We start from the raw sequence: 144,179 nt of genomic DNA, 5'->3' as shown, positions 1-144,179 counted from the left end.
GTGCAAAATGAAAACGTGGGGTTTCTTCCTCGATCATGATCAAGAAATTCAAGACAGTGACAGCAGAGCAGTGAGCCAAGGCCAAGTCCCTCTGTGCAACGAACCCTGCGTGACTACACAGGTCACACACCCGTGAAGCTGGGCCTGGCGCTATGACTGCCCTGGGGTCATTCAGCAAGAAAGGGTCATGGCCCAAAGTGAGACTGCTCTCACAGAGACTGGGAAGCGGTTGCCAGGAGGCTCGGCCGCCTGGGTCCCTGAGACACTGCTATGAGTGGAGCCCCCATGAAGATGAAAGTCAGCATTGTGCTGTTTCAAGCGACTGACATTTTGAAGTTGTTTGCTACTGAAGCATAATGTGGCCTCACTAAGGCTCAGGAAACCCTCACAGGCCTTAGGTTGTAGAGGTAGACCTCCAAGGCCCCATGGTCTTTCCAATACTTATATGTCTTCCAACTGCAGTTCGCAACCATTTAGAGAGCCACAAAACCTATGTATAGGGTCACATGCAGGTTTTTAGAATAAAAATAACTAATAAAATATAATAGAAGCTACCCTTGTGTGTTGCACATTGCAGTGCTATTTTTCATGAAACTTTTTCAGTACCTACATATGTTCAAAGTCATACCATGAAATGTACTTCTTGCCGTGGAGCATTGTCAAAAAATGTTAAAGGCCACTGCCCTACATCATGCTCTCAGCACAGGAAAGGAAAATGAGTCAAACCAACGACTTGGAGACTCATAATTTCTTTTAAAATTAACGAAAGGGAAGGAAACTTGGATCCCTAGTGCCGGCACAGCTAATGCTGCTTCGGGCTGTACGGTTTCCAAGATAGGAAGCGTTGCAGATTTTATCCTGCGCAAACCCCAGACCTTGTAACATGCCCCTTTCACTCTATGAGCCCCCACCTCCTCCGTCCTAATTCTTATTCTGCCTTAAGAGAACCATGAAGTCATCGTTTCGGATACAGGCAACAAAACTTCATTGTCTTTGCGCTCAAGCCGGCAATTCTGGGCACAGATGTGCCCACCGGAGCAATGACTAAAAAGCAGGCAAGAAGCCACTGTGTCACCAGCACTCGGCCTGAGGCCAGGCCCCTTCCTTTCTTCGAACCCATGACAGGGCTGGGCCCGTCCGAAGGGAGTCGTGGAGGAGTGCCAGCATCTGCCACGGAGGGAGACCTTCTTACTCGGGAAAATCTGCACGGTTCCTGTGCTTCGCCGCGCCGGCCGCTGTCCAGCCTGCTTCCCACACCGCAGCCGTGGGACAGAAACCCTGCTTACAGCAAAAAGAACTTAGGAAAGAACCGAGAATAGCTTATTTTTTATTACTTGCTGAAAATGCCCAGGTGTGAGCTGCAGTGGCTGTGTGGGGCTCACGTTTGGGTTTGGAGTGTGGATCTTCTCTCTGACTCCTCTCTCTAAACCCAGCAAATTGAGGCAGCAAGGACGCTGTCAGGCATTTAAGTGAGGCTCCACCCTTCTTCCGTAGGTCCTGACTTCTGGGATCTGGAGGTTTGAGGGACTCTGTCCTTGGTCTTTCTCTGGGCAGGAACCATCTCCCCCTGATGTGAGATGGTTGCATCAAGCTTGTCGAGTTTCTGCCCCGACCCTGCGTCTTGAGTCTAGCTATCTCTTGTACTTTGAGAGCACCCTCATCTTGAGCCAGGATGGTTCCGTAGCCTCATCATAGTGTCCAGACCTTCACTCTAGCCCCTCCTCGCTTCTTTTGCCGTTGTCTAGAATAGTCAGAGCATTGTCTTAAATACAGATCTCATCAGGCACTTTCTCCCTTAAAATCCTTCAGTATTTTTAATGGCGCTCCCCCCCAGGATAAAGACCAAGCCTCACCAAAGTCAGCAAGACTCCGGAGGTCTGGCCCATCCCACTCCCAGGCTCATCTCAGGCTCCTCTCCCCTTTGCCCTCTGAGGCCCACACAGCCACGCTGTCCTTTGCCCTCCGAGGCCCACACAGCCACGCTGTCCTTGCTTAAGCTCCTGGGATGCATCAGGCTCCTCCCTGCCTTGGGACCTTTGCAGCTGCTGTGCTTGCTGAGCGGAGTGTCCATTCCACTGCATGCCCCATGCTGTTCAAACCTACTCACCCTTTTGTTCCCAGCTAAAATAACACTTGCTCAAGAGACCTTCCAGAATTCCCCAAATAAACCCAGTCACTCCATATTTTCTCCCATCATCTTATGCTCTTTGTAGCTGCCTTATTATAATATATAAGAGTATGATTTTGAACGTCTCTCCCCCACTAGACTAAGCTCCATGAGGTCAATATTTGTTCACTCTTAGCACGGTGCCTGCTACCTAGGACCTAGTAAAGAAATATTTGTTAGATAAATGCTAAAGCCCTTTGAAAAGACTTGTTTGAGATCTAAATGCATGCAAAAGATTTCTTTGGCTGAGGAACTACTATTTTTCTATGAGCAAATGTCTAAATCCATCTCCCCTTTTTTCTTTGGATGCTGGAGAACTCAGAGCCACAGATAAAGGTCAAATATGTCAATTTGTGGGTACATGGGGTTTGCATATCAGTTTTTTAATTTACTTTGTCTTGGTTTCCTACATTTGTACTACCATTATTTTATTAAAGCATAGTTGACATACAATGGCAGTTATTATTTTTGCATTCAAGATTATTTTGTAGCAGTTTCGGGTGTGCAGTGTAGCAGTTAGACAATCATATACTTTACAAAGTGTTCCCCCCAATATTGCAGGCACCCGCCTGGCACCATGCGTAGTTATTACACTTTCTCAGGGTGGGCATTTCGTCATTTTATTCCACGGGAAAGGATAGCGTATGATACTGCTATGGAATAAATACCATTGCCAGCCTTCATGGTGGAATTCAAGACAGTAAGGCTTGTGGAATCCTTCAAGGAAGGAGGGGGAGATAAATATTTATCTCTTGGGTGTCTGAAGACCTTTCAGATTGAAGGAATGAAAAGGGAACAGAGCAAGTGTGGCAGGAGTCAGAAGATCTGGTGTATACGTCCTCGCTGTAGGACTCGGGCCGGTGGCTCCTCGAACGCTAGGCCCCTCATCTATGAATGAGAGGAACTCTGTTGTGCATAACACACAAGGCTGTGGAAACTCTGTGTGACAGCACTTTGTAGTCTGAAAGCAAACACGCAGGCACGCAGGCACGAACGCACGCACACCGAGAATGTATGGCTAGGATCAAGCAGGGGGGGCTTTGATGAGATCACATTTGATTTCACGACTGGCTCACGGACAGATTTGCAAGTGAGTCAAGTTTTCCACTGCTGCATTCCTTCTTCCCAGCCTCCCGTCCTGGGTCTAATCCTAGAGCTGCTCGGCGCTGTCAGGCCCAGGGATTTCCCTTCGACTTCCTGCTGTCCTCCCTCAAAACCCGTCGGTCCCATGGAAGGTTTTTCTTACATCTCCGAAGTCCTGTGGCTGATAAATTCATCTGGTAAACTAATTAAAACTAAAGGTGACTGACAATGTAGAGAGAAGGATGATTGGACGACGGGGGCTGTAACGGGGGAGGCCCAAAGAGGGGTACGCAAGGGGACAGAGGCGCCCCAAAGGAAAAGGGGTTTGCTGAGCGCAGAGGGCGAGAGGAGTTCACATGGAGGCGGAGGCCGAGAGGGAGAAGCGTCTGCGAGCAGAAGAAACCGCGTGTCCTGAAAACTGAAGGATGGGCGTTCGCTTTGGCTTCTGTTTCCACCTGCTAGTTCTGAGGCTCACGAAGCCTGTCTGTGAACGCCCCAGAGGTACTGCGGGGTGAGAGTGGCCCCTCAGGAGGCCATGGGGAGCTTCCTGAGGCAGAGTTGTCTGGCTTCACAGGGAAATATCCCAGAGGCAGGCCGACAGGTCCTCATGAGTGAGATCTGTGCCCTTGTACAGGAGACCTCAGAGAGCTCTCCTCTCTCCAGCTCATGACGGCAGGGAGAAGACGTCCCCCCAGGCGCCCAGAGGCAAGTCTTCACCAGATACAGAGTCTGCTGGCTATTTGATTGTTGGACATCCCAGGCTCAGAGCTGTGAGAAATACGATTGTTTCATAAACCACTCGGTCTAGGGCATTTTTCTTATGAGAGCCTGGGCTGTCTGAGACACTGCCTGCGATCGTGGGGCCTCTGGGGCCCAGCGCACTCATGCCGCGCTTACCACTCCCACAGTCTTCCTGTCTTACATCCTCAGATAGACAACCTCTGGATACTGAACATGGCCAGTTCTCAATAAGCAGCTGTTTCTGATAATAGTGGTAGCAAAAGAGGGTTAATTCCTTGGCATGTACCAGGCAGTTGGTTAAAGCGTTTTACATACGTTATCCCACTTAATCCTCACGTTGGATTAGGCTAGAGCAGCTATCATGCCCATTTAATACAAAGGAAAACTGAGGCTCCGATAGGTCAAGTAACGTGCCGAATGTCACACACTGGCGTGGGGGGAGCTGCACTCTAAGGCTGATTCTCTCCCACGTCAGAGCCTGAGCTCCAGCCACAACCTTGAGCTGCCTCACATATGGTCTCCAGCTCTCCCCATGGTGGGGAACACCAAGATCATGCGAAGTTATACAACTTACTCAAGGTTGCACCACAGAACACTGGCCACTGTGCCATGTTGAGAAATGCATTCTGGTAAAGGGCCCACTCACCACAGTTAGGCAATAGACCCAACTCCTCCACTCCTTTTTATAACCAGAAATGATGTGTATTTTGAATCCATGGAGTGTCTCAACAATGCCTAACACCATATGTTTCTGTTGCCAGTGACTCGCCTTTTCCATTAAGACCTACAAGAGAGCCACAAAAGCCCAGCATGTCCCAGCAGGTCCCAGCACCCAGCACTGAAAGCCCATCCCCAGGAAGGTGCCAAGGTGTCAGGAAATGCATCTGGGCTCTGCAGTTGGCTTGAGAATAAAGCGATGTGTGGTCTGGTTCTCATCTCACCACATTCTGTCAAAGTACATAACTTGCAGGTCATGCCCATGAGGGGCATCTGGACTGTGTCACCGCCCCCATGATCTATGCCAGTCTGGACCAGCTGTTGGAGTCAAGGAACTTTTGAGTTAAAGTGCAACTTAGCTATACAAATTGATGGAGTGACGGTGGAGAACACAACATTATCGTCACTGAAACTTTCTGGCTCTGTCACATGGCAAAGCCTCAGTGAAAGACTTTTCATTCATTCTCTCAGTAACCACAACACCCTTAAAGAAAACAAAATGCCTCAATTTTACCTATGAAAACAATGAGCCTTAATTGTTTGCCCAATAATTCCAAAAATAATAGGAAACTTTTCTTTAGCCAGTGGTTCCAACTCCCTATCTTTACTGTCATTTACAAGCCCCCTCCTCTCTCTTCAAAGTTTTGCCCTGGCAGGGTGGGCATTGGGTGAAAGACACAGGCAGACACAAGTTTGGAAAAGCCATTCTTTACCGAGGACAGGTACTCATTACGTATCTTCTGAGTTAGTCCTCACAAAACTATTATCAGTTCCTTTTTATAGACAAGGACAGTGATGCTCAGTGGGAGTAAATGACTTGACCAAGGGACACATCTTGTAAATGGGGCACTTGGGCCCCTCGGACGCTATGCCCTTGCTTTTTCCAGTCCCCAGGAGAGCAAACTAACAAGAAGACAAAAAAAAACAACAACAATAAGCTAGATCAGGGGCCTGAGTGATTCACCAATTAGAGGATGTATCTTAGTTTTCTATTTGGTAGTCTTTTTCTACTAAGATGTCTCTCTGAGAGTAAAAGCAGAGTCTTAACCTGGCTCTTTGTGTGCTCAATCCATATTTGTGGATATTTATGTCCCTAACAACAAATGAGGTCGTTGTCCCTGTCCTGGGCTCACTCCCCCAGTGGCCTCTGCAGATGCCAAGCCCCACACATGCCAGTAGTCCATCCCTGCAATGGTGTGTGCCAGACCAGTGCTGGCTGACAACAAGAATCTCCCAGGAGTCTGGGCCAGCAGCCTCTCTGTCCTGGGAGAACTCCCCTTGGGCAGCATGAGGAAAGACACAGATGGTGAGATCTGTCTTTGTACCTCCTGAAAAGTCACATCCAACCAGGATCTTCTTGGCTCTGGATCCAGGTTCCTTCCCTCAGTCTCCCTTCCTGGATCAGGCGGAGATGAAGTCACCCTCCTGCGGCTCATCTCTGGCAACTCAGCTCAGCCCACAGCTCTCCCACGCTAGGCAAGGGATGACTGGCCACTAGGAAGAGGAGGACTTGGAGGAGGTAGACCAGATGGACGGAACACAGGTATCCCTGCCTTGGCCCCTTGTGGTAGATAGTATTACTGTTCACTATCCAGTGCCCTTCACCTGAAGGATTATACTATACCCTCAGCCTGTTCATTTTGGCAGAGTCATATGATGTTCTTTGGCCAAGGAAACATAAGCAGAAACGACATATGTCACTTCTAAGATGAAGCTTCTAAAAGTCAGTGTATGGTTCCTGAGTTCTCTGTTCCCTCTGCCGATGCTCCAGATAGAGGCTACTCACTTGGCTTGGGTCCCAGGCTGAGGTGGAGGTGGAGCTAAGCCACAGGGACCACATAGCATGATACAGAAATAAACCCTGTGGTTGAACATTGAGATTAGGGGTCATTTGTTACCTAAGCATAACCTAAATTACCCTGACTATCTCTGACTCCCTTTTTGCCCCCCTTCTCCACCCCACTAGGGTTAGCCATGTGCTACCAATCTAGGACCCCTGAAACAGCCCCCGGTATGTTTCTATATCTTAGCATGTTGGAATGTGTGTATATCTGAGGATCTACCCACCAGCCTTCATGTTCTAGGCTTCATAATCTGTACCTATACAGTTCCGAAGCATATGGGCCTCACTAAATAAATGTCTGTTGAAATAATCTAAAGTTACTTATTCCTGCAATTAATATTGTGTTATCCCTTATTTGAGCATCACATACACTTGGCTAAAACTAGAGAGATAAAGTAAAAGCCAGAGATGCCTTCACAAAGCTCTGAGGAGAGCAGAGGTGGTGTGAAAGACATGGTCGGTTGGCTAACCTAACACATTCCTGGTGGATTTCTCCCTCGCTTATTTCCTCCATAGAAGCTGGAAAAGCAACCAAAAGTGGTCAAGTAATTTGGTTCCGGACGATGAACTACAAGCGGAAGTTTGCTGGATATTCTAGGAAAACATTCACTTTTCTGATAAAAGGACTGAGTACAGATATCACCCCCCACCCCCCATCTGTCTGATCTGAAGATAAATGAGATGCCTGGACTGGGACTCCCAGTGTGAGAGGGTTGGGGGCGGGGGTGCAGGCACCGGCCTTGCTTTGTTAATGCCCGGCTTCCTAATTAGGTGCAAAAATAAACTCAGAGTTGTTTTTCCCATTATTAGATTTTCTGTTACTGGCATCCAAATATATCCTAAGCGACACAGGAAATAAGTTGTTTATTTTTGGAGCATCAACCTTTGCCATTTGCCTTCATTATCTAACTCTTAATGACACTTCAAGACTCAGCTCAGTCACTGTGTCCCTCCTAGAGCCTAGTTTGTATATCAAAGCACAGCCCTTGAATCCATTAGCATGGATCAGTGAAACAAGCCCATTTCTATGTGGATATACTTGCCACATGACTTTCCTATGAAGAGCTAGTTTAATTATCCCTACACATCTTCCTAGTGACAAATTCTGCCCAGATCTTTGATGTCTACTAGATGTCCCCAACTAATCTACTCTCTGGATTGCACATTTTAAGCTTCCCCCACATCAGAACTTGAGTATCCCTTCTGTAGACGGCCAGCAGCCTGGCTATAACCGGGGGCCAACCTGGGATACCAGGCCAGCAGAGACATCTCCAGGATCTGTCACATTCTCCAGGTTGCTGGATATATTCAGACCCAAAGACAACTGTGAGGATGGTTCTTAGTTGTACACTGCTGCCCAATTCCTGAATATTTCCCCCAAGGATTATCTCTCTCCAGTTCTTACCCTTGGCATCAAACTTGGACTAAATATACCCCCCTGCTTCTGCAAAGGCTGTCAATTACAATGCCCTCTACCTTAGCAAACCTTCTCCCAGCTGGGTCATCACAGAAAACCATCCCATGTCTCATTGTGTGAAGTGGTCTTGGGAACTCAGGACCTACACTCCAACCCCTTGCACAGTAGATATAGAACAAAGAGAGGAATGGCACATAAGGGGGGGGAGGGATTGTAAAGACATCTTCCAGAACCTTGTGTATGGAAATCCTGGTATAACCCAGAGTTAAGGGCAGCCTATGGACTCAGATAACAGGGGCTCAAATGTTGGCTGCCCACTTACAAGCTGTGCAACCTTGGAAAAGTCAAACAACCTCACTGTGCCTCAAGTTCTCATCTAAAAACTGGAGATTATAACATAACCCATCTTACAGGTGAGGATCAGTCAAGACAACACATGTGAAATGCTTATTAGAACATCTTCTGGCACATGGTAGTTGCTCAATAAATTTTAACCAGCACTATCGAGCTATAAAGGTAGAGGTAAATTGGTTGGTCTGTAGCATCAACGCTGGGAGCTGCTGTGGACTTTGGAACACGATAAATGCATACATGTAGACAATTAAGACAAGGAATCAGAGAAGAGGGAAGCATAATGTCAAAAAATATTAAATGGGTCAAAATGCAATTATGAGCGCCAGATTTGTTAACTCATAGGAAATGTCTCTGGAAGGGGGTCAAGCAGCTCTGCGTGGAGAAGCAGACTGCAGGCTGGAAACAATGATGACTACAAGGGAAAGAAGGTGAGATCAGCGTCCCAGCTGAGAGCGCTTCCTCCCCGCACGACTCCTTCTCCAAGAGGAGTTGCGTTTGTGGTAGAGAATTCCGGGCCCTCCGCAGAGATGCTGAACAGCTGCGATTCATTTTCAGTTCCTGTCAGGGAAGCTGGAGGCAAGAAGCTGGGGCAGGAATGCAAGGAAGTGACATTGAGAGAGGCCATATTCACCAGGGAGCCATGGAAATGAGGTCAACATAGAGGCTCCCACGTCCCAAGCCTGAAATGTCGATTAGGAAATCTTCACCTTGGCCAGAGGAACTGATCTGAACCTGCATTTCCTCTGTGGCAACTAGGATCTGGGTAAGGGGCATCGTGTTTGTGTTGGCTGGATGGGTGGGTCTGAGTCAGGGCCAGGGGCCTGCTACCTGCAGCTCACTTGCTAGGTGACCGTGAGTAATCACCTTCCCGTCTCTGGACTTCAGTTGCCCAAGTGTGTCTTGAGTGGGGCCACTCCAGGTCTTCTTCCTGCCTTAGATGGACATCGGATGTGCTCAAAAGAAAAGTAAATAACTGACTCCTGTCCAGGGACTCTCACAGATACCTCTCCACGTGAAGGGAGGGATGAGTGCTCCTCCAACACCAACTATTAACTATTTGAGTGAGACATTCACGTAGGACTGGCCAAAATAAAGAAAACATGACAAATGCATGCAAGTAGGCAACCAAGAAAAGGAGTCAGAAAACAGTACTATTGTAACTGCTTTATTATATGAACTCTAAGAATTAATAATTCATGAGAATATTAGTATAATTTCTAAGGATGGTTATATTACTCTTAGAAATAAGCTGAAATAATTTTCAGTGTGTTAACCTACAATGAAACAGCACAGCACACAGGTGGGCCAGGAGGAGAATTCTTACATTTCTTGTCTTTGAAATTACAGCGGCGTTCAATGGGATGTTACCCTGGACCTTCCGCTTGCGCTGCTGGTGTAAACAGTTTGCAACCTGCATTAAAGAAACATCAAGAGGCTTATTCTCTTCCGTTAGGCTGTGGGCCGGTAAGTCATTGTGCAAGGAAGATCAGGATTACAGGACCGCGTGCATTATGTTTTAGTTGGGTGACCTTGGGCATGGAGCTTCCCCTTCCTGGCCCTCTGTGTTCCTGTTAGAAATCACAGGTGCTGGTCTCATAGCAGCTGAAAGGCCTGTGCTCTCTCGCCCTTCTCCGTTCAGCCTCGGGTACGTTCCATGTTTGCGTGCTCTACCTTCCTTTGCTGCCTGTTGGTTGAGAGCCCTTAAAATCAAGCGACTCGTCTCATTCGGTGAAGCAGAAAGAAATCATGGACACTTAGAGAACTGGAATGGCAGTGGAATGCTGGCTGCCAAGTTGGCCTAAATTGATTTGATTAAAAGAGAAGACAAGAGTCCCTCTCACCCCCAGGTCTAGAGAAGTGCTCTTTATGCTAAACAGGCAGCTGGAAGGAGTTTAAACATTCCTCCAGCTTTAGAGTTTCTCACGAGGGTGGAAAAGCGAAATCAAATCAGAATCGTCCATCATCAAACATCCGAGAGGAATAATTTGCATCACGCAATTATTAGGCAGACACGGCCTCTCTGCCTTCTTAAGGAGAGAAATATCCACTAGACAGACTCGGAAACAGGTAACGCGGAGCCAGTACAGTACATGGGTCTACATTTACCTAATGAAGCTGACATTTAGATTCTCTTGTTTAAATAGGACCCTAATTTCAATTACGCAGTTGGTTCTGAGTTTGGAGAGTGGAATGGGGTGTCATTTATTGGGATTCTTAAAACCAAAACAGCAGTCAGTTAGTTCTTTATGGCCACATTTCTTGTTCATCTAATGCTGGAAGTGGTCCAGTTCACTTGCCTTACCCTTGGGGCAACAAAAGCCAGAGAGGGGAAGGCATTTACTGAAGTCCACTTAGCAAGTGTGCTGGAGGTCGAAGGCTCCCAGCCTCGGAATAGAAATAAGGAGGCAGCTCAGGGTCTTTAAAACCCGTTAATCAGATGAGAATGTGGGTTGGCCTAGACTTCGTATTCCATGTCCACACGTAGGAGGCAGCTATTAAGTCGAAGCAGAGCCCAGAGGTTTAGGAGCTATTAGAGCCAGAGCCTGGGCATGGATGCGGGCTTGGGGGGCAAGGGGGGGCTAGAGAAAGGGGAGTGCCAAAGACACAACCCTCAGGAAGCCGAAAATCTAAGAAACAGAGGACTGGTCCGAGCTGTGCAAACAGAAGAATGTTGCAGACAGATGCCACAAGAGACAGGAGTTTCTGTCCGTAAGGGCCGATTAACGTGGCTCGTTTCGGTGATGAGGCCCCGGCGAGGTAAGAACCAGGGGATGGCCGCTGGGCCCAGTAACATGAAGACTGGATTGACCTCCGGGAGCAGACTCAGGGACGGGGCTGGGGGCTGATGAAAGGGCCCACGGGCGACTGCGGGAGGAGAGGCAGTGGGCGCGGCTCTGGGGTAAGTCTAACAGAGCCTGACCCGGGGTGCGACCTGAGCCCCGGGGGGAGAGAAAGGCGGGGTGCAGGAAAGGTGGCGGGAGGGGAAGAAACTGCCACGCGGGGCACAGCAGAAGGACGGCGGGGCTAAGGTTTCTGGAGAGCTCCGTTAGGAGAATCGATAGTGATGTATTATTCAAGGACACGTATCCATGAATTAAATTACAAGCCCAGCAAGACAACAGAGAGACAGGTCTCTCCTCCCTCTGGACAGATTCTTTGCGCCTTTGGCACATTTTCCATTCAGCCTAAATATTTATGGAGGCAGCTTTACTTGGGGTGGCACCACTCTTTCAAGGGGTGTTGGTAACGTGACAAAGACCAGAGTGAGATGATGGTGAATGTAGGATGCCAGGGCCTGGCCAGGGGTTGGGGGGATAGAGCCGAGGTCGGGGTACCAAGCACGACATTTTCCCTAGAGATCTTTGGATGGCACCTGACCCTATGAACAGGAAAGCATTCGCCATAATCCAGAGCAACCTTTCAAGATGGGCAGTCGGAAGGATTCATTTGCTACTATCTTTGTCTTTGTGTACTGACGTCGTGGTGTTGTCAGTGATGCCTACCAGGAAGGAAGAGATCGGGGCGCCTTCTCCATCTCCTTACCTGTGACCTCCACAGCCTGTGATCCGGCCTTGCCCACGTCACTGTGGCCATCTCTTCCCACAGTCACCCCCACTGACTCAGCTCCCCTTGTACTGGTTTTCCCTCTGACTCAAACACATCAAATCGGTTCTGACTCAGTCATCGGTCCTAGTTTTCCCCCTGCCTGGGAAGCAGTTACTGAAGATATTTCCATTAATTCTCTGATCAAAAGACATCCCCTTGAAGGGACCCTCCCTGGCCACTCTTCGGAAAAGAAATCCTCAACTCTGTTGTTCTCCAGACCTTTGCCTTGCCATAGTCTCCTTCAGTACTGCCTCTTCGAATATTTTATTTGTATTTCTAAATATTTAGTTATTTCTTTTTTTACTTATGTATGTCTGTGTGTGTACGTGTATTTTTTTTTTATCTCTCCAACTAGACAGAGAAATACTTTACTTTCTTAGTGCTCTATCCCCTAATATCTAGAAGAGTACTTAGCATAAAAGAAGTATCCAATATTTGGTGAAATCATGAATCGATATAATTTGTTAATCCTCCAGGAAGGACCCTAATCTCATATATTTCATATGACTCTATAATGTGTAATAATAAGCTGCTCTCCTGTCTGGCTCTCCCGCTGGCTGGTGAGTTCTAGAAGCTCATGACCTTGACTGGCTAAACCCTGCATCTCCATCGTCTCTCACCACGCTGTTGTTCACCGAGCTAAAGGGGGAAAGTTTTACACACCAAATGCTGATACCACCAGCCAAAAAAAGAGCACCGGGACTAAAGGTGAACTCCTGGGATTCAGCAATGACTTATCCAGGAGAAGGAGAGATGGTGCTGCCATAATTGCATTTTTTTAAAAATCAACCAGCAAAATATACGAAGTATGAATTCAGAGCAATGTGGCTGGTCAAAAGAGAGCATTTTGAACTGAAATTCAGCCAAGCTCCTTGCTGGCCCTGGCCTTTCTGTGAGTCTGAGCAAGACCCTTCTCTCTCTCTCCGCCCATTCCCATCTGTAGAGTGAGAAGATTAGACCATGGGATGTCTAAGGCCCTTCAAACCCTGATGTTCTGACATTGCACTTACCCAGGACAGTGCCTAATGCAATGGACTAAGAGAACTATGTAGAATGCACAACCCTGCTCTCAGGAAAGGCACCCATTCAGTATTTGAAGTGAAACACACTTGAATTCGAACCCACACTCTGGAACTACAAACTTTGTGAATATAGGAGAATGCATTGATCAGTACAAGCCTCTGAAAAATAGAAATAGGAATTCCTAGCTCCATGCCTGGGAAACAGTGGCTTGCTTTGAACTCCCTCCTGCATCCTGCGATGAGCCTTTTAAGTCAAGCTGACTTCAGGACCAGAAGATTCTTTTATAAACACCACCCTGGCGGTCGGGTTAGCTCACGTGCCACTGCAGCCCCAGCTGAGCCCAACGCGAGAGCAGATGGCCTCCCTCTCCAGGCTAACGTTTTCCAGGACTGCCCTCTGGGGCCTCTGAGCAGACTCCATTTGTGTTACCAGGAAGTTTCTCGAGCCTTTTCTTTTGCTAGAATTCCATGATAAACATTCCTTCTGATGACTTATCCCCTGTCACAACACTCTGCAGCTCCCTGTCCAGAAGGGATTCCTACAGGATGAGGTCAGTCACTTACTAACCACGAATTCCTTTTTTTTCACTCCTTTTGGTCTTGCTGTTAAGATGCTGAGCAACTGCCTCTGGCTACATCAGTGGGTCCCTTCCAACAGCTGTGGGAGCGCAATGTCCCAGCAGCCTAAGACAGAGCCCAGAGGATCCAGGGAGAGGAGCACAGGCACCAAATCCAATCACAAGGCCACGGGGGAAATTCCAAATTAGTAGATCCAGTAACCAGGCAGTGGAGTTAATGAGAAGTTCTGAGCTAGGCTTCTAGAGAATTTGGAAATTAACAATGTGTAAAGGTGCTTGTCATAGACATTCTGTATTCATCAGTGTCCCCTTGATACCAAGAACATGCGTTTTCTTTTTTTATTATCCATCCAAAATGTTGGAGAACCTTAAAAGAATTGAGCTATGCACACTGTAGAGCTCATATACCTCCTTACTTAACAGAGGGGCAGCAACTCCCTTCTGCCAGGCATGTGGGAGCACAAGGCAGGGCCTCAGGTCAACATCTCTCCCACTCTCTTCAAGAGAACCATGAGTATGTCAGGGAACATCACACTGTGCACAGGCATCCCCTGCCCCGGGGTCTCATGCTGATGGGTTATGCATAAATTTGATAAATCACTTCATCTTTCATGTTATATAGCTAACTCTTGACACATGATGGATGGGAAGATTAGACCATGGGATGTCTAAGGCCCTTCAAACCCTGGAAGAGTTTAATAGAGTGAACTAAAGACTCTCGGCCAACCTGACTCAGGAGACTTTTCCTAATTCCATCTCCAGTAGATAATAATTTCCCTATGACTTCTTATTAAAGTAACCGTTCAGAAAAGGCAACGGAGAAATTCAAGTTTATTCAACCTATCAATCTTCTATTCAGTTACTCAACAGATCTTTAAAGAGCCCCTAGGCGAGGCATAGCTCTGAAGCCTTAGTACCTGAATTTCAACTCCAGCCTCTTGAGCAAGTTACATAACCTCTCTGAGCCTCAATTTTCTAAATCATAAGTTATAATCTAAATTATAATAATAGAACCTACCTCCTGGCTTGTTCAGAACACTAAGAGACAATACATGAAATAGTGCCTGACATTAAGCAGGGTCTAATAGGCATTAGCTATTATTTCTGGCAGTAGGAATAGTAGCCGTTTAGAAATAGTGGTTGTAGAGCAGTAACGGTAGTACTCATAGTACATGGTATAGTAATAGAGTAGTATAATGGCATAGTAGCATAGTGGTAATAGTACCATCTTAACACCAGTAGTAGTCATGTAGCAACAGTAGTAGTGGTAATAGTGGTGCGAACGATATAGTAATACAGTATTAATGGTAGGAGTAACATCATGCTAGTGTAACACTAAATACTATTGTCCTAGGAGAAGTAATAGTATCGAAGTATGGTAGTAACAGTAGTGGTATTTGCCAGGCACCAGGCACGAGGCACTTACCCTCAAGGAGCTCTTCTCTCCCCTGGTTCCATGAATGTCCAAGATGAAAGGGATCTTCAGAGGTCATCTAGCGCATGGCACACGTCATATGTACCGGTGAGAAAACTACAGCCAAGAAGAGTGGTAGTGTCCCACACGAGGCCATCTGAGAGTTAACGTCAGAGGTTGGGCTCAAATTCCGGTCCCCATATTCTCCCTCCGTCACTCTTTCCACGGGACCATAGGACCATTTGTAATTCATTTCCAAATCCCCTCTCGCATCCACCCACGCACACCCACCCACATCCATTCTCAACCACATGAGAAAGCCAGATCCCTCCAAACATGTCGTCATGTTCTCTGCCGACTTTGCGCTTTTCCATGGGCCATTCCCTCAACCTTAGAGACACTTCTCCTGCTTGCCCTTCTTAAAAACTCCTACTCATCCTTCCAGACTCATCTGCTCTTTCAAATGTCTCCTAGGTCCTCCCTCCATCCTGGTCTTCGGGCCGTATTAGGACAGGCTTCTTCTTTCTTAAAGAATGTCTTACAAGGTTTCTTACACAGCGTTGGAATCCATTCTTAAGGTGTGGGCGTTATCCTAAGTACTTTACAAATATCGATTCATTTACCTCCCATAAGAACCACTGGGAAGTTCTTAAAATTGATTTGTCTTATCTGTTTTCCAGGCCACAGGTTTGTTCCAAAAATAATTATTGAGCACCCACTATGGCTGTGCATCAGGCACATACTCATGACCAAGATGACTTTGCCCCTGTCCTCAAGACACTTATAGTCCAGTGGGAGAGACAAGCGAGGAAGCAGCTGATTATAATACAATAAGTCTTATATTAGGAGGGGACCCTGAGATCACATAGGAGGGGCACAAACCCAGCTGGGGAGAGGGTGTCAGAGAAAGCTTCCTTGGGGATGTGACATCCAGGTTGGGACTTAAAGAATAAGTTAATCGGATGGCGAGAAGGTGGAAAAAATGTTCTAGGGGACAGAGAAGTACATAATCAAAAAACAGACGAAGAAGAACAAAGGTAGGAAAAGTTGGGGGAGTAGGGTGAGGAGAGCATTGGTGCTGGGAGAGAAGAGCTGTCAAGCACGCCTCCGGAGGCAGGGCGGCCCGCAGAGCAGTGCCCCGCAAGCGGCCTACTCGGCTGCCAGGGCCTTAGACCGTGAGCTCCCTGAGCAAGGATTCTCCCTGATCCGCTGCTTTGTTCTTCGCGCCCCGCACAGCGCCCAGCACAGCGCCCCGCACAGCACCCAGCACAGTGCCCAGCACCCAGCGCAGAGTAAGAACTTAACGAGCAGGTGCCGAACGATTGCTTAAATGAACAAACAACAAACAGAGAACAGACTGCTTTGGAGAAACTCTTTTCCTCATTTTTTTTTGTCTTTTATTTAGGATTTCTGTTTTTTTCAAAGGGACAGTTTCATCCCCAAATACTGTAATTACTATCTAACTTGGGTTTGCTGTGCCCAAAGCACAATCTATAGGACTTTTAAGTCTAAAGAGTTCCACCAAAATTTTCAGTTTCATGGAGCTAGACTGGGGCCATGTGTTTGGCATTTTGTAAATGGAAGGGAAAAAAAGCAGATTCCAGAGAAGCAACAAGCTGAGCCCAAGTGATAAGGGAAATGAATAGAGAAGGAACAATACTAGAAGAAACTTTCTTGAAAATTCTTACAAGTACATAAATCATTCTGTAGGCAGGCTGTCCTGATTAGGAACCCAAAATTGGAAAACTAATTTTTTTCTTCTATGCTAATGTTTCATCATAACTAGCAGCTCATAACCCCTGGGAGCCTGGAGTTTGTGGATCTTTGAGTTGGGAGCTGGAAGGACTGATCTCAGAGCATTACCTTGCAGCCAGTTCTCAGGGAAACCACAGCACTGAGTGTGGGCTTCTCGAACTTTGTGGAGACCTCTCATTCCAGTTCAGGATTTCCAGGAGGAGACAGGGCTCCCTCGGGGGGGCGGGCGAGCTGACAAAAGAAACAGTTAAAGGATAGAGTCATACCAGGCAGGTCGCCAAAGCCCGAGTAGCCATGGGGGTCACTGGCTTAGGACCAGGCTGTCTGTCAATTGGTCATTTATCCAGCACACTCTGTTCCTATGGCTGTACTCAGCGAACTGAAACCAGTCCCTGCTCAACACTCAGTGGTATCGCAGGGGGTGGAAAGAGAAGAGGCTCTATAGATACACAGATGTAGATTCAAATGCTGGCCCTACCACTGTGCATGACGTGAACAAACCAAACTGTCAAATTCTTATCTGGAAATTAAGAAGGAAAGGAAGAAAGGGAGACAGAGATGATAGAGATAGAGATAGAGATAGAGATAGAGATAGAGATAGAGATAGAGATAGAGATAGAGATAGAGATAGAGATAGAGATAGATAGAGACAAGGAAGGAAGGAAGGAGGGAGGGAGGGAGGGAGGGAGGAAGGAAGGAAGGAAGGAAGGAAGGAAGGAAGGAAGGAAGGAAGGAAGGAAGGAAGGAAGGAAGGAAGGAAGGAAACTGTTATTGTAAAAACTAAATGAAATCATTTATTTAAAGCATGGTTCCTTGCCCAGAACATGACATTGTTAAATATTAACGCCCTTCCTTACATTTAACTCACTTTTAATATAAGGCTCTTTTAGAACCCCCTTATTACTCAATTTAGAGGTCCCCAAATTTGTGCAAATGCATATAAATTAGCCTTATTCCTTGGTCCCAGGTGAATTAGGATTTGATAAACACTCAACATTTTGGAAGTTTTGAAAGGGCTGAGAGGAATACCTGTTTTTGTTGAAAGTAATTATGCCCACCTAGAAATGTCTCCAACCCCCATGTTCCTCACTGCTTTCAAAAGCCCTCAATATTTTTGAGTCTAGACTTCGAACAATCAGAATTCTAGTCATCTAGAAGGTAAGTTTGGGGTTAGTTAGGCCTCAATGAAAATCTCAGTTCTACCAACTACCAGTTGTGTGGTTCTGGAAGGGTTATTTTATCTCTGAGACCCAATTTCCTTAGCCATGCATGTGAATCATATCTATACCTCATAATGTTTAAATAAGACATGGCATTACATACATGACACTGTGCAACATGGGAGGTGCTGGACAACATTCACTCATTCATTCATTCAACAAATATGTATCAAGCACCTGCCATGTTCCAGGAGGTCCTCTAAGGACTGATGATAAAGTGATGAATGAAACAATGTCCCTGCCTCATGGAGCCTTCATTCTAGTAGAGGAGGCAGGCAGTGAACAGATAAATAGACTTCTCTCGGCTGGAATGAGTGCTATGAAAAAAGAAGCAGAAGAAGAGTGGTGGAGCTAAAAAATAGCACTAGGTTCTTTCACCCTCTGCTCACATAGTTCCTCTTCCTTTGTATCCCAAACTCCCCCACCCCCTGACCATGGGCCTCCAGGAAGGATGAAGGTTTTAGTCTGTTGAGCCGAGTCACCTGACATCCTTTATATAAAGCTGAGAACACCGAGAGAAGAGCACATGGTCATCAGCAGGATGGACAGCTTGGGTGTCGCTTTGGAGACTCCCCCAGACTCCGAGCTATGCTGTCTCCAGGCTTGTCATCGGTGACACTGTAGAGGGAATGAGCGCCCCCAAGGAGGCAGCCCTCAATAATGCCATCTTTGTTGCAGCAGAACATCGGTGACCTTGTTCTGTGCTGGGTCCAAGTTGAGGGGAAAGAAGGGAACGGCCAGCTGTGAAAAGATCAATTTGTTTCCAACCCACTCTTTCTTATGGTCCAGGGGCTGGCTTCCCACATTGGCTAGTTCTGTCAGGGACAGATGCCAAGTAGGGCATGGACTGAAGAAACACCCCCTGTTCCCATGAGGCAGGAGCATTCAGCCTTCTGCCCAGAGCCTGTGCCGTCAGCCGTCACCAGCTGTCCTGCTTTGGGGAGACACAGGTTGGGGCAGTCAAGAGGGGATGCCTCAAGTCTAATTCAGAACTGTATTCAAATTCTCCTCTAATTCGCGTTTGAAAATAGCCAGGGTCGGCCTGACGTGGGAGAGCCAGCGCTCCATGAGCCATAGTTGGGAGTGTAAGTGGTGAAACCTCCCCAGAGCCCACTTGGCAGCGCCCATGGGAACTGAGAGCTCTGTTGCAGCCAGTCCACTTCCAGGAATGCATCCTTTGGATAAATGCTCAGAAGTGCACCAAGATGAATGCATGAGGCTCTTTATCGCAGCCTTGTTTGCACAAGCAGAGGTCTGAAATCAGCTGAATATTATGCTGTAGCAAAAAAAATGAGGCCCGTGTGTGTCGATTTCCATGGAAAGAGGTCCGAGAGAAAAAGCACCACGCGGTGAGAGCCCCGCTACATCCTCAGCTAGCCCCGCGCTCAGTGTGTCCTCCATTCCCCAAATTCAACAACACTCACGTGCGGGCCCTGCAGGCGTGAGGCTGGGGAAGGGCTGGGCCGGGCAGCTGGAGGGCGAGGGGCCCTGCTCGCCTCTCCCAGCCGCCCCGGAGACCCGCTTACTGGGCCGGGTGAGGGGAATCGAGAGGCACATGAGTGGTGAGCTGCTTACATGGCTTAAGAGTTTTCCTCAGCTCCATCTGAATGGGAAACCAAGGCCATGCTCCTAGTCTTCTCAGTTTTTAGTCTCTTCATAATGGATGACCCATTTCCTTTATTTAGCAAACAACACAGAGAACAAATGTGAAGGAACCTAAAATCTCCCTAAAAGAAAGAACAGTTTATATTTGCACAGTCAGAATTCGCTTCCTCCCGACTCTAAAAATTCCCAAGTCTTTTCACCAGTAAATGTTATCAAATGCTACCAAATGTTGAAGAAAAATTAAGTAGTTCTGCCCATCCTGCCACTGATTAGCTGCGGAATTTTGCTGGAGCTTCCCGCTCTCGCTGGGCTTCTGGCCTCCCTGTGGCCCATATGATGTGGACTGTGTGGACTGGGACCAGCATGGGGATGACAAATACGGGACATCTGTGCCACTTCTCCCCCTTCTTCCCTGACAGACTGGCCTAATTAATCACAGCACTCTTTCCTGCAGACCCCAGATGATTTCTCTGAATCTTTCTTAATACCGAGCTCTAAGCAGTTCCTAGCAATGAATCCAAGCCGATATAGAAGATAACACTTAATTGCCTTCTCCGGATGACATGGTCTCTGAAGTTTATTCCAGATGTGACATTCTGTTTCCATAATTCAAGGATTCATCTGAATCCCAACTCATTCACGAAGTCAACCTAAAAAAAAAACTAAAAAAAAACCCACAACTTTTTTTCCATTCCTGAGTTATACAGTCTGGTCCATATAAATCAATATGAACTTGACTTCTGTGATTTCTGGCAGCTTTGCACCGTTATCTCATTGCTGTTCCCTGTACAGCCATTCTGCCCCTCCGGAGAGACTTAATTTTATTACGACAAATTTCAAACTGCGATGCAGTGAACACCCAGAGGTACTCAAGGGTTTTCCAGGGGCTCCAGTTGGCAGACAGTTTTAAGGGAATTTTCAGATACTCAACTTCCGTCTGCACCCTTTCTCAAGAATCTAAGCATGAGGAGTCCCCTTTTCATAACCGCTTTCTCTCACTTCAAAAAGAAAGCTGTAACTCACTCATCTTCAGTCCCCTCGGGGTATAAAAATCCCTGGGAGAGCAAACAAAGGTACATTCAAAATTCTGTTGTAATTGTTGAGAAAGTGAGTGACTAATGACCTGGTAAGACATCATTTTGCAAGTCAGATGACTTTCAATACTTCCGTTAAAACATAACTGAAGGAGAATCTAATTAAAATGTCAATTGAGAAATCATTAAAAATGCTTTTGAATGATAAAGTCTACGTGACTTTTGGCGTGCCTCATAGGAGATTATAACAAAAGGCCTTCTTTTTTCATCCATATGTTTCTGTGAGTGGGTTTCTCGGTGCTTCCAACCAAAAATATGAAAGCTAGAAATAGAATTTATATAATACCATCTCATGTTAGCAATAATGGATATTCCTCACTGAAAAAAATTACCTCGTTCAGAGAAGCATTTCCAATAAAACCTTATGTTTCATGTCATAAATATTTATCAAAATTATAATAAATGTATAGTGGATTGATCAATTGACTACTAACAGTTGTTACGATAATTCAACTTAGAAGAAATTGTTTCATTCTAGAACCTTACACATACAAAACATTAAAGAAATGTTAATATGAATTTATATACATCTCTTGTTTCAGAGGAATATAACATGACCAATAAAAGACTTTCAAGTATAAAAATATACCACATTAGGATAAACTCCTATTGAGGAAATGGAATGGAAATACACATTTAATGAGAAAAAGGAACTGTGTAAGTAGTCAACTGTTAAGGAAGATCTTCTTCATATATTTCTTAATGGTTAAATGGTGGCATTAAATCACTATGGAATTCAGATTCCATTAAGTCCCTGTAAAAGAGTGATAAAAAAGTTTTATTTTTAAATGACTGTATTTTCAATATACTGGAAGTTATAGCCTTTGTAACTATTTAAACATACAATAAAAACATTTGTCAACTTAAATAGGTATATAGTTTTTCCAAGATGACTTTAGAGGATACAAAAGAGAACTCTTGAAGACTACTGTATTTTACCACAGTGAATTCTCTTCAATCAAGCAATAGGACAGATCAAAGGGCAGGTGTTCAAGGGCATCCCATGTGCTGGTGAAATAATCTGTGCAAAGGAGGTGAGAAGGACATGTTTTCTAAGTATAAACGTTACCTGCCCAGCTGGGCTGACATTAGGCTAGATTGGGGCCTCCTTGTCAAACCCCTCCAGCATTACTACCCCTGGGCCCAGGCTACCCTTTGTAACAGGGCACCCTAACTTGCATGAGGAAACTGAAAGATTTTTTAACCCTGGGTCTTTACCGAGAGGTTAATAAAAAACTCTAATTTTTAATTACAGTGTACAATGCTGGTGCCTCGAATCAATGCCTTATCAAGGGAACACAAGCAAAGCAATAAATATTTGTATCATTTCTTGGGATGTTCCTTTCTTCTTGGTCAACGCCAGATGCTCTTCTTTCTGGTAAGTTTGCTGAGCCAGGGTAAAGGCAAGGAGGGGGCAGGAGGGGGGAAGCAGTCATCTACCTGCTGTTGCTTCAGTTTTAAGTGGGGTTTGTCTATCCACTGATTCAGCCTTACCTAGACTCCCACTCTGTGCCAAGTTGTAGGTTAGGATCGGGGATTTCCAAGGCCAAGAAGACATGGGTTCTGCTCTGGAAGATCTCATAGTTTACTAAGGGAAAGGCAGACTCATGAACAAGTAATTAAGATACTCTGTAGTAAGTGTTATATTAGAAAAACTATCAGGGTGCTAGGGATCAGAGAAGATGGGGTGACCAGTTCTGCAAGAGGTGGTGCTATGTGAGCCATGAGAGGTAGAGGCGGTCCCAGCAGAAGGCACAGCACACACCTTGACATGGAAGCGTGTATGGTCATGGGAGCTGAAGACCGAAGAGTGTACTGGGCCAAAAGCAAAGGGTAGAATCATTTAGGAGGTGGGGGCAGGAGACAAAGTGGAAAAGCAAGGTTGGGGTAGATCAGAACAAGCCTTGAAAGCCCTTCTGAGGCATTTGGAGTTTGAACTTGATCCCGTGCGCAAGGGGAAGAAGCGTGACTAGAATAAAATTTTAGAATGATAATTCTGACGGCCATGGGCTAGGAGATGTGAAAGTGTCTAGCCCAGCACTAAATACAAACAGATTCTCAAAAATACACCAGAAACCTCAGCTGACCTCTCAACTCCTTTTTCTCCCTTGAAAAAAAAGCAGGGCTCTGAATCCATGACACACATACAGTGCATCCAGAAAATGTTTTATACTGAGAAGAAGAAGAAATAAACTGAGAACAAGGTAAGAATTATTCATTTGTTTTATCAGTATTTATCAGGTGCCTATTCCCTTACCTATAGGTCTACACATCTGTTTTCTCTACAACAAATTTGTTAGGTAGGAACTGTGATCCCCAGTCACCAGTGAGGACACTGAGTCACAGATGGGTTAAGTAACTCACGCAAGGTCATAAGCAATGAGAATGAGGTCACTGACCAGCCCAGGCAGCCTGGCTTCTATGTGCTTAACCGCTGTGCTGTCTCTGAGTATCGTGATCACTATTCAGCGTTAGGGCTCTGAGGATAAAGGCACACCGGGCCAGTGGGGAGGGCGCCTCTCGAGGTGAATCTGAACCCCCCGGGCTCCGTCTCAAGCAGGGAGAGCCAGGTGCCTGCGCTCACTGGGCAGCCTGGGGGGCAATGGACCAGGGCCGTGTCCTGCCTCGGCCGGGATCACTAAGAGTCCTTTGTCCTCCACCGCCTCTGTTCCTGAGCTGGAGCTCCCAGGTCCACACGGTCACCCTCCTCACCCTCATCCTTCCCCTGACCCATTTCAGCGAGTGCCATTTCCAGCCCTGCCCCTCCCCACTCAGGATGCTGCTTCTCTCTACTTCAATCCCCACATCCGATCAATGGCCACACTCTGGCAAACTTGTCCTGAGTATCACTAAAACCTCCCACTTCCCTCCATCCCCACAGCTCCTGCCCTGGTCCAAACCACCACCATCTCCGGCTTACATGGCTAGGACAGCCCAGAACTGGTCTGACTCCAGCTCGCCTCCTTCTGAGAGCTGCTTCACACTGCAGCCAGGATGATGTTTCCAAAGCATGGCTCCATCCTTGCCCCGGCCTTGTGGACACTCTGGAATGGCCAAAATCCTTCACACGACTCTCAGTGACAAACTGCCAACCTTGTCTCTCTCACCAGCCCAACCCCCAGCACTCCCTCTGCCCCCCACCCTCTGTCCACTAACATTCCTAAAATGCCATGAGCTGTTTCTTATCTCTCCCTCTGGTAGGGGCAGATCCCTCTACCTCTCTCCTGCTCCCTCCCTTCTTTCCTTTTCCCCCATAACTCTAAAATGATTCAAAACTCTGTTCAGTGTGACCCTCTCTAGCAAGCCCTTCCCCACTCCCACCCATCTAGGTCCTCTATTCACTCTGTGACGGCACTTATCCCATTGGACTACAGTTGTCACTTTACTTATCTGTCTTCTCTTCTGGGCTGTAAGCCTCTTAAAGGTAAGCCCCTCACTGATCCAAATTCCTCACTGCCCAGAACAGTGCTAAACACAAGTGATCACTAAATATGTATTAAATAAATTAATAAATATCCTCGTTACCCTCTTCACCTCATAATAGATGCAATATGTTCTCATAGTAGGTGCTGTGTGTGTGCAAACAGGGTGATGACAAAGTTAAACAAACTTGAACACTGCCATTAACTCATCAGGGGCCACCCCTAGCCTCCCTCTCCCAGGGATGGTAGAGATGGCTTCGCTGTCTCCATGGGACCGCATTCCCTTCCAAAGGGGAACCAGTTCATCCAGCTAATTGGAAACAGGAGCTAACAAACTCCCTGTGCAGTTTTTAAGGTCTGAACAGGCCTCCTGACCATGGATGAGAGCATGATGGATTTTTCACACAGCTTTTCCAAAAACAGAAAGGAATCCACTCTAGGCTCTGCAAAAGAAGAGCTCTTGTAACATTTCCTTTTGGGGGGAAAGTTTCCAATACAGTGGGCCCCAGACTACTAAATGGAAACCATTCCCTCACTCTCTTTTCCTTCTCCCTAACACACACACACACACACACACATACTTAAAAGCAGATGTTTGAAGACTTTCTGAAATCAGGGATTGACCCAAAGAAAGGTTGTGTTTCATAAGATGTTTCCAGGGAAAGAGACATTGGGCTTGCTAAAGGTCAAGAAAAAAGATGAAAAGGGACAGAACAGAGGGTGGCCCAGATGCCCAAGCCTTTCCCACATTGTGACACAGCCATTTGGGAGAAGTTTTGCAAATCTGATCCTAAAATATATGTGGATGTCACTGAACATTGCTTCTCTCATGATGAAGCACAGAACAATATGTGTCCTATGGAAAATGCCTGTGGCAGAATCCCAAGGTATTCAGTGCTGTGACTCCTTGATTACATCACTGTGGAGCTTCCCTAATATTTTATTTCTTATACATAAAATGAGCTTTGGATGCATATTGCATTCCTTGGGTAAGGAAGAGAAGAAATCCAAAGATTTCAATAAAACTTCTTTTGTTTCTACCATTTTTAAGGGAACGGTTATATCATGCTCGTGGAGCTAGATAAAGACATTTCGTAAGCCAGCCAGGAGTTTAACATCTAGGAACTGCTATGTATTCATTTTTAATATGGAACTAGTAACATCTGCCCCAGTCCATTTGAGAAGATTCCATGAAATAGAATGTGTCAGATGCTTATCCCAGTGCCTGACACGTATAGGCTCATAATAAATGTCACTCACCTTATTTTATGATCTCACGAGACAGGCACACATGGAAGAAATTATCTAAGACCCAAGACAAAGAGAATCATCAAGGAATAGAAATGCAACTAAAATACAGAGAGGCATCCTGAGCTAAACATTGAGGCATGAGCAGGTGGCATTTGGGTTGAGCATTAGAAGATGACCTGGCATTTTGGATAAAATGAGAGACTGTTTTCCCAGAAGTCTGTGTAACTGAAGTGCATCACTTCAGTGCAAAAGGAAACACTTCCTGGCTCAGCTAGTTACGATGGTGTCATTTGTTAACAGTATCAAATCTTTTCCATGTGGCTCTGCTTCCTATCCAAAAATAGATTACACACGAGAAACTGAGATTCGAGTTCCTGGCACATCTTCATAATTTGTCTCTTCCACGAATACCGACAGCTAGAAGATGTTGAGTCTCTGTATAGTGACCACACAGTGACTCAGTCTTCTCTAGAGAGTGGAAACAGCCATCAGTTCCCTGAAGGTGGAGGGAGGAAGGACATTTTATTGGAAAGACCTTGAGGAAAAGAGAGTGGTACCCAAGTGGGTAGAGAATCAGTGTCTTCTCTGGCACACTTATTGCTATGACACACTAGAATGTGAAACGGAGATTGTATGTGACCGACAGCTACCAGGACACATGACTAGAGGAAACCCCCAGCTTGTGATATACACACAGGGGTTCTGGGGGTGTCCAAATCACTTTGGACAAGCAGCACATTCTCACTGAGGCCAGCCATGGGCAGCTCCATCGTGTGCTGTGAAACTCCCTGTTCCCAAATGGAAATTTTCACTTTTGGAAGGTCAGAAAAGCTGAGTGAATGCACACTCCTTCACTGAGCAGGCTGTACTTGTCACGATCTAGTCCAGCTGTATGTCTACTCATGGATCCTGTGCCCACCCCTCACTGCTCACTGCTGCTGAATGCTCTTGAATGCCTCCTTGCCATTGCCATGCTGTGTCTTCCACCAGAACATCTTCCCCCAACTGTTTTGTTTTAAGGATGTTTCAAAATTCAATGTAGAGATAAATCAGCTAATGCTCCTTCCAGCCTGGGTTAAATGACCCTCATTTGGTATGTACCTACCTCAGTCATGGAACTGTTGACTGTCTGGTTCCTCTTCTCTTTTTCATACTTGACTGTAAGCTCTTCAAGAGCTGCTTAAGTCCCCCCTGACTTATAATGATAATACAATATTATTGTATGTAATATTACCAAATAAATGAATCACTGCATTCTTACAATGTGGACAGGTTCACATGGACCAAACATAAGGGGCCCACCTGACCCTTCTTCCCAGAGTTCCATTTTCATTCTACAAATTAGATGACCTGGTCCATCACCCATGGGAGTATTGCTCACCACCTTGTCCCTAGCCTGTCATTGTCACCAAGAGGGACATTTTATATGCAGAAAGAAGTGGTCATCAACTGAAAGGTGAGATCTGAGGAATACAGACAGATCTGTTACCCACCAAAATTTTCCTCCAATCCCTGACCATCTCTTCCAAATTCATGAACAAGCTTCAGAGATCCCCACTGTGGCAGGGACTGTCTAGCTATTCATAAAACAAATTTTGTCACCTCCTAAGACACCCAGATAAGCTATATTTCCCAGCTTTCTTTGCAGCAGAGTGTGGCCATGTGATTGGGTTCTAGCTAGTGGAATGTCACTATTATATTTGGTCCATAATCCCACCCATGCAATTCTCCTTGCTCTCTCTGCTTCTGCCGATTTACTGCAGGTAACCTAGTCTCTGTGGAATCCAAGGTGGTAGCGCCATCAGAGGGAAAGGTTCTGGTATCACTGGATGAAGGAGAGCCAACTCCCTAGCAAAACCTACATGAGCAAGGCATAACCTTCCATTTTGTTACACCACCAAAAATTGTGTGTGTTTGTGTTTTCTACTACAGCAACTGTTGTTACCCCAATAAATATACCTTCTAGTAGCACCTGTGTCACCCTTAATCCCATGACACTATCCATCAGATACCCACAAGAGCAAGGATTCTGAGAAGATGGCCTCGGTGAGGACAGGTAACATCTGGAGCTTGAGATACAAGGAGCAGCAGCGCGGCCAGTTGAGAAATGCACGCCCAGGTGAGAGCTGGGAGGCACTAGGAACTAATTTTACCTGTTCGCTAAAGAACGTGGCCAAGAGGACGTTTAGATCCTTCCGTCACTCCTCAGTGCCTGGGAGGTCTTGGATTAACCATACTCTCTGCCAAAGTTTAGCTCTCTCCTCACAGGTGAGAGGCATCCAGATCAGTGGGTAACCCCAGGCCCCGGGAAGTGAGACACGGGCCGGAACCCTGGCTCTGCCTCTAAGTAGCTCTCGCCCTTGCATGAAGCAGCTCGGCTCGCCCTCTATTGTATCTGCTCTCACGTGGAGATGCTAATCCACACATCACTGCTTTAGAATTACATGAGATAATACCTGTTAAACACACGACACGCTCCTGGGAATAATACAGCCGCTGTGTAATTAGTACCCAGTCTTACTTCATATGAAATAAACCTTCAAGATTTCTATCATCTGTTTATTTCTTTTTAAAGAATTACCGAATACTTATCACTTGACATGATAAGCCCAAGAAATTCACAAACAGAAATACCTAGTCCCTGCCTTAAAACAAGATACCAGTATCCTTTTGGCTTTTTCCCCTTTTTCAGCTTTCTTAGAACTGCAAACAAACCCCTCTCCCATCTGTCTTGGGATGAATTGGGTTCTGGAAGGTGAAAGACCAGCGCAGAGAGCACCAGGCAGCTGCGTGTCCCCGGAGCCAGAGCGCTGCTGTGTAACTGGAGCCGGCCACAGAGAGTGTGACGAAGCGACACCCCATCTGCTGCGAGGCTTCCCTGCGCTCCAGGCCTGGAGCGGGATGCGAGGCGGCGGCGAGGTGAGGGCCTGCGTGGAAAGGGAAATGGTGAGGTCCCCACGTGTAATGTGTCTCACCACAGGCCTGTGTGGGTCCCCCCAGCATGACATCATCCTGGAGCTCACGCCGGCTCAGGCCCGCTCACACTGGCCCTCCATGCAGCAGGGAACTTGAGCAGCATGTGTGTGAGCTTGTATGTGCATGTGTGTGTGCTACTAGGGGCTATAAGCCAGGGTTTCTCAGTCTCAGCACTATTGACGAATTTGTGCTGGATAATTCTTTGTTATGGGGGTGGGGGGCTGTCCTGTGCACTATAGGATATTCCACACATTCCTGACTCCTACTTGCTAGCTGCTAGTAGCACCCCCCCCCCAAGCTGTGACAGCCAAAGATAATCCCAGTCCTTTCCAAATGCCCTGTGGGGACAAAATCCTCCTGCCCCTAGAATTGAGAACTACTGGCATAAACCGAGTGAAACAAATGTGACCCCTTTTCATTAAAGGCAGGGGAGAGAATTCAGGGAAAAATAAAATACAGTCAGTCTCCAACTTCTTATCTAGTTTGGGAAATGAAGTAAAAGGTGGGGAGGTGGCTTGTTGAATAATAGTATGTTCAATAAAGAGGAAAATCTAGAAGTAATAATAATTATCAACTATTCACCCCCTTCTGTGTCCTAAGCATGGTACTAAGAGCTTTATCTCACTGACTCCTAACAACAGACCTGAATGTAGGTGTTCTCATGCCCATTTCACAGATGAAGACACTGAGGATCATGGAGGTAAACAGCCTTGCCCAGGAGCGTGCTGCTCATAAGTAACTGAGCTGAGATTGAAACCCATGTCGGCAAGAGTTGAAGTCCAAACTCAGAGCCAGTGGGTTATCTTAGTCCATTATTTTGGAGTCCATATGAAACATCATAAAAATTTCAAAGTCGATGATTTAAACCAATGAGTATTTAATGAGACTACATCCAACATTAGCCTAGACAGGAGGTGGGTGGATTTGTGTGGAAAAATCAGACTTTCCATGCCCTTACTTAAACAAACTAACTCATTTATAAATTGACGTGAGATAGTACACAGTTAACCCCTAAATTGGTGGTGTGTGTTAAAACCATATCAAGTAAACAGTACTCTGAAGAGAAAGACTGTTTCAGTGACTGTGTTTCTAGTCATCTGTCCCTGGATGGAGTGGTTGGTGTACCATGAGGCTCCTCAAGAGGACTTGGAGTTGAAAGTATGCACTTGACATTGGATGGTTCTGGGTTCTAATCCCAGCTCTGACATTTACCAGCTGTGTGGCTGTTGGCAACATACTTTACAGTAGAGAGCCTCAGCTAACTCCTCAGCAAAAGGGAAATTAAATACTCACCAGGCCCTGGCCGGTGTGGCTCAGTTGATTGGAGCATTGTACCATATACCAAACGGTTGCAGGTTCAATTCCCGGTCAGGGTACACACCTAGGCTGCAGGTTCAGTCCCCAGTCTGGGCACTTGCAGAGGACAACCAGTTGACACTCTCTCTCACATCAGTGTTCCTCTCTCTCCCTCTCTCTCTCTTTTCCTTTCCCTCCCTTTAAAATCAATAAGTATATCTTTGGGTGGAAAAAAAAAAATTCACCAGGTACTGGGAACCAGTGTAGAGTATCTTACAGCCACTTGGCTTTTCCTCCATCACACCCATCACTGTTTGTAATATATGCTTATTTGTGTATTTGTGTGTATAATGGATCTCTTTCATTCGCCGCCTCTCTAGTACCTGATATAGTACTTGGCACATAGTAGGTACTCATTTAAAATATGTAATATAACATGTTAATGTGCTTCCCCCCCTCTGTATTTTATTCTAAGATAATGAGTTTCCTGACAGTGGAAGTATTCGAGCAATGGGAAAATTAGATTCTCTATCCCTCTGTGTCCCTATCACACTGTCCTCTCTTACAGTGACTTTCCCTACAGCACACATCGCATTGTTTGCCAATTACCTGTTTTTGTGCCTGTCTCCCTCATGGGGCTATAAACTAATTCAGAATTGATGAATCACCTTCTAATTTCTATAACTTGGTCCCATTACCTGTACCCAAGGTAATATACATGTCCGAGTCCAATAAATATTTCTAAAGTAAACACATCGATGCCTTAGAGGGCCTTCATTGACCAAATTAGAACTCAGACAGAAGTGCCACCTGATATCTTCCAGCTCATCAGATCTAGGCTTCAGAAACCCTAACTGCTGCCAGTGCCGCTCACACAACATCCAACAACCAGGAACAAAAGATCAGGGTTGTTATTTTTATTGTTCCAGACAAGCCTAGGCAATCCCTAATTCTGTATTGAATTAAATTGGCCGCTTACATGAGAAAACACTGTGAGCCAGATTTTTCATATCCAAGCTTGCACTTGAAAAATGATTAGATTCAGCCATTCACAAAACCAGCGTCTACAGAGCGCTTACTAGGTGCCGGCCGTAGCAACGATAGTAAGATGCAGCTGTGTTCCCAGCATCTGCTAGTACAGGGCCTGTGCATCCCCTCCTTACACATGGAATAAAGAAATACAGAAATCGTAGCGTGAAAGGCTAGTCAATGAGAGTAAGGCTGTGCCCTTTTCCCTGCTCTCCCCCCCCTTTTTTAAAATGAGGAAAGCAAAGCTGTACAGTGTGTTCATCAGGGAAACACAGAGAAGATGATCCTGCACCAGATGAAAAGAAGCCTGGGTTCTAATCCCACAAACAATACCCTGCCTCGTTTGGAGTTGATAGTAGTATCTATCCACAGGCTTGTTAAGAAGATTAAATGAAGTTAGTATGTGTGATATTCTGCATGTGGTATCCAGTACACAGTAAGTGCTCAATAAACATTAACAATCACCATTTATAGGACAGCCCCAGGGGCAGAAATTAAACTCTCCTCTATGAAGGGCCCTTTGGAAAGGAGCCATCCGCTCACACACTTGCCCAGGTATGGACTCAAGAACGTCATCCCTTTACCCATGCTCCCTGCTCATCTCCCTGGCTCTCCATCAGCCCGAACCTGTACAATGAGAGCCAACATCAGCGTACGACAGCTCCTTAAGCAGGTGTCCTCCTGGTCTGCCTAGATCCTACACAAAGCTTTGATATCAGTTGAATACCTACAGACAGGAGAAAGGAATCCATTGTTCAACCACGGGCCGCAGGACTAGGGGACTGGGCTACCTCACTGACCTTCACAAAGACCCTCCCCCATGCCAATCTAGCCAGTCCTTCCATTGCCAGAGTGACAATAGCGAAGCCACTTCCTACTTAGCCAAGGTTTGGTCTACAGCTTATCTTTGTCGCAGCTTTGGGGATAGTGCTTGGAATGTACGAAGCTGAACTAATATGCAAATGCTATTTTTGTAGGTCAAGTGTACTCAGATACCAGTGATTTCATGTAAATCACCTCCTAGATTAAACTGTGCAAACAAAATTGCAACTTGCCAAGGAGCTAAAGTACTTCCACTTCCTTTAAAAGCAACCATTTCCTGCTGATTTCTGCTCATTAAACCAGGCTCCCAGAAGATCTGTTGGCAATGCTAGACTAGCTTAAAGGAGTTACTGGCAGAATATTCTTCAAAGTGAGCGCCCCTCAGCTGGTCTTCTACAGTGCAGCTGTCTCACTGATTCATGCTGGCCCCTACCCCCTCCTGTCCACGGGGATTATCAAGGCTTCACCATCATTTCCTTATAAAGTCTTTCCACGGGGGGAAATCATCTATCATGCGCCTCAAACAATGAGTCATGTGTCTATACTGAGAGCACTCCCCATATACCATTTATCTGCAAGTTGAGTCCAGTCCTGGCCTGGGCAGGTGTTCCAAAGAATTGAGCAAGCTTTTGAACTTCCCCTCCAGAGGCCATTCTCTGAGACAGTGTCTGAAGGACGTGCTTGGCGGCTCACTATGGGGCTCCTTTGGTCCCCAGAGACCACAGCTCCATCTGATGAGATCACAGAGGAAAAAGGAAACCAAAGGGAAGCTGAAAAGAGACAGGATTTGTGGATCTTGCACAGAAGCAGGGAGGGAGAAGGGAGGCTGGCGTGTGTCCGCTTTCTCTTCTCTGTCACCTTTTCATGTCTGTTCTAAGTAGAAGAAACTTGATCTGTGTCAAGGATTTTCTAAGCAACAAGCTCCTCTGATTTTGTGGGTCTTACAGAAATCTAGACAAGTGGCTTCCTCCATGTGAAACACTGTTCCAAGAATAAGCAGAGCTGCATTTTAGCCTCAGCTGACCACAGTTTTCAGTGTGTGGGCAAAGCAGGCCACTGCTCTAAGCCTCCTTTTCTTATCTCTCACTTGAGCACAGTGATCAATGAGCTCTCTCCACTTGACAAAGTGTGCTGTGGGTGAGTTATAGATGAGCAGCCACCCAGATAAGCCGGACACTTATGAGGGCCAGGCTGACTCTGGAATGATAAGGCTGCAGTGCTTAAGTCCAGTGTTACTCCTCTCTCTGGGCTACATCACTCAACACTGCAAAGCTCCCACATCAAGAGGCCACTTCAGAACTGTTAGGTGAACCGTGGAGGTTGCAGCTCCCTCTAGTTCCTCTTTCTTCCTCCGTCTTGCAGCCAATGCCAAAAAGTCAAATTAAAGAAGCTGCAACAAGAAGGTATTTGGAAATCGAATGAGACAAAATTGCCATTTTAAGGTCCTATTATACACAAGACTGAGACATCATCCCATTTTTTTCCCCTTGGGTTAGTTTCCTGTAACAAATTACCACCAACTCAGTGGCTTAAAACAACAGAAATTTATTTGCTTACAGTTCTAAAGGGCAGAGTCTGAGATGAGTTTTATTGGGCTAAGATCAAGTTGTCCACAGGGCTGGCTCCTTCTGAAGACTCCAGGGGAGAATTTGTTCTTTGCCTCTTCCAACTTCTGGTAACTGCCAGCATTCCTTGGCTTTTGGCCACATCACTTCAGTCTCTGTTCCCTGGTCACAGTGCCTTCTCTTCTGTAGTGAAATCTCCCTCTTGTAAGGTCACTTGTGATTGCACCCAGGATAATCCCCTGATGCCACAGTCCTTAACTTATCACATCTGAAAAGGCCCTTTTGCCATATAAGGTATTCCCAGGTTCTGGGGAATTGCGATGTGGCTATCTTGGGATGGGGGGAGTTACCGTTATTCAGCCTACCATAGTCCTGTCAACTCTCTGAAGTGAGTATCCTCACCTCCATTATACAGAAGGAATTTGAAACATCTCACGCACTCATAGTGGCATTGCTGGAATTAAACCCAAGTCTGCCTAGTTTCAAATCATGGGCTTCTTTTTTTATACCACTGTACCCCATAACACTGATCTATGAGGGATATTTGAGTAAAGAGAGTCTCCAACACTCAGTTCCATCAACCCGGGAATCTCATGGCCCGTGATAAAAGGAGCTTTATATTTTTCATTTGCTTATACATTTTTATTAACCCTTCTTATTTTAGTGAGAATGCTTCTGGAACATATCTGAGATTATTTCTTTTCCATCATTTCAAGATGAGAAAATAATGCCCAGAGTAGAATAAATCCACCACTTAGAGGTTACTTAGAGTGGGGCAGGCACGAACATTTGACTGTGTATTTTCTTTAATCCCGAGAATGGCTCCAAGAAGTACCAGTTATTATTGCACCTGCTTTATAAATGAGGACCTGTAACAAAGAACTGTGATTTGCCTGAGGTCCCACTCCTTTTCATAGCTAGTTAGTGGTAGAATTAGTATGGCAACCCAATGCATGCCCGAGAGCTTCACAGTTCCAGCATTAGCACAGACTGACATGGGCCTAAAACCCTGCTGATATTCTACCCAAAGAAACACCACTGAAGCCTTTCTTGCCTCATTAGATATTGATGCACAAATTCCATAATCGCTCAGTGTGGTCTGTCTGAGTCCAAGATGTCCTCTTTGCCTTCGGGTAATTGTTGAATTCAATCCATGAGGAAGCACCCCTCCCATGATAGGAAGTAGGGTCTGGAGTCTACAACCTGGGTTCAGATCCTCTTGCCGCCACTTATCAATCATGTGTCTTGAACGATTTAGCCCCTCTATACCTCACAAGCCCCACCTGGAAAATGGGAATAATATATAGTACAGACGGTGTCTACCCAACCGGCTCATTGTAAAGATCACAGAGCTTAACACCCCAAACCACTTCATGGGAGCCACTGTTACCCGTCACCGTTCACAAAAGAAATCTAAGAAAAAAACAAGGAGGGAAATCGGGAGAAAGACAGATTATACTTCCTCACGAGCATCTAACTCAGCTGTGGCAAACCAGAGAGAAACGCCGTGTGCGCTGGCCTCAGAGCGCGCGCTCCCTCCCCGACCTGCCCGGCCGCGCGGTTTGACGCACTTGGCCTTCGCTGCGGCCCAGTCGCCGCGGCCCAGCCACTTCCCGGCCGCTGCAGGGGTGCACAGCTCCAGACCTTCTCCTTAGCTCCGCCGCTGCTGGTCTTTCGAACCCTCCTGTTGCCCTTGGGCCTCCAGAGAAGCAGCAGCCCTCGGAAAGTGTGAGCAGCCAAGGCGGCACCCGGGGGCTTCAGCCGCCTTCTGCCCCTTGATCCCTGCAGAGCCCAGGGATCCTTCACACAGAAGCTGGGCTCCTGCCCCATGGGCATGGCACAGCGCAGCTCCGCACGGTGAGCTCTCACGGGGGGGCGGGTGGCTAATCACTCTGAAAAATCCGCGTAAGGCATCAAGTTAACTGAGCGCTTTCTCTCCCTCGGGCTTCACACCAGCTCCGGGTGGTACTGGGGGGAGGGATTTCTCTCTGCCTCGCTAATGAGAAATCTGAGTTTCAGAGAAGGGCCATGATTTTCTCCAGGTGATTCACTTCGTAAATGGTCAAGCCGGTTAAGCCCACGCGTGCCTCTCTTATGCCTTCCCCACCTTTTCCATCACTCAGCCAACCGGTTGGTCAGTTGATCATTTCCTGGGAGCATTGGGTGACTTCCAAGTGCTTTCCCAGGGAGCTGTCACGGTCCTGTTGGGGAGCTGGAAGAAGAAATCGGTGATAACAGTAAACGCCCTAATCATCTAATACAATTTCAAGGGAGCTTTATTGTTGACTTCGACCAGAGATCTGTGCCATTCTAAATACCGCGACGTGCAGAAATGATCCTCAGAACAATAAACCAGTGGCGTGGTACAGGGACCAGCCACAGGCAGATGCTGGCCGTGAGCAGATCTGTGAGCAAGCGCCTGAAAAGGGGCGGTGCCTGCCCCAAAGTGCTCACGGTCTAATGAGGGCGACAGGCGATTTACTCGATGTGCTAAAAGTGCCAGTCTGGGTAAGCGTGGAGGGGCCCTTCTCTCTGAACGTAAGGTCATGGAAACTCTCTTAGAACTACTCGGAAGTAAATCTTGAAAAATAATACAGGAATTTGCCATGTGGATAAAGTTGGAGGAGAGTTGTTTTAAGGACAGGCCATTGAATGTGCTAAGGCTCAGGGGCCTCTGAATTATTTCTTTGAGTCTTGCACTTAAAACGCTGAAGTCGCTGAGATCCTTACGGATTGCTCATCTGGTAACCAGGACGGTGAGAAACTGGGGAGGGGGGATTTGATGGAGGTCACACAGTACGTTGATGCCGCATCCAGACTTGACCCTGCTCAAAACCAGAGCTCTTTCCACTCTGCCATGCTGACCAGAAAATCTAATTAATGGGTGATTTTCTCTATTCCACCAGACAGGGTACTCTCCTGTATCTTGTCCCTCATTCAGTGACCATCGTCATCTCTGAGATTTTTTTTGCCCAAGAAAAAGTGAAAAGAGATGGAGGAAAAGAGTGCTGAAGAAAGACTGGAGAACCTTGACTCTTAAAAACTGCATCTGGTTGAATGACTAGTCCATTGTGTTGGACCAGAGCTCCTCCATTGTTCTGGAAGAGATTTCTGGCCAATAGAGAGTCACATGGGACTTCTGGATGGGAGTTAGCACTAGATGAGTTCCAAGAATGGGGGGAGGAGGTTGGGAACAGTGAGGGAGTAGGTAAGCAGAGATGGGAAGCAAGGGGCCCCTTGGGAAGTGGATGACAGTCTTCCCAAAGAAATGGACACTTGGCTTCCTCAGATAGTGCTAGTCCTGGCCAATATTCCACTCACTGGCTGATCTATCTGGGTCAGGGGGGCATGTATGACAATTAACAGACCTTAAGGTAATGAGAATGATCTCACCTGAGGCGAGTCCCCATGCTCCCTCTGGCCTCCAAACCACAGACAGCCTCCACTAGCAGCCTGAGACTGAGGATTGCAAACAAGCAACAACGAAATCAGCCTTGGGCTGAGAACTCCTTGCAGAGGCGGTGTTTACAAGCATCTGCTTTGCCCTCTTAAATATCCTTGCTATACTAAGAAGGATGCAACAGTAAGAGATCGGAAGCCAAGATGTGTGGCCTCTGGCAAACAAGAGGATGAATGGCTATGAATCTCATAAACATCCTTCGCTGGAATGTCTCAGGTGGCTTGATTGCTCAGTGCTGACTGTGGCGACCATCTGCATGGAAAGCAGCCACAATGCCTCGGGTAAGCCTCCTCTCTGGGCCCCCTTTTCTCATCTGTAGCAATGGATGTGTTGGATACAATAATCTAATTTCCTTCTCATGATCTATGGGTAAAAAAGAAAGGATTCCATTGTAAAGCACAGCATGTCAAACATTCACTTGTTCTTCCATTACTTCCTTCACCCAATAAACATTCACTGAGCTTCTGTCATACCAAAGTCTCTGTGCTAGGCACAGAAAAAAGCAGGCGTGGTCACCGTCCTCTGGAAGCTGGAGTAGAAGAGGAAACCTAGATATACACAGACGTAATTATACCATGTAGAGACAACGAATGTCCTAACAGGGTTACAAAGTGCTAGGGTGCACGGAAGTGTTTCTTGGAAGAAATCTAAGAAGCTCCATGGTGAAGTCACATCGGAGCTGGATGATAAGTGGAGGCGAGGAGGTGGAAGTGAGGATTCTAGGTAGAGTACAGCATCTGGTATTAGAGACACAAGGTGGATGCACACCCACTGGCCTGGGACAGAGGCTGCAAAAGGTCCAGGGATGGATGGAACCACGTCCTTGTCTGCGCACCCCCTGACTCAAAAGCCAGAGCATCACTTAAGATTCCACAGAGGTTTTGGAGAAAACTCTTTTTAAAGGAGCCTCTTCTAAAGATATACAAATGAAGCTAGTCATCTCTTACGTATGTTATTGAAATATATTTCTATGATAGTTGACGCTTAGCAGTAGTCTTGATCGTTTGTTCTGCTGGCCTGTTTCCTGCCTTGGGGGCTGGCCTGGTCAAGTTTGGCTTTGTCTTCCTGGTACCTGGCTAAGGCAATTGTAGTAGCCCCTTAATCAATGACTGGAACACTGCAAGGGTGTGGGGGTTGGGTTTGGGACGTTCCCAGAAAAAGCTGTGTCTACCACCCATATTTTCCAGCATGCTCTCTTATCTCATTTAAAACACACATAACTATGAATGTATATTGATTCTGTATTTTGCGTAAACGTAGTCTATGACATGGTTCATATGCTATTCTAGTATTTCATTCCCTAGCCCAGGAGATCAGCTCGGCAGAGCTTGGAAAGCCTAGAGGCATGGAGGCACTCGCTACCGGTTGGAAGACACAGCTTTGTGCTACTGAAATGTGCTTTGGCTAAACCACAGAATTAAAAATTTCCAAAACAACTAACATTGGAATAAGCCAAATGGTTCAAAGGTTCAAATGGGCTGTTTTATGACATGACTGTTTATGGGCTTTCTTGCTGTCTGGGACGGTCACTGCAGAGAATCCTAGAATCTCAGAACCAGGGCAATCATAGGAACAATCTTATTCCACTTTTTTTCAGATGGGGAAGCTGGGGCCTGCAGCAATAAGCATCACAAGTGTGGAGAGGATATCCTTCAGTATTTAAAACAGGTGGCTAATTGACACTTCCATTATTAGTAGTTAACAAAAAGGAATTCAAGGATCTCTGACTTAGCTCTACGGAACAAAGCATAACTTCCATATTCAAGTGTGGCAGTGATTTTTATACCAGCGGTGTTATAACCTAATAGGGTATAAAACATAATTTAAACATCAGCTCACAGTGCTCCCGGGCATTGATGTGCAATGGTAATAATTATAGAGCCCAGTGTTGTAACCTGAATGCTTCCCAAGTGTATTCCTTTAGCGGACTTACATTACTTCTCCGAACCTCAGTCTCTCCGTCTGTGAAAAGGGTCAGACGGCACTTGCGTCTATTGCACATGCTGGTTGCGAGGATGTCATGAAATAATGTCCAGAATGCACCTTGCACAGCACCTAATACACACCTAACGAAGGAGGGCCCAGCTACAGGTTCCGTGATGCCTCATGTCCCTCCACTGTCACAAAACTGCCTTGTGCTGTGACAAGCTCAAGCGTGGGTGCCATGCCCTCCCTTCTTCCCCACCCCTCAAATGACTGTGTGTGCCCTGAGGGTACTGGATGCATGCAAACCACCAAGCCCACGGTGACTCAGAGCTTGGCAGCGATCCACAGCAGGCTGGGGAGCAAAGGCGCAGCTTACTCAAAGATTAAGTTGTTACTGGAGGGGAACAGGAGTTTGCCACCCCAAAATGTGTCTCTTTGGCATGAGGAATACTTTTAAGCTGATTATTTTTAAGAAACGAAAGACTCAGGCAGGGCTTTTGAGCCTGGCCCTTAAGTGCCTAAAAGAATGTAAAGGACCTGGTGCAGGACAAGCGCTATCAGCAGAGATAGCTCCAAAGAACATGGGGGCGGGGTTGAAGACCGAAGTCCTCTCTGAGCCCCATTGTCTCTGCTGGCCCAGCAAATATTTGTCTTTTCATCTCCAGGTGAATTGCTGTCCTCCCTTTCGCAGCCCCACTCCTGCCCTTCTCTTTAGGCCCTAATGGCACTTAAGCCCCACTGCCCGACCATCTGCTGGATGCATATTCCTACGGAGCCTCCATCCATACAAAATTAAATTTTATTTTCTCCTGTTAATCCATCACACGTCAATTTAATTCTTAAACCCTGCAGGAAAAAAAACAAGATATTTTTTTCCCCTTGTGGATATCTTTCAGCACTGAGAATAAATCTCAGAGAACTTTCCCCCAGGGAGATGCCTCTTAGAAGACAGGACCCAGCACAGGGCACAAAACAGTGTCAAAAAGCTGCTCCCTGTAGGGCACTGGGGCTGGGACAATGTCACCTCCAGGCAGCTGGGCAGGGCCGGCTCCCATAGAAGAGGGACTGATCTGGGCTCAGGGCACTGTCTCCACCTGCTGAGAACTAATCCTGGGTGATGTCCCTGCTGGCCCAGAGAAACCCAAAACTCCGCAGGCTTTATCTCTTCTTTCCAGGAACGCATTTGCTTTCTCAGAGGTGCCACTGAGCAGCTGCTGCCCAGAGCGGGGGCAGCCAGGTCACGTTTCCAGCGCGCGGAGGTGCAGAGCCAGACCCGGCTCCCTCCCCCTCCCCCTCCCCCTCCCCGGGCTTCTGTCTCACAGTTAGAAAATCCGTTTGAGGAGCAATGCAAAAGTCACACATCACTAACAGCTGCTCTGAGCCTGGGGCAGGAGGGGGGAAGCGGGAATTCCTACTTTCGCCATAAATTGTATGCAAATGGGCTCTTTTCCTGGCAGCGCGCAGGCAGCCAGAGCGCCTTTCGTGAGCTAACCCCGCGCCTCCGCTGGGAGGGCTGTTCCTTTAATTCGCCAACCGAGAAAGTGGGAAAGGATGTCTGGAGGCGAGGCGTCCCATTACAGGGGAAGGCGCTCCCTATATAAGGCGGCCAAAGCTGGCTGCACCGGCCACAGCCTGCCACTGCCCCGCGCTCTCCCGCGCAGCGGCCCCTCCTCGGAACAAAGGCGGCGCGCGGCGCGGCGGGCGGGCGGCCACCTGGGAGCCCCGGCGGCCCCTCGGGCCTCGGAGCGGCTTCGCTCGAGAGCCAGGTCTTCCCCAGCTCGGGAAAGGTAAGCCCGTCCCGCCCCGTCCCCCAAGGTCGCTCTGACGCCCCCTCGCCCGCCCGGTCCCAGGTGAGCTGCGTTTTCGTAATTACCAAACTTTGGCTTTATCCGCGCCGCTGGCGAGATGGGGTGTTCGCTGGGATCGGGGTGCACCTGGGCTCTCTGCTGTGCGCTCCCTTCCAGTCTTGAAGGCGCTTGTCTGTGCGCCCCAGGTCTGTGAAGTCACGCATGGAAGGAACTTTATAAAAGTTTTATCTGTGCGCCCTTGGAGGAGAAACGAGAGCGGCCGCTCACCTCCCCGCCCGCGGCTTCACCTGCGGCTGGGTGTGCGGGTCCGGGAGGCTGAGTCTGCGAGCTGCAGTTTGCTGGGCCTTGCCCTGGGGTCGGATGCGGGGAGATGGATGGAGGATTGTGCAGGGAACAACAAAAATTTACATCCGAACAGCCCTTACCTTGCAGTTGTCAGTTTTGTGTCATCCCCTCAATCCACAACATCCACCCGGTGGTCAGAATGGAAAGTGATGAGGGCTGGGGACAGGAGCCTTGAGGTGACACCTAGGGCCAGGTGAACAGCCGCAGGCAATGAGACCAGAGCGCTGGACACCAGCTTCTGTTCTGAAGGGCAGGGGACTCCCCTCGGACGCTTCCTGATTCACTGATCCTTCAGCCGGGGACATGGGCATGTTTGGGGTGCTGAGAGCCGGCAGTATCTCATATCTTTCTAGAATTCTCTCTCCTTCCTCACCTCTCATCACAGAAAACCCTGAGAAACGGATTCTCCCTGGGGCAGGGGCGGAGTGCTCTGTCTCCCCTGGCTGACTGTGGAAAAAACACAGGGGTTCCTCCCTCTCATTGGTGTTGTAGGGGATTAAGAGCTCAGGTTTTGAAGCTGGGGATCCCTTTAGTATCCCCACCACCACCACCACACATGTGATCCTGATGAAAATACATAACCTCTTTGAGCCTCAGTTTCCACTTCTCTAAAATGGGCACAATAACTTCTGTTGTCGTTATGAAGAGAAAAGGAGTGATTGCTCGGTAACTGGGAAGTTTGGATAATCATTGGCATTGCCAAAAACTGCTATCACCTTGGAAGTTCAAAGAGGCCAACCTCGGATTGCTGCTTGTGCGGCGCCCCTCACCCACCTGTCCCCACCCCCTGTTACTTTATGTCCCCAGGTCTGAGGTGTCTCACTAGGCTGGCAGGTCGGAATCTCGGCTGCATTTTACAAGCAGGAGGTTGTGCCGGCACAGATTGGGAGACAAGGGAGCCGCCTGGGGCTGGAAGTGCCGGGTTCTGGTTCCAGAATGCGCCAGGCTTTGAGTTTGGGCATTTGCAGATTCTAAAGCTGTCAGCTATAAAGTACGATGCTGCTGGGGGACTCTTTGGAAATGCTTTCCATCCAGAGGGGAAGCAGGACAGAGCCCCACTTGAAGAATGAATACTTCTTTCTCAGGTTTTTGTGGACTTTTCCCCCTTTTTTATGGAGCTTTCCCATATGTGCTTTAGAAATAAGACCTGCTGCCCACCGCAGCCAGCTTTCCGCCTGTCCTGCAATGTGACAAGCTCAGCTCAGGACTGGGAAGAGGTCTGTCTAGTGCTGAGGAAACCCGTGGAAAGCTTGCTGGCGTAGGGTGCATCCGAGCCCTTTGCAGTAGATGTAGTGAGTGTGCTTGACCCTGTGAGCTGCAGGGAGGTGACGGTGTTTGGGAAAGAAAAGGGTGCACAATATGAATATTCTCAGATTTGCTTGAACAGTGTGAATTGGATAAAGATTGAAAGGAGTGCTGCTAAACTGAACCGTTGTTAAAGATTTTTTATGCTTTGTTTGAAAAACCTAGTCTCCCTATCTCATCTCCCACTAGCTGTCTCCCCAACCCCCAAGAAGTTACTGGCCTTTCAGCCCTCAGATTTCTCGTCCATATAAAGAGGGTGACAGTCTTCATCTCACAGAGGCCTTGTGACACTCAGATGAGATAATATATGGCAAATTCCTGGCACAGTACCTGGCACATAGTAAGAGCTCAATAAATGGAGGCTTTCTTTGGTTTTATTGCTTACAAGGACTTGCCCAAGACTAGTTAATGTTCTAAGACAGTGCTTTTCAAACATTTTTAACAGTGGAAATATTCATTAAATGAAACTGAAGACAAAACACCAATGTATGGTGGGTAAATGCGGGGCTGATTGGGCTGAAATGGGGGTGGAGGGTCCAAAACTCACCTTATTGCTCTCAGCCTCTGGGACATTTCCACGGAATCTTGGACACAGAAAACACAGTTAAAAGGCGTGAAGCCAGGTGGTGTGCACTTAGGCTGCAAATCTGCACTTTGACAAGGATCTGTGCCTCTCTGAGTCCCCACCTCTAATGGAGGTCAGAGCAATTTCCTAAGTAGTACAGTACACAAGAATATATGTGGGAAGTTTAAAATGCTAAATGAAGGATTTTTTTTTTACTTTATTTTTATTGTTGATACAATTACAGATGTCCCCATCTCACCCCCCACTTTGCCCACCTCCACCCAGGCTCCACACCCCTGCCCTCTGCCCATCACCACACTGTTGTCTGGGTCCATGGGCTACTCGTATATATTCTTTGGCTAATCCCTTCACCTTCTTTCATCCAGTCCTCTCCTCCCCCATCCTCCCTGACAGCTGTCAGTCTGTTCCATGCATCCATGCCTCTGGATCTATTTTGTTCTCAACATAATAAAGGCCATATATGACAAACCCACAGCTAATATCATACTCAATGGTCAAAAGCTAATAGTGTTTCCCTTAAGATCAGGAACAAGACAGGGGTGTCCACTTCCACCACTCTCATTCAACATAGTACTGGAAGTCCTAGCCACAGCGATCAGACAGGAAGAAGGATGATTGTTTTAATTAATTTAACGATAGCAGTAGCCAAAACATGGAGAGCCTACTCTCTAACCTAGAGGCCCTTTGCATACATCATCTCACTAAACAGCCACGAGTCTCTGAGAAATGGACCACACCTATTAGACAAAGACATGGCTTGAAAGGCAAGGAGAAAGAGAATTTCCTTGAGTTCTAAGATTCAGAGGTATGGAGCCAGTGTTCAGACCCATGTCCCTGTGACCCCCAAATCAGAAGCACATTCCGCCACATACCTGCTGAGTGCTGCTGCTTCTTGAGCTACCTTTAGAAGGAATAAACTTCCTCCCTGACTAAGTCTGCCCCTCCAGCCAGACTGTGGCCACCCATAAATACAGCGGTAGCCTGATCGTATAACCAGAATGGAATTTGGAAAGGGAATTCAAGCTGACAGAGTGAAAAACACGTCCCTCTTAATCCTACCCTTTCTAATCCTCAAATAAAAAAAATTCAGAACTCCTATTCTCTCCTCCCCTGGATTTCTATAGAGACACACCCATGCTCCTTGATTTCTATAGACACACACCCATGCTTTCTTTTCTTTTTTTAACCCTCACCCGAAGATATGTTTTTATTGATTTTTAAAGAGAGAGGGAGAGAGAGAGAGACGGAAACATCAATGTGAGAAACATCAATCGTCTCCCGTAGGTGCCCTGACCAGGGATCAAACCTGCAACTTTTTGGTGCATAGGACATTGCTCCAACCCACTGAGCCACCCGGCCAGGGCACACCCATGCTTTCTCATAGGGAAAACTACCCAGCCGGCTTCAAGCACAAGTCCCTCCACACTTAAGTCATGTCCATCTGAAAAGCAGAAAGTAGGTAACACACATTTAGTTGACTCTCGATGCACAATCCTTAGTGATGGTAAAACACACACACTGCAAACAGTTGCTGTTGAGGGTTGTCCATGGCACGTGTGACAGAGGGCTTGCCTGTGGTTTCTCGTCACTCACACTCTAGCCCGGCAAGTTATGAATGACTAGCTCCACTTTATGGCCAAAAAAATTCGAGGCTCAAGGAAGCTGAGTGACTCATCTGAGGGTTTCCATAAGTGAGGAGTGGCATTGGCTTTGAACCCAAACCTTCTGACTAAAGCCTCCCGTTCTTTCCACTCTGCTGCCTTGTGTCCTGAAGTCAGGCAGGGCCCCGGGCTTACCCCTCCCAGAACCTTAAACAATGTCTCGGCGACTGGCCAAGACCAAGACGGTAGAGGAGCCCCCGCAGGCATCGCTGTCTATTGATTTTACGGAATAGCCCGGCATATATCCTGTATCAGTTTTCGTGGTGCTCAGAAAAGGTCAACCATGGTGGGGCCCTTCTCTGCCTGGAAACAGAAAAGGTCAAATTTCAGCCTCCGAGAGAGGGGTGAATGACATGAGAGGCAGCGATGGGGTCATGACTGCTGACACTCGTAGCAGAAAGGTGGGCACCCACGCTGCCCTGCACGACAGGCGGCAGCTCTAAGCACCTGTACCTGCGCCCCCTAGGCAAGCAGGTGAACTGGGCACCTGGTTTAAAAGGGGTAAGGGGAGAGCAGGGCAAACTGGGTGCAGCCTTGGGGCCGCGAACCCCGGGACCATCAGGAAAGGGTCTAGGCTCTGAGCCACCAACTCCCTTGGATCCTCAGAGGTGAGGGGCGTGGTTCAGCCGCTTCGCACTTTGAGACAATTACAGGGAATCCCCTTGAGTCTAATCCCAGGCCAGAGTGGACACCTCTAACACGTGGGAAACATCAGATGAAGCCCCCTTTCCAAGGGGGAGAACCTTCTCGAACTCCAGGCAATAATTCCTCCCGAGACAGAAACAGCAGTGGCCTCCCCGTGAGAAGAATCTGCGCTCCTACCTGCCTGTAGCCCTGTTGCGCCCTCAGCCCAGAAACCCTCTGCTTCCTTCCTCCGTGTCCCGTGCTTCCAGCCTCTCCCTGGCTTTGGCCTCGGCCTAGCTCCACACTGGGGCTCTCTTTGACCCCCCATCACTGAGTAAAAGGAAAGCGCTCGTGTCAAAACTAGATCGGGAATGGAAAGCCCCTTCTGAGTGTACTTTTAGCCTATTTGTTAATGGGAATGATAAAAGGTTATTCCATGCCAAGTTAGCTCAGATTTTTGAAATGTCCTGAAATTCGCAGGTGCTTCATTATGCAGCCGTAGTAACTCAAATAACTTTGGTTGGCCCCTTAACCCCTCCAAACGCCCTGTGTCAAGAGCCAGAGATGTTTCGTAAGCTCGGAGTAGACAGCTTTGTTTCCAAACAATCCGCTGATCAACTCTTACCCTGGAGGAGGTGAGTTGGCTGCTGCTAACTTCTACATGAACGTGTCCAAAACGTTCTTCTGAGGAGGGGCCCCGGGGGTGATCGTAATAGCTAATATTTACTGAGAACTCTACAGGCATTATGCCATTTAATCAAGCCATTGTTTCCAGCAAGTATAGTTGCCAGCTCCCCAGTTCAAACATGGGGAACCTGAGGCTGTGAGAGTTTAAGTAGCTTCCCCAACATCACACAGACAGTCATGGCTGGAGCCAGAGCTCGGAGCCAGTTTCAAATCCCGAGCAAGTGTTTATGATCAGCATGGTGAGCAAGTCGTGCTCAGCGCCATAATTTATCTTCTGACACCGGCGAGGGCTAGACAACAAAGCTCAGAATGAGACAGAAGCTCCCTTCCAGACCCTAGTGTTCTCTTCGGGAAGGTCGTCACCGTTGCCATTTCCAACTGGCTCCTTCTGGTTTCACTTCCTGTAGAAACTGAGTAAATAGCCTATGACTTCTGGTGTAATATGTTTGCTCTACTGAGCTCTGAGCTGCAGGAGCTTGAAGCCTGATCCACACCTCATCCCTCCTATCCTGAGACCCGGAGCATGGATGCACGTAATCAGACACGGCCCGAGGAGAGCCGTGTGTGCCCCGCAGGCTGCTGACACACCCGCATCCTGGTTCCCACAGAGCTCCCTGCTTCGCCCACTGACCCCAGGCATCATAAGAGACACACCACGGCCTGGACAAGAGGGCTAGAGCAACGGTGGGCTGCCTGCCAGCCAGGGACCCTCGGGAACACTGCATCCAGTGTGGGTAGCAAGATACAAAACAGCAGGGACAGCATTTGTCAGAAAGCCTGTGAGCACCTGCAGACAAGGGAGCCATGAGTTCCCCCCAGGGAAGAGACAGGCTGCGAGAGGCCCACACCTACAGAGCTTTGATGCGACAGAGCGGCCGCCTGGGAGGGCTCAGGGCTCGGATGGGCTCCTGTCAGGCAGGTACACCTTGAGTGCCTCCCCCAAGGGACGTGGCCTGCTCTCTGAGGTCCTTATGCCCTGGGCCCTGGGATGGACACACAGAGGTAGCTCAATACAGAGATGTCAAAGGACAGTGATCTAATTTATAGGTAGGTTGTTGTTTTTTTAAAAACAAAAAAATCTCCCTAAAACACTTAGAATATTGAAACCAACAATGCTCATCAATAATCTCTAAGCCAGGGAGGGGCTTGGTGACTTGGTTTAAAAGGCTGGGGCTCCTCTCAACCTTATTTCACCTAGAACACCTCTACTTGTATCTGTTTTGTACACTGAGCTTCCTCATGAAATGTCATTTAATGAAAGAGTTCTGTGACCAAATAAAAAGGTTTTGTAATTAGTGGCCTAGTTTCATTCCCTTCATTTTAAAGATAGTGAATCTGAGACCTGCAGAAAGAAAAAGTCTTTCTAAGATTTCACGCCAGTTGGCAACAGGATCAGGGCTGAATCGTAGGTCCTTTGCCTCTTGCTCTGGGGAGCCAGAGACCACATAAAAGGTGTCAGAGTTAATACATTGTTTAAAAAGGAAAAATTAACGGAGTCATATTCTTTGAATAGCTTTGGCACATATGAAGCCCAGGAGTCCTCTGTATTAGTTATCTATTGCTGTTAACAAATTACCATGAAACGTGGTGCCTTTGAACAATGCACGTTTATTGTGCCACAGTTTCTGTAGGTCAGGATTCCAAGCCCCGCTTAGATGGATCTTCTACCTCATGGTCTCTCACTAAACTACAATCACAGGATCGGGGTCTTATCTGAAGGTTCAGCTGAGGAATGGTTAGCTTCCAAGCTCACTCATGTGGCTGTTGGCTGGATTCAGCCCCTTCAGGGCTGTTGGACTGGGGACCTCAGCTCCTTGCTGGCTGTTGGCACGAAGCCGCCCTCACATCCCTCAACATGAGCCTCTCCAACATTGACATTTGCTTCATCAAAGCCAGCAAGAGAGTGAGAGAGCCTGCAAGCAAGACGGACATCATAATCTTGTGTAGGCTAATAGTGCAAGTGACATCCCATCACCTTAGCCGTATTATATTTGTCACAGCGAGCCAGTAGACCATCCCACACTCAAGCAGAGAGAATTACACAGGGCGGGAAAAGCAGGAGGCAGCGCCATTGGGAACCATCTTAGAGTGCCTGCCCATGCTTTCAACACTCCAGTGTCACCAATTTCTGGCAACTTCTTATCAACGACAAATCATCCAACCCACCTGTACCTCTGTTGATGAGCAATCAGTAATATGGCAGCTACTAAGGAAGACTGTGTCTTATTTAAGCCTCCTACCCATTTGCAAGGTGAAGGCAGATGTTTTGCATTAAATGTTATAGTTCACTGGGGACCCATGGGTCCTCTTAAACATCACCTCAGGACACAATCTTCCAAGGCAAGGACTTCAAATGTATTCCATTCAAAGGCCTGACATTCGAAGTGAGCAAAACAGACTGATCCATTGCCCTTCTCCCCAACCTATTCCTTTCTTATCAGCTATAATAAAGACTAAAATCTAGGGTCAACTCCATCTCCCTTTCCACATTTTTTTACTACTCTACCATACACCAAATCTTGTGGACTCTTCTGCCTTGACAAGTGAATCTCTGCCCCCCTGTCCCCTCCATCACCCCAGTTCAGACTGTGGCATCTCACACATGGACCACTGCAACAGTTTCCCTATTGGCCCGCATCCCACCAGCCTTAGGTTGTGGAAGTCACATCCTTCCTAAGCCTAAAGATTGGCAAGTGGTTCTCTTCTGGCCACAGGAACAATTCACCTTCCCGGCCTGGTGTTCAGTGTTTTCCATGACCTGGCTCCTGGTCTCCAAACAGACCTGTGCTTGCGCTATGGTTCATGCTCTCCCTGCCAACCGACCATGTCATGCCATGCGTGCCCTCCCAACCGCTGCTCCCTCTTTCCTAAAATGCCCTTCCCTTTGTTCTTCACCTACTCACAACCTCCTTTCAAAATTCGGTTCAGGAACCACCTTCTCCAGGTAGATGAGGTGACCCTTTACTGTCACCCCATTCCGCCCCGTGTTTTTCCCTGTCATTACCATGTTGCTCTGGAATTGCCTGTTGGCTCATAAGTCAACTCCTCCTGCCAATGACATTCTTCAAATGAGATCCTATATTCATTTGATCTGAAATCGAGCACAACTGGAATAAAATTAATTTTCAATGACAGAGAGCAATACTTGCTGTTTCCCAGACTTGGACTTCCCCTTGCTCAGCAGACTTCATTCAGAAAGCCCAGACCTCGAAGTTGTTTTCATACTTTGCCCCCCTAAGCTCTCAACCATGCAGCGTGATGTCATCGTATGTGACAGGGGGAAGCCAGCACAGTCTGGGGACAGGAAACCATCCCAGGGCACAGACTTCAAGGAATGCCCTTGCTTTCAGAGGCCGCCCCCAGAATCACAGCATGCGCTGCCTGGGATTTGGAAAAACCAGTACCAAGGACAGAGGAGGCCCGCCCTTCTGGGGATTTGAGGCTGAGTCACAGGAAAATCTGGAGGTTCTAACAAGGGTCAGCCTACGACTAGTGGGAGGAAGGCAAGGGCTAAAGGGAGGAGACAAAGAGATATCTATCTTAGGACACACAGAAATCCACAGCCCAGGGGAAGGATTGAATAACTAACAGTATGGCTTTAGCAGTAGAAAGTTCTGGGTTCAAGAGCTTGATATCTGCTTGTTACATGATCTTGGCCAAGTTACCTAACCTCTCTAAGTCTCAGTTTTCTCGTCTGTATTGAAAGGGAAATGGGAGCACCCATTCATAAGGTCATTGTGGGGATTCAGCGGCGTGGCGCAAGCCCATGGCTGAGCACAGACACCGGCTCTCAGTAGGAACGTTTGGTTGTGCGCGTTGCTGCGACCTCTGGTTGAAATGGTTCCTGGTAATAAAACGCCGTTAGACAAGCACTTCCCAAAAGTGTGTCCTGTGGAAAGCATTCTCATGAGATGCACCTTAAAAAATGTCTTACGGCCAAGAGAGTTTGAGGAATACTTGACATTGGGCCCTCTCCTTGGAAATTCATAGTTCATAAGCCCATTTAATACACAGTTCTAAGGGCTGGAGGTACCGTGGAAAACAAGATCTGTAAGGTCCTCTTACTCGTGGAGCCTGCACTCTGGTGGAAGAGCGTAGACAATGAAAAGAAATAAAATTCATGGTACAATTCCAGGTAGATGTTTGCTAAGAAGGAATATAAAATAGGATAAGGGAGTAGGCAATGGCTGGTGGTGTGAGGGGTCTTTTTTTTTATTATTATTGCTGAGAGTGTTGTCCTCTTGTTGACAGGGTGGGCCATGGAGGTGACATTCCAGCAGAGCCCTGAATGAAATGAGGAAATGAGCTCTGCAGGCAGCGGCTGGGAGTTAGGATTTTATTCTGAGTAGGATTTTATTCTGAGTGTGCTTGGAAGCCAATGGGAGATTTGGGGTAGAAGAATGCGGGACCCGAGAAATCCAGGAGCAGCTAATCTATTCAGCTTTGTTTAACCCAGCATCCCCCCAATTTTTTTACCTTTTCCCACAAGACATCTACCTAAAAACATCTTAGAATATAGTCTGGTAAATTCTGCACAGGAGCACAGGGCTTTGTGGATTTTATTTTATTTTATTTCATTTCATTTTAAATATATCTTTATTGATTTCAGGGAGAGGAAAGGAGAGGGAGAGAGAGAGAGAGATAGAAACATCAATGATGAGAGAGTCATTGATCAAGCCCACAACCCGGGCATGTGCCCTGACCGGGAATCGAACCCCGATCGCCTGGATCCTAGGTTGACGCTCAACCGCTAAGCCATGCCCGGCCGGGCGTTTTGTGGATTTTAAAGGACTGTACAGGCCTCCCTCATCTAGGCCTACAGTAATAAGCCAAACAAACCACTTGGGCCAAAACAGGCATGCCCAGAGCAGGAAAACCAGCTCTAGGGGTAGAGACAAGCAGGATGTCACTCTAATTAACAACTCCTTTTGGCTAGGATGATCAGTGAGCACAGCCAGGCTTCAGCAGACTCTGGAACCCCAGCTCAGGCCAAAAGAAACTTGCCAACATCTTCCTAGAAGCTAATAAGCATTTGCAAACAGAACACCTTGGCTCGAGCACCCTCCAAAGGGGATGCGTATAAAACTCGAGCTCCCGCCGGAGGCTCTGGGAGGAAGCCGGAGGTCAAATATCTCAGTGCTTCCTCGTGGACGGCCTCAGATCTAAGGAATGGAAGGAGAAGGGATCGCTGGGGCTCTGATTTCTCACTTTATCGAGCAGTGCTGATTTGTTTGCCCCTTATATGAAGTTGCTTGATCAATCAACCCAGTGTAGTAGTTAAAAGACCAAACACTGGCTCTGCCTCTTAGGCCAGTTGCTGAAGCTCTCTGAGTATCGATTCAACTTCCAAATAGGCATAGTAATACCTGTCTCTCCAGGTTGCCATGACAAATGACAAGATAAATGACTGCATGTATAACAAAATCATCTGGCGTAAGGCTTGGCACAAAACAGGGATATAGCAGGCTCTCAACAAAATGTTAGTTTCCTTCCTGCCTAGCTCAATCTATATTTGGTTTTTTATAATACTTTTGTCATTTATTAACTAACTGCTATGTTCCAGCAAGGGTCACCATATATTGAGTAGTGGCCTAGTTTTCTAAATAAAGTTTTATTGGAACACAGCCTTGCTCATTCATTTATGTCACATCAGTGGCTACTTTCTTTACAGTAGGAAAACTGAGTTATGGAAGAGACCCTGACTGTAAGCCTAACATTTACAATCTGGCCACTTAAAAAAAGTTGACTGACTCTTGTCAGTCAGTGTGCTAAATTTATATACATAATTCTCAATCACCAGAACCTAGCAAGTTGGGTATTATTATACTGATAGATATAAAGAGATTGAATTAGAAATACTCATCTAGTAAGCCTCCCTCCAAAAACATATGCCAAACTCTATACCTGCAGGAAGCATTGAAAAATGTTAGAAGAGTTACTCATTTCTGTGATTCATCCTGCTTTGCCCCTCACTATGTTTAGTGGGATCTTATTTTTTTGTTTGTTTATTTTTTCATGTAAATCCATTCTTTCAAAAATAGAAGTTGTAATGTCTAGACCCTCTGAAATGATATCAGCCCTTGACTAATTTCTTGGAAGCCCTTTTGTTTTGTTTTGTTTAGTTTGCAGATAGTACATAGCATGAGGCCTGAGTTTCCAGAAAGGAGAGATGTTTAAGTTCCCCTGTCTGCTACTTCTCACTTTATCTTTCTCTCACTTACTCCCTTTCTCTCCAGGGCAGACTCAAGGAGGGTTAGCTATTTCCAGGGGCTTTAAGGATTTGTCCGAGACATAGATGTTATAGCACACTTGGCTTTGTGCCTCCCCTCAAGTTAAACACGTAAATAAAATAGTCATGTACACCCCGACTCCCCAACACCATTCTTCCAGGAGGTCCCATTTGAGGAATCCAACAACTCCACTTCCATCAGTGATGTTGAATTTCCCTCTGATATTTATTGCATAAATATTAGTTCTTTAAACTCAACAATGAATCTTGCTTCATAAAGTTGGTGTCCCATCTAAAAGGCATTTGTGAAGTGTCAGGCATAGGATAAATGTTAAACTGTTTGCCTCAACCTTCATTTAAATTGCTAGAGAGAAAATTGATGTAAAGGCAAATATTCTTTTACAAACACTAAGAGAATTGTGGTACTTAGAGCCAGAGTTTGCCATCAGGACTCTTGGTTAAGTAGCAGCAGGGGTGCGACCCAGAAAAGGGTGCCAGCAGCCAGAACTGTCTGAGTAGATGGTCCATGGGCTGCAGAGTGTTGCCCAAGAGAAAATGAAAGTACATTCTAGGAAAGGGGTTCTCAACAACCACTCCTATGGTCCAAGTGGAGCACGAGCTAAGAGGTTAGGCTCAAAGGCAGAAGCCGGTCAGTCACAAGGCAAAAGGATGCAAACCACCGACACCGGAGTAAATCACCCAGGCTCAGAACGTGCTCTAACCTCACGCCTGGGTGGCAGGCAGATAGTAAGGACACTGGTTCATCGACATGATAGACACCTCATCTGGTCTTTTTTTAGTTTTATGTATGAAGAAAGATGAATAAAATAAATTAAAGCTGAAAAAAAATAAAAATAAATTGCTAGAGAGCCTCCATCCTGAAGTTTCACACTTAGCCACAGACCACTCGCAGGCATCTCGTTACTGCTGCCTAAAATACAGGATGGGGCAAAAGTAGGCTTATGGTTTCAAGATGCAAAACACAGTTTGTTCTTGTATCATTATTTATTAATTATTGTATTATTTTCCCTGCAAACAACTGTAAACCCACTTTTGCCCCACCCTGTATAAGGAAAGGAAAAAAGAAAGTGTCTAGGAGTTGTTCCCCATTCTGTGCCGTCAAACCTACTCCTGTGACTTGCTTTACACACAAAATAGCCAAGGAAGTTTGGGAAACACGCTACAAACTCTCCCCTTCTTGGAGATTTCCAATGAACACAAACACGTAAACCCTGGAAAACCCAAAAGCTGTGTAATTTGTTTGGTTTCAAAGAGCATTTGGTTCCAAATAGCATTTGCCAAGAATGTTTAATTAGAAGTATTTTCCCCTTGCATTAATACCTGTCAGCATCTTGTGGGTTACACTTTAGAAAATACTGCTTAAGCAGCTAAATTGAATCAAAGTCAAGGGCTAGAAATATCTCTATATTTCAGGCTCATGGGCAACTCCTCCTGCTCTCTCTGTAAGTCATAAATGTCTTTCATGGCTAATATTTATTCTGGATGCTGACCACTGGGTCCTTTTGAAGTTAGTCTTAACTTAGTCACATAAAAACCACTCTTGGACATCATAAAAGAAGGACAGCAGAGCTGATGGGTAGGAATGGGCTCTCTGACTCATGAATCAGTCCACCAGAAGTAAATTCCTGCTCCCCCTTTCCAGATGCATGACCTTGAGCTGTGAGCTTCAGTTCCCTCATCTGTAAACCGAGAAAAATAAAGGCCGCTACCTTAGAGGTCTGGGAGAGGGTTCAAAGAGATAATCCACATGAGGCAGGTAAAGCAGTTCCCAGCCCAGGTGTGTTCAGTCGACGTTAAACGTTACTGTAGCATGCAAATGCCCCCACTTGGAGAAAGAGAAAGTAGGTGATGCCACAATGTCTGCCTTGCCCGGGATCACACAAATAAATTACTGGAATAGTCTTAGTTTTCCCTGGAAGTCCAGTTTCCTGCTAGAGGCATATTTTCATTTCAGGAGTCAACGTTTATCAAAATGCATCAAACTTTATTGAATTTGATTCATATGGGCTTTTATAGTTGGCAGTGGCTCCCTCCAGCTCCCTCTGACACAGGCCTCGGTCAAGCAGCATTCCATTCATTGGAATATCAGCACGTTGGGTTGCAAAGGCTGCCAAAGCTATCTGGTTTCACTATGCCAAGTATTTGGCACACATAGCAACACTCTCCCGTTCTGTACCCATGGTAGACATTGCTAATCCATCACAGCTTTTTTCCCCTAGAGTTCAAACATGGCCATAGAATCCTTCTCAGTGCAGCTCCAGGAGCCATATCAACTAACCGAAGTTGGCACACGAACTACAACTGAATTGCCGTCCCAACCCAATTCAATCTCCTCACTGATACATGAACCTCGATGTTGTGGATCTTCTTCCTAGGGCAGGCCAAGGGAAAGGGAGAGAAAAGGGGGGTAGATACTAACATTCAGTTAGCACTTAGTATTAATACTCCAGGCTTTTCTAACTCCATTGTCCCACTCACTGTCCCCAAGGGCCCTGGAGAGCTCTCTATGCTACAGGTGAAGAGGCCATAGTTCAGAAAAGTCATAGGACTTTGTCCAAGGCTCCCAAGCAGGTGAACAGAATTGGACCTCAGGTCTTCCTGATCGTGAAAGCTATGTTCTCTCTCCCATCACAGTCCTCTGTAAGGCTTTTTAAAGTCTTTTCAAGGCCACATCTTTGGCATTGAGTGACTGATAACAGCTTCACAAAGGCCACCGTGTCACAGAGCCATTTTCAGAAAATCTCTAGTTTAGTTATGTGTCCATCTGTCCTACCTAGATAAATCTCTTCTAATTTTTTAACCATGGCCGAAGAGCTCAGAACCCACTTTCCAATACTTCTGAAAGAGTCAACTAGAGTTCTTAAAATTATGGATGAAGACCACAGGAGAGGAGGCCATTTTTCCATTGGGAAATGAATTCAGATCTATTTTTGAACAATTTTCCAGAATTTGTCAGGAACCTATATTGTTGCCACTTGGTCAGACCACTTTTTGTTTTTATTTTCTGTCTAGGCAAGAAAGAGAAGAGGAAAAGCAAGTGCTCTGCAGAATTTTTATTTCAAAAATTGAAACCAGACCATACTAAGGCAGTCTGTGGTCTGCATGTATCAATGGATCTAGTCATATTTCATCTGAGCTTTCCTTAGGTATACTAAACCACAACTATGAACCTCCGTGTTGTGTCTGGGTGGAAATGTTTTATGGATTAAGATTTGTGGGCTTAATTTGGTTGGTAATGAAAATTCTGTTTGGGGGATGGGAGAGGGGAAGCCACAAAGCAACACCAATGTTTAAGTCAAACAACTAAAGGAAGAAACACAGAATTTGAGGGGTTTTGTAATCAGTATTGGCCATTTGACTTAAGTCTAAAATAAAAAACAAGCCCTGGCTGGTGTGACTCAGTCGGTTGAAGTATCGTTCTATACACTGAAAGGTCGCAGGTTCAGTTCCTGATCAGGGCACATACCCAGGTTGTGGGTTGGGTTCGATCCCCTAAAATCAGTGAAAACATGTCTTCAGGTGAGGATTAAAAAAAGAATGAAATAAAAGCCAAAATTAAGTTTGGCAGAAATATTGCTGAATTACAATGGACCATGGGTAACTAGCACCAAAGGGATGCTAGAATTGGAGCCACACATACTTGCTCGTTTTACTGGAGAGTGCCCATGACTTGCCCAAGGTTACCTGAGTGATTGTCAGAACCATGGATCAGAATTCAAAAACCGTGGGGAATTTTACTAGAATCTTATGGGAAGGAGCCTGGTGTGTGTCTTGGCTACTTTCATAACCCCCCTGTTTAGAGTGGTGCTGGCACATAGCATGCGGTCACCAAATAGCTGATGGAATAAAAATGAACTGATTCTGAGAGAGTAGCTACAATGAATTCCTTGGTGTATCTTGCTATAGAAGAGATCACAGAACTAATTATATTAAGGCCATCAGGAAAATAAGAGCATGTGTTTGTTTGTTCACTAATTTCACAAATATGAGTACCTACTATATATGAGTTAAGAAATATATTCAGCTTTATTTTATTCGTTATCAATATATTGTGCATTTACTATGTTCTAGACACAGTGCCTGGTGTTGGGTATTAAGAGGTGAATGACTCAGATACAGCTCCTGCCTTCATGGAGTTTATAGTCTACAGATATTCTAACTGTATGCTCTCTAACTATGTAAGGACTAACTGTACACACACGGACTGCTTATAGTCTGGCATAAACACAAGGTAGACTCTGCCTCTTGCTCTAAGAGGAAGACACACACCCATAATAAAGCCACCCAAATCATTTTTAGAATGACCTAGGATGGAAATAAGAGATAAAGTACTCAGAGAATTCAGAAGAGGGAAAAAGTTACCCGAAAAAACTTCTAACAGTAGATTTTTTTGAGATTTATCTTGAAGGACAGATAGATTTGTCCACTCAGAGATAGGAAAGGGCTTTCTAGCAGCCTTCAAGACATCTAGAATCTTCTCCCAATGATAACTGAGATGTAGCAGAATCTCCAAGGTGCCGGTCAGCGTGCTTTCTCTCTACAGCACCCACAGGATACAGACTCCACGAGGCCCTAAGTCCAGGGCATTGAGAGTATTCTCTTTTGAACCAGGTATTTGGAGGTTCTATAGACAGAGCTGGGCTCTGGCCTTGAACCATGGCTCCTCTCCTTGGCCCTCCAGCACTAAAGGCTACATCACATGGTGGATCAGAGCACTTATTTTAGACTCAGAAGGACCAGCATTCAAATCCCAACCCTGCTTTTTCATAGACATCAGAATTTGCACAAACCACTTAATTATTCTATGCCTCTGTTTTCTCATCTAATATAATTACTTCTGTGATCTCTTCTATAGCAAAATGAAAATAAAGATACCGCCTCATACCATTTTGTGAGAAGTTGAAATTGGAGATTTAAAGCGCTTAGCACAGGCTCCGGTCATTCAGACCAGTGCTGCCCCTGAAACTTGCGTGTGTGATCTTCTAGTTTCTGAGATTTCCAGAGTCAGAGAGCAGTCCCAGCACCCAGCACACTGTGTAGCACAGAGTAAGCAAACAGCAAGTAGCTCTTAAAAGAATCTTCGCATTTTTACTCTCTTTGCTGGCTCGGGAGCAGGCACCATATTCTCAGTCTACAGTAACCCTTAGGAACATCACAGCCCGGCCAGCATGGCTCAGAGGTTGAGTGTCGACCTAGGATCCAGGAGATCGCGGTTCGATTCCCGGTCAGGGCACATGCCCTGGTTTTGGGCTCAATCCCCAGCAGGGGGCGTGCAGGAGGCAGCCGATCAATGACTCTCATCATTGTTGTTTCCATCTCTCTCTCCCTCTCCCTTCCTCTCTCTGAAATCAATAAAGATATTTAAAAAAAAAAAAAAAAAAAAGAACACCACAAGTATAAAATCCACATTATGTGGATTTAAAATCAATTCCATTTTGTGATCTTTCAGGAGGAAACTGTAAACTTTACAATCACAGGGGACATGCCTCTCTTCCTTGTTGTTGGGTCCCTTGTACTTCACACGGGGCTTGGCACATGGTAGGTATTTAATAAATATGTACCAAAAAGACAGATAGATTGAATGGATGGAGGGATGGGTGGACGGAGGGATGAATGACAGACGGAAAAATGAAGAAACGCTACAGGACCAAGAAATCTGGAAATCTCTTCACACAGATGTTCTCTGAAATCCCATTGCTTGTTTCTCTCTGGAGACCGTTAAATCGACCCCAGACTAAGAATTACCAGAAGCCTTTCATATGCACTCAGTTTTGAAGCTCTCCCAGTGACCTGGGGAAAGAGATAAACCCCCATCAAATGTCCTGATCAAGAGGCAGGATCTGTGGGTTTAATGTCAGCTTTACCGCTACTTAGCTGGTGGCCCTGTCTGGGTGTTTCAGTTCTGTCCTTTTCCTTCATGTCATGTACCCTGTCTACTGACCTGGATGTGGCTGCCTGGAGTGATATATCATAACGATTCTGAAGTGGGCGACCTCCACAGAAATACATTGATATGATTAGAAATCTCTGCCACGCGCACGGAAGCACGTGGGGGCACAGAGGCCCTGCCCCCAGAGTCAGTGATCTTCTGCAGTTGCGCCTAAGCCCTGCTCAAGTCTGATTTTGATTCTCTAATCTGATGTCTGTCCCTGTCTGTGGAAAGTGCTGAAAACCTGAGCCAAATGTTTCCCGTCAGGAGCAATGTCTTGGAAGATTAACCATAGCAGCCTGTTCTGGAGAAAGCCTGGCTGAGCAGCGCCGACAGCCAGCCCAGGAGCAGCTCTGCTTCTTGGCCAGGGTACTAACCTCCCAGAACAGAGCTCCACCCAAGCTCATGGGCTTGATTTTCATGCTACTGAATTAGAATAGACAGGCTAGGAGGGAACCAGGACCATGGCCACAGCCTCCTCTCTCTCCCAAGGATTTCAGAGTATCCCTGGTCTTTAGGGCCTCCCAGGAATTCCCTTCTGCATTCCTCATCGTTCAGAGACTAGTCTTCACTAACTGCCTTCTCCAAACAAAAGGCACAACTCCTCACACAGTAACAACACACACCAATTACTAAAATCTCCCTTGGGTTAGGCACCGTCCTAAGTATTTCCATGAATAATCCCATTTCATCTCATTTTCTCTCACTTGCATTTGAAAGAAAGAAAATTGAGGCTCAGAGAGGCAGTGTTACATATCTAAGGTCATAGCCTCTAGACTGAGCCATATGAAGTTGCCTCTATCCAATCACTTGCCGTTTACCTACAAAAAAGGCAATTCCATGTGGTTCAAACCAATAGCAAATGCAGAACCAGGATCTGATAGTGTTTGACTGACTCCAGAGCAGATACTCTCAAACACTGCACAGAATGGCCGTGGGCACTGGTCCACTGTAGCACCTCTCATTCTCCCCTGCAAATGCCTGTTCACACGTCTGTCTCCTTTGCTGGACTCACTGAGAGCAAGTCCACCTCCCAGCCTGGTCTTAGCACTCGTTCAACTCATCTCTGTTGAATGCAAGAACAAATGACTTTTATAATACATTCACTCTCAGGCCTCTGGGAAGCTTGCTGGCTCCACCAGCATCCTAACTGGGCACCAGTTAAGCCACCATGTTATCTAAGTGGATAAATGCTTTTCAGTGCTGGGATTCAAACACCTAGGGCTTGGAAGGGTTTGGCTCTGACAATCAGAGTTCTCTCGATTCTTTTAAGACACAGGTTGTGCTGGACTCCGTCGACTATAAAGATCAGATGTCCTTGGGAAAAAAATCCACACTGAAGGCTCTTTCCTGGCTCTTCTCTCTTCCCCACACCTTCCAAGAAGGAATTTATGAATGTTGGGAAGGACAGGGAGTGAGGAATTTCTAGAACCTTTTAGAACGCCCGTCTAAGCAACTCCGTGCTTAACTGACTGTGCACACACACACACACACAAATTCTCTTGGTGTGAGCTGTCTTGTGCGTTGCCAAAATGATGTGGAAAGAAATTCATCTGAATTACTGAACAGTGAGAACCTCCTTGTTCCCCCAAACCTCAGATAGTTCACGTACGTGCCTAAATCAACAAGGTAAATATACTCTTTGAGCTACTAAAAATGAAATGACCAGTAACTAATTCTGAATTATGATTCTAGCCTGTTGGAAGTTTTATCTTTATCTAAAAATGAAATTGTTTATTCTCCAGCTGTGACTAAGGAAAAATCCAAAGGTTGTTGATTCCTTCAACTAGCAATGGTCTTTGTCCTGTGGTGAGGTGCCTAAAAATAACGCTTAGTTTATTTCATGCTGACTCCAAAGGTTAGCTACCAAAAGAGCTCTTCTGGGGGGTTCCAGAGGGAGGAAAATTTGATAACAAGCCAAGAGGCATCTTCAAGTATAATTATTAACCAAAAAGCCCCTGGGACATGATTGCCATGATATGGACCATGGTTTCCCTGCAAAATGAAGTAACTTAGAGCAATGTTCTGAATAAAAATCTATAATGACAACATCTGGAGAACTGCCCTACATCAGTGGCGTGTAACACTAAAGAATGAAACAAGAACTAATTTTCATCTCTCATCAGTAATGAAGTCCTAATACTTTAATACCCCCAACCCCACTCCAGAAAAAAAATGCCTTTAAGACCATTGTTTTTATACCGTTTTTATGTTTTGTAGGGAGTAAGCACCATAAATGTGCCAGGTATTTGGAGACCAAGGGACTAAATACAGAAGCCTGTGTTTTTTCAACAGATGACACTGTGAGCAATTAGGCACGTAGCCTTGGAGAGACACACTGCTCACGGGGCTCAGTACCAGCTCCTCACACGGACTCTTTGTGCTCTCTGCACTGTGGTTCTCCTGACTCTTGTGTCCTCTTCTTTCCACGCCCTAGATGTAGTTTGCACCCCTGTAGCAGCCCGTGATGTTGCCCAGCCTTTGCCTGTGGTAGGCAGCCGCAGAGAGGAGTTGTTACTCTCATCACCTTCCTCCCGTGCATTCCAGCTCCATCGCCTTTCCTCGTGCTGTTCCCTCTCTCTAGACTTCTGCAGGCTTCAAATTATGCCCCCTACTGCAGTTGTATCCATCTGGGTTCTAGACACTCACCCGTCCTTCAGGTCCATCTCTTTCAAGGTGTCTTAAGCACCTCAAAATAATGTACCCTCCCTCCACTTTGAGCTTTAATAGGCTTAAGGTTGGTCGATCCCTTTTGCTACCTATCATATTGTTATTGTAGTCATGATGCATCTCCCTGATTCTTCCGTCCTTCCTATATGCAGAGTTTCCTTTCTGATCTATTGTCTGATTGACCAGTGTTATTATTATGGCTTCCATTGTCATTAGCTACCATATAATGAGCACCTACTGTGTGTCAGGCACTGTGTTAGTAGCTTCTAATTTTATCCCATCCTCTCACAAAACTATGAACTAGACATATGTACAACCATATATGAGATGAGGCAAGTGAGACTCAGGCAGCAGCTAGTAAGTGGAAGAGCGGGATTCTAACACAGGTCTCTTTCTCTCCAGAGACCAGGCTGTTTCTCCCACATCCAGCTGCTCATCAACAGCATTGTGTAGACTTCTAAAGGAAATGGACTGAGTTCCTTTAAAAACTCTGGAGCAAAGTAGTGCAGGGTCAACAGAAGGAGCATCGTGAGTTATCTCTTACAAGCTCTGTGAGCTCCCAAGAGAAGGGTGAGGCAGAGCAGGACAAGATGATAGGTGTGGCCACAGTGGCTTCTGGAGCAGCTGATTTGGGGTTTGATTTGAGGGGAAGCATCTCCTGTAGAACTTAAGGCTTTAAGGTATACAGAGAGAGAAAGGAGAAAATGTCCTATTCCAAGGGCAGGATGTGGAAGAAGTATGCTGACCTGGGGCCAGGTGGATGTTCCTTCAGATTTGAGGACATTAGCCATAAAGACCAGTCCTCACCTATACCTGGATATGTTTGAACACGCAAGGTATGGAAATGACAGCTCACATATAGATTTGCTTGTGTTAGGGTGAGTTACTGAAAAGAACTCCCCAGTTTCCTGGCACCTCTATCTGAGGCACTCACCCATTTTCATAAGACAGGAGACTTAATAATATCATAACTTTCTTATAGACTCTCTTTGACCTCTCTGAGCCTTACTTACCTCATTTGTACCAGGGGCTTAATATCACCAAGCAACCCTCTAAACCACTATTGCTCAGTAGAACTTCCTAGCCCTGATCAGGTAGCTTGCTTGGTTAGAGCATCATCCCAATCTGCCAAGGTTGTGAGTTCAATCCCAGGTCAGGGCACATACAAGAATCAACCAATGAGTGCATCAGTAAGTGGAACAGCAAATCAGTGTTCCTCTCTTTCTCTCTCTCACTCTAAAATCAAGAAATAAAAGTTTAAAAATACAGAGCTTGCAGCAATGATGGAAATGTTCTTTATCTGCATTGTCTGCTATTATAGACACTAGCCATGTCACTATTAAGCACTTGAAATGTGGGTAGTACAACTGAGGATGGAATTTTTAATTGTACTTAATTTTAGCTCATTATAATTTTAATAACCACTTGTGGCTAGCTGCTAACCATATTGGACAGCACAGCTCTAAGCCAATGAATTCAAAGTTTCTACCTCTTCTTAAACCTCTCTCATGGGGAAATTTTTATGGTAATTTTTTCTCTCCAGATTCATTACGTTTGAGTTGTTAACAGGAAAGGAGACACCTAAAGAGTTTCACAGAAACAATGTGCAGTAGTTCATTTGGCTCTAAAAATTTCTTTTGGTAAAGACAGAAAGCAAAGTCTGTCCCACACTTGCATTTTTCTGCATTCAACATTTATGCTGAGATGGGGTGCAGAGCAAGACAGCGGGCATGGCTCGACCCAGACACTTTGTCCTGGATACGTGACCCCACTAGTCTATGTATTGAGCACGTCCAAGGCTGTGTCTGTTCCTGCTGCCTTCCTTTGCAAACATTGGCTCACCAGATCCTTTAATCTCCCCATAAAAATAGGTATGTAGGTAGGGAGATGGAGAGAGAGATGGGGGGAGAGAGATCTCCCAGGGTATATTTGCCTGGAAAGTCTAGCCCTTGCTTTAAAAAACAAACAAAAAGCAGATCTGCATATGCCAAAAAAGTTTCAAGAGTTGGGAGAAAGAAAATCCTGGAAAAGATATTAAGTGAAGTCTATATCTTTTACTGCAAAGCTTACCATTCCCATTACACACTTTGTCTCGTGCGCTTTTCACAACAGTCCTATGAGGACACTCTTACCACATTTTACTGATGGCACGACTCTGGCTTAACGGTGGTAGAGAGTCCCTGGCTCACAGAAGAAGACATGGTTAAACAGTGGCTCAAACCTGAGACAGCTTGTCTCTCTCCAGACCTATGTCACCACCGTTCCGGCACCTTGGGGCTTGCTACACTCTCAAAGAAGCCCTTTCGATGGATAATTCCAAGGAGAAAAGCATTTCTCCTATTGTGCTGAATCTTGTCTTCTAACCAACCCTCTTCTGCACCCTCAACATACACACACATCGTCGCTTGTTCTGTCCTTTGGGGCCACAAGGGACAAGCCAGCTCCTGCTTGCACAGGATTTAGCCTTGGTAACCCTGTTCCTCTCAATCTTGGCTTTTCCAGCTACAGGAGGGTCGCACAGGTCCACACTCCTGCCTTTGCCAGATATTTTCCAGACTCCGCATTTGCCTGATTACTTCATACAAAGATAAGAATCTGCTTGTGCTTTTTAAAGAGTCTCTTTAGAATAAGTTGTTCATTCTCAAATTTTAAAAGCCCTACCGTCAGAACATGACCCTTCATGTCGAACCTAAATATCACAAACTGCAATCTACAGTAGTTTCCCCTACGTCTCTCCTCCAAGGGGACATTACCCAGCCAGTTGTCTGCATGTGACATTCTTAAAGAGTATTATTTGCTCTCTGTCTCTTGCCTCTCTGGTGTAAATATGTCCAGTTCTAGTACATTTATATTCATAAGATTTACCCTCTCACCCTTCAGTGATGTCTGCAGCTCCTCCCTGACCTCGACTCAAGTTGCTGCTGAGTTCAGGACTAGATTCAATGAGAAGGTCAAGCTTAAGCAAAAGGAGGCTACGGCCATGGACTCATGCTAGGTTTTAGTCCTAGAAGTGCAACAAAATTGCAGCCACATTTCTGTGTGTGCTTACTATGGGTCTGACACCATGCCGAGCTAATCTATAGTCTCCTCGAGAAGAATTTTGACCCCCTTTTACAGATGAGGTCATGGTTTAGAGAGGGATATAGCTTTCCCCGAGTCAGAGAGCTGGTGAGCGGCATTTGAACCCAGGTGTGTCTAGTTCCAAAGCTGAGGCCGTTCCAACCACACTGAAGATATGATGGCTCTTTCCCAGAGTAAAAAAACATCCACTTGCGCTCAGACGGCCATGAGCCCATGGGAAATACACAGCCCTCAAGAAGCCCATTTCCTTCCTCCCTCCCAACAATGCAGCCCTTGGCTGTGCCAACGCACGTCTCCTACATGCACAGTGAAAAATCCTCATTCGACCCTCACTCTGGTCATTATTACCCCAGACTCATTGCCTTAGATTCCCAACCAGCAACTCTAATGGCTTTTTAAATGGAAATTTAAGTCATTTAGCTACACACACAAAAGTGTTGGGTAGAAGTCCAAAAACATTTCAAACTGGCCCATGGTCCTTTCTCATAAAAAACGGGGGGAGGAGCTAAGAATAGATGGGAAGAGGGTGGGTAGAAAGGAAAGACTCTGTGGAAGGAAAGAGGGAAAGCAATTGCAATAGAGCAGACAATCAATAAATATTTGTCCAGTAAACAAATAAGATGGGCTCTGCTGGTTTGAGAGAAGAGGAACTGCCAAGTTCTCCTCTTCATAATAATTTTTATTCAGTGAGCTCGCCTACATCATAGATCCACCGATTCTTATTTAGGAAACTAATTTGAATGAAAAAGGCTGGTTTTTTTGTCTTTGTTTTTATGTTTGTTTGTTTGTTTTCATCCTAACCAAGCAGTAGAAACCCTAAGTAGATGTTACATGATAGTTGGTGAAATGTCAAATATGAACATAATTAGGATGTGGTGTGGACAGGAAGTTCTTGATTCTGTGCACAGCTGGTTCTGAGTCCCCAGGCCCCTGCTCAGCCCTACGGAAATGCTTCTTGGTTCAACTTCCCCTTCCACAATCCCTCTCCAGGTTATGCAAGACTCTGTGTCATCATGGAAGAGATAGTGACTTGGGATCATGTTGATGCATCTTATCAATGGGATAAGGTCTTCCTGGGGGAGGAAGGGGGGGAACCTTTGATAAGATAAGCAATCCAAATCCCACATCTGATTGACATAAATAACTAACTCAGAGTGCGCAACTCTAAGAATAGCATGGGTGTAGGAAAATATCAATTTGTGAAAAAACACATAGCTCCCTGTTATTTTCTTGAACTGCAGTCAGGTGTATTTTCTAGTAAAAGAGGCCTGTCAGTGATGTCATACCGGGTCTAGATCATTCTCATAGGCATCCAATCAATATCATAACCACCTCAAGCGTCACTTCGTCTTCCTATCTTTACTCAGTAATTTCTCGCTGCTTTGACAACTGCCCTTTCCTCGGCTCCCTGGCTGCCGTGCAGCCAAATCCACGGCGCAGATGACTAGACCACTTAGCAGAGGAGGGGCTGCCTCCCGGTAGCTTGTCCCCTCCGACCTCCGTTTGTATCTAGTCCTGTTTCCTCGTATGTCAACACTGCGGTGCATAGTGAATCAATACCAGGAGAGCTTCAAATATAGGAGATAGAGCTGGGCCGTCGTGGCTCAGCGGGTGAGCGTCGGCCTAGGATGCAGGTGATCGGGGTTCGATTCCCGGTAAGGGCACATGCCCGGGTTGCGGGCTCGATCCCCAGTTGGGGTCGTTCAGGAGGCCACTGGTCAATGACTCTCTCATCATTGATATTTCTATCTCTCTCTCTTCCTCTCTCTGAAATCAATATAGACATATTTTTTTTTATTTTAAAAATAAAAAATCAATATATATGAGACATAAAGTGAAAATTGATTTACAACTACAGGTAGTCAATAGGTTCAATTAGCAGAAAATACTAATAAGCTTGTTGTTCTTCTTTATTTGCTTGTAGAAGAGAATTCCTTCAAGAAGACCAGGAACAACTGATTTAGATTCAACTCTGATTCCAAGTCCCCAACTCTGCCTGAGAGTGAGACACCCTAGGATCCTAGAGGCCCAGAAACATCCCCCAAACCCACCTCCACCATGGGGGCCGTGACTCGGCTGTTGGCAGGCATCTGCCTGGCTGTGCTTGCCCTCCCTGCTGAAGGTGGGGTCCTCAGGAAAGTCATTCGGCACAAGCGACAGAGCGGGGTGAACTTCACTCTGCCGGAGGACAACCAGCCAGTGGTGTTTAACCACGTCTACAACATCAAGCTGCCTGTAGGGTCCCAGTGCTCCGTGGACCTGGACGCAGCCAGTGGGGAGAAGGACCTGGCGCCACCACCAGAGCCCAGCGAAAGCTTCCAGGAGCACACCGTGGACGGGGAGAACCAGATCGTCTTCACGCACCGCATCAACATCCCCCGCCCGGCCTGTGGGTGCGCAGCCGCTCCCGACATCAAGGAGCTCCTGAGCAGACTGGAGGAGCTGGAGAGCCTGGTGTCGTCCCTGCGGGAGCAGTGCGCCGCGGGAGCGGCCTGCTGCCTGCAGCCTGCGGAAGGTAGGAGCTGGGGGCTGGCCCGGCCCTCACTGTGCACCGGGGGGAAAGGATGGGCATGCAGGAGCCACCAGTTGTTCCCAAAGTGGGTTCCCGGGGAAGCTGACCTCACAAGCTGTTCGTTACAAAGAGATTTATGGTCAAATAAATGTGGGGAATGTAACCATCTCTGTTTGGCCCTCAGTGACAAATGTTTCTCAGAGGAAATCGCAGGCCTCTGACGTCTTGCTTCAAAAAACCCTATTTCACTTTAGTTACTAGTTTCCAAAACTTATTTGACCATGAAATGTACACATTCACTCTACCTCAAAACCTGTGAACACACGATGAATTCCTGACCCAAAGGTCATACTCTGAAAGGTACTGATATAGCCCCGTTACCCCATGGCACAAATAGGGAAACTGAGGCCCAGAGGTAGGATGGGGTTCCTCAGGGTCCTGCAATGAGTGGCCAAGTTAGGATGTAAACCACAGTCTTCCACACCCTGGTGTTGTTACAAAGGTACAAGGCTGCCCAAGGTGGTACAAGGTCCGGGAATTGGAATAAATGTTCCAGTTGAAAGGCAATGAAGATGTTGATCAGGACAATGGTTTCAGCCCCTTTTATGTCCATGGCTCTGTCATTCATCTAACTTAAGCCTCTCAACAACCCTTTAAGATAAGGCTGAATGCTCCCATTCTACAGATCTAAGAACTGAGGCTCAAAGAACTTAACCAACTCACACAAAGGGTAATAATAAGAGGTCAGAGCTTTGAACAGGCCTGTGTATCTCCAATCTTCCAGTAATACCTACCTGCATCGTTGTTAAAGAAATGTTGCTGCTTTGAAATTATGTCTTCATCTCCATCCTCTAAAGTAGCTAGAACTGCAGGAATTTCAACGACTTTAAATCAGAGATGAAAATCTCTCTTTCTGCCACTCAGAAAAAATTACCATAAATTACTTAGACAAATTATTTTAAGAGTAGACTTAATCACCATAAGTGGAGAGTACTAAAGACATGCTCTAGGATTCTCAGGGGGGAAAAAAATTTTATTAAAGTTTTCTTTATGCATAAGTTAGTTTATCTTCCACCTCTCAACTCCCTGGCAAAATAGATGGGAGCTCCACAGTAGGATCAATTTTAAAAGTGGGTTGAAATGATTGTCTAGAGCAGCAGTGCTATCAATAGAAATATAACATGAGCATACGTATAGCCCTAGATTTTCCAGTAGTCAAATTTAAAAAATGAAAAGAAGCAGGTAATGATAATTTGAATTATCTATTTTATTTAACCCAGTTGAACGAAAATATCCATATTTCAGCCTGTACTCAATATAAAAATTATTAATGGGTATTTTACATTCTTTTACACCAAGCCTTTGAAATCCAGTGTGAATGTGACATTTACAGCACATCTCAATTCAGACCAGCCACAGTTCAATCGCCTAATAGAGCCACACGTGTCCAGTGGCCACCGTACTACACAGCACAGGCGTGGATTCTCACTTTTCAAACCAACATTTTTAGAAATTGCCTTCCTTCCTGCTGTCAGGAGGGAGTAAAGCATATTAGTTCCACTGTATTTCGATGCAGAGAGAATGGAGTGAGTTGTGTTGCTTCTCCTTGGGTTCCACAGAGATCACGCCAATTACTCCTATAAATGGAGCTGAGACATTATATAGACTTTAAAGAGCTGAAGTCATGTCAGTGCCCACCTGTGTTCCTCAGGCTCATTCACCACCACAGCCTCCAGGAAAAAGAGGAAAAAAGACAGAAGCCCATGAGTCCTGTGGGGGCAGAGCCAAATTGCAGGTTGTCCTGACAGAATTAGAAAGCCACTCCTTAGGTGCCTCATCTCAGTTATGGAAAATTAGAAAGTTTTGGCCATGTGAACCCATTTACCAACTTGAATCAACCCTAAAAGCTCTGCAAGAGAACATCATGAGCACAGAAGTCAGATCTGAATGTCCCCCTTTAACCCTGAAAGACCCCAGGGAAGTGGCCTATTGGTCCCACTTGACCGACGAAGACACTGAGCTCCAAAAAGAGACTAACGCCCTTCCCAAATGCAGCATAGCTATTGGGTCAAAGAATCAGCATCGGGTTCCATTCAACAGTTATTTCTTGGACATCTCTCATGTCCCTGACCTTGGCTAGACACCGAGGTAGCAACGTAGCCCAGCGTGCCCCATGCCACTAGGCAGTGACCTTTTACCACTGGGGTCATGGGAATACGTGAAAATTTGTTGAAAACTTTAGATCCTTTCCCCAGGGGTGGAAACACAAAAACACACATACCTACAAACCTAAACATACAGTCATTACATATAAATCTACAAATTTCAGAGTTCGAGTTAAGAATTCCTACCTAGTGTAATTAGACATGAGTCCCATCTAACTTCACACACTAAGCAACTAGTTTTCGAGCCAGATGGGGCCCTAGGGTGCGACCGTGGTCTGGCTGAACTCAAATCTGGGTTTCGCGGGTAGAAATTGAGCTGCCGTGCTCGGCTGAGAGCCTCTGTTTCCCTTGCAGGCCGCCTGGACACCAGGCCCTTCTGCAGCGGCCGGGGGAACTTCAGCACCGAGGGATGCGGCTGTGTGTGTGAGCCTGGCTGGAAAGGCCCCAACTGCTCCGAGCCTGAATGTCCCAGCAACTGCCACCTGCAAGGCCAGTGCCTGGAGGGGCAGTGCGTGTGCCACGAGGGCTTCACCGGGGAGGACTGCAGCCAGCTGGCCTGTCCCAGCGACTGCAACGACCAGGGCAAGTGCGTGAATGGGGTCTGTGTCTGTTTCGAAGGCTACACGGGGGCTGACTGCAGCCAGGAGCTCTGCCCGGTGCCCTGCAGCGAGGAGCACGGCAGGTGCGTGGACGGCCACTGTGTGTGCCAGGACGGCTTCGCGGGCGACGACTGCAACGAGCCCCTGTGCCTCAACAACTGCTACAACCGTGGGCGGTGCGTGGAAAACGAGTGCGTGTGCGACGAGGGCTTCACGGGCGATGACTGCAGTGAGCTCATCTGCCCCAACGACTGTTTCGACCGGGGCCGCTGTGTCAACGGCACCTGCTACTGCGAAGAGGGCTTCACGGGGGAGGACTGTGGGCAGCTCGCGTGCCCGAACGCCTGCCACGGCCGGGGCCGCTGCGAGGAGGGGCAGTGCGTGTGCCACGAGGGCTTCGCGGGCGCCGACTGCGGCGAGAGGAGGTGTCCCGCTGACTGTCACAACCGGGGCCGCTGCGTCGACGGGCAGTGTGAGTGTGACGACGGCTTCACGGGCGCTGACTGCAGCGAGCTCCGATGCCCCAAAGGCTGCAGCGGCCACGGCCACTGCGTCAACGGGCAGTGCGTGTGTGACGACGGCCACACCGGGCAGGACTGCGGCCAGCTGCGGTGCCCCAACGACTGTAACAGCCGTGGCCGCTGCATCAAGGGGAAGTGCGTGTGCGAGCAGGGCTTCCAGGGCTACGACTGCAGCGAGATGAGCTGCCCCAGTGACTGTCACCAGCACGGCCGCTGCGTGAACGGCATGTGTGTCTGTGACGACGGCTACACGGGCGAGGACTGCCGGGATCTGCGGTGCCCCAAGGACTGCAGCCACCGGGGCCGCTGTGTGGACGGGCGATGCGTGTGCGAGGACGGCTTCACGGGCCGCGACTGCGCCGAACTCTCCTGTCCCGGCGACTGCCACGGCCAGGGCCGCTGCGTGAACGGACAGTGCGTGTGCCACGAGGGCTTCCTGGGCAAAGACTGCGGGGAGCGCAGGTGTCCCGGCGACTGTAACGGCCGGGGCCGATGTGCGGACGGCCGGTGCGTCTGCCACGAGGGCTTCACGGGCCTGGACTGCGGGCAGCGCTCCTGCCCCAAGGACTGCAGTAACCTGGGGCAGTGCGTGGCGGGCCGCTGCATCTGCAATGAGGGCTACACCGCGGAAGACTGCTCCGAGGGTGAGTCCCAGAGCTCAGACCAGCAAGATAATGGCCATGATTGACTGTACGCCTGGTATGAGCTGGAGAACTAAGTGTTAAATTAAACACACACACACACACACACGCACAATTCTTTGAAGGGGCTCTGATGACTCACCTGTTACAGGGCTACCTATGTGAAGTCTCAGAGGCTCAGAGAGGTTATGGAATTGTCCTAAAGACACACAGCTAATACATCACAAAGCTGATATTTGAGTGCCTCATTCATCTATACTGAGCTTAACACCCACGCCCAGCACCAAGTAGATGAAATGATAACCTCCCTTTCACTAAGCATCAGCCTTCTTTCCTGCTTCCCACTGACACCAAACCAATGATACGCCAGATCTCTCTATTTGGATAGAAATAAAGATTCAGCTAAATTGAACGGGCAGTGAGATTATAGAAAACAAACTGTCTTAAATGCACACTCAGCTAAAGACTGAATGCTGATCACTTATGAGGCACACCCGTCTCTTAAATCATCTGTTCTATACTGTCTTTGATCCCAAGGATTGTGAGCTCCTTAAAGGAGCAGTATCCCTACAGTTAACAGCAGGCATGGTATACAGTAAGTGCTCAGTGAATACTGGTTGAGTGGAAACATAACACAGGCTGAAAATGCTCATGAGTAATGAGGGTCTTCTTTGTACTTCTCTTATCCACCCATATTATAATTGTCATAATGGGGAATTTCTACCTTGGTTAAGACTGTTGGTAGATCAGAATAAATAAACAGCTGTGTGTTTAGTGTGGTAAAGGCAAAAAAAGCTGCCTGGGAAGAACTCTAGGCTGGCAGGGAGATGTGAGTCCCAAATTTGATGAGATGAGCTAAGTTGGGCAAGTCCCTCCACCTCACTCGTATCTAGAAAGTGAAAAGGTTGGACCAGAGGAGCTCAAATTTCCTTCCCAGAACTAAGGATGTGTGACTTGAAGTGCACAGCAGGGAGCTAAGCTCAGACTGCACCTCCCATGCAGATGGCCTGAATCTGAACTAGGGTCCAGGGACTGGAGAAGTTGGAGGAGCCAGGTCACAAAGAACCCTCCAGGCCACACTGCAGACCTGGGACTGCAGCCTGAAGGCAATGGGTGGCCACCGAAGCTTTTAAAGATGGGTGCAGCATGGGTTCCTTCACGAGTTAGAAAACGAAAGCTGGATCTCAGGCCTCTTTGACCGCCAGTGGAAGAAAGAATTTCAGGGCCCAGTACTGACCCCGGCTGTCCTTCCTTATTCCCACCAGTGTCCCCTCCCAAAGACCTTATAGTGACAGAAGTGACAGAGGAGACCGTAAACCTGGCCTGGGAGAATGAGATGCGGGTCACGGAGTACCTCATCGTGTACACACCCACCCACGAGGATGGCCTGGAAATGCAGTTCCGCGTCCCCGGAGACCAGACGTCCACCACCATCCGGGAGTTGGAGCCTGGCGTGGAGTATTTCATCCGCGTGTTCGCCATCCTGGAAAACAAGAGGAGCATTCCCGTCAGCGCCAGGGTGGCCACTTGTGAGTGAGCAGAGCTGCCCTTGGCAGCCTCAACCCCCTCCCCCCTTCCTGCTTCCCCTCCCCCCTCCCCCCAGTGCATAACTGCCCCTATGAGTTATCGCCTTGCCTTTCCCCATAGCTCCATAGCTGTCCTTTCATAGTTACACAATTAAGGCCCTGGACTCCAGTGAAGCCCACTGAATATTCTCTTAAAGAAACTCCTTGTACACTAACTCATTTAACTCACTATAACCCTGTAAGATTAGGAGCTACTGTTAACCCATTTTACAGATGAGGAAACTGGAACTCTTAATAGTTGAACATCTCATCCCAAATCACACAGTTAAAAGTGATGGAGATGGGATCTGAACCCTGGCAGTCCAGTTGCAGATTTATGCTCTTAACCACTCTATTCTATGCCTACATTCCTCTGGAGCTTACTGTCTATACATATATTTAAGAGTGGAAACACTAGGGTTCATGTTATTGCTTTAAGAATCCAACATCAGTATAATTTTCTTTATACCTGAAAAGCAAGGTGGGCTAGAAAGTGGTCTTTTTTTGCTTAGTCATGATAATATTGGCTCCCATGTTAAACTTCTGGTACATGCCAGGAACCATGTCCAGCAGTCTACACGAATATACCACTCAGTCCCGGAGACATTCCCAAGGGGCATGTTCCTCTCCCCAGTGAAGAAACTGAGGCTTGGGGCATTTTGTGCAACTTGCCCAAGTACACAGAGTTTGTAACTGTAGAACTTAGATTCTAGCCCACGTCTGATTCCAAAGCCTAGCGTGTATGAGGTTTAACCATGTGAAACTGCCAAGATTTAATCATACGGTTGGTCCTAATGTTAATTTCCACACTGGCTTGCAGCAGACAGCATCCCAGAAAGTCCCTTAAATAGAATTCAGCTCAGATGATCAGCCCCTGACCGCAGCAGACACCGGCCTGTGGGCTCAGCGGAACAGGGCACTGTCGCCTCCGCCACACACGCTGCCATCCTAACCTCCTCTCCATGCTCTTCCTCACAGACTTGCCTGCACCCGAAGGCCTCAAATTCAAGTCCATCAAGGAGACATCTGTGGAAGTGGAGTGGGATCCTTTGGACATCGCTTTCGAAACCTGGGAGATCATCTTCCGGAACAAGGTAGGGAGCACAAAGCAGCGGGCGGGCACGGGTCTAAAAGTGGCCAGAGGCCTCTGCAGACCTCCTGTCAACTCTAGTTCCTCGGCTTTGGGTGGAGGACAAGGCTCTGATGGCCCCTTGTGTGTTTGGATATACATTTTAAGTGATTTTAATAAGTCAATAAGCACAGCCCTTAAGGCTGAGAGCCTAGACAAATGGAAGCTAGCAAGTCATCTCTAGGTTTCAATTACTTCTCATAGTCTCAAACATCTCTATTCAGAGGCAAAGAAGAGAAGAAATGGTCTGTGTCTCAAAATGCCTCTAGGCCTAAAGTTCCTGTGAGGCGGGGAAGTGGGTTCCTGAGTTCAAGCCCAGGCTTTTCCACTAACTAGCCAGGTACCTCCGGGACAGTCACCGACTTCTATGGTGCTGCCTTTTTCTTCTGCCGAAGGAGAGGTTAAGCCCGTGGCTCCAGAATCGCTTTGACTCGCATTCTGCCCCTTCACTTGAGTGTCAAAGGGGTGAGTAGAGAAGTTTCTGAGAGAGAGAAACACACTGGAGAAATGTCTTTATCATGTTTGTTTCCTCAGCACCTACCAAGCGGACCCAATGCAGAATAAGTGCTTAGTGAACAGAGGAAAGAATAACAGAGGAATGAATGAGTGTGGAATGAATGACTCACATAAACGAAGAGGCTGGCACCTCCGTCAGGCCTTACCAAGGTGCTTCTGTCTTTCAGAATAAAGAAGATGAAGAAGAGATCACCAAAAGCCTGAGGAGGCCGGAGACCACGTACCGGCAAACTGGCCTGGCCCCTGGACAGGAATATGAGATATCTCTGCACATCGTGAAAAACAATACTCGGGGCCCAGGCCTGAAGAGGGTGACAACCACCCGTGAGTATCCTCCTTTATATCACTGATACAATGACCAAGCTGATTGCAACTCATAGTATTTCTGGTGTAACATGCCCTCCTAGGTAGTAGCGCCTGTATCCATTAGCTTTTGCTAAGTAAAAAACAAGCCCCAAACTTAGTGGCTTAAAACAATAATTCTGCACATTGGTGATTTAAGGTTGGGCTCAACTGGACAATTTTTCTGTTCTTAACTGGGCTCATGTTTACATCTGTGTGGGCTGGGGGCTGGTTGATCTAGGATGGCCTCAGCCTTTCTGCTTTGCTGGTCTCTCAGCCTCCAGGATGCTACCCCGCCTTGCTCTGATACTAGCTGACCAGGCTCAAAACTGGAACTAATATCACTTCCACCAGAGCAAATCTCAAAGCCAGTGCAGATTTAAGGGTTGGGGGAACAGATCCATCTCTTGAAGAGCTTTCAACACAGCATTTCAAAGTGGTGCAGATGCAGGATAATTGAGACCATTGCGAGCAATCTACCCGTCACCTAATTTAATATTAGCACCAGTCCTGTGAAAGAGGCAGGGAAAATATTAATGTTATTATTTTTCAAGAGCAGAAACCAAGGCTTAGAGAAACTAAATTCATTTAAGCAATTCCAAATGGCTGATACCACCGGGACTACAATTTTTAGCCAACGACTTGCATTACCACGAGCACTGACTAGGCCCTGGTGTGTGCAGAATGTTAACTCCATGTCTTCCACGGGAATCTAAATGAAATGCCACTCAGTAGTAATGATGCCGGAACTTCTTGGGGGTAGAATAGGATCTGGCATCGCTAGATCATTTGGGGGGAGGGGGGGAATCTGAATTTGGAGTTGTTCTACCAGAAAGCAAAGTTTTAATAAATAAATAAATAAAAACATTTTTCATCTCCATTTGGGAAAACCTCTTTATCTTTGTAAGATAACACATGTACCAACTGCTTAAGAATTGGACTTTTTTGGCAGGGTGTTGTTGGGAAGTTAAATCTGTTGACTGATGACAAGAAAGAACACCTTGCACTTAAATATTTGCACACTTTGCCCAGCTTGGAGTCACCTTATAGGATTGTCTCCTTTATAAGCAAGTGTTTTCCGTCACCCTGACAACATCCCTCAGTGGTGGGTAGAGGGCAGGTACCAACAGGAGAAAAATCATTAGATCATCAGAAAGGCATAGAGAACAAATGCTTATTTGTTACAGAGAAGACACGCTGAGAGTACCAAAGGCGCTGCTTTCATCGGCCCTTTTCTTTGTACTCTCACTGTGGGCATTGGCTGCTTTATTTCCTTCTTACTGCAGGACAAACATCCTAACATTTGAAGTTCTGTAATCACATAAATATAACACTGAGAGGCAGATATTTACCTGGTCATTTTGCTGCTTTTTTCGGGTTTAAGTTAAAGTTTTGGTGCCAAAATGTTTTTGACTGTTTCCCTCTGATCTTCCTAGAGGTGGTATTACAGTCATTTGGGGCACAGGAATGTTTTTGAGAGGCCTTCTTTTGAGAAGGAGAAATCGCATGGGGTTTGGACCCACACGGCCCTAAGTGTGAATTCCAGCCTCACCACTCGCCGTTACCTGGGGCAGGTTCACTTTATAAACCTCCGGCCCACCATCTGGAACATGGGCTTATGGTATCCTGCCCGCGGAGTTGTCATGAGGGTTCAGACATAAAGGACAAAGCGCAGGGCTTAGCGCCATAGTTCCGAATGAGAAGTCATCATCAACCAGTTTTGCCTAAATAAACAGCAAAAGAGACTAAGGCAATGTTTTTCAAATGAAGCAGCCCCTAAGCTTGTTTCTTGAATTTATGAAACAGTAATGATAATAATAGCAGAGTAACAACCACCCATGATGCACTGCCATGTCCGGGGCTCCCTGCCAGATGCTTTGCAAGAGTTGTCCTCTCCTTGACTTAGAAAAAGCAACAAGCCCTGCAAGGTGGCATCGTGGCTATGCACAGCTGTTGAACAGGGAAAGATAAAATAAGGTCGGGGGTCGATATTACGCCTGATTATGCACAGATGGGTCAGGATGGCTGGCTCTCTGCTCAGCCCTGGCACTGCCCCTGATCCCTGAAACAGCGCTATCTTCTGCCTGTCACAGGCCTGGACGCTCCCAGCCAGATCGAGGTGAAAGATGTCACGGACACCACTGCGCTGGTCACCTGGTTCAAGCCCCTGGCTGAGATCGACGGCATCGAGCTCTCCTATGGGATCAAAGATGCGCCGGGCGACCGCACCACCATCGACCTCACCCACGATGAGAACCAGTACTCCATTGGGAACCTGAAGCCAGACACCGAGTACGAGGTGTCCCTCATCTCCCGTAGGGGCGACATGTCCAGCAACCCTGCCAAAGAGACCTTCACAACAGGTAAGGGGCCCTCCCGTGGTCCCGGCGCCAGCAAACGAAGGATTGCGAGACTTCCATCCACTCTGCGCTGAGGTGTCTTCCAGGCTCCTCTAACAGCAAGAATAGAGAAAGGGAATTTTTGTTCCTTTAAATTTTATTTTCAATCATTGTACTGGTTGATTGATTAATTTTTCAAAGAAAAAAATACCCCAAATAACCTTCCAAAGCTATATATATATATATCTGCGCATACATAGAAGGGGTTGGTCTGACATTCTCAGACAAAAGCTCTAGTAAACATAATTTTTAATAATAAAATATAGCACATGGAAAACATGAATGACAGATGCCTCCTAGCCTCTTAGCCTATGGCATTTTTTAAAAGTACCATAGCATCAATCACTCATTCGATAAAATATTTTTTCAGAGCTCAATAAGAAACATTAGAAATTCAGTGATGAGTACAGCAGACCAGTTCTTACTCCCATAGAACTTATGTGTGAGTTTCTATATGGTTTTTTTACACACAAAATCTGAGGAAGACGTGAATGACTAAAGTATCGTGCATTTTAATAATGAGGAAGGGGCCAACTATGTAGTATCTGTTTAGATTCGGGCATCGGCTATTGAGACGGGTGTGGGGTGAATTTGTCATTTTCCTCCAATGTCAGGAAACTTTCACGTCTCAGCTTGAATTGTCAGACTCCCACTCTCCTGGCACTTGGTGTTTTCCATACAAATGTCCCTCCCTCGCCCCAATAGGTCTGGATGCTCCCAGGAATCTTCGGCGTGTGTCCCAGACAGACAACAGCGTCACCCTGGAATGGAGGAACGGCAAGGCGGCCGTCGACAGCTACAGAATTAAGTATGCACCCATCTCCGGAGGCGACCACGCCGAGGTCGAGGTCCCAAGGAGCCAGCAGGCCACCACCAAGACCACTCTCACAGGTGAGATCCGCATCCCAGACCCAGCCGCCCGGGGACATGCCCCACCCTGCACCCCCCCAGAGAGAGGGCGCAGTGCAGTTCCCAGCGACCCCTCCCCCTTGGGTGCCAGTGAGTCCGTCTGTAGAACATCCTAGGCACTGAAAACCCATCGCCTCCGGGACAGCTCAGCGCCGTTTTTGTGATCCTCCGAAAGTCTTTCCGATTGGAAGCTGAACTTCAACCTGCGCGTTCTCTCTCAGGTCTGAGGCCGGGAACTGAGTATGGGATCGGAGTGTCGGCTGTGAAGGGGGACATGGAGAGCATTCCGGCCACCATCAACGCGGCCACAGGTGAGGCACGCCCGACGCCCCGGGGCTGGCTCTCACAGACACGGGCTCGGAAGGCGGAAAACCTGCTTTAAGGGAAACAGCAGATGCCCCAAAGAGAAAGGGGCCCCCAGGATCATCCAGCCCAGATGCCTCATTCGAAAGTAACGTGGGCACATCGCATCCAAACGATGCTGACGCCGCTGCTCTCAGTACAGGAAGGGGAACAGCAAATTTCTTTTTAGGAAAAATTGAACCAGACTTTATAAGAAATCTACAAACTTTTTAAAGTTTGTAACCAATCCCATAGGTTTCTTTTTTTATACCATTGACTGATCAAAACACATCTGGGGGGTTTCTCTTAGAACGCACCTAACGTACATCCCCTGGTCACACAAGTTATAGTGGCGAGAACACAGTTGAAGTGAGACTGTGCCCTTCCTTTCGCATTGCACCTGAAGCTCCGGTCTGGGTGAGGATGGTGAGGGGCCACCTGATGTGAAGCCATTGATACTTCAAGTGTTTTTTTTTTCCTGGGAAAGCTGTGAAAAAGAAAACACTTTCCTCTCTCTCTGAGCCAGCCCCCTCCTCACCTCCGCCCAGATACTGTGAAGGAGAGAGGCTGGAAGTCAGAGGGGACACAGACGGTGCTTCACAGCTTCCTCGCGATGCAGGGGCCGATGCTGAGCACTTGCAAATTCTGCCTGAGCTCTAAGATCGTTGTAGAGCCGCATGCTATTGAAACAACACAGAGAGAGCCCCCTGAGCCCCTCGCTCATTCCTCCCCAATGGTTACAACTGTTTCATTATAGAGCAATGTCACAACCAAGAAGCTGACATTGATAGGATCTGTCAGCTTTACTCCGAGGTCCCGGCGTTACACGCACTCATCTGTGTGTGTCTAGTTCTCTGCAGGTTTATCACATGTAGGTTTTTTAATCTTTACTACAATCAAAACACAGAATAGTTCCGTCACTGGGACCTCTCTTCATTTTTTATAGCCACGACACCTCCCTCCCTCCCTCCCTGCCCCTAACCCTGGGCAATCACTAATCTGTTCTTCTCTATAATTCTGTCATTTCAAGAACACTACGTAAAAGGAATCATATAGTTGCAGCCTTTAGAGATCGGCCTTTTCATGCAGCATAATTCTCTTGAGGTCCATCCAAACTGTTTCTTGTATCAGTGGTCGGTTCCTTCCCAATGCCCTTAATTGAGCGACACTTTGCGGTATGGTGCATGCTGCTATATTCTTTTCGGTCTTCCAAAAACCCGATGACCAAAAGTATAGCCTCATTTGCAAAGGTGAAAACTGAGACTCCGTTAGGTGAGTCTCCTGGGGCCACCCAGCCGCAGCCTGTCTCACAGCCCACGGAGTGTTCATCTCTGTGTTTTCCTCCCAGACATGGACGCCCCCAAGGACCTTCGGGTGTCTGAAACTGGGGAGACCACCCTGACCCTGCTCTGGAGGTCACCGTTGGCCAAGTTCGACCATTACCGCCTCAACTACAGCCTCCCCTCCGGCCAGCCGGTGGAGGTGCAGCTTCCCAGGGACGCCACCTCCTACGTGCTGAGAGGCCTGGAGCCCGGGCGGGAATATCCCATCGTGCTGAGAGCGGAGAAGGGCAGGCACAAGAGCAAGGCGGCGCGGGTGAAGGCGTCCACAGGTGAGGCCCGCCCCAGCCCCCGCGCCCTGCTCACGCCGGTCTCAGACCAGCCGCGGCCGCCTTCCCCGAGACGCCAGATGGAAGCCTCTAAATGCCACTTTGAAAGGGCCACTTACTTACCTTTTCCTCTTGTCAGCTGATTCAGCCAAGTCCCCTTGCTGGGTGATCAATCATGGTTTTCAACTTTTTCCTCCTAGGAGAACTTAAAGCATCAGGATTTGTGCTTGTCTTTGGTTTTTGGTTTTTGTTTTTTTAATTTTGTGCGTTATACAGCCTTTCAAATTGTTTCTTGTCCCCTCCCCTCCTTTAGCCTAACAATTAATTTACTTTTCATTTTATTTCTTTTCAAGATGACCAGGATGTTGGTAATAATTCTTTCCTTATTTCTCATGAAATGTTTCTATTCCAGGTTTTTGCTTTCCTCTAAGGTTACCCAACAAGTTGCATGCGGTCCTTGGAGCCTTCCAAAATGCCTTATTTTCTTTTAGTCATTGAGAGTAAACTTCTCTTGCCATGGCAGCTGATCCTGACTGCCAGTGTCCCTTCCAGACCAATTACCCTTTTCTTTGTACCTGCTACCACATTTCCTCAGTGGCTAAAATGAAAAAAGAAAAAAAAAATAATTCTTCCTATATGAAAAATATGCACGAATAATTTTGGGTCAAAAATATAAAAGCTGTATAGATGGAAGATGTTATTTCTTCAGGGTTTGACAAGTAATAGTCTTTAATTTCAATTTAATTAGTAAGTATTTATTGAGAACCCACAGAATACATTGTAGACATTGTACTTTGAGGCACAAGTGGGTTATGTACTTAGCTTGGTCATTTTGGCTCATGTGCTCCTGTTCATAGATCTTGGGGAAGACTAGATTTCAGAATGTTAGATAGAAATCAAGGAAAGGGGGTGATTGGGGGAGTCAGGAGCAATCAGAGAAAGTATCATAGAAGAGATGTTACTCCAGCTAAACTCCATGAACAGAAAAGAGCTCCTAATGATGGACAACTTTGAAAGTGCCTTTGAGTCTTTGTCACTTATGAATACCTTCACCAGCATATAACAGAAATCTCAAAAAACAGTCACTTAAGCAAGATAGAAGCTGGTTTCCTCCCTCATAAAGTAAAACTGAGGTTAGGTGATTCAGAGATACCATAGCAGCTCCAAATTATCAGTGACTCAGGCTCCCTCTCTGTTTCTGTTCCACTGTTCTTGGCTTCCTTTCTCAAACTCACCTCCATGTCACAATCTGGCTGCTGCAATACAGCCTTCACATCTGTGTTCTAGGCAACATAAAACAAAACCCTAAAGGAGTACCTACTAGAGGAGTCTTTCTTTCTACTCACATTTCATCGGTTGTTTCTAGCTATAAGTAAGTCTAGGAAAGGTGGTCTCTGGCTGAGCAGGTTGCTGGCCACATAAAAATGTGGTTGTTTGTGAAAAAGAGAGAGAGAAGGGCTGTGTGGTAGACAAAAAGCGGCCTCTTCAGAAAGCGTAGAGGAAGCTCCCGTGGTCAGTTCTACTGACTCTGTGCATGGACTGCTCCCCACCCAGCTCTGAGATGTTCATCAAGGATGCTCTGGAGGGGAAGCTTAATCACAGAAGAGAGGGCGGCAGAATAGAATCAAAAAGGAATAAATCTGTGGTACAGATTTGAATGTTGCAGCTTATTATAAGGTATCAAAGGATAACAAAGAATCAGAAAAACAAAAAAGAGGGAATTCCTCCCCTCTTCCCCTCCCCTGGTCCTCCTCTCTCTCTCTCTGCTTTTCCCTAAGTTTGACAGATGCTGAATCAAAGAGAGTTTCCTAGCTCCACTCAGTCCTGTTGGCCTCTGGTTATGGCTGTGTTATCCCCCTTCTCCAGTAGGGAAGCCTCAGGGCCTTTACACATGCTATTCCTGCTGCCTAGGTACCACTTTTCTCTCAGTTCTTCCCATGGCCTCTTTCTCACTGCATTCAGCTCATGTGTTATCTCAAAAGCCTTTTCTGGCCACCTATATAAAAGAGTGATCCTGGTTTACCACTCCATTTTGCTCCAGAGTTCCTCGTGACATTTATCTGGCTTGATATTATCCAGTAGTTGGGTTATTTATCCATGGTCTGCCTCCTACGACCAACCAAAATGGAAGGACGCTGCCTCTATCCAGGGCTGCATCCCCAGGGCCTTTAACAGAGCCCAGCACAAGGCATGTGCTTTATGAGCGTCGGGGGCCTCAGCTGTTCCAGATATAATATTTCCTTTGAACCCTCTGGTCTCTTCCACCTCTGCACTGACAGCCCAAATTCTCTCCCTTAAAGATGAAGGGGAGGGGAAGGGAAGTTCCTCCTTGTCTATCACACCTAGTTCATATTAAACTGTAGTTATTGCCCTGGCCCGTGTGGCTCAGTAGGTTGGGTATTGATTCCTGGTTAGAGCACATGCCAGGGTTGCAGACATAATCCCCTATAGGGGGCATGCAGGAGGCAGCCCATCGATATTACACTCTCACATCGATGTTTCTTTCTCTTTTTCTCTCTCTCAATATCTCTCTCTCTGAAAATCAATTTTAAGAATCTTTTTAAAAAAATAAATAAAAATAAACTGTAGTTATTTATGATGATAGCTCCCTTCCTGGAGCAGGTCCTGTAACTAAATTTTTTTAAGCAGCTAAGGAGAAGGTCAAAGGTTGTTCTTGAGTCTTTTGTTTCTTAAAAATGACCACCTTAAAATAATAAATTTTGCAAAGAGGCATATTTTAAAGCAGCAAATTGTGCCCTTGTACCATCTACAAGATGTTGGGAATCTAAAGATTTAAACTTGGCACAGCCAGAAATTCCTCCAGGCCAGCTGGTCAAACCACCATCAGCACAGAAATTCTAATTTCCCAGGCCCACTGACATTGCTCAGAGGGTAGATGCCAGCGCACAGCTGTAAGAAAAAGACAACAGCCTTTTCATAAGGAAATGCCAAGAAATTGAGTGTGGAGCTAGACAAGGGAAACACTGGGCTTCGGGGGCAGTGAGCCCACAGTGTGTTATTTGCTAGTGAAATGTGCCATCTGCATTTGTTTCATTATGGGAAGCCCCTTGGTCCCCACCTCAACTATTGTCTGCTGAATTTTTATTAACATTATCCTTTCTTTTTACAATTCTTATTTCTCTTCCTTTAATTTACCTACTGATTTTACTCATTGAAGTTGCACCTGTTACTTATCTGACCAACATTCGTTTAGTGAGGGGCTGGGTGGGATAAGAGCACTGGCTCCTGAGCCGGTCACAGCCTCGCTCACTGAGTATAAGCTGATGCGCTTTCTCAATTGACCTACCCCCAAAAAGACCAAAAAAAAAGAAGAAAGAATAGCCAAAAATTGTGGTCGAAGTACCATTACCATGATTATTACTATTTACCGAGCAACATAATATTAGGCGAAAATTACTCTCTCAACCTTAAAATAATAAATTTGAGCACATGAAGCAGGATTGTAGGAGCATCAGTGGCCTGTGGAAAACTGATTTAGAGAGAAGAGATGGTTCTCATCGGGAAGAGATTGTTTCCACTGTGGATCTCCTTTCCCCTCTCCATCCATCTTTATTGCAATAGTTTAATCGATAATCTGTAACCACCCCCTCCCTTCCCAGTTAGGTCACTCTCATCTCTCTTATATTCTGGAACCTGAAATTTCTTTCATGGGGAAAAAAAAAAAATGTTTTATGTCAGAATTAGAGAGGCAGCTTTAAAGGGGGAATTGCCAATGTCGGCAAAGCACTGATGAGCAGTTTTGACAGCAGGAGGCGAGAAAGCAGGAGATGGGATAAGGGGTTGCCTCTGAGCCATAGCATCCATTTCGTTGGCCTTACTTACCGTTTTGCTGAGATTGGGTTTGTCCCATGCCTCTGTATGCGAGAGGACTGCTTGAATGCTTGACAAGGATGTGCTCCTGAGTGCAGCCGGGCAGAAATCCCAAGGTCAAGGAGACAACTGTTATATCGAGACCACTGCTCCTGGCCTCACAAGGGCCCCTGGGTTTGAGGATGGCCGAGTCCCCCTTCCTGTCGCCCAGACTAGATACATCACTCTGAGTTCAGGCTCCTCTCTTTCTCATTGAGGCCAGATTTGTGTGGTTAGAACTGCTGTGAGGCTTTGGCTGTGCACTTCAGGACACAGATTTGGGTTAAGTGAGAAGTCCATAGAATGCAGTTCAAGGTCAGATATCCTAAATATTTTCTGAAATGGGCCAGAGAGTAAGTATTTCAGGCCATACGGTTTCTGTCACAGCTACTCAACTGTGCCTTTGAAACACAAAAGCAGCCATCAACAATCATAAATGAACAAGCATGGCTGTGTTCCATTACAACGTTAATTTCATCTATTTTCATGCATCATGAAGTATTCTTCTTGTTTGGATTTTCCCCCCCAACCATTTTAAAATATAAAAACTGCTGTTAGTTTGCTTGCTACCAAAATAGGCAGCTGATGACCAGATGTGACCCTCAGATCCTAGTTTGCAGACCCCTGTTCTAGATCAAACAAGAGCCGAAGGAGTATACGCTTTGCCAGTCTGAAACCATTAGAAAGAACATTCCCCAGAACTTGGGAAAGTCTGGATTCAGTAGGTTCTTGAAAAGAAACGTTTTCCCCTTTGAAAGGATATCTAAAATCCCATTGAAACTAAGATTTTCAAGTTAGACACCTGCTTTCATGGACACACAGAGCTCATTTGAAATTAGCAACGTGTATGAGACATAAACAGAGGGGGAAACACGGTTCTTTTGCATGAAGTCAAAGCAGTGCTTACTCTGTTGTTTACAGGATCCGTTTCCAGAGAAAGTCCTTTCATTCTAGGTCCTGCACAGTCCATGTGAGCTCAGCCCTGGGCATACGATCACCTTGGAGGCACATTCAGATAAGAGAGTTTTTACTGAACTTTGTGTGTTCAGATGAATGACGATGGCACATTCCATTTTAATTCTTTCTCCCACTGCCTCGGAGTTTCTTTCTATACAGTAAGGGACAGTTTTGCAAAGACTCACCGCCCTGCTCGGTTCAGCCTTACTTGTACTGTGTTAATTTATCTCTCCTCTTCCTGAAGGGGTTTATGTCAACTGATTTGAGCCCAGGAAAGTGACAAAAATTCCAACACAAAGAGACTATAATATAGAGGAAATGAAGGAAGCGTGAAAAGGAAGAAAATATAAGAGGAGCCAATTTTTTCAAAACACATAAGGCTGGACAGCTCAGACCAAGAATCTGAAGAATAGCCGAAGGCTGTTCTCTCTGATCTCATCCTTATGATGAGAAACACTTTCCACAGTTGAAACTGAAGCCCAGAGCTGGACTAACATAGACGGGCAGAGTTTTCTAAACACACAGGTCAAGAGGAAAATGCCATTTCCAAAAGGCAAGCCCAAATATTCAATAAGGCAACATAAGTAGGACGTTGATTCTTCTGTTGGTGTTAAATGCAAGAGCACCGTTCAGGGATGCGGTCGCGACACGCTGCGCCCAGGCCCCCACGGGGTTCCAGCATGGGCCGCCAGCATGCCCTTTCTGGGTTCCCAGGAGGAAAGCATTTTGAGGAGTGGTTTAACTGACCCCATCTCTGTCATTATTCAGACCACGTCCCTGAACTGGAAAACCTCACCGTGACCGAGGTTGGCTGGGATGGCCTCAGACTCAACTGGACCACAGCTGACCAGGCCTATGAGCACTTTGTCATTCAGGTGCAGGAGGCCAACAAGGTTGAGGCGGCTCAGAACCTCACGGTGCCCGGCAGCCTGCGGGCCGTGGACATCCCGGGCCTCAAGGCCGCCACCCCTTATAGAGTTACCATCTATGGGGTGATCCGGGGCTATAGAACCCCAGTGCTCTCCGCTGAGGCCTCCACAGGTACCTTTTACCTTTCTCTCTATAGCTTCTGTTTTTCCTAACAGGAAACTTCCCAGGGATAATCAGACGCAACTTGCTTTTGCATGGACTTGTTCTGTCCCAAGTCATAGCACTATGGTGTCTAAGGATGGGGAGCACCAGGCTGCACGACTCCAGGGGCAGTGTTCACACTGCACCCCGTGTGGACAACACCCTTTGGAGTTCAGCAGAGCCCGGCCTGGGGACTACACACACAGCCCCAGTGGCAGGGACCTTTAGCTTCACAAATAGGCTCCCTCCTGGTAAGGGAAGTGAAAGCATTTTATTTAAAAGGAAAAAACTAGCCCTGGCCAGTGTGGCTCAGTGGTTAGAGAATCAGCATGCACACCAAAAGGGTCTCAGGTTCGATTTCCGGTCAAGGGCATGTACCTGGGTTGCAGGTTCCATCCCCAGCCCTGGTTGGGGCGCATGAGGGAGGCAACCAATTAATGTGCCTTTTTCACATCGATGTTTCTCTCTCTCTCTTTCCCCTTCCCTCCCTCTCTCCCTTCCACTCTCTCTAAAAATCAATGGGGGGAAATAATATCCTCAGGTGAAGATTAACAAAACCAAAACCGGAAAAAACGAATCTCCTTGTCTACTGGAGGTTAGAGCAATTCTTTAAAGAAGTAAGGTAGCAAACATTTTCCTACACCTTACCCTTCATTCTGTTTTACAAGTTTAGGCAGCTTCATGATGTGCATTTATCTAAAGAAAGGCACATTTTTTTAAAGTCACATTCTGCTTATTCTGAGTTAAAGAGTCCCTGGGTCTCATGTGACTTGGCTATTAAACCGGCTCTCTGTCCTCCAGGGGAAGTGCCCGGTTTGGGAGAGGTCACCGTGTCCGCGGTGGGCTGGGACGCCCTCCGGCTCAGCTGGACGGCTCCAGCCGGAGCCTACGAGCAGTTCTTCATTCAGGTGCAGGAGGCAGGCGCGGCAGGGGCCGCCCAGAACCTCACAGTCCCCGGCGGCCTGCGGGCCCTGGACCTGCCCGGGCTCAGAGCAGCCACTCGTTATAGCATCACCATCCGCGGGGTCACTCGGGACTCCAGCACAAGCCCTCTCTCTGTTGAGGTCTTGACAGGTATCCTAAACGAATTCATTTATTTGCTTCCTCCCACTCTCTATGCTCAGGACGGATCAGAGCCCTTCCCTGCTCTGAACTGGGCTCAGCCCCTGCTACCTTGGGGCAAACCCGTGGTGAATCACCCAGCTTCAGTCCAAATGTCACGTCCCTTATATGGCCATGTCCTAGTCCCAGCATGGTAGCCGGTTCCAAGGAAAACTCCACCTACTCCTTTACAAAAGCGAGAGGTGACTTTCCTTTCAAAGCACGATTCAGCAATAATATTTAAGACATTGGAAAGCACAGTTTGCAAGTGGAAAAAGAATTGGTCTGAGCTCATTTTAAGAACAAACCAAAGGATTCCCCAAGGCTCCATTTGTACATCAAAAACAAGATCTGTGAACAATCCCTAGAACTATCTTTCATCCCCAAAGGCTGAACAGGAAAACCGTGCCTATAGTGCCAACTGTTAGAGTGATCTCAACAGCCGCACTAAATAAATTATGCATCTGTAGTCGACACTCACAGGACAGCTCAGCCCAACCCCGGCCAAATGCCGTCTTACCTGAATTCCAACGTGCCTTTTTTAGTAACTCAGCGACTCTGTGTCCTTATACAGAGGAGGTTCCAGACCTGGGAAACCTCACAGTGACCAAGCTTAGCTGGGATGCGCTCAGGCTGCACTGGACCACCCCAGACGGGATCTATGAGCAGTTTGTCATTGAGGTCCAGGAGGCCGGCCAGGCCAAAGAAGTTCACAGTCTCACCGTTCCTGGCAGCCTTCGCTCCGTGGAAATCCCGGGCCTCAGGGCCGGTACCCCTTACACGGTCACCCTGCACGGCGAGGTCAGGGGCCGCAGCACTCGACCCCTTGCTGCAGAGGTCATCACAGGTATAGGACCCTCCTCTCAGACCGGGGACGGGATTGAGCCAGCCGGTCTTGGGAACAGAGAAAGTTCCCCATTGTGGCGAGAGCCTATCTCAGTGCCTTTGAGAGGCAGCGTGAACACAAGCTGTAACTCAGCAAGGTCAGGGTTGGAATTCCACCTTCCTGGCTGAATATTCCTGGGGACATCAGTTTACATCTCTGAGCCTTCTTTTCTCACCTTCAAATCCCAGATGACACTCCTACCTCAGAACACTGTCATGAGCAGTAAATGAGATCATGAGAGTGCCTAGCAAAGTGCCCATCCCATAATAAATATTGAAGAGCAAATGGCTAAATTTATCAGAGAGCAACATCTCATGATAAAAGCGGCTTAACCAGTAGGGCTGTGGCACGAGAACAAGGTCAGAACTTTCTAGAGAAAGCTTATTGTTAGTGGCCTCAGAGTCTCTCACTGCCATCCAGGTTGGAGTCAGATCTCTACAGAGTAACCTCGGAAATGATCTTGCCATCTTCTAAAATTACCAAGTCTCTCTCTCCTTAACAGACACTCAAGGTGGGAACATTTCCAAGAAAGGACAGCCACATTTGACTTCAAGGTTTTTCATTCGATTTGGGGAGGAAAAACAATTCATCTCAGTTTAGCCCCTGAAAATATGCTGCTCCATCTGTTATAGAAAACTCCATACTGTTTAGGAAGTTTCTGGAAACAGCTTTAAAAAGGGCTGTGGGAAAATGGGTCAGATGTCTGATAGTAGGGTTTTTATCTGAGCCTAAAGCCCAGGATGTTTTCTACATATTCTGTTTTGATAACACCGTCCAAATAATCTAATTCAAAGAATTGGTTTTCTTGGTCATATATAGCAAGTAAATTTGGTCCTTGCTAGAAACTACACGCAGTTCTCAAAATGAGAAAGGTAGTGTTGGAATCCACCTAAGCTGGCCAGGTTGTCATTGTCCTATATTTCCTGGGGTAGTTTCAAACCAAAGAACAAAGATTACATAGAGACATATGTAATCTGGGTGCAGGATGCTAACAGTCTATATCTGTCGTTTGTAAACTTGTTTTTAGCAGCAGAACTCCCTGGCACATGAAGTCTTATAAGGAACCCCATTTATGACAGCGAAACAAACAGCTGATCTCCATGAGCTAGGAAGGGGGCGGGGGGTGCCTAGACCCACGGCCCCAACCCAGTTCCAGGAAACCTAGCCTATGCAGAACACAGTTTGAAAACAGCCCCTCTAAATGATCCACTTTGCTCAGACTCTCACAGTAAAAATTCCTGCAGTTATTTTTGTTTCTAACTTCGAATCCATGGCCACTTCAGCCTTATTTTTCAGATTTGAATCTTAACTTTCTAAATCGGCAATAACAACTACATAAAATTCCCTTCTTACATGGCAGAGAAATAAATAGTGGGCCCTGCTCAGCACCATTCACCAAGCAATGATCATTTTTAACTAAAACTGGGCCCTCACCTCACACAAAGGGCCTTGCTTCGTGATGAAGGTGTTCTTCATTCAGACACAAAGTACTGGCGGAAGTCTGGTAGGGCACGAACCGGGCCAAGAATCCCATATAGAACTTTTGATCCCTGAAAGCTGGGAAAAGTGCAGAGATAAAACATCAGCCTTGTCTAAACCTGAGGCTTTATAAACCCAGTCAGGCAGCATGTGGCCAGCAATGAGATGACCTCGCCAAGGTCAAGTAATGAAATAAAGCAGGGAACCCTCTCCCACATGACCAAGACACCCCAAGGGGAAACACTGTTACTGAACTGAAGGGGTTGGTTTGCCTGCACAAATCAAAGCCCAGTAAGATGCAGATGGAGATTAGCAGCAAAGAAAGTAAAGATTTGCTAAAGGAAATGGAACAAGCCCAGAGACACAGGTGAGCTAATGCTCTAAAATCTGGCTCGCCAATGGCTTCTAGGGAACGGGTTATATGGAGGGAAAATCATTAGTCATGGCGACTAAGGGAGTTAGGGTCGTGGGTCCTACTGACTGGTCGGGGCCAGGGTAGGGGATGGTTGATCATTGCTTCTGGTCCTGACGTCAGCCACGGCGTTGTTCCGTCTGATTTCGAGAGGATGTGGTCAGTAGGGCTTGTTCCACCTTCATGGGTCTGGCAGACTGAAGCAGAGCCGAGGTCAAGATGTTATCTTTAGTTTGTCAGAAACTCTGTTCTCTTGATCGGCAAACCTGCAGCTCTGTTCTTTAAGGGAGTTTGATGCTGACCAGGACCTAGTTGTCCTGAGGGCTTAGTGAGCAGGGAGCGGATGGGCAGCGTGTGTGAAGGTGGAGGGATCTGGTCAGAAGGAGGCAAGTGAGTCATGGTGCTATTTATTAGACAGGGCTAAGCTGGATGGAATTAAGGAAAAAGTCATCTGAAAGTAATGAAGTTCCTGTGCAGTTACAACATCAAAACAATGATGCATTTGTTAGGCTGCCGCTTACCAGGCACTCACTTATGTGTCCGGTGGTAGACTCAGAGTGTTATAAATAGTGTCACTTAATCATCACGCAGCCCAGTGAAATGGGGCTGTCAGCTCCTTTGAAAGGTGAGGAGAGAGGCTCAGAGATGGGCTGGGGGACAGGCCAAGATGACGCAGCTAGCAAACATCAGCGCTGGGATGCTGACCAAGGCCCGGCTGCCTCTGAAGACTGCACTTTCAGCCATTCCCACTTCCTTTATCCTGGCCCCCAGTCCCACCTTTTCCAGTTGTTTCTTAAGTTCTGGCTGTGGCTGCTCAGAGACCCCCCGGTGGGTTGTGCGGTGGTCCAACCGCATTGCCATCTCAGGGGTGAACGATGCAGATCATCCCCTTGCTGACCATCTTCAGTCCCTGAAAACAGCTGGGGCCGGCTTCCCACAGTTCAAATTGGAAACACCCAGAGACCAAGAATGATCACACGCACACGCACACGCACTCGCACACGCACTCGCACTCGCACTCGCACACGCACACGCGCGCAACTCTCTCGCCCTGTTCTCTCTTCCCTGGGCTGTGGGACGTTTGGTTTCCTCATTTTGGGTTTCCAGAACTGACAATTCCCTCTCTGTCCTTCAGAGAAGCTCCCCCAGCTGGGAGACTTAGCCGTGACCGAGGTTGGCTGGGATGGCCTCAGACTCAACTGGACCACAGCTGACCAGGCCTATGAGCACTTTGTCATTCAGGTGCAGGAGGCCAACAAGGTTGAGGCGGCTCAGAACCTCACGGTGCCCGGCAGCCTGCGGGCCGTGGACATCCCGGGCCTCAAGGCCGCCACCCCTTATAGAGTTACCATCTATGGGGTGATCCGGGGCTATAGAACCCCAGTGCTCTCCGCTGAGGCCTCCACAGGTACCTTCCTCTCCATGCTCATGCTCCCTCCCCAGGTCCCCTGCTTTCTGCCCCGGAGGTCAGGGAGACAGCTTCTCCCCCTGTCTGCATCCTTTCCGTGTGCCCCTAGCTGCTGGCTGTGCATGGTCAGAGACCTCCCTGTGGGCTGTGCCTTGGTCCAGATGCCTTTGCATCTCGAGAATGAACAGTGCAGATGTTGCCTTTTCTGACCTTCAGCTTCTAGCCTCTCCCAGACTTTGTCTGATTCTCCAGCTGCGTCTCATGTCTGTTGAATGATGCCTCTGGTTCCGAGGGCAGCCTGAAGGGTTTCCCTCTCCCCTCCAGTGCCTAGATTTAACTAAAGGCCAACCCTTCCCATGTGTGAGTTCTGGTGGAGCACAGATCACTTGTTTTAGAGAGTCTTTTTGCTGATTGGAAATAGTGCTTTACTATCCCGAATCCCTCAAGAGTATGGGCACTGTTGTTCTTGCATTTTAAAAAAATGCTTTAATTTAAATGTTTCTTTAAAATGCACTGAGTATAATAAGAGAATTGAATTACCCTCCTCTGGGCAATTCCCTCAGATACTGAGTCATTGTTAGAACACCAAATTAGCAGATAGCTAGACCGAAAAGGGAGAGAAAAATCACACAATTGACTGGAGATGGTACCAAAGAAAAAGCCATTCATTAAGAGAAGTGCACTTGAAGCGAGGAATGTCCCCGGCTCTGAATATCAGAGACCCGGTGCCCTTTTTGCTCTTTTAATCAAGAGTTGCGCCCTGGAGTGTTGGCCTTTGGATGGCACACTCCCGGCTTGGACCCAGGATGGTCCTCAGAGCTGGCTCATGGCTCTGCTGAGTGACAAGGTGTCCAGTGTTCCTTGGGAGCTACTTAAGCAAGCAGCCTGCCAGCAACATTTTCCATTGTTCATCTTCCCATGGGCCACCTTTGCCTTGAAGCCCAGTAGAGGCTGTTGTTTCGTCTTGCACATGCACGCTCCATTTTTAGATAATGCTTGCAACTAAACTTTTATGCAAACCTGTATTTCCTAGTTGCTTCTACCAAAAACATAGCTCCATATTCTAGCCTCAGTCATTTTAGTAACTTAACTGCTGCATGAACAGGGACCCTGAAATACCTTAAAATTGCAGCTGAGGATGTCCTGGATGGACCTGTGGCTCATTTCATGTCCTGTCCACAGATCAGCCCTCCTCAGAAGGCAGAGAAACCATCCTCCACTTCTGATCTCTCCTGCCGATCTTGTGGTTTGGGTGTTCTTAGTATTTTTATGTTGTTTTTCTTTTCAGTGATAGCAACATTCTTGCTTCAGATGAGTCAGTAGGGGGGAGGAAGGGCCATAATTGCATCTGATCTGTGTTGCACCAAATCTGCTGGGATGGAAAGGCCTTCTCCTTCCTTGCCACAGAGACAGCATTAGCTTTTTAAACCCTGCTTCTGCCTGCCCTCTGCATGTATTATTCCTGCTGCTCAGAAAAGCTTGGGCAGGACCAAATGTTACTTCTTGGCCTGACTGCCTCATGTTGGCTCAGGCCTCCTTGTTGGCAGTGCAGTACTAGTCTTCTTGGCCCACATAGAAGGCAGTTAAGAGAGGACAAGCTATTTTAACAGAATATGAGAACGGCCGGCCCTTGTCAGAAGAATAAAGAAAATACCAAGAATTACACTGACAAGTTGCCCATTTCCTTCAAGTCGCAAAATCAGAAACCTCCAGGTACCATCTTGGGAGGGTAATGGCGTCAGAATGATTTAGTCTTCACTTGAATAGATGGGAGCTCCCTCAAAGCAAAGGATGCCTGCAGGAGGGAGCCAAGTAATCTTGGTCTCCTGAGTGCCATTCAGGAGACTGGAAGCTGCCAGCACTCGTATCTTTTGACCGATGGCCAGCACCCCCAAGTGGGGCTCCTGGGAGCATCTGGGCTCAGGCGCAGCAGGTCCAGCCCCAGTCATTCAGCAAGTTTCTCTCACACCACATTTCAGCAGCCTGGCCACGAGTGGCTGCTCCAGAGCAGGGAAATCTAACTGCCATGCCTGCCTTCCTTTTCGTATTTTTCTTTTAACAAATCCCCTTTTCCTCCCTCATTGGCACTGATTGGTAACACTGCTTCATTTCGCCATAACCCTCAGGTATCCGATCTTTCTACCCGCCTACGGTTCTATTAACAACCTCAACCTCAAAACGCAACCAAATGATTAACTGAAATTTATTTGTCTCTTCTCTCCTACCCTACCCCACCCTTTTTTTTCTTTTCAGCCAGAGAACCTGAAATTGGAAACTTAAATGTTTCCGACATAACCCCTGAGAGTTTCAATCTCTCCTGGACAGCTACCGATGGAGCCTTTGAGACCTTTACCCTTGAAATTATTGATTCCAATAGGTCATTGGAGATGATACAACACACAATCCCTGGTGCTGAACGAACTGCCCACATCTCAGGGCTCCGCCCTAGTAATGATTTTATTGTCTACCTCTCTGGACTCGCTCCCGGCATCCGGACCAAAACCATCAATGTCACAGCCACCACAGGTACACGTGCACGCTCCCATTTCTAACGCCCTCTCTCTCCAGGGTCTTCCTTGCAGGGTGAAGCCATCCTTCTTGCCTCCTGACCCGCAGGCCACAGTGCAGCAACACGCCCTGCAGAACTATTTAACACAACTCTCTTCTAACAGCGGCCACGTGCTGGAGTCCCACAAAGCCAGGACATTTACAGCATAAGATGTAGTTTGGTCCAGATTGCTATATAGGATCTGGGGGAAAGCATTCTCCCCTCCCCCAAAGCCATAATGAGCATTGTCCCTGGGGTGGGACATCTGCATCAATCAAAGGGGTCTTAAAAATCATAGGTTTTGTCTTCTTAGCGCCTTTGACCTCCTAATACCCAAATATCCTGATGATTGCATGAAATTGTGTTGGGGCTCATTTTTTTTCAATTGGGAAAGCAACGAGAAAGAGCAGATTCCTCATCAGATGAATGCTAAAGGAAACCAGGCCATCCAGAACACCCCAGTTCCAATGCCACCTCTAAGAGAAAAGACCAGAGCATGCAGCCTGGCCCCCAGGATAGCGAATGGTCAGTGGCAAGCCAAGTGCAGAAGTAAAATAGCCATGTTTAAACAAGGAGCTTGGTCCGCAGAAGAGTAAATGGCTCTCACTTTAAATGGGTAGTGCCCGTGACATACACACTGTGGCAGATGTTCTGTGGTGGGCCACAGAAGAGGATATTCTATATGAACTTAGAAAGGAGAGCCTTTTCCATTCAAGATAGTACTCTTAGCACATTTGGGACAATGCCTTCTCTTGACAGATCAAGTAAGACATCACAAGCTAGGGGGAAAAAAGTTATTTGTGGAAGAAGCACAAGAGAATTTCTTCTTGTAGTTCACAATCTCATATTCTGGGGGATTCAAGAAAAAAGTAGACATTGTAGCATCAAAACTATCTGTCATATAAATCACCTATGGCCAAGGGAGGGTCTGTCTTTCGTTCTGCGTAAGACCACAAATTGCTATCAGGTGGTCCACAGAAAAGTCAGAGGCCCAGCGTTATCTAGCTCTCATCTCAGCCAGGCTGAAGTATAACAAAACCTAGGGAAAAAATCAACCATACAGATTGGTTTCTCAAGGCTCAGATTGGTTTCCAACAGTGGACCAGTTCCTTTACCAGAGAGTAAAGTGTAACACGTTATGGATTTAGTCACATGTGTTTTGATTTTGACCCTGGAAGAATGTTCTAAATTGGCATGCTTTCCTATAACCTTCTCCTTGCCTTAGTAGCCAGACCTCTCCTCAGCCACCTCACTATCTCAAATGTGCCCTGGGGCAGTGTGTCCATCTCCTGGAAAGCCACGGAGCTGCCTTTGATGGCTTTCTTATAGAAGTTAGCAATTCTGACCACCTCCAGGAGGCGATGTTGTGTTCAGTGCCTGCCGCGCCCTGCAGCTCTGTCATCACCAACCTCGAACTTTCTTCTGGTTACACTGCCCACCTTCACGGGCTGGTTGGCAGGCAGTGCACTCAGACCCTGGTGGTCCAAACAACCACAGGTATTTCCTGTGATGGGTTCTTCACTCTCCATTGAACTTCCTTTGAGCATTCCAAAAAAATCACTCGTTCCCCATTTTTTCACCCTCCTACTTCCTTCAGATTTTTCTCAAATTTGATAGAGCCACCCAAACCAGAGCTTTAAAGATTAAAAAAAAAATACTCTCACCCGAAATTAAGGAACTTCACTGTCAACCTCTTTTTCTTAATATGCATTCGCATCTGGAGTTGCTCTGTTTGTCTGTAGAGAGTTAACCTGACTTGCTTTGGTTGGATTTCTAAACCATCCTTTCTTCTGGTCTTGAGTAATCGTTTCCAGCTCCTCTCATTATCATCTGCCTGTGGTCTTTCTAATCAGAGTTTGCCTTTGTCATACTCAGAGAGGTGTGTGCATGCCATCTTTGGGCCCTTGGTCAGAATGCTCGACATTGTCTTTCTCTCCACAAAGATTGTAAAAGCAGTGCCACTAACATGCAGAGAAAAGACCCTAAAATGCATCCTAAGAACCACATGAGAGGACCCGGTGGTCGCATCTTGTCCTTGGGACCTCCATTTGCCTGCATGCCCTACAAACAGACTGCTCTTTTTTCACATTTACTCTATCAAGCATGTTTTGTCATCCACTGAAATCTGTCACAAAGAGTCTTCCTTTCATCCATCATCTTGTCCAAGTCTTGGAGCATGCGATGAATAATCAGAGCATTCCGTTTTGGAAAATTCAGCATGTCAAGGAGTCATTTCAAAGGGTGAGAAGCGGTGGGAGAAAACTGTCCCCAGCTCGCATGGAGCACTAACTACCTTCTGTCGCGGAGTTTTTCTTGCATCTCCCTCTTCAGCTTGGCTGCCCCCTCGGGAGACGGCTGGCAGGAACCCTGACCCTGAGAAGCCAGCTCTTATTCAGCATGGCGAGTGTGTTGGCACTGCAGGTCTCTGTCTGCTCACATGAGGAGAGTCCTCACGTGCATCCTTAATTCGGGAGATTGCTCCCACAGCCAAATATAGGACGAACAGAGTCCCTTTTGGAGGATTTTGCCTTTTGTGGGGTTGAGGGAATCTGCCAAAGCTGTGGCTGAAAATTATACCATCATTAGCTTCTCAAACTGACTGCTAGGCAGGAAATCCCATGCCATTACTTAGGCTACGTTCTGCTTCTGAGCCAGATCCTTTTTGTCCCGAGGGATTTTATGGCATCGAGTTGTGCTGTGCAATTGTCCAGCTAAAGTTTATCCAAATGAGTCCTTTCCTTCCTGCAAATACTGTAGCTGCAGCAAAACAACCCCTAGGTCCTTGGGAGGGTCAGTCTGCTCCTTCCCAACCCTAAATCCCCACTTTCGTGTTGCAGCCCTCCAGGGCTCCTGCCTCTCTCTGAAATACAGGCTGGGTTGAACTTACTTTAGTGTTAGTATTATCTGATAAATGTGCATTTAGGAGGCCAGACCACACGCATCTCAGCTGAAAGCAGCGGTACAGGCCCTCTGCTTTAAAAATGGGTTGCTCTTATCACTGATTGTCTAGACTTCAAGGGACAAGAGACACTTACCTTTAGTGGAACCATCCACCTTTCCAAAGGATCCAATACGTGAACTTGCCAATCAGAAAAATGCAACCCCCAACTTCAGGTTTTTCTTTCATGTCTGCATGCCCCAGGCATTTTTCAATGAAAGCCATTTTCACATTTACAGCCTTTGGAGTGAGATGTAGGTTTTCCTATGGCATATACATTTGGGTTTATAAATACTGTTGAGCATTTCTCTTGTACGGATATTTACTTTTAATATCCAAATAGATATGCAGGAGACTAAGGAAACTTCAAAGGAGATTTTCTAAGACCAGCTTCTTGAGATGTTCAAAGAATATCCCTCATAAAGGGGACCCATGGATCAATAAGTTTATGAAATGCTGTGCTAACCACAATCAAGTAGATTTCTTTATAGAACCAGCATCTCAGAGTCTCTAAAATGCTAGCATGCGTTGCAAATCTCCAGGGCGAGGTATTGCCTTCCGTGTCTACCATGCCTGCTCCACAAGGAGCCGTCTTCTCGGAACATCTTACAAAGTTAGGGCCCGTTACAGACCTTAACGGCTGTACCCTTAACACCTGTGCATTAACCCTGTCTGCTGCTCTCCTAGCTTGTTTCTTTCCTTCATACCTGACTAGCAAATGGCCATGCCTACACTGAAAAAGAGCAAAAATCTGTGCCTGCCATGAAGCAGTGGAGACGAATGTACTACCTTTCAGCCACTCTTCGGAGGGATTGATACTTTCATGTTCTGTGGCTACATTCTGGAGAGATCCACCGCTTCCGCTAACAGTGTCTCTTTCTCTCTGCCCATGTCCCTTCTTCCTCTTCAGAGCCAGAGCCACAGTGGGGCACGCTAATTCTTAGCAATATTACTCCCTACAGCTTCAACGTGTCATGGGCCGCCCGAGCTGGGCCTTTTGCAAAGATTGTTATCAGTGTTAGCGATTCTCATGCACTGCATGAGCCCCAGCAGTTCACGGTCTCAGGAGATACACAGCAGGCTCACGTCACCAGCTTGGTGGAGAACACTGGCTATGACATTAGTGTGACAGGGACCACCTGGGCTGGGGACCCCACCAGACCCCTCACTGCCTTTGTTGTGACAGGTACTCATTCAAAGGTTCTCACCTGCCTGCTTAGAATTCTGAGAGGGGCAAAGGGGAGGAAGCTAATAGGCATTCTAAAGAGAAATTGAACTCCAAACCTCGTCTTCACTCCATATATAAACTTCTAAGTGAAGAGAGAGCAGAGACTGTTGCCAAGAGGCTTGGTCAACAGTTGTATAAAGCATCCACGGATGTCTATGCTCAGTTTTATAGGCTGTCTGACTCACAGTCTGGAGATCCTGGCTAAAGAGTGAGCTTGAAGTTAATAATGGCCCAGGGCAGGAATTTTGTCCATAAATCATGCTACGTAAGGCAGTCAGCCCATAAACCACCTGTCCTAGAAATATAATAATTTATCTTTTTCTCCTAAAAAAAATACTTCTCTAAAATTGACTTAACAGATTCATGAAGGCTCAACCTAGGATAGTAGATAAATCCCAAGTTTAATTTAACCTTACCCCCTCATTAAGCTTGACTTCCAACTTCTCTTTGAATTAAGTAAAGAAATGTTTTTGTCTTTTCTTTCCTGAGATCATCCTAAATCAGGCTGCAAAAAGTGTCAATTTACCAAATATCTAGTCTGAAAAACAGGAGAAGCAGCTTTGCCATCTGGTTTTCACATTAAACCAGGACTCTCCTAGGGTCTAGGTTGCTATAAATGAGATGGGTTAATAAGTTCAAGTAACTATTGAATTGGAGGCAATGGAGTGTCCTACAAGAGTGAGGATTTGGGGATGAGGCCTGAGTGGTTTCTGATCCTCTCCCATGTATTTTTAGTTTTGTAACCTTGTCTGGTTATATAACTAAAGAAACTGGCCTGAACCCCAATTTCCTTATGTATGAAGAGAGGACACCCACAGGTCCCTCTGGCAGCCGTGTCACAGGAACTAAGTGGATATGATGAACTGTAACTTCCTGGCATCCAGTTGGCATCTTACAGATGCTGGTCCTCTCTGCTTTCTCCCAACACTACGAGGAAAGTGATGCTCTTAAAAATAAGCAGCCAGCCTAGATGGAAACAACAGACCTATGCAATCGGGACTTTGCTGTTGTTTTCAAGAGAATCCTGGACCTGTTTTAATGTGAGATCAAAAAGCGGTTATATTTTCTGTCCGGTTATCTAATGTAAGCTCAACCATTCCGATGGTCTTCAAACGCAGACCATGCCAATTCCTTAGTGGGGCCCAGGGGTGGTGGGCAGGGTAGCTATGACATGGGAATCCCACTGCCCAGGAGGCGAGGAACAGCCGGCCACAGATGCCATCAGGCCCTGACTTGGAGCCTCTTGCAGGACCTGTCACAGAACAGAGGAGAAAAGGAGGCGGGGAAGGCTGCTTTGGGAATCCTAGATCCAGCTACAGCGCTGTCTCAGCTAATCCTTGAAGAGAAAGGACTGCATTTATAAAGAAGCATATTTTAAATAGGGGGAGGGGGGAATGAGCATGAGAGACTACAAATAACAGGCCCTTGGCTGGCTAATTAGCCTGAACGCGCTCCTTTTCATCAGAAAGCGCTGTTTTGATGGCTTGGAGGTGCAGAGAAGCCAGCTCCCAACGTGAGGCGCCGCTTATCTAAGCAAAGCCCAGCGACGGAATTTGAGACTCTTGTCTTCCAGACAAGGCAGCCTGTTTGCACAGTACATGTGATTTCATCTTTGCCTTTGACATAGTTAGGATTCTGGAGAGATCTTTACATGGTTAAAAAAAAATGTCTCAGAATAAACACCAAGTGTTTCAACATAAGTATAGAAAGTCCAAGCCTCAGAAAATTTAAATCTCTGCACAGGGGATGAGGGCATTTATTTACTTGTTCATTCACTCACCAAACACTTCTTTTTAAAACATTTTTCTTTACATCCCGGGTTTAGACTGTGGGCATTAGTGTACAGTCATTTATCTCTTTGAAAGTTTCCATTTAGCTGCAATGAAAACGAAGGCTCTGAACTAGACACAGCTACAGCGGCCTTGGCCGTGGAAGTCCCGTGTCCATGCCCCTTCTGATAAAAAATAAATGCACTCACCATTACTATGTTTTGTTTTGGTAGAGAGGAGGCTTTGGTCCTTTACTAATCCTGCTCATGCCTCAGGACTTGCCAGCACTGGTGAGGCTGACTAATTAGGTGTTGGCTAAGGGTGTGGAAAAAACATTGAACTTGGAGTCTGATGACCTGGATTGGATCTGAGCTTAGCCTCCTAGTAGATGTGTGGCCTTGGGCAAGTCATTGACCTCTCTGTTTCTTTAGATGTGAGGGAGGGGGGAAGTATTGACAGAAACTCAGCTGGTATAAGCTCACTCCTCTTGGGGATCCCAATGTGTGGAAAGACCCCTCGGTACATAGAAGTAAGAGTGCCTGGCATATAGGTATTTGGTGAATGAATGAACAAATGATGATGACAGAACTTACTGAAGATCCAGAAAAATACACATCAAAAGAATTAGCAAATCTTAGTATTCTTCACTGGCCATAACCATCGTTTGTTCGTTTTGGCACATGAAAATTTTTACTTTCTCCCTTTATCTCCCTTGTGGACATGTGTCACTAATTGGCCTAATCAACTTGATTCAAAATGTGAACTAGAAGTGGAATAGAAACATGTGAGTACACCAAAAAGGAAGTGTAAAAAGCTGATTTGCTTCAAAACCCAAGACAAGTGGGAAGTAGAGAAAGGGTCCAAACCCAACACGAAATATCCAAATAGAAGTTCATGGCCATCGGAGTCAGACTCTGCTAAAAACCCTTGCTCTGTCACATACTAGCTATGTGACTCTGGCCAAGTTAATCAGCCTCTTTGAAGCTCAATTTTCTTACCTGTATAATGCAAATAATATCTATCTCATAGGCTGAAGATACCATCATCTAGCTACTGGTAAACTCTTACTAATATCCATTTGCTGAGCATGCAACACATGTACTTGTTGATGGGGTATCTGTCAGTGTTTGTGGAGACTTGTGCTATCCTGGCAGAGTCATTGCTGCTAACCTGAGTTCTTTTCACTCCTCCCTTCTTTCAGAGGCTCTGCCCCTTCTGGAAAACCTAACCATTTCCGACATTAATCCCTACGGGTTCACAGTTTCCTGGATGGCATCGGAGAATGCCTTTGACAGCTTCCTAGTAACGGTGGTGGATTCAGGGAAGCTGCTGGATCCCCAGGAATTCACACTTTCAGGAACCCAGAGGAAGCTGGAGCTTAGAGGCCTCATAACCGGCATTGGCTATGAGGTCATGATCTCTGGCTTCACCCAAGGGCACCAAACCAAGCCCTTGAGGGCTGAGATTGTTACAGGTATTTTGATTCAAGTGAGCCATTTTCTTCCCTTCTGGTTTCTTATCACGTAGCCTCTTTACCGGGTCACCACGGTTTTAACATCTTTTCCACGTTGTCTACTCAATCCATACATGTGGCCTGTTCTTTTACGTCCCCCCACCACGGTCTCCCTTGTCTTATGTCTCTAATGAGCACTCCCCTTCTCCCACCCCAGAAACAAGAAGGTTGAAATGTTTCCACTTGGTGTCCCAAGTCCTTTAGACCATGTCTTATCCGTAGCTCTCGTGCATTTACTTTCCCTTCCCCTGTGTTCATCCTGGCTGGGCCCCAGCTACATTTCAGCCTTCTCAGAAGAAATATACCAATGAGTATATTTCAAAAACTTACTACATTTACCATCTCCAAGTTTCAACTATACCCTGGACAAATTTACCAGGTGGGCTCGTCACTGGAAAACCAATGATCAACTTATTATATTGGTAATCACTAATATCATAGATATTCTTCAACACAGACTAAATCCATAATTTTCTCAAGACTAATAATTCCTAGAGAAATAGAGCATTAACAGCATTAACATTCAGAAATCTGTGTTTCCCAAAGTCTAGAGATTATTAGTTTCATAGAATATTCAAAGTCCTACATGGTAAAGAAGTCCCATGTTCAAATAAGTTTCGGAAACACTGACTTAAACATAGTTTAACAGGACCCTTGACCACAAGGCCGTACAGAGCATCCAGAAGGTGTATGTGTCTCTCCAAGAGGGACTTAGCCAGGCAGTATTTCCCAAGCTTATTGGACAATGGATACCTTTAAGGAAGAAAATCTAACAGGAATAGTTTTCTGTGCGTACACTTTGGGAAATTCAGCTGTAAGTTTGTCTTGACGTTGAGTTTTGTCTAGATCAGGCAATCCAAGATAATACCTTAAGTCCAAAGTATTCAGCACAAGAGGTTCCAAGCCTCAGGTCCACCGTCTTAGCACTTATCTAATGGGAACAAAACGAAGCGAGCAAGTCAGGAGTAGGAGCCTTCTTTAGTAAAACGGCTCCAAGAAAAAAAGCGAAGGATCCTAACATTTATATCATTTTAAAAGCCATTTTGCTCATGATCAAGGGAAATATAATCAGCGGTATCATCACAGGCATCTGTACAGATCGTTAATGCTGGTTTATTTGTCTTTCCAAAAAGAAAAGAGAAAGATCTCACAGAGGATGGGCACTCAGCCACTGGAAGACAGAGAGCAAATGTAAACAAGTAACTGGCTTTGAACTTGTTTAATAACGCAGGGGAGGGGCCACGGCTGAGTCCAGATGTGGATTTATAGACTTGCTTTTAGACAAAACTCACAAACGCGAGCATCCCCCCGGTCTGTAGTGAATGCGCCCGCACCGTCTCTCCCCTCCTAGGCCTGCTAGACTCCTTCACGCTGAACGGTTTTCCTTGCGGTGCGCGGGACCTCTGCGTACTGACATCCCCCGGAGGGGGCGTTGCACGCGCTGATCGATGATGTTTTCTCTCCTCCTCCCGCCACCTTCTCCCCTTCTAGAAGCCGAGCCAGAAGTGGACAACCTTCTGGTTTCAGATGCCACCCCGGACGGTTTCCGTCTGTCCTGGACGGCTGATGAAGGGGTCTTCGACAGTTTTGTTCTCAAAATCAGAGACACCAAAAAGCAGTCTGAGCCGCTGGAAATAACCCTCCTTGCCCCCGAACGTACCAGGGACGTAACAGGCCTCAGCGAGGCCACCGCGTACGAAATCGAACTCTATGGAATAAGCAGAGGAAGGCGGTCCCAGCCAGTCAGTGCCATAGCAACGACAGGTACCGTACAGGGCACAGGAGCAGGGCACGGAGACGGCGCTCCCTGGGGGCCTTGTCCTCGCAGGGCTGTGCGTGCAGACGAGCTCGCCTTCAGACCCTGGCTCTTTCCGTTGCAGACGGGGTGACCTTGCACCATTTGGCTTAGTCTTTCCACAGAAAGGGCATGGGTATGATGCCCTTTAATTAACAGTGTTGTGATGATTGGATGAGGTAATTCATGGGAGGCTCAAAGCAGGACTGGCATATAGCAAGGGCTCAGCAAACTTACATATTCATTATTGTCACCAGTACAGCACCAGCGCTTCATTCCAAAGACTTTTCCTTCTACCTATTATCTCTCATCATTTTTTATCCAGAGGATATACTTCCTCGGTCTTTGGTCAAATGTTCAAACCACACTCCACCTATAAGATTAGTATTTATAACATTTTGTGTGTGAGTGATCTGTACCGGAATCAGGACGGAGAAAAGAGGAAGCGGGCAGGGTCGAGGGCTGCAGCTCAGGAAGCCCGCTGATTGCATTCGATACTCACGGCGACTCGAGAAGTCTAGAAGGGTCTAGAAAGCTCTAGCGGGGCGTGGAAACCCGCTCCATATGAGTTGTTCCAAGGAGAGTGAAGGAAGATGGTTAATAGCCCGACTCTTTATTATAATTATAATAATATGGAAACTGAGATGGCTCCGTAGAAGGCAGAGGAGAGGCCTACACCAGGTGGGCGAATCCCTTCTCAGAACTGAGGGAAGTGGGGAGACGTAGCCTTAGCCAGAGATGGCTGTTCAAAGGGGAACCAGGGAAAGAATTGCAAAACCACAGGGAGGGGTGAAGGGGACCGGAGAACTGCTGTAGCCCGGCCGCTTCTATTTGTGCGCGAAGAGTCTGAGGCCCGGAAAGATCAAGTGAGTTGCCTAAGGTCACACAGCCAGGTTCGGGATAGAGCCCAAACTTATTTTAATACTATTAAATATAATCAGGCTGGATGACAGATAACCAATGAACACACAGGGATGGGCGAAGTCGGTTCGCAGTTGTGAGTACCCGGAACACAGTTTATTCTGGTATTACTGTTTATTAATTATTGCATCATTTACCATACAAACAACTGTAAACCTACTTTTGTCCGCCCTGCACGTCCTTGCCACTCTGACAGGCATAGGGCATTCCACTAGCCCAGATCTTCTCCTTGTCCAGAGGTGGGTTTTTCATGAGAGCGAGTTTCGGGACCTAATGAGCTCCCAGAAGCCACCTGTAGAATTCACAACCAATGTGTGTAGATGTGGAGGAAACGCTGGGATCCAGGCAGCCATTCGGTCAGGGGGAAAAAACCCTGTTTCTTATTAACAGGGACACCCGATCCCCGGGACGTGGGCCCTTGTCTCCTCCCCCCTGTGGCTGCCCATAAAACAACTGCAGATCAGAGGCAGAGCCTGATTTTGACCGTGGTTTATAAACACTGTCTCTCAGAGTTTACTTCTGATCACTGATTTTGTTTCGTGGGTCTTTTTTTCTAGAGGCAAGTTTTTTCCTGCAGTTCTAAAGCCAAAGGAGAATGAATAATCATGATTTTTTTTTTTTTAAGAACAAAAGAAAAGGCAGACCCCACTTTTTTGGAAAGCCCTTTCTTTATTTATTTTCTTTCTCTGGGGCCTTGTAGTTCACAAAGAGAAATTCATGTGTGTGTGTGTTCCTTGCTTATTAATAGATCTCAGAGAGAAACGCGTGCACCTTATTTATGTGACCATTTCCCTACTGATGGATACTTAGGTTATGACTGTTTTGCTCCTTCTGTCTGTCATTTCCTGCATCTGCCATGTCCTCCTTCACCATAGCCTTGCCCCCCCTTTGGAAGGCGCAGAGTTGCCAGGAGCTTCTTTTGCCTCGGGAGCTCAGTGCCAACACACCTCTGGGCACCATCTGGACAGGCCCTAGAACAGACAGAAAACAGTTCACATCCAGCAGCAAAGTAAAATGATTCTGTCTTTCTCTGCTGGATTTTCCTACCCTGTCCCCATTGGGAGCCCCAGGCATGCACCCCTGAGGCCAATGGGGGTAGTCGGTGCCTCTTTTCCCAACTCCCAGAATGTGCCCCCTCCAACTGCACCCCACTTTTCCCAGCCAAACAGCCTCTTAACTCCTCCGCTCAGTTCCAGTTCAGATGCACTTGAAACCACATACCACAGCGTTTCAGTGACCTTGGATCTGGGGCCTGGGTCTACGCATCTGCAGAGACGCTTGGCGATCCTCCCTTCTGGAGGGTCCAGGCCCTTCGTGCAGAAGGAGACATGCTCAAATAGCAAATAGTCTTCCACACTTAGGTAGGTCTGTGGTCCAGAAACATCACACACATCAACCCTGAAATTCTACCACTACCGGGCCATTCAGGAGGGCACGGTGGGTGAGGCTACTGGCTCCGACAGTTTCTCAGATAGGGCAGATAATATTGCCATTTTGCAGATGAGAAAACTGGGATCTGGAGAAGAAAGCTGTGGTCTCAAGATACACCTTCTCAAACGGGCTAGGACCTGCATCAGTGAACTTTGCAGGAGAGCCTTGGAACCTGAGTTTACACTGCTCCCTGGGGTTCGTTTCTCAGCTGGCCTCATTTCAATCTTTCCTGGGGGCTACCTCAAAATCCAAGGTGACCCGTGACAGAAAGGGTCACACGGGAAAGAAAGTAAAGAGGGGGCGATTGTGTTTACTGAATTCTTACTGTATGCCAGATTCTGCGCTAGGGGCTTTATACCCATTATCTCTGCTAATCCTCAAAACATCCCTGAGGGTGGGCACCATATATCACTGGACAGTCGGAGCAATTGAGGCTCAGTGAAGCAAAGGGACCTAGTATTTGGACAATCAAGATATTGCAGGCTCCAGAGCTCTTGTGGTTTCCAAAGATCTCCCAGGAGAGGGCAAAACCCCAGGTGGCCACAGAGTCTGGGGGTGGCTGCAAGGTTGCAAGAGAAAACCGTAGGAGGAGAGAAAAAGATAGAAATGGAGAGAGAACAAAAAACACCCTCTCCAAAATCGTCTGCGGGTTTCAGAACTTAATGATCGATGTGGGCTGGAGAGGGGAAAAGATGAAGTGAGAGTCCCTGGAGAGCTGAAAATTGTTTCCTGAATTCTCTGGTTAAGCATGGTCAGCTAAAGAGGGCAGAAAGCTACGCCAAAAAATACACTGAGAAAAGCCAGAGGACACCGGGTTTGTAGGGGGAAGTATTTATGTAGCAGAAACTGGCCCCTGGGCACAGCTTTCGCCGCAGGTAAACCCAATGTCCATGGGCTGTTTGCTTTGGTGATGGGCCCAAGGTTACTCCCCTGGCTCTGGACCTCCATCCAGTTCTGGGAATGGGTTTGTCGAGGTCAATGTCCATGTGAACATTATTTCCATGATCCTGGGGTTATACTCAGTTCTACTGCCCAGTCCTAGGACCCAGAAAGGTCATATCACAAGTATGTTCATTGGGAAACCGAGCCTCAGTTTACTTCTCTGCCAAATGACTAACCATGCCTTCTTCTCAGGGTTTTCCGAATGAGGGTTCATCCTTACAAAATGCAAAGAACTATACAGTTGTGAAGTCTTGGTATCATTTAATAAAAGGAACTAGAAAGCCAAGTTTTTTAAAATGCTAAAATCCAGAATTAAAGGACAGTGTGTTTCAAGCCGAGGATCCACTTGCCCACACTTCCTTAGACGTCAGCTATGGGGCTAACATTCTCCATGAATGAAACCAAATGGCAGCTCCACATCCCTGGGCCCTGTACCTGAATGGAAGAATGGTTGTTTCTATCAAGTCGTAACTCGGCCACAGATCACCACACTCTCCATCCTAAAGGCTCGGCCCAGACACGGACTAGGGGCTGACTTCGCCTGGATAAGGAATCCAGGAAGAATCTTTCATAATCAGGATAGTTAACTGACTCTGGGTTTCTCCTTTGTTTTCTCCTGGACAGCCATGGGCTCCCCGAAGGAAATCATTTTCTCGGACATCACTGAAAACTCGGCTGCTGTCAGCTGGATGGCACCCGCTGCCCAGGTGGAGAGCTTCCGGATTACCTATGTGCCCACTGCAGGAGGTAGGGGACTTGGGGAGGGAACGGGAGGAGGAGCCTGGAGGGTTTGGGTGGGAAACTGAAGAGACCCTGGTCATTCCTGTCATCCCAGACATCGTGGCCATCCTTATGTCTGAGACCATCTGGACAGACTTTGTTCGTAAAGTGCTGTGAGGTCCTTAGAAGACACTACCTTGTGAGGGTCATTTTATGAAGACCCTTTCCAGCCCTGAAACTGTAAACATCTATGAGAAATAGATCCCCAATATTGCTTTCACACAATGACCTTTTCTCTCTGAGCATGCTCATCTGAAAAGCTGGCCTTGACCTAGATATGTGTGAGGTTTTGCCTTTGGATCTGTCTCTCAATAAAGGGCGAGAAGTTGTGACTTAGTCAAATCGGGAGTTCTAGCGTAGAGCACATGGGCTGTAACAGAGGCCATGGAGGAAACGGTCAAATCTGCCTAAAAGCATCCTGGCAGGTAGTGAGCTCCCTGTTAGCAGAAGTGTGTACAGAGAGAGTACTTGACAACCTCTTCAGAGAGTTTGGCCAGCTGATGTTCAAGCTCCTCGCCAGCCCTGAAATTGTAAGAAATATAAGTTTTGGACTTCTTAATAACTATAAGAGTACAAACTTGACTATGACCATGGTCTTTTCTTAAAGAGTAGAATCTCAGCTAGTAAGGGAGCCTGTCTATCCCTAACCTAAGACAAGGGGTTAAATGTATTAGATATATATCACGTAGTGAGCTTCCCATATTCTCTGTGAGAAAAAGAAGGAAAATTTGCGCAACACGACAGTTCTCTGCTGAACGGAAATTTGCCATTTTTAGCACATTGTGACTTCATGTTTTTTCCTCTCCTGGCTTGGTTTTTGGCCTCTGCCTGGATGGAAAAACACATTATACGAAAAGTAAGACCTCTTCTCTTATGCCAGAGGGTAGGAGCAGATGAGAAGTCAAGAAAATGGCACAGGACGAAGATGTAGTGTCATTTCCAAGTCAGACACGTCCATTCCCGGGGCCACGGGGAGCACGCGTCTGTGATGCTCAGCAGTCCCCGTGTTGCTTTTGCTGTGTTCCAGGGACACCCTCCACGGTCACTGTGGATGGGACCAAGACTCGGACGAGGCTGACGGCACTCTTACCTGGAGCCGAGTACCTTGTCAGCATTGTCGCCATGAAAGGCTTTGAGGAGAGCGACCCCGTGTCAGGAACATTCGCCACAGGTGCGGTCCCACCGTCAGCGTCCCGGCCCGCGACTCAGCAGCTGGGAAAAGCTTTCCATTTAGGACCCTTAGTGGGGAGTGGGCCCGATTCGGAGACCACGCGCCTCATTTCTGGGGCACCCCCAGCCTCTTATGGGCCGGGGAACCTCAATTTCACCCCTAACCTCCCTAGGCCGCCGTTTCCTAGGGCCAAGTGGAAGAAAAAGCTCAGGTTTGGGGGTCTTACTGGCCTGGGTTGAAATCCGGAATCTACCACTTCCAGAAACGTGAGTGGTCAGTTCATTTCTGGAGGCTCTAGTTTCTGTCTCTGTGGAATGGGTACAATTCTGCTTCCTTTGCTGTAAAGATCACATGGAACGATACACGTAAAGCATCTGTTATGTGATGACTGTGCAAAATCAGTCTCCTCCCCTCACCTGCCTGGTACCCAGAAACCATGAGGTCCTTTCAGGCAGGCCCTTCACACAGACCTGTGACGGTGACAGATGCAAAGCAACTGAGCAGCTACTGTGTTCCAGCCCTGTTACTAATCCCTTTGCAGTTAAACCATTAAAATGGCTATTATCATTCCCATTTTACAGAGGAAACGACTGAGCCCCTGGGCCCTATAACTAGTAAACGCTGGAAGCAAATTTGAACTGAGGCCCCTCTCACTGCAAGCTCTGTGTTCTAAAATTCAAGATTACTTTCCTATTATAACCTGATTTGGACAGCACACGGTGAGGAGGGGAAATAATGAATCGCACTGAGGGGAAGGAAGTGGGAAATTTCTCCTCAGGCAGCCCTGTCCTAAACAATTTATCCTGTAATATATGAGCAATTATCAATTTAATCCATTCAAGGATGCCAAGAATGGGCCTCAGAGATTTTTTTTAAATATCCTAATAGTCTCAAAGAGTTTATAATATGCAACTAAAACCTCCCATCTGAACCCAGAGCCCTGTCCACCCTGCCACACAGGCCCTTGCGTCCCCCACAGAGCTTTCATTCATGGATTCTCCACGGCAACACCTGACAAGAGCCGGATGGGTTTCTTCCCAGGCCCCACTGTCCTCGTCAGTTATAGGAGCGTCTGTACAGGCCTGATGAAGCAGTAAGGAACCTGCAGCGGACAGTATGGGTCCCCAAATTACTCTGCCACTCCTGACTGGCAGGCCAGTCATTGCATCTCTTGGGGCTCAGGCACTTCATCAGCAAAACTAGCTCATGACAGCTGCCCTGGGTCCTCTGGGGCTGTCGTCCCGGGATAACTGAGTAGTAAATGGGAACCCAGGAGGAAAATAGTCGTATTTGGTTTGGTTTCTAAAAAAGTGGTGTTGGGTAGCAGCAGGGGTCAGTTAAAGGGCCTGGGCCCTGGGAATATTTATATTTTCTCAGAACATGTCATTTGGAAATCATATCTATGACTCCAAATATGAATAGTCTATTCATAACACCCCATAGCACACATCAAATACACTGTCTAGCTCATCTTTACAGCAGCCACCCTTTGACAACTGGAGAAAGTGAGGTTTGGAGAAGGGAAATGACGCAGGCCACACAGACCCTAGACAGAGAGGCCACGGTAGAACCCAGACCTCCGAGCTCCAGAGCCCGGGTCCATATCATCTCCAAGCCACCTAACCAGGGCTCTTGCTCAAAGCCCAGGAAAGCCTCTGGCAGCCTTCACTCCAAAAGTTTGTCTGTTTTTGTAAATTCTCTCCCCTGGGAAAGTGATAGGAACTATGATGCTAACCCTGTCATGTGTTCACCCTTTTCCATTTTATATAGCATCTTTCCACCTGTAACATCATGTGACAATCAGAACAGCACTGAGGGTGCAGCCAGGCAGAATTGTTACTCCCATTTTACAGATGGGGAAAGAGAGCCCCAGGGTAACCTGGCCAGCAAGGGAAGAAGTCATGATTCAAACCCAGGTCACCCTGGCTAAATCTTCTGGGCAGCTGACACTGTGTCCCAAACCAGGAGTCCAGGAGCAGGGTAGACAGCGGAGCAGCTGTGGGCTGAGATCCTACCCCATGTCTGCCTATCTCTCCAACACATGACCCTCTTTCTGTGCAGCTCTGGACAGCCCATCCAGCCTGGTGACAGCCAACATCACCGACTCAGAAGCCTTGGCCATGTGGCAGCCGGCCATCGCCCCCGTGGACAGTTATGTCATCTCCTACACAGGGGAGAGAGGTGAGGCTGGGTCTAAGGCCCTTCCCGCTCTGAGGAATGTCTGTCTGTCCTGCTGTAAATTTTCCCGCTCTCCCTTCTCCGGCCATGTTTGGTAAAGCATGACAAAAATGCACAGGGAGGCAGGAAAGGCCAGCAATGTCCTGTGGCTCTCGACTGGCACCTCAGACCAGGGGCTGGGGCTGGGTACGTGGGTGGGTGTGGAAGGGCCTGGTCAGGGGCAGGCACGGAGGCCCTGCCATCTCCCTCTGCTAATTGTCCAGAGAAAGAGCTTCCGAATTGTAGTTTTGTCACGGGAATCCGCAGGCCACTTAAAGAAAAACCTAAGGGCCCATCCGCAGCCTGGCCGTGCTTCCCCAGCCGGCCCTCCTCCTGCGAGGGCCTCCACCCGTGGCCGTGAGCCACCCTCCCTAGGAAGCAGCTGTCATCTCTTACAGGGAAGGAGTCCAGAACCTAAAACCTTAAACAGGCTACTTCAGGTGACGCTGGGGAGCCTGGGCTTCTCAGAGGCCACAGAGGAGGCCAGTGGTAGCAAACCTGACTGAGAAATCAGAAGACAGCATTCTTCGTCTTTGCGAGCATCTTTGCTAATTTACTCAGTTGGCAAAGTAAACACTTGTTTGGGACTCCAGCCGACAACAGCCAGCAGAGCATTAAACTCAAATCCAAACAAAAGAGGGGAGGGAAGAGCAGGTCCTTTCCAATGAATGAACCATACTTTCGTAATGAGCGCCTCTAGGAAAAAATGTTAGTATTTTTTTAGAGCGTGTGCGAGTTTTATATCTGATGGCTCAGTATTGTTTTACTTTCAGTGACAGTAGGAGAAGGCACCGTAATCTGTGGCCTCTGAACATCTTAACTCAGACCCTGCAACCGCCTAAGAGAGTTCTCTGCAAGGACAGAGCCTGGCGGGGAGCAGGGGGAGAGGGAGAGGTGTTTGCATTTATTCTTTAATTCATAAATATTCTCTATGCATGAACTCTTCCAAGTCCAAGAAGATGGTGTTGTCTCGCCTAAAATATATCTGGAAAATTCTCATGACCCCCAGCTCACCTTCCTTCTGCTTTGGTGCCTCAGAAAGGGCGTGGTCAAGGCGATGGAGTGAGAGGTTCATAGGTGATGTGGTAGGGTGACCAACTCGTCCCAATTTGCCTGGGACTTTCCCAGTTTTAGCACTGAAAGTTCCCACACCCTAGGAAGCCCCTCAGACCCTGGCAGCCAGGGTGGTCGGTCCCCAGTGACTGGAAATGAACACACCTGGGCACTGGTGTTTAGTTTCCACCATTAGACCTGACACGGTGGGTCTCAGAGGCAGTGACCAGGCTCTGGTATGTCTGCCGCCCGATTTGTGACGTCCCCCCAGCCTATTGGTTTGACAACATTTGGCAAATTATAAAAGGACATGTAAGTAAGTAAAAAGGAGAGGAATAAGCCATGGACAGATTAAATGTGGGCAGCCTGAGGCTCGAAGAGGTTGCCTGCATCTCCCCTCTGGCTGGTTCTGGAGCCTCAGCTGCACCATCTGGAAACTTCTCCTGACCCTCAGTTCCCCTTCCTTCTGATTTGGTGCCTGGAAAAATTCAGTCTCCGTAGGATGAATCTTTTGTATATGAGGTGAGCGCTCAAGAGAGGGAAAGGGGTGTGAGTCATTTCAGAAATCAAACCTGCGTTTCTGCAGGGTCACTGAGAGGGTGTGTATGTGTTAGAAGAAGTGTGTGCACCGTTGGCCAAGCCTGCTGACGGCTCAGACCAGGAGAGGTAACTGCCTCGGTTTGTGTGTTTCCTGTTCAGTGCCAGAAATTACACGAACGGTGTCCGGGAACACGGTGGAGTATGTGCTGACCAACCTGGAGCCGGCCACCGAATACACGCTGAGGGTCTTCGCAGAGAAAGGGCCTCAGAAGAGCTCAACCATCAGTACCAAGTTCACAACAGGTACGGAGACACCAAGAGCTGGAAGATGCCCACCCACAGCCCCCTCTTAAACAGTCGCTCTCTCCAGCTTCCTTCCTAAGTCAGATCCTTGCAACGTGATGACATCAGCACCAGCTAAATTCACCAGTGCCCATTCGACCAGGACCTGGAGAAACACACCATTTCCTTGTGAACCAAAATGACCTGTTCCCCCCATGGAATAGAAAATAATTTTAGAAGAAGAGCTTTTAAGTGGAAAACCAGTCCCCACTGGCCCTAAATCCAGTGTTTAATGATCTGTGTTCTAGGCAGGGAAATATTGTTAAGGGAAGGATTTTTCAGGCAACTTTTCCTAGGTGTCCCTTGGGCTTTTATACAATGAGATCTTTTTACAAACTGTAGCAAGCAGGGAAATGGAGAGTGTGTCCTCTCAGTAGGGGTGAGCACCGATACCAGCATCCATCTGTCCTCTTGTTTAGGAACAAGGGACATCAGTAAATATGTTCACAGCTGTGTCTTTCTCTCCCAGTCCAACCGAGGCCATTCAAGGCCATGTTGGGCTCAGGAAAACGTGGCCCCTAGAATGAGCTGAACCCCAGAGCATGTATGTTTTTGGAGATTGTATGGCTTGACCTCCTTATTTATAGATGGGGGAGGTTCCATTCAGGGACTCGGAGCCAGGCCTCCTGATACCCAGCCCAGGATTTTTCTCTTATACTTGCTGACTTATTTGCTCTCGAATGTCTTCTCTTCTCCAGACCTCGATTCTCCCAGAGACTTGACCGCTACTGAGGTTCAGTCGGAAACTGCCCTGCTCACCTGGCGACCCCCCCGGGCACCTGTCACCGGTTACCTGTTGGTGTATGAATCTGTGGATGGTACAGTCAAGGTACCTTAAAGTCTATAAACAGTTCCCCACTGCTAGTTGAAATGTCTCTGTTACCGTCAAAGCAGGAAAGAATTACCTGGGTGTGCTTCTCTACCTGAGTGCAACTGGGAAAGGGAACAAGGAATTAAGAGGGCCTGGGTGCCAGACCTTCTGAATTACAGGCTCCAGGCTCCCTCCTTTCTACCAGACTCCAGAGCTGGTAGCCAGCCAAGGTCAAGAACCACTGCTCGTAAGACTTGAGGTCATTTTAGGAGCTGGATTCTTGGTCCTTTCATATTTTCTTGAGCAAAGGCCAAAGGCTTCTTGCCATATATATGTCTTTTGTCTCCCAGATGGCGCCGCTCCATTAGATGTTGAAATACACATCACCATGTTCTGACGTTAACTGTTAACACTGTCTACCAAAATGGTTCATACTATTTCTTTTCTCCACCCATGAGCTTTTTTCTTTTACTTTGTAAGTTGAAGTAACTTTAGACCTTCACACCAGTGAGATTGTCCAAGCTGAACCTTCTAAACTTGTTACTGGGTTTTTAATTTCAGCCTTCATAACTTTTATGTCCGGGACCTTTTGCTCGTGCTCTGCCCTTTCATCTGCTTCTAGAAGGCTGTTCGTGTTTCCTGCATCATCCTCGCTTTACCCATGAGGATATATGTTATTGTTATTTTACTCTACAACCCACAGAGCGTTCCTTCCATGTTCTTTTTTCTGTTTCGCTGCTGCTGGTTTGGTTTAGGTCTCCGTCGTTCATGTTGGAGACGTCCCACTATGTCTGTCTGTCTTTTTTACTGGAGCCAAGAATGAAGCAGCTGAGTGGGAGTTTCAATCACACACCTACAGGGCTTGTCAACAGTTAGGCTCACTGGAGAGGGACTGGGCGAGTACCCAGCAATTGTACAGGGGACTCCCCACTATCAGTACTGTAAGCCTTTTCTCTGGAGCTGCTCCGTCTTCCCAGAGGGTCCCGCAACTCCTTCAAGCCAGGCTGCTGGGAGCCTCGCTGGAGAAAGGGCTGTTTTCAGTGTGATGCCCCGGCCTCCCCTCAGCGGACCCTGGTGGATTTGAATCTAGAGTCTCCTCTCTGGCTCATTCCTTCCAGGGACGAAACCTCAGCCTCCCACCTGGCCTGGGAAGGGCAGTGTTCGCACTGTTAGAGCTGGAACTCTGTTTCTCATGCAGAGTTTCTAAGCAGACTTCTACTCAGCCAGACCCCACACTGACCTCCAGCGGCATCTTTGCTTTTGTGTACGTCCCACTCCTGAGCTTGCTGGGCTCTGGCCATTGCCACCGAGCCTCCGCCGGGCCCTGCCCACGCGCTCGACCCCCAGCCTTCTCCATCCTGTCCCTCAGGTGCCGCTACACCGCACGTTTGTCTGTCAAGGTTCCAGTGACATCGCATGCCTGTGGCTGTCTTCTCTGCCACTGCCCTCACTTTGGGGGTTTATACTTTATATCCCTTCACTCTCACTTTAGTGGGCATCAGAAGCAAGCAGAGATGGGCTGGCATGTCCAGCCTGCCATGCTTAACCAGAGCGGACACACATTTCTAGTTACTGCCGTGGCCCTTTTTGGAGTTGGTACAACAATGAACTAACTCCCTGTGTGAACAGAGGCAAGTCCCTTACTTTCTCTGGGGGGGGCAGTATTTATACCCATAAGATGAGTGCAGTGGACCCACCAGTCACTAAGGTCCCTTCCTGGTCAGGCATTCCAGGATTTGCTGTTTACCTGAATTCATGAGTCTCATTTCAGTGTATCCAGCTGCCTAGAAAATGACTTTGCACAGCAGCCTGGAGACCTGATAGGTAATTGTATCCCCAAGTAATTCAATGAGCCCAGCTTTATACCTGGTCCTTCCCCAAGGACCAGACCTGGGGGCCACACAAGGGTCACTGGGTCACTGGTATCAAATAGCGCTCACCCTAGTTTACTTTCCTGCATGCCCAATCCCCAGCTTTATGCGATTCACTCAAGAAAAGCAGCCTGGTGTAGGATGAAGGAGTCCTGGTCAGGCTATTGGGAGACAGGATGCGAGACCATCCTCTGCCACCGATAAATTCTGGAGCGAGAGCAAGTCCTTCAGCTTCTCTGAAACTCCACCCCCACTGGAAAAATCCGGATAACTTCACCTGCCCAGTTGTGAGGGTGGAAGAGAACTTCCCAGAGGCCTCCACACTGACTTGTTCCTGCCTAAACCCGTTGACTGTGTCTGCAGATTGTACATTGTACCAGTGCGGTTAGCTAGGAATGTAGGCTGAATTCCAATCCCAGACACCAAGGTCATTTGCTGAAAGGTGACTTCACAGGCATTGAAAGCCAGAAAGAAGATTTAGAAAGAGAGAGAATTTCCTGCAGACTGACACTGATCACCTCCTCTGGACAGCAGCACTGTGACCAGTCACAAACTACAGCATAGTTAGAAGAGATCTTGCGGCAGCTGCACACATCTGCCTCCCCTAGATATCTCTGTTCTAGAAGAGAGACGTGCTGGGTCAGTTCAGGTCTTCACCGTGCCATTGCCATGCCCACTGAGCACCGTCACCATCTCCTGACTTGAGACATCTCCAAACTCCGGGATCATATGGCGAGTTCCTTAAAATATGCACCTGGCCAGGCCCCACTTCCGGCCCTCATGGTCCTGTCAGTCTGGGATGGAGCTCAGGTGTTGCATTATTTTACAGCTTCCCAGAGGATGTAAAAAAGAGCCATATTTAGGGACCACTGATGTAACTGCCTCAAAGTCTAACCCTTTTTCCTGTGTGTAATTCATCTTGCTACCAGGTTGAATTGGGTTTGTGTCACTCACATGTTCAAAAACCTTTCGGGAATCTCCATTTCTTAACGTGATAAACTTTAAATTCCATAGCGTAGCCTTGAAGGCCCTTTTTCACCTGGTCTTTGTCCACCTCTTCCATCACCCCTCCCCCCACCAAAAAACCAAATATGGTTGAGGTAGATCATTGTCTTTTCATATTATTTTAATTAGATCTGCCTCTTCTAGCCCCAGGACCTTTGCTTATGCTGCTGCCTCCCCATCTCTGACATCTCAGATGTGAGAATGGAGCCTGGCACAGAGTGGGACCCAGTGGGTTCTCACTGAATAAAGAAATAAATGGAGGGGTGAATGAATGAATGAATCATCTGTATCCTAAGGATTTATGTGGCCAAAAGCTATTAGACGCTTTCTTTTGCTCTTAGGAAGTTATTGTTGGTCCAGACACCACCTCCTACAGCCTGGCAGAGCTGAGCCCATCCACTCACTACACGGCAAAGGTCCAGGCATTGAACGGGCCCCTGAAGAGCAAGCTGGTCCAGGCTATCTTCACCACAAGTAAGGAGCTCGGGGATCAAACTCTGTGAGAATGAGCCAACCCCCCTCTTCTCCTCCGACTGCTACATTAGATTTTCCCATCAAACCTCTGAGCAGGATCAATTCCCTGCCACTCCCTAGAAGCCCAAGGAATGGAGGTGCAAGAATAATAGGGCTCATGGTGAGAAGGAAGGAGGGTCAGTAGTGAGAACACCTGCATTCAGTCTTCATCTCCACCACTTGACTCAGGAAAGTCACTGCCATTCTATAAGCCTCAGTTTTTTCACCTATACAATGGGATTGATAACCATCCCTCCTTCACGAGGACTTTGTGAAGGCCCTTGTACTATATTTGAGCTCCTAGCCCATTGTGTGGTCCATTCTCAGGGCTCATTATAAGCGTAGGTCCCTCCCTTTGCATTTGCAAAGTCTGTCCATGTTCACAGTCGCACACAGTCCTCCCACCCCGCCGGTGCGGTGGGCCGTGATGCCACACCCAGGTGCAGTCAGATTTGGGCTTAGACATTGCAGGACCAGGGAACCACCCCTGCACCCTGCCACTGGGCGTCTTCTGCAGATGGCACACGTGCAAGGTGTTCCATTGGTGAATTAGAGGAAGCAGCCATTCCTGGGAAGGAAGGGAGTCGGCCTTTGGAGAACCCTGAACCTGAGATACATGGAGCATATCCCAGAGCTGCCTCCTGCCCTTCACACTTCACTCTGCTCACTCTGCACACACCTGCTGAGGGAGGGGCACAGGCAAACACATCTCTTTGTCAGAACTTACGCCAGGGGCTGGAAACACAAAAATCTGAGTATGCCCTAAAGATGATCCCAGACTAGGGCTGTGAAGTAGATGAAAACAGCCAATGTTGCAACCTCAGGTGAAGGCCAAGTACAGCGAGGAGTCAGATCAGAAAAAAGAACTGCGGTGGCCGTCAGTTCTCCATGTCACCTGCTAAGCACAGACCCTAGGTTGTCTGTAACTACCAAGGTTTTCATTTTGGGCAGCACATCATTCCACTGTGAAATCCCCCAGGCACTCTTGTTTTCCTCTGCCTAAGATTCCCAGGCTCAGGGCAGTGAAATGCAGACTCTGGTGTCCCAAGGCAAGGAATTGGCCAGTTCAGGAATGGAACCCTTGTCTTGGGCCTGTGAATCGTCTGATGACACTGAGATGCATCCAGCCTAACAGAATGCCCTGATCCAGTGAGCCACCCACTGGGTACTAGGAACCTCGCCATCCTAGCCGGTACCTGGGTGTCATCAGGTGCTGCCTGGAGACTCCAGGGGGAACAAGGCCAACCTCGCACATGCCCATCATAGTGGCTTAGCCTTCCTCGCACTGACATCCTTGACGGCTGCCCTCAAAATAAAGGATGGAGATGGATGTGTCCCTTATAACCACAACCTCTAAGCCTCATTGCACCCCCGCAAAATGGGTTTTGTTCCCATCTTGCATATGAGGGAACAGAGACTCAGAGAGAGTAAGTCATCTAGCCAATAAACAGTAGAGCTGAAATTTGAAATCTCCTACCCCAGTGTTCCTGCTCCCACAGTCACTCTTTCCTCTTGTCCCACAGTTGGACTCCTGTACCCATTCCCCAGGGACTGTTCCCAAGCAATGCTGAATGGAGACACGACCTCTGGCCTCTACACCGTTTATCTGAATGGCAGTAAGGCCCAGCCTCTGGAAGTCTTCTGTGACATGACCTCTGATGGGGGTGGATGGATCGTGAGTATCGCCAAAACCTCAGGTATGGGGGGTGGGGGCAGAGGGCACATGGAGGCAGGAGAGACGGGGGCCCCCCTCCTGCACTCTCACCCCAAGGTGCATGAGGTTTTGTAAGATAGTGCCTGTTACAGGAAGGCACTCAAGGAATATCTGTTGAACAAAAGAATGGGAAAGAAGCTGTTGATTTAAAAAAACAAAACAAAACAGAAGAAAACAATTTTATTGTAATTTATCTCATCGGATCCTCAGCTCTGTGATGCATAAAAATGACCGTGGTCATAAACCCACTATGTGTATTAATTAGTGTTTGCTATCTGCCAGGCACTGTGCTAAGAGTTTTATATGAATTATTTCAATCTCACTGTCATACGATCTAGGTAGTTTTTTTTTTTTTTAATTAATAAACTTTATTTTTTAGAGCAGTTTTAAGTTTACAACAAAATTGAGCATATGGTACAGTGAGTGCCCACTTACCCTGGTCCCCACATCACAGCCTCTCCCACCATCAACACCCCGCCCCAGGATAGCGCATTTGCTACAGGCGATGACACAGTGTCATCACTTAGAGCGGGTGGTGTTTTCAGTCCCTACTCTTCAGGTGAGAACTCCTAGGCTCAGAGAGGAGAGGTTACCTGCCGGGCATTGCCTGGCGAGTTCGCCATGGACAGAGCTGGGGACAGGTGCTTTTCCCACAGCCTGGTGCTCTCCCTCTCCGAAAGAGGCCTGCTCTTCCCTTCCGTAGCTTGAGTGCCGCAGATTCACTGGGTATGTTTCTAGGTGTTCCTGAGACGCAAAAATGGACGTGAGGATTTCTATCGCAACTGGAAAGCCTATGCCGCTGGGTTTGGGGATCGCAGAGAAGAATTCTGGCTTGGTAACGCAGCCCTGCATGTTTGTGTCTGAAATGTCCATTTCTGTCCCCCTTGTCACTTGTCCCGACCCTCAGCGACCTATGGGGGAGAAATGGATGAAGAGGAAACAGCTCTAGTAGCAGACACAGAATTTCATCTTCTCAATAGAAAATACTTTCAATTCTCTGGGTCATTAAAAATGAAAATCTGGTCAAGGGAGAGCCACCAGCCAGGCCTTACGAATGAGCGTGGCCATAGGTCATTTACTGACCATTTAAGAACCGTTCTCCTGATACCATTAACTGCTTCTGATGCTGAGATGGGCCCTTTATAGCCATAACCTCTGAGCACCCTGCAAGGTACAAAATTCCCATCTTGCACACGGGAAATCAGAGCCTTAGAGGAGCATCTAGCCAGTACTGTGAGCATTTGAGCTGCAATTGGAAATCCCCCAAGCCAGCACCACAATGCGCTCATCCATCCATCCATCCACACAGCTCACACTTTCCAACCACCTGCCCGCAGAGGGCACTGTCCTCTGCACCGGTGCCTGGGGGCAGGGAGGGAGGGGGCGGGGGGGGGAGGGGCCTCTATCCCACTATCATCCATACCTTTCTCTTCTGAGGACCCTGAGAGTTGAAAAGGGGCTTTCTCCACCTTAGCTCCTCTGATCTTCACAATACCCTAGGGGTTTAGCAGGCAAAGCTGTCAACCCGATTTTCCCTGAGGCTGTTTTCCCTGGTGTTGCACCAGCAAGAAGCAGACAAGCTGCAAGCCAGGGCCAGTGTCACCCTGTGTCACCCTCCTTACCCTACACCAGCCGCTGCTCTGACGCGGTGGAGTCAAAATAACCACCTCGGGCGCTTGTGCTTCTACCTCACCCATGCCTGTCGTCCCCAGGGCTGGACAACCTGAACAAAATCACGTCCCAAGGGCAGTACGAGCTCCGGGTGGACCTGCGGGACCACGGGAAGACAGCCTACGCCGTCTACGACAAGTTCAGCGTGGGAGACGCCAAGACGCGCTACAGGCTGAAGGTGGAGGGCTACAGCGGGACGGCAGGTAGGCGCCCACGGCCACGCGGCGCGGGGCCTCCCGTGCTTTCAGCGGGTTCCTCGGGGCAGCCCCACCCTTCGTTAATCCAGCCACTTATTGGATCAGCAAACATTTGAATCCCTCCTGGGTGCTAATTCGGAAGAACTGCCATTGGACACAGTCAGGGGTAGAGACTTCGGTCACTGAAGCAGAGTAGGTTGGAAGCAGGACAATCAGGACTGATCTGTAGCTGCCATCACTTAAAAATATATCTTATCCATTTTTAGATAGTGCAGAGGGACAGAAAAACAGTCTTTCAGGGGCCTTAATACTCATGTAACCTGGTACTTCCCAATTCACTATGTACATATGAGCCCCGGGGCTGCTGTAACCGGGCAGATGCTGACCCGCCCACCCAGACGCAGTGTTTCTCACAAGCTCCTGGTCATGCCGCTGGGGGGGCGGTGAGGTGCTGGTGAGTGCATTGTACTCGGAGCAGCAAACAAGCCAGCCCATCGCCCAAATGCTTGAGTCCCCTCTAAGGCTTTGTCCCACGCGGCCATCCAGCCTCAGTCTGAATACCCCGTGGCCAGGAGCGCTCTCTCTCCCTCCCCAGCAGCATTTTCGTTCCTTGTCTGGTCCATAACCTAGTCAGGTCTTAAAGATTCCTTTGACTTGGCCTGGCCTCCGTGTGGTGTCTGGCTCAGTCAATAAGGACACAACCTGCATTCAGGCCGCCTAGGTAATGTCTTTGGCAGATATTCCCACGCTTTACCCACATTTAACTCTCACGAAATCCATGCCAGGGAGGTACAGAGGTGGAAACCGAGAAAAGTTGGGCGATTTGCCCAAGGTGAAAGTGCCTGTAGAAGGTGGGCCCAGGGCACAGCCTGGCTGCAGAGGTTGTTCTTCGTAACCAGGGGGATCAGATCTGAGAGTGCCCACCCGGTGCCACCCGTTCCTGCTTTGGGTGGCTTTCGGTTATGTGCATGAGAATAGGAGAGAGCTTCTGTGGTCCATTTCCAGCCTCTCTGAGCCCTGAAGGAAAACATCTCCAGATAAACCTTCGCCAAAAGCCAGGCTCAGTCAAAGGAGAGACAGAGCTCTTTAGAGAGGAGAGAGACCCAGGCGCAAAAACTGTTTGTGTTCCCTTATCCCTCAGAGAAGCCTGACATTTTATTACCTGGCCATGAATACCTCTTTGGTTGAGATGGCTTCGGCAAGAGGGATACAGTTACCTGGCAAAGACACTGAGTGAGCAGCCGGAGTGAGTGAGCCTCCACCGGCTCTGTGTTTCCACTCCACCGGCTCTGTGTTCCCTGCAGAGAGGAGCCGGGCTGTGTCCCTCACGGGAGAGCACCTCGTTCATCAATGTCTGCCTGCCGTGCTCTCGCTCTCGGCAGCGTCAACAGGCATCTGAGCCCTCTGACAACCTGCTCCACCACGTCAGGGGAGATGCCTGGGCGTCTTGATATTTTGATGCATAGTGTTGGCGGGGTGGGGAGTGAGTGTGCACAGAAAGAAAGGACACTTAAAGGCCCTTAAATGTTCCCAGAATTCAATGTGTTAAATTACAAACTAGATTACCAAAAAGCACTATGTATAGTGGGCTTCTTGTTTAAGAATCAGGGAACTCTGGTCCCATAAACACTTGGAAAAATAACTATATGATACTCAGGTTATTTGGTGACATCTAATATTTGAAGGGTTTGATTCTAAGTATGGCTCGAAATATTTGTATTTGGGGGAAAGCATTCGTAAACACAGATTTCTCACATTACTCAGTGAGCTCCTTTATGGAAAGGGAATGCAAAAAAATCATAAAAATAACACCAATCATAACTATTTGTTCAATGCTCTACTTTTTTAGCGTATACCTTCCTATGTGGCCCCAACAGCACTCCAAGGTAGATAGAATCAATGTGCTAGTTCCATTTTTATAGAGGAGAAAACTGAGGTCCAGCAAGAGGCTTGACTCATGCAACATCACGGCTAGGGAGTGCAAGAGACGTGACTTGAAGCTGGACCCTCCAACCCACCCACAGCCCCTTTTCTACCAAATTATGCTGCTTTTATCAGAAATGCGCCCTTAGGTGACACTCATATCTCATCCAGTCCCGTGTGTGATCCTAAATCTGGTCCAATGTGCAAGACCAGCCCACCCCAGAACCCTGCCATTGTCACCCCCGGCTCTGCCCTTCACGGCCCACAGGAAACCCCAGCTGGGCTCTCAGGCGCATTCTCTCTGTCTCCCAGGTGACTCGATGGCCTACCACAACGGCAGGTCCTTCTCCACCTTCGACAAGGACACGGACTCAGCCATCACCAACTGTGCTCTGTCCTACAAGGGGGCCTTCTGGTACAAGAACTGTCACCGCGTCAACCTGATGGGCAGATACGGGGACAATAACCACAGTCAGGTGAGCAGACCGTGAGGACCCGGGACCGGGCTTGGGAAGCCGGTTGGCGGTGAGACTAGGGGGCAGCACCTCGGGTAGACAGCAATGGCCAGTGAACACCTTGCCTACTGGAAACCAACCCGGAGGTCTTCTCTTTCTCACAGGGTGTTAACTGGTTCCACTGGAAGGGCCACGAACATTCCATCCAGTTTGCTGAGATGAAGGTGAGACCCAGCAGCTTCCGAAATCTCGAAGGCAGGCGCAAACGGGCGTGAAATCCAGGGACGACTGGGTGAGAAAGGTGTAGGGCCCAGAGGAAGAGAAGAATTTTACCAAAGTACCAGTACAACCCGTCCAAGCGACAAGCCACACCTGGGCATTTGGCAGGAGTTAACACTGACCATGGCGCATCGGGCCCACGGCAGGAGCGCTGGCCTCCCCACTCCGCGATTCCTTCCTCCGCACCAAAGACGACCGTCTCCAACAGGTTTCTGTTGTGTTGCTTGAATCAGCAAAAATCTTCCAGGGACAGCATCCCAATGGTTTTCCTTCTCGTGGGTGGCTCTGGGAATGGGAGAGGGGTGACCCGGCTGTACAGTGGTAGTTTGTTGTAGAACCGGCTGTCTTTTACACAGAGCTGTATAATTAATTATCATGATTTTTGTTCGCAATGATTCAGTGTGCGTCATTGGGAGCCATCCCCATTTTTTTACATTTCATATGACAGAACCCAGAAAAGCAATCCTGTTTCAATTTTAAGGATATAATTAATATTATTAATATAATAATAATGCTGATGAAAACTAAGGATTTTTAAAGAGATCTTCCTTTCCAAAACACATGTGGACAGTACCTGATTGTATTTTTTTTTAATAAAAGCACAAGTACTTTTAAATGGGTCTGTTGTTTTGCCTTTCATTGTTGAGCCTGAATTCCACCAAAGCCAGTGTATCTGAACAAAGGGGGGATGCTGGAAGGGAGGGTGAGGGGGGTGGTCGTCCAGTGGGAGGCAAGGGCCAGAAGGGAGGGAAACCCTTTTTTGGACAGAGTTGAACAAGGTTGGAAAAAGCTTACAACTTAAGATTCAGCTTCTTAATATTTCCAAGACTAATAGTTTATGGTTTACAAGATGTTTTTACACCTATTTTCCATCGTGATCTAACAATTTTATGACATAGAGGAGGTGAGAATTGTTATCATGCAGGAGTTAAAATTCCCAGAGGCGGAACTGCCTGAGTTCAAATCTTGGCTCCACCATTCCCTCCGCCCCTAACCTCTCCGTGTCTCAGTTTCCTCTTCAGTGAAGTGGGGGTGCTCACACTTCTTAATTTCAAAGCATTTCTTGAAAGATCATTTATTTTATAGGAGGCCCTTAGCAGGGTGCCTGGCATATATTAAGTGCTAATAAGCATTAGTTATCCTACTATTCCTTTACCTATGATGGGTTGGGGTTCCCAGAAGTGCAATGACGTGTCTGTCGCTACTTACCCAATTAGTAACAGAAGTAGGATTGAAACTCTGGCCCCAACGTCCCTGCTGGGCCCCGCGCCCTGATGAAAACTCTCCTTCCCTGGGAAATGTGAGCCATGGGGACAACCTACAGGTTGCAGAATGAGGATCCTGCCAAATGAGGATCCTGCAACCCCAGAGTCAGAGCTGCAAAGAATGTCTGTTAGGAATATCTCCTCCACCCCTACCCAAAGCCCCCCGAAAGGAAGACACCCCAGCATCCCCCCACCTCAGCCTGAATACATCTAGTAAAAGGGGAGCTCACTGCCCAGCAGGCGGATCTGTTTGGGCTCGGGGACTATGAGTGAGAACCACACTGTCCGCATTTCTCTCCTAGAACAAGGGTGTTGGGAGGGTGGGGAAAGCGATTCCCAGTTCAATCCCTGAGGCACTTTCAGCAAATTGACTTCTTTAATGAAAATGTTGGGGCTGATAGGACTCATTCAGACAGAATGGGATGGCTCAGAAGTGAGGACCGGAGGAATTCGGGGCTCTGGCCAGCCCCTCTGCTGCCGAGTCGATCATGCTTTAATAAGCGCTGTCTTGTTTATATATACAATGTGCTGCTCCAGATCATAAGGCTTAGTGCCTGCAATTCAGCCATAGCAACGCTCGCCTTGCTCCAGAAACCCAAACAAATGGGTGCCCTGCAACCATCAAGCCTCAGTAGGAGGCTTAACCCTCTGCAAGCTGCTGCCCTGGAGGTCTCTGAGCTCCAGCCCCATCCCCTCCCAAGAAAGACAGATAGAGCTGAGCCGGTAAAGCGCTCCCCAGAGCTGCACCAGAATCAAATTCTGATTGATGAGGAAGTCACATGAACAGAGTCCTTAATGGTGGCCTTGGGGAAGGGTGTAGATGCCCCCAGAAGAGCCGAAGGCCATGGCATTCAATACTTCACAGCTGGTCTCAAGCTGTCCATACACACCAAGCTCTGCTTGAAAAGCTCTGGCTTTTCTGGAAGTGCGAGGTCACCATTTCTCAGATGCATTTCAGCCAGTCGCTGACTCTGTGGCTTCGTCCAAGCAATCTCCTCCATCTCAAAAGTCCCCTGAAATTCTCCTGCAGCCTCTGAGTCCAAGCCCACGCCCACCCCCATGAACGGGTTCAGTCTTCCCTTTGCCCTTCCCCACCTGCTCGCCTCCCTTCCCCCTCCTCTGTACCCTTCCAGGCCACCTGTGTGAATTATCTCAATGGGCTTCCATGCCTGGGGGCTGGAGGGGGAGTCAGGGTACCTGCTGTTCATGCCCACCTCTATAGCGCCGTGGTGGGCTCACAGTTTCCCTCAAAACAGTTTACAAGGCCTGTCAATTGACGCCTCCACACAAGTCTCTCTTCAGGCTTCAGGAATCTGCCCTTGCACTTGCCCCTCAGGCCCAGGGCGGTCTCCGAACCTCAGCTGCTAGGCCTGGGGAGCCCTGCTAGCCCCCACGGTTCTCCCCAGCCCCTCCCCTGCGCTGAAACTCTTCTCAGGGTGCGCCCACTCCCGTGGGTGCCTCGGCACTCAGCGCCACCCGCAAGGCTGCCCGCTGGCCTGCCTCACTATGTCTACTCGCGCCTCTCCCAGGGTCAGGCATTGGTCATCTAATGCCTTCCCAGCATCCAAGCTCCTTCTAGTTTTGGAGCACGTCCCCCTGGGTGACCCTGCCTGCCACCATGGAAGCCACACAGAATACCCCTTCCTCCTCCCCATGGCAGCCAGGCACGGGCACATAATTTAGGCATTGCCTTTCGGATACCTGCATAGGGACTATTATTTAACCCAGGAGCCTGTGAGGCTGCTTGCCCCCACACAGCCCGTGCTCTGGGACTAGGGTCCATCCCGCCTTCTCCCCGCCTCGACCTGCCCCCTCCCCCAAAGCCACCCTCCTTCCCACCGAGCAGTGCCAGCCCCAGAGCGTCCAGAGCTCCTCATGGGCTGTGCTCACTGGATCTCTCCTCCCAAGGTTCTGGTTTCCCTTTCCATTGAAAAGTCAGTAATGAGCCCAGCTGGGTGTGGCCCAGCAGTTGAGCATCAACTTAGGATCCAGGTGATTGGGGTTCGATTCCCGGTCAGAGCACATACCCGGGTTGCGGGCTCGATCCCCAGTCAGGGCGTGCAGGAGGCAGCCGGTCAATGACTCTCTATCATTGATGTTTCTATCTCTCTCTCTCTCTCTCTCCCCCTTCCTCTCTCTGAAATCAATAAAGATATATTTAAAAATAAATAAATAAAAGTCAGTAATGAGCACTGCATATGCCCAGCACTGGGGATCGAACCCACAACCTAAGGATGTGCCCTGACTGGGAATGGAACTCACGACCTTTTTTTTTGGTGTATGAGACAACATTCCAATTAAATGAGCCAGCCAGCCAGCCAGGGGGCTACTAAGGAATTTTAAGCAGGGAAGTATTATGACCATGTCTGCTTTTTAAAAAACCATCTTTTTGTGCCGGTTTGGATTTGGGTCAGGCGGTGCCAGATGGGAGAGGCCTCTGGGGAGGTCACAGCAGGAGTCCCTGTGAAAGGTGATGGATAAGCGTGGTGTCCTGGAGTCGGAGCTCTTGATTCTGAGAGGGGTTTAGAAGGTAACAACCACAGGGCTTCCCCATATCCACACCCCGTTCCTGAGCTGCCCTCAATTCCCACAGGGCTTCTTTCCTAGACACGGTGTCATTTCCATTATTCCAGCCCAGTTAGAGATGTGGGGAGCTCGAGTCGAGGCCCCATGAACTCCAGGAATGGGGAGGCTGCAGGGCCCTGGAGCACTGGGGTGTCTCTCCTCGGAATTTGGGCAAAGTGGGAGAGGGGCTGGGGGGAGCTCCCCGGAGGTCACCGTGGTTAGGGTGAGGACACTGGTGAGACTGACCAGGCCGTGGCTGGCCGCAAAGGTGGAAGGTGGAGCCGGGCCTGGCCTTGAAGGTGTGGTCCTCGGAGCGCAGCTGAGACTTGCAGGAGGCTTTTAAGGCAGGAGCAGCGTGATCAGCGTTGCCCTTTAGAAAGCTCCCTAGAAAGGCAACCTCCCCCACCTGTGTCCCCTTGTGCTGGGAGCCTCCCTTGCGCACCCCGCCAGGCTGCCAGCATGCGCGGTAAGTGAGTGGCCAGCAGAGGGCTCACTCCTCTCACCCTCCTCCCTCCCCAGTGAGCCCCCAAAAGGAATTGAAAGCTCAGAAAAGAAGCAGGAGAAGGGTCTCTCCTTCATAATTGCTCCGATTGTTTTTTCCACTGATTTTTTTAGAGAGAGTGGGAGGGAGGAAGGGGGAAAGAGAGAGAGAGAGAGAGACATCAATCGGTTGCCTCTGCCCGGACCTGACCGGGGATCAAACCTGCTACTCAGGTACGTGCCCTTGACTGGGAAGCAAACCAGAGACGCTTCGGTGCGCAGGCCGGCACTCTAACCACCGCGCCACACCGGCCAGGCCTGTGTGCTTATCCCTTTCTCCATCGCCTCACTCAGGACACAGGGAACACCTGCCATTTGCCAGCTCCCATGCCACGCTGTACAGTTTGCAAAGCAGTTGTGATCATAACTTCAAAGGAATCCTCGTAGTCAGAGCTGAGCTTGAATCCCTAGTTTTCCAATTACCTAAGGATCTTGGTCTACTCGCTCAATTTTTCTGAGTATTCCTAAAAATGAAGCTGAAGAGGACCTTCCTGGGAGAGAATCTGTGATGATTTAAAAGAGAAAATGGACAGTGCCTGGCCGGGAGAAAATGCCAGCACAGGTTTGTCTCTGAAGATGTAAGACCTTTGTCCCAGCCGACTACCTGGGTGCAGTCCTCACGTCGTCCAGCAGATGGCAGTCTCCCCCGGCCTTAGGAGGATAGGAGGGCTCTCAACGCGGAGCTCCGGGTGAAAGCGGTGCTGTGGACCTGCGACGCCAACTGGGCTCCCAGGCTCGCAGAAACTTTCGAGAAAACACCCTCACATCCACTCTAATCCCCCTCCATAAGGGGCTCAAACCCTGCTCAGGGAGCAGCACGGTTCTCGCCTCCCCCTCTGCTGCACAAAGCCTCCTGTCAACAACGGCAAACCCTCTGGTTTGTCACCTCTTGCAAATCTATACTGGGTGGGGAACAGGGACGCGGGGACCGGGACAGGGCTTCTGGCCACATGTGCAACCCCCACTCAGATCCTGCAAGGACCTCCTGGCAAGGGCCATGACCACCCGTCTCTGGCATGTTTAACAGCAACCTTGTATTAATGCCCCACCACTAAGTTACTTTTGCTTTCTGCTCCCTACCCTGCTCCCTGCCGCTGGTTGTAAAGGTCACGCCCCTACTTTCCTGCTGTCTAATGCTTGTTGCTCTGGCTTGTCCCTGGCCCCTCGGAGACAAGACTTCTATTATCCTTTCCCACAGCTCAGCTCTCAAGCACAGAGTGAGGCACACCTGGAGCTGGGGACTAGCTCCTGTCGCCCTGGATATTTTTTATTTCTCTTCACCACTAAAACCTGGTTTAGATGGCGATCCCTCAGATTATCCTGAGCAGCTTGGGCAGCACTGAACATAAAGTCAAGGGCCCTGTGTCCCCAACGTTTGCCTCCTAGAGCCAGTCTATGCCCCCAAAGGGTTGTAGAGTGATCCTCTTGAAATGCTGAGTCAGGTCATCTCATTCTGCTGTGCAAAATCCTGCAAAGCTTGCCTCCCGGCTTAGCCCAAGGCCCAAGGTGTCCCAGTGGCCTTTGAAGACTTGGCCCTTATACTTCTGTGACCTCAATTCCTCTCTCAGGATGCTCTAGGTACACCGGCTGTCCTGCTGTTCGTCAAAACTGGCAAGCACTCGCCCACTTCAGACCTTGGAATGCTCGTTTCCCAGCACATGTGTGGCTCACTTTCATTTCCCTCGGGCACGCTCCCCATGTCTTACAGCCAAGGAGAGAGAAATCCAGCAGGGCATTTAAAGAGAAAACAGCATAAATACAAGTCATTTGAAAGATAGAACATGATATATGTCCAACCAAAATCACTTTTCCAGGGACTTTCCACACACATGGCCTCTTGGAGAGCATCTCCCAGATCTGAACAGGCCCTACTGCCCCACCATACCGAGAACCATCCTATCTCATAGATGTATGGGAAGTGAGCAAAATTAGCTGACCTTCCGCCTTGGCTGGTGTGACTCAGTTGGTTGGAGCATCGTTCCATGTACCAAAGGGTCATGGATTTAATTCCAAGGTCAGGGCACATACCCAGGCTGCAGGTTCGATACCCATCATATGGGAGGCAACTGATCAATTCTCACATAGATGTTTCTCCCTCTCCCTCTCCCTTTTTCTTCCTCTCTCTCTAAAATCAATTTTTTAAACATTAGCAGACCTCCCAAGCCTTTTATTTACATGCACTGACTTTAAAAATGTTACTAAAATGATAGGGACAGAGAGACTCAGAGAATATTTTCCAGGTATAAGAGGAACATCACTAAACTAGATTCACCTAGTTGTGGGTTCAAGAGCTTCTCCAAAAAAGGCCTCTGTTTCCTATTATAAACTGAGGCTGGATCATCCCCAGGGGCATTCGGCTTCCCTCTGTCTATATTTCCCCACACTCTGGCCCTCTAAGCAGTTAGCAGAGGAGAGAGGCAGTAGGCCCCAGGTGTGTGAAAGGGGTTTAGGAGAGACACACAGCGGACTCAGCTCGGGGAAGGCTGAGGACCACACTCCAGCTGGACACCTTTCAGGTGAGCCTCAGGGTCAGGCTTGGAAAGGCATCTATCTCCACCCAAAAGCTCACTCCAAGGTAGCAAAGGACTTTTAACTTGGTGCAATGCAGGGTTAGCTCCAGAGCAGGCTACAAATTCCATGAGGGTACAGGTGGTCCCACGGGGTTCACACTGCATCTCCAGGGCTGCACCCACAGTGCACAAAGCTCGAACACAGTAGCTGCACAGGTAGGAGTCCTTTATTAAGAAATTAACTTATAGTAACTGCCTGCAAGATATTGGGAAAGATTCAGAGGTCACAACAAAGCCCATTTAAAAAAAAAAAAAAATGCCCAGCGGGTGTGGCTCAGCCATTGAGCATCAACCTATGAACTGAGAGGTCACCAGTTCAATTCCTGGTCAGAGCACATGCCCAGATTTTCAGCTCCATTCCCAGTAGGTGGTGGGCAGGAGGCAGCCAATTAATGTTTCTCTCTCACTGATGTTTCTATCTCTCTCTCCCTCTCTCTTCCTCTCTCTCTAAAATCAATAAAAACATCGTTAAAAAAAAAAAAGAGTTGCACTCACTTAACAGATACTTTGTTAATATATTTGTCATCCTTGGAATGGCACGTATTTAGGCAATCCGGATAGTGAGAAGACTACAAACACCACCTCTCTAGAGAGAGAAAAGTGGGTAACAAGTAGGGACATAATCTCTGTCTCAAAATCTCTGAAGGACTGCCACGGAAGGGAGAGAGAAGACGTGTTCTGTTGGGTGACAGAGAGAAGAACTTGGATTCAATGGTGAAAGCTACTGGGGGACAAATTGCACTCAAGTAAGAAAAGGAATTCTAGAGACCAAAGCCATCCAAAGGACAAGCAGGCTGTCACAGAAGCAGTGAGCACCTGATACTGCAGGGTCCTTGGTCTTGGAGATTGAAAATGGTGCAGTCATGTCTCCTCCAGCCCTAAGATGGGCTTACTCTGCGCCTCTGGTTCAGTTAGTTGTTTCCTATGAGATGTCCAAATGTTTCTGCTCCAGGTTTTCAGGCTCAAGTGCAGAAAGGAAAAGAAATCGGGAAAGAGTTAAGACACCACAGAGCACAGATGTTACTCTTAAAAAGAATGTGGCCCCTTGAGGATATAGGAGGTGAAATAAAAGTGCTGAGTGTTCCTCTGCACAGACGGAGCCCTTCCTCCAGGGAACCAGCAAGCTGGCAAAACCCTGAACCTCCTAAAAATAGTAGGTTTCATTCATTTCTCCGAAGTGAGCTCCTTACAGAAAAAGAAATGTGCAGCTCCAACCATGACTAACTGCCAGAGAATCTCACTGCCTCCTGGGCCATGGGAACTAAATTTCACTTTCTAAACCTTCACTGAGGAGGCTGCAGGAGTCTCTACAAAGGAGATCTTATGTGGCAAAGAGCTACACGGTTATCAGCTCAGCTCCCATCTCAGTCACCACTTCATTCCCTCTCGCACTTCACCTAAACACCAGCTCAAATGGCTGAGTATACAGCAAATAATACATGTTTTCATAATAAAGTCTGGGGTCGATTATAACAAGACCACTAGACATGGAGCCAGGAGATCGACTCCCCAGACAGCCTGCGGGGGTGCTGGGGGCAGGTGTCATGTCCCAGAAGCTTCTCTCTGGCAGCACCAGGGGAGGGAGGTGAGGGAGGCCTCAGCGCGCCAAGACCAGAGCAATCACCCCGTGGCTCCGAGCTCCCGCTCCGCCTCAGGGCTCACTTGGTCGGGTGGAATAGCTTCCCGGGGCTGCAGACTGTTTAATCTATAAATCGGGAGGGATAATAGCCGCCCCGCGTGATTGCAGCCAGCTGATGATGTGTCCGAAGTCCCCCAGAGGGCGTCCGCCCTGCAGGAGGTGCTCAGCCAGTGGCGGGCCCCCTCTGCTGCCTAGGATCACAGGCCACGCGAAGCGAAGGATCAGGAGTGGGCCTGAGGATCAGTGAGGATCGGTGCCTGGAGGATCAGTGGGCGGGCCTGAGAAGAGTGCTCTCCGTTAATTCAGAAAGCAGCACAGGCCGGGGAATTGGTGAGCCTGAGCTCAGGTGGCTGCTCCACGGGAGAGCTGGGGCAGAGGGCGGAGAGGAAACCTAAGGTGCGAGTGTATCTCTGCTGGCTGCTTACGCTTGTGTCTGTCTTTCGTGGTTCAGGCCACGATTTCTACTTTGCCATTTCGGCTCCAAAAAGCAAAGTCCCCAGATCTTTTAGTGGAGTCACAGAAGTCACATCTGTTTTTGTTTGTTTCTTGTTTTGTGAATCCTGACCCAAGAATATTTTTTCATTGAATTTTCAGGGAGGGAGGGAGGGAGGGAGGAAGATCAAAACATCAATGTGAGAGAGACACACGTAGATTTGTTGCCTCCTGCACAAGCCCCGACAGGGCGGGGATTGAACCTGCAACCCAGGTTGGTGCCCTTGACCCAGGAATCGAACCCGAGACCCTTCGGTGCTCAGTCTGACGCTCTAACCACTTAGCCAAACGGGCTAGGGCAGAAGTCACACCTTTAACAGCCTTTCATCAGTAGAGCTACACAGACAGTAAACTGTGCTCACAGTGACTTATGCCTCAAGGAACCCGGTGCTGTGTTCTTACTGTGTCCGGTCCCCTGTCCCTGTGCCCGACGAGTTTACTGCTGCAGAGGGATGTGTGCTTGATGCCGTGATCTGGATGTGAAGTAGATGCCATCAATATGTGCCTCCCGCCTTCACTGCCAGGAGAGTAGGACAAATCCCTGGCCCGCTTTCTCCCACCCTCATGGCCCAGGTGTGTGCACAGTCTCTTCCTCCCAAGTCCTTCCACCGCCCCCTGCTCTCCCTTTCATCCCACTGGTTCCATGCTACTTTGTGCTTAATCCAAAAACTACTGCAAATCTTTCTGCGTAAAAGTAAGAAGCAAGAACATTAAAAACATGAAATTGTGCATAGAGTCCCCACTTGGACTCACCCAGTTTGAAAATAATACCTGACTTCCCTCCGTCAGATTCACCAGTGAGGGGCGGGAGCTCTAGGGGGGTGTCCCAGGCTCCTCTCCTTCCGCAGGACAATCCCGAAGCACCTTGGCCATGCTTCTCACAGGAGCCCAGCGGGAGGGAACCGGACACAGCACACACTGGCCTCTCCTCCCTCTGTCTCCCCTGCCCACACCCTCAGTCCTGCGTGCTGGGATCACCTCCCAAGCCCTTGTCTCAGGCTCTGCTCTAGGCCTGATAAGCTGCGGGGGAAGCCTATTGTGGTTATAGTGAGAATCAGAAGTGCTCCATAAGATCACATCCCTGAGGTCGATAACAGCCCACCAGTGAATGGTCACGGAAAAGCTGTAGATTTCAGACTTCGCCGCCTAGGTGCTCAGGATGGAAGAGCCCAGGCTGGGAATCCAGCCAAGGCCTCAGGTGATGGCAGTGGCTGGGGATCCGGCCTCACCCGGGCTAGAAGGAGTCTTTGAGCCTCTGCTAAGCCAGCTAAGATTCAGGGGGAAAATTGGGATGGGCAGAAAAGGGACACTGAGGCAAAAGGCTGCTCACCGAAATGGGGCCACTGGGAAGCCACAGGGGAAGTTCTGAGTCAACCCTTATGCAAGTGCCCGGCAGTCATCTCGAGCACATGGGATATGGCATGAAAATAACCGCAGCTTTCCTGAGCGCTGCTTGTTTTCAATCTGCTAAGCAGTTTTCATAATGAGCTCATTTAGTTGTCAAAACAACCACATAAGTCATTCTCCTTATTTTATAGAGAAAAGTGAGCCCACTGAGCACCAGAACCAAGACCCTGGTCCAGAGTCGCAGGGTTCCTAATCCCATGCTCCAGCCAACCCACTACTCCACCAGGGTCCAGCGGTGCCACAGCCCAAGTTCAAGGCCAGTAGCTGACCACGCAGATGTGGGCTTCCTGGCTGCTGGCCCGAGGGGCTAGGAGAGGTAGGAGCCGATTCTCAGTGTCAAAGTGCACCCCAGCCTGGGTCACCAGCATCGTCTGGAGAGAGGGGCTTCCTGTGCCTGAGCCTCCTGGCGACAGTGACCCTGTCCCGGGCTGTCCTCCACTCCTGAAAAACGTTTCTCAGATTTGTCATCCACATTCAGGGCCCGAAGGGAAAGGACTCCGGGTTGGGGTGGGCAGGCTGCAGGGCACTTACAAACATTTTCCAGGGCTTGAAGTCACAACGCTGAGGGAGGGCAGAGCAGGCTGCGTGACTCCCATTTCAGAGAGCAGCGCACGGGTCCGAGATGCTGAGAGGCAGGAAGGACAGTGCGGTAGAAATCCCAGCCACTGGCCGTGGAGCCCGGAGTGCCCGCCCTGGACCACGATGTGAGCAAGCAGTTCCTTTTTAGTTTCGCCACGGAGCGAATGGAGTTGCGTGTGCAGCAGCAGGCCAGCCCTGGGCAGCGCAGGCCCTCTCAGGCAGGGCGCTCCCAGGCCGACTGCCCTGAGCGCACGGCCCTTGGATGTCCGTTCCAGGTCCGAGTCTCGCCCGTGCCCTTCTTTGCTACCCCCGCAATCAGTGAGATGGCAAAGCCATACACCACTCAGCTTTCCTCCTTGTTAGAGAAGGACCAGCCCCGTCAGATAACCCGAAAGCCAGATGGAAGGGCACCAGACCTGGGCACAGGAGACCCGGTGCCGGCCTCGGCTTGGCTTCTGCTTCACTGGGGCGTGTTTCTTCCGCTCCTTGGTCTGGCTTTCCCATCTCTAGAATCATGGGCTACCCCACTGATACAAAGCATCCTGCTAACGCTTTGGGATCCTAATGTCGACTCAAGGCCCGAGATAGAAAGGTGTGAGTTAATGAGTCAAAGCTGCGGGATAATTAATGCAGGTGAATTCCAGCAGGCTGAGGGAAGGGAGGTTTCACTGAAGGAAGAGAACTGCCGAAGCTGATGTCATGTTTATGGAGGCAAAAGATCAGGCTGTTCCATAAAAGCGAATCCCACTGTTTGAGACAGAGCGGAAGAGAGTGGAGTGGCCACAGGCTCTGGATTTGCACAGGCCTGGGTTCAAGTCCCACCTTCACTCTTAACTGGCTGTGTGATGACAGGAATTCACTTCACCTTTCTCAGCCTCGTTTTATCCCCCGTCAAATGGTGCATCTCGGAAAGTTGTGGCAATTAAACAAGATAGTGCTAGTAACACACATTTCAAGTCGTGCTAGGAAATTCCCTTGGCCAATCATGCAAGACTGAGAGAGGAAGCCGGCTTGGGAAAGCAGGGGGAGGGATGAGGGCATTTCACTCATTGATGTATCTATTTATTTATCTCAACATTATGTGTCAGGCACACACAGAGACGGAAAAAACACAGCCCTGACCTCAAGGAATTCCGCCTCTAGGTGGAAAGAGCTCCTAGTGTGATGGCTACCTCACACCTGTGCAATAAAACCAGCACTCCCTCTTCTAGAAGCTCGGGGAAATGTGCAGAGATGACCGCTGAGATTCTGGCTATCGGTATAAAAATTAGGGAAAAATTAAATGTCCATCAATAGAAAAGCAAATACATTATAGCAGATGACTAACTAGAATCATTAACATGAAGTCTCGTTAAGATTGAGTGAAAATGGAGTCTTCAGATTATGTACACAGCTGGGTACATTTAATTTGATTTTAAAAACATGTGCAAAATAATTTGTATTTTCCGTGGATGTGTGCATCTGTGTGTATGAAAGTATTTTTTTAATGGAATGGAAGAACCCACCTCAAACTCATGAACCTGGCTGCTTCTGGGGAAGCTGGGAAGAAAATGGGCGAAGGGCTGAAGGGCAAAGGGGACAGTGATTTCATCTATAACATTTCACTCATGTTTAAAAAGACTAGAAACAAATATGACACATTAACTTGGATAGTGGCATTATATGTGATATTATCCTTAATACCTCTGTGCATTTTTTAAATTTCTCAAGATAAAAGGATAGCCATGTGTTGTGCAAAGAATGATGAAGGTGCCCCTCCCTTAGTTAGCCTAAGTTGGCCTTAGAGTGAATGGTTGAAGGCCATGGTCAGAGGGTGGGAGTGAGGCTGGCCAGAGTTAGCCAGTGGGGTGGAGAAAAGATCCAATTTATGAAAGGATGGTTTCCTGCCTGCCATCCCCAACTCCTATCCAAGGTGGTACCTAGGTGTCCTTTATGCAACCTTAGGATGGAAGCAAAACACTGGGGATGAGGGGCACAAAGCCAGTTGGATGTTGGTGTCAGAAGTAATGCCTGGACCCACCTAAATGCGGACTGACCAAGTGAAGTCTGCTGACCAAGTGAAGGGAGGTCTGCTGAGTTGCTCTCTTTCTCTGTGCTTGGGTGAAGCCCAGGTGCTCTCTGGCTAACTCAGCCCCACCACCTCCAGACCTTTCGTAGGGCTGTTAAGAATCCATTCTGCCTCAGCCCAAATGGTTTGTCATCTCTGCAGCCTTCTCTACAGAACCGCCTTGGTCCTGCTATGATGGACCTTCTAACCGGTACTCCAGCCCAGCACCCAGCTGTCCACAGCACACAGGAGAGGAGAGCAGCCTGAGAGGGCGAAACCTCTAAGCCTCCCTCAGCCTCATAGATGCTACACTGCCACATTTATTTTGAGACGGCTGCCCTGACATTAACAGGACATCCTGTGGGGTAGCTCTGCCTGGAAGCTCCCCAAGCAGAGAGTAGAAGCAATAGATGTTTCTTTCATTTGTCTAAAGTACTTCTCTTTTCTTGGTCAACTGACTTCATAGGATGATTCAGTCCCCTCTCCTTCCTTCCAAGTCTTTTCCTTTTCATAAAACCGTAGGCTGGTGAAATGGTTAAATTTATGTGTTAATTTGGCTAGGCCATGGTACCCAGATATTTGATCAAACATGTCTGGGTATTGCCGTCAAGGTATTTTTTAGATGAGATTAACATTTAAATCAGTAAACTGAGTAAAGCAGATTGCCCTTCATAATGTGGGTGGGCCTCATCCAATCAGTTGAAGGCCTGAAGGAAAAGACTGACCTCCCTTCAAAGAAGAGAAAACTTCCAGAAGACTGTCTTCAGACTCAAGCTACAACATCACCTCTTCCTTGGGTCTCTAGCCTGCTGGTCATCCTTTTCTTCTCTATAAGGCCCAGTTTGCAAGGCGATGGTCTTATTTAGGAAGACAAGTAACTATCCTCTGGGATAATAAACTTGAAGGAGGTAGGAGGCTGCAGGGAAAGCATAGCTTAAAAAGAGAAACTTACATTTGTTATTAAAATCTTTATCACCATTATACTGTGTGATCTTGGACAAGTCTTTTCACATCTCTGGGCTTCCATTTGTCTCACAAAGTTGCTCAACTAATCAAGATTTCATTGTTATCATTAATAGTAGTACTCACTTTTGGAGATGCCACCGTGCACCAGTCACAATGCAAAGTTCAACTAGGCTTGCGAGAAGCAGAGTTTGAAGTTTTGCAGAGGTGGGGTTTGAATGATAAGTCAGAGTTCAGAGGCCGCAGTTGGGGTTGTACAGGGTGGATGTGCACAGCTGAGTCTGAGATGCCAAATCGTGGCTGGGCTCTAAGATCCAGGCGGAGGGTAGAGTTGGGACGAGCATGTGGTCAGCGATGACAAGACCAGTGATTCGGGGGCAGTAGGATGACAGTTGAAAGACAGAGAGTAATGATGGTTATTTCTTCCCATGTCTCTTAAACCAAACGATGCAATCCTAGTAAGTTTGTCTCTGATAAAAAAAAAAATACCTATATTGAAGCCTGGTTTCTCTTCTGTCCTACCAGGTAAGGAGAGAATGTTCTAACAACTTCACCCATAGCATCCGAGGAGGATGGGAAATTCCCCTGGAAGCCCAGAATAAGCTGAGGCCAAACTCTGGGCTTTTTCTGAGCAAACAGTTTGAGAGAAACCAAAGTGATGATGCCGTGGAAGAGACACCGGGGCTGTCCCTATGCACAGAAGCAAGGCTGATGAAAACACAGGGATTAGTACAGATGAATCATTGCCAGTCCTCTCCCTGAGAGCATTTGCTGGTGGCAACCCAATAAATACCAGCTCTCTGAAAGCGCTGACAAGTCACCCACTGGGCCTGGGAGTCAGAGATGGCTTCCGAACTCGGTGGGAGGAGAGAGCGGGGAGCGGAGACACGGGGGCGTGCCCCCCGTCCAGAATTCATGTTCTTCCTTTTGGTAAGATAACTTCCTACTCTTTCTGAAGTGTGGGTGACTCTAGAATCTAGATGAATGGGGCCCGCAATCCTGACCTTCCGCGCCTGCCGCGTGGGTGGTAATTCATGTCCCTCTATGACATCTGCCCTTGACAGCAAGGAGCAGGATGCTCTACCCGCTAGGAGGCAAGAGGGCAGCTGCCTTGCTTTTGGTTATTGACAGTGAGGGTGACCTGAAGGTCTCCGGGCGACACTCCGTTCAGCATCTCCACCATGCAGGTGGATAAACAAACCTGCACAAGGGATGAAACATGCCGAGCTAAATACACACATGCACACAGCAGAATGGGAATGACTAAAGCTGGGGGAACCTAAACATCGGTGCGTTCTATCAATCTTAAATCCCGGCCTCAATATTCTATCCTACTATAGTTTTGCAAAATATTACCACTGGGGGAGACTGGGGAAAGGGTACACAGAATCCCTCTGTGTCATTTGTTTCTATAAAAACAGGCTTATTGAGATCTGATTCACATACCATACAGCTCACTTGTGTAAAGTGTGCAAGTCGGTGGCTGTTGGTATATTCAGAGTTGTGCATCCATCCCCACAATGTGGGAGCATATTTATTATCCCCAAAAGAAACCCCAATCGTTTACCTATCACTCCCAAATTGCACCCCCCTCCAAGCCCTAGGTAACCACTAATCTACTTTCTGTCTCTGTAGATTTGCCTGTTGGGATATTTTATATAAATGAAACCATGCAGCAGGTGGCCTTTTGTGACTAGCTTCCTCCACTTAGCGTTTATTCGAGCATGTATCGATATTTCATTTATTTTCATTGATGAACAATATTCTGTTGTGTGGATACACCATGTTTCGTTTGTCTCATCAGTTGATGGACATCGGGGTTGTTTCTCTTTTTTGGCTCTCATGGGTAATACTACTATGGATACTCATGTACAAGTTTCTGGGTGGACAGATGTTTTCAGTTCTCTTGAGTGTATACCTAGGGGTGAACTCTATGTTTACCTTTTTTACAAGCTGCCAGACTGTTTTTCAAAGCAGGTGTGTCATTTGCAGTCCTACCAGCGGTGTGTGAGGGTTCCAATTTCTCCACAGCCTCACCAACACTCATGATCATCTCTCCTTTTAAATTACAGCCATTCTAGTTGATGCGAAGTGGTATCTCATTGTGGTTTTCATTTGCATTTCCCTGATGGCTATTGAGGCTGAACATCTTTTCAATTGGCCATTTGTGTGTTTTCTTTGGAGAAATAAATGTCAATTCAAATCCTTTACCCACTTGTTAACTGGGTTATTCATCTTTTTACTGTGGATCTCTGTATTGTGACTTACAATTGCATATGAATCTACAATTATCCCAATACAAATTTTAACTTAAAAAAAGGACAGTGGGGAAAACTAAAAAGAAATTCGGGGGGGAGAAATGAAGCAATATTTCACCAAAGAGGGCAACCAAATACATAAAAAGATGTTCAGTAACATTAACCATTAAGGAAAAGCAAATTAAAACCACAATGAGAGAGAACTACACACCTATCAAAATGGGTAAAATAAAAATTAGTGACAAAACCAAACGTTGTTGAGGGTGGGGAGAAACGGGGTCACTCATATATTCCTGGGGGGAGCGTAAGATAGTACAGCCAGTCTGGAAAACAGCCTGGCAGGTTCTTACACAAATAAGCACGCATCTACCACACAGCCCAGCAAGGACACTTTGGGGCATTTATCCCAGAGAAATGAAGAGTTATGTTCACACCAACGCCTGAACCCCATCGTTCATAGCAGCTTTATTCGTAAGAGCCCCAAAGTGGAACAACCCAGATACCGTTCAGTAGCTGGACATCTGATGAAACGAACTGTGGGGCCTCCACACCACGGCTCGGCGATAAAGTGGAACCAGCCGCCGATGTGCTGAACGACTTGCACGAGTCTCCAGAGAATTAAGCTGAGTGAAAAAAACAACAGCATCATCCAAAAGTTAAACACTATACGATTCCATTTATGTAACATCTTTCTCAAATGACAAAATTTACAGAAATGGAGAACAGGTTAGCAGTTGCCAGGAGTCGGGATGGGACGGGAGCAGGACAGGGAGGCGGGTGCGAGTATAAAAGGGCGACGCCGGGGATAGATCTACGGACATGGCCTGGACCCCGACCGTGCCGACGTCAGTGCCCTCGGTGTGATTTGGTTACGTGGTTTTGCACCGTGACACCAATGGGAGAACACAGCAGATCTCTTGCACCTCCCTGTAGCTTTTCTTACAATAGTGAATCTGCAATGATCTCGAAATAAAAGTTTAATTTTAAAAAAAGAAAAAGGCAGTGACTTCATGGATCTACTTATAGGTCTTTCGATGATAAATTTTGTGATTTGGGTCAAACCAACATTGTCAGTTTTCCACCTGTCAAATGGCGATAGTGTCTACTCATATGACTGTGATAGGGGTCAGATGAAAATACAAGTGAAAGTCTGTATCTAACAAAGCAATTACTGCTGCAATCACAACGATTAACAGATATTCTCTGCCCTCAGTGTGCATCCCTTAGTGGGGGATTATTTTATTTTATAATAAAATATAATATTATTTTATTTTTCCACTGATGATGCAGCCACAGTGAGGAAGGTGCCAGAATGCGCTAATTCCTACTCAGACGGGAGCAGCAGGTGATTGCTCACACGGAAGCCTCTGAAGAGGCTCAGGATTGGAAGGAAACAGGACAAGAGCTGGGCGCCCCTCGAGGCCTCTCAGACAGAAGGGGCAGGAGATAGGCCACGCTGCAACCAGGCCACGAGTTTTATGGACTTGTGGTACCTGGAAGTGAGGTCTTTTGACCTACTTGCCTGGGTATAACTTTGCTCTTAACCTGTGGCCTTGAGAAGGCCACTTGTCCCTGCCCGTGGAACAGGATTAAGCCACCTCCCTCCCTTACAAAGCTGGTGTGAGGACCACCCTCGAGGGAGAACGCATTGTTTCCCAAACTCTAGTCTCTCCTGCACCCGTGTCCTCCTTTCTACCAAAGTCACTTAAGCACCACAGTTGTCACTCATTTACTATTTTTTCTTTAAACCAACCCTCTTCTTTACTCAAATAACCTTATTTGTTAAAGGAAACAACAGCAGATGTCCATTTGTTCACATTTTAACATCTTTGAAAGCTTCCAGCTTCTTACAGTCAATGGTGCATGATTGTTTGATTAGGAAATTATTTTTCCGTCTTACTAGAATATATGATGATAATGTTTTATAATCAGTAACATTTTAGATTCTACTAGATATGGAATGTCATCTCTTTGAGTAGAAAGCCAGGGTTGCTTATTAAAAGTAGAAGGAACCATTTAAATGCACATATTTTATTAAATTACGTTTATTATGCATTTCCAACATAATTAAATTTCAGCTAGTGTGCCTCTTGCAAATATGTTAGCCTAAAGCCTGCTCCTCAGCTATTAAAAAAGGGAAGTTTAAGCAAGCAAAGAGGGTTAGCAATGAGTTACTAGCACCAAACGGATGGAACCTTCATGATGCAATATAGTGTATCATTCCACGTTAGTGACAGTCACACGATGCAGCACCTAAAACTGCCTCATTGGCAGCCCGTGTCTGCCTTTGAAAAGCACTGGGGAAAAGCGACAAGTGTCCCAGGGGACAAGACCAGGCCGCTGCTCTGGACATTAGAGGCGATACGCTGGAGGAGGAGTGTGCTGGTTCCACACTGAGACATAATGTAGCAGCTACAAATGTCCGCCAGAAGTACATCCATTCATTTGGACAGAGTCTTCAAATAAGATGGGGCGTGCAGGAAAAAGAAACTGACTGAGATCTCTATCACAGCACCATCTGGGTAAATTAAAAGTGTTCGCCTTCACCATCAACACTACACATTTTCAAAAATGTACACATCTCCTCCTGAGGGAGAGAATGGGAGAAGGGACCAAGTGTGCAGGGAAGAAACATAATATTCATAAGCTAAAAGCAAAGTAAGAGAAGCTGCTCGGAGCAATGATGATGCTGTGCCCTGAGGCGAAGTATTGGAGTAACAACTATCTGCGTAGAAAATGTGTATATAGATGCAAAGCTCCTACCAGCATCATCTAAGTAGGCAGGAGGTCCCCAATGAATAGCAATCGCTTGCCTTCAGGGTTATCTACAAAGGATCTTCCAGCGTCTTCAAGAATTCCATATGGTACTGAATTTCCAGTGACCATCCCTAGTTCGATGTCAACATCCCCTTAGCAGTCCCCTCTGGTCCTGGTCCCCCATCCCTACCCACACACACACACACCTCACACTACTCTAGTTCAGGACGACCCACCACCAATAACCGCCCATCCCCAATCACCATAGGGCACCTGAAGCCGAGCTGCCTGCCCTGAAGCAAGGCTCACAGAGCCCAGTGGACGTGGCATGGGGATCGAGTCCCGCCATCCCGTCGGAGGGATAGCAACAGAGGCCAGAGAGGGGCAGACACTGGATGGAGTCGCACAGTGAGTAACAGGCAGGTGCACAGCTAGAACCAGTTCGTTTTTCCTCTCACATGTGCATACCCCTCACCCCCCGTCAGCAGTGCCCTTTATCCGACCTACCAGCATAAACCAGCGGCAAGGCCGCTGAGGCAGAATTTCCACCCTTGAAGGGGCAAGCAGCTGTGTCGAGGGCGCTGCTCACCAGCCACTGGGGGACTGAGACATCAGGTCAGGAAATCACCAGGATGGACTCGAGTGCCCTGGCAGATGAGACAGAAGTGATAAAGCCCCTGGTGTCATCTCTTAACGCCATTATCACTGAAGATGATCTGTTCCCTGGAAGATGAGCTGTCGAGCCAGGCCTGCCGGCTGCTTAGCATCTCTGTCCAGAGAGGGTGGGTGGCAGATGCCAAAAAAGTGGTGGTCGGGGTTGGGGTCAGGGACATAAGCCATTTTATGAGAACTGTCTCACAGTCCCAAAGTGCACACTATTATCTCCGTTTTACAGATACGAAGAGACTCAGAAAGGCTGAGTAACTTCCCAAAATTCATAAAGCAAATACGGGCCGAATAAGGGTTTCAACAGAGCGTGACTGTCTCCAACGCCTAGTCCCCTTACGCCCCCACCCAGGGCTTCCTTTGACACCAAGGAAATGAGGAGGTGTAGGAAAGAGAGAGCTCAGCTGCGCAAGGGGGTGCATCCGGGAGGATTTCGTGTGCCTCCGCCGCCTAACGCAGGTCTCGCATGAAGGACAGGACTCCCACAGGCGGACGGGGGCGGCGGTTGGGGGGCAGGACGTGCATGCAGCAGGCGCCGCTGGGAGAGCTCAGAGGTTGCGTGAGACCTTCCCTGACATGTGAAGTGGGACACAGGTCAAGGTGAAGGACGGCTCTGTACAGACATCGGGGGGAGGGGCCCGCAGTGGACCGCGGCGGGCTCTGCAGAGTCCATGGAAGGATTTGAAGGTGGGGCATGGCTAGAGGGTTCCCCATGCTCCCCGCAGCCTCTGTGGCTGAGAGCTGGAGGGAAGGGACAGGAACACAGGTTTTGGGCCAAACCGACTTGAATTTGAGTCCTAACCCTGCCATGAATTAGCTGCACTCCTGGGCGAGAGGCCTATCCTCACAGATAAAACTCAGAGCAGGCCTGGCACATGGGAAATGCTCAACAGGAGTTACTAATGGTGGAGAAATTAATGATGACAACATTGAAGGGGGAGGGGGAGGGGGAGGGGGAGGAGGGCGGGGAGGAGAATTTGTGGTGGAGGGGAGGGTTCCATGAGTCAGGACTCAACTGAAGAGTAAGGGGTCAGTATGTCTGTCCAGCTAGCAGGATTCAGAGAAAGGTCTGGAGACATGGTCAGGAATCTCTCTCCACGGCCAAGAAGACTCTTGCCCTCTGCTTTGTCTGTTCTGTGACCATTCTGGTACCTTGCTGGATACATTAAAAAAAAGTAATTAACATGTATTGAGAAACCCCACATGCTGATCACCATGCGAGGCACCAGAGGCCCTAAAATGTATTAGACCATGCCTGCCCTCAAAAAGTGTACAGTCCAGTGGGTGGGGCAGGGAGGGGCACAGACATAAAATCAATGACCTAAAGCAGAAAAGCCCACCGCCTGACTAGGCTGAGGTCAAGTGAAGAGCTGGGGGCTGGGGGCTGGGGTGGGGGCTGGGGGTGGGGTGGAGGTGGGGAATGGGGAAGGGAGGAATCCAGGAAGAGAGCCCAGAGGCTTAGACCCACCGAACCTGAGAGAAGACTAGAAAACCAAGTCTAAAAGAACAGAAACCTGGCAGTTCCCAAGTTCTAGGTAGTAGGAAATAGCAAATCGTTTTGTGCATGCCTTGGAATGAATGCACCCCAACCCTTTTATCATCTTTGTCTCTTTTGCCCAGGATTCAGAGTTCTGAAGGTCTATTCTTTGGTTTCATGAAGGCGGGACACCAAGATCTTCCATCGTAGGAGGAAGTTCATTTCCAGAGAGAAAATTCAGTCAGTGTTGCCCAACATGGGGAAAAGATATTGATGATCAAAAAGAAATGTGTCAACTCTGTCTCGAGCAGGTACAGTTACTTTACCACCCTTTCCCCTCAGATTTGGTTCAAAGAGACAAAGTGCCCGGTTTAAAATCCCCCTCCTTGCTCCCACATATCTTTGCAACTAGGAGTAGATCCTAGAGTAAGAAAGATCCAGTTCTGGCCAATGAGATGCAGGCAGAATAGAATGGGTGGGGCTCTGGGTAACCCCTTTAGTGCTTGGTCCTTCCCTTTTTTGCACCTGAAAATAGTCGTGATGCCTGGAGCAGCAGCAGCCACTCTGTGACCTGAAACTGAAAGCAGTCTTCTAGGGCTGGAGACAGGATGGTAGAAAGAAGACACCTGGGTCCTCAATGACTTTGTAAAACTTACTTCATAGAGAGACAGATTGAAACTCAAGCAGTCAGACCTACATGACAATTAGTTTCACAAGTGTTTGTGGTAGGGGTTTGGGAAATGGTGGTCTCCTTTCATTGGAGTTTAGCTATCAAATGACTCTATCTAGGAAGTCTCTCCTGACTCCCAGAATAAATCAGGATTTCCCCATTTTATAGGTTTGTGGTTCACCAGTCTTTTCCCTCCAGGCAGTTACCACAATTAGTTGTGCCACTGTTTGTATAATGCCCATGTCCCTTACCAGACTCTGAGCTTTGCAAGGGTCCAGTAGATATGTCCATGTCTATGTTTATGTCCATGTCCATGTCCATGTCTATGTCTCTAGCTATATCTTTACTTATATCTATCTATCATCTATCTATCTATCTATCTATCTATCTATCTATCTATTTATCTATCTATCTATCATCTATCTATCTAATCATTGTATCCCTCATGTCCAGCATAGTGCCTTGTATGACATAGGTCCTCAAATCTTTGCAAAGCAAGTGAATGCATGAAAGAATGACTTTAATGAAAGCCCTTAGTTGAGACTATACCTTCAGGTTCCTCCATCACCTTTATTTCTACTAAGAAAAGCAAGACATGAATAAATAAGTAGGGGATTCCTCAGTATTTGATAAGAGGGCAGATACCTCTGAAGGTTTGGGGTTGTCTATGCGTTGTCTCTCCAGGGATTTCTTCTCGGCATCTCCTGGCTTCTCGAGGTGCACACAGATGGATTCTAAGGGCCTCTTTTCCTCTCTAGCAGAGCTTTGGTGGAGAAAGAGGTTGGTCTTGCCTGATGTCTGGGCCTCCTGTGGGGTGTGACTATTGAGGTTCATGTTCTGTGCCATTTCCCCAGTGGACCTTCTGACTGCCCCCCAACACCACTGCTTGGGCCTTTCCCACAGTCTGAATCAGGG

General features: G+C 47.6%; 1 protein-coding gene across 5 annotated transcripts; it reads left to right on the top strand.

The window, feature by feature from the left end:
• Window positions 1-39,919: 39,919 nt before the first annotated feature.
• Window positions 39,920-121,988, top strand: TNC (tenascin C). Of its 5 annotated transcripts, none has more exons than XM_081150816.1 (28): window positions 39,920-40,150; window positions 65,234-65,824; window positions 68,341-69,750; window positions 71,013-71,276; window positions 72,291-72,406; window positions 73,125-73,281; window positions 75,393-75,662; window positions 76,404-76,589; window positions 76,829-76,918; window positions 78,298-78,561; window positions 84,154-84,426; window positions 85,258-85,530; window positions 86,132-86,404; window positions 89,470-89,742; window positions 91,996-92,268; window positions 99,427-99,699; window positions 101,230-101,502; window positions 105,452-105,574; window positions 106,635-106,778; window positions 108,840-108,959; window positions 110,748-110,891; window positions 111,629-111,759; window positions 114,959-115,091; window positions 116,654-116,805; window positions 117,583-117,679; window positions 118,557-118,718; window positions 120,948-121,111; window positions 121,255-121,988. In XM_081150816.1, the coding sequence occupies exons 2-28, from the start codon at window positions 65,368-65,370 to the stop codon at window positions 121,363-121,365; spliced, it is 6,606 nt and encodes a 2,201-aa protein (XP_081006942.1). In that variant the 5' UTR covers window positions 39,920-40,150; window positions 65,234-65,367; the 3' UTR covers window positions 121,366-121,988. The 5 variants fall into 5 exon arrangements, with proteins under 5 accessions (XP_081006942.1, XP_081006944.1, XP_081006945.1 ...); XM_081150817.1 differs by having other exon boundaries at window positions 40,126-40,213; XM_081150818.1 differs by lacking the exon at window positions 99,427-99,699 and having other exon boundaries at window positions 39,923-40,150.
• The last annotated feature ends 22,191 nt before the right edge of the window (window positions 121,989-144,179 follow it).

The sequence above is a fragment of the Miniopterus schreibersii genome, assembly GCF_964146895.1.
Source record: "Miniopterus schreibersii genome assembly, chromosome: 11".
NCBI lineage: Eukaryota > Metazoa > Chordata > Mammalia > Chiroptera > Miniopteridae > Miniopterus > Miniopterus schreibersii.
This window is presented reverse-complemented; position numbering and strand designations above follow the sequence as displayed.

What these genes read in the sequence shown, in the direction of transcription:
- TNC (XM_081150816.1), top strand. Translation starts at nt 65,368, where the DNA reads ATGGGGGCCGTGACTCGGCTGTTGGCAGGCATCTGCCTGGCTGTGCTT. An exon ending in CAAAGAGACCTTCACAACAG is followed by an intron (nt 75,663 to 76,403) that starts GTAAGGGGCCCT and finishes TCGCCCCAATAG; the next exon opens with GTCTGGATGCTCCCAGGAAT. An exon ending in CTATGTGCCCACTGCAGGAG is followed by an intron (nt 105,575 to 106,634) that starts GTAGGGGACTTG and finishes GCTGTGTTCCAG; the next exon opens with GGACACCCTCCACGGTCACT.